The 135,782-nt window shown below is 42.0% G+C and overlaps 3 protein-coding genes, 1 long non-coding RNA gene and 2 pseudogenes across 4 annotated transcripts; 3 read left to right on the forward strand and 3 right to left on the reverse strand.

The window, feature by feature from the left end:
• Window positions 1-17,087: 17,087 nt before the first annotated feature.
• Window positions 17,088-20,313, forward strand: LOC121743313. The gene is made up of 4 exons (XM_042136585.1): window positions 17,088-17,346; window positions 17,476-18,025; window positions 18,154-18,246; window positions 18,700-20,313. Exons 2-4 carry the CDS (start codon window positions 17,615-17,617, stop codon window positions 19,756-19,758), a joined length of 1,563 nt encoding a protein of 520 aa, XP_041992519.1. The 5' UTR covers window positions 17,088-17,346; window positions 17,476-17,614; the 3' UTR covers window positions 19,759-20,313.
• A 7,627-nt stretch (window positions 20,314-27,940) lies between these two features.
• Window positions 27,941-29,331, forward strand: LOC121796284 (secoisolariciresinol dehydrogenase-like). The gene is made up of 2 exons (XM_042195105.1): window positions 27,941-28,090; window positions 28,407-29,331. The coding sequence occupies exons 1-2, from the start codon at window positions 28,053-28,055 to the stop codon at window positions 29,170-29,172; spliced, it is 804 nt and encodes a 267-aa protein (XP_042051039.1). The 5' UTR covers window positions 27,941-28,052; the 3' UTR covers window positions 29,173-29,331.
• A 31,795-nt stretch (window positions 29,332-61,126) lies between these two features.
• LOC121799468 lies at window positions 61,127-63,637 on the forward strand (annotated as a pseudogene).
• Window positions 63,638-75,169: 11,532 nt separating this feature from the next.
• Window positions 75,170-76,534, reverse strand: LOC121799637. Its single transcript, XM_042199099.1, has 3 exons — window positions 76,160-76,534; window positions 75,826-75,889; window positions 75,170-75,600 (listed from the first exon to the last, which is right to left on the reverse strand). The coding sequence occupies exons 1-3, from the start codon at window positions 76,532-76,534 to the stop codon at window positions 75,170-75,172; spliced, it is 870 nt and encodes a 289-aa protein (XP_042055033.1).
• A 34,230-nt stretch (window positions 76,535-110,764) lies between these two features.
• On the reverse strand, window positions 110,765-128,013 carry LOC121799716 (annotated as a pseudogene).
• Window positions 128,014-130,246: 2,233 nt separating this feature from the next.
• LOC121796290 lies at window positions 130,247-132,361 on the reverse strand. Its single transcript, XR_006049739.1, has 3 exons — window positions 132,194-132,361; window positions 130,809-131,072; window positions 130,247-130,725 (listed from the first exon to the last, which is right to left on the reverse strand). It is a non-coding gene; the product is annotated as an uncharacterized LOC121796290 (long non-coding RNA).
• Window positions 132,362-135,782: the final 3,421 nt, after the last annotated feature.

Here is a 135,782-nt window from a genome sequence, read left to right on the forward strand (position 1 = left end):
AAAAACACGGAGGGTCATTATATAGCAGTTTTAGGTCATATTATAAATTTCGAGTTTGAGGTCATCTTAAGATCATTTTAGATCATTCTTACTGTAATGACCTAAATATGATCTCCGTATGATTGATTCTGTATTTTTGTATTAAGATTGATTTTTGCATAGATCAAAACCCGCATGCACAATATCTAAATTCTTGATAAGAGCATCTCCAACAAGGAGAGGTAAATGAAATAAATATATCATCTATTTAACTCCTTATAAAGTGAAATATACCCTTCCAAAAAATAACACATTCCAAAGGAAAAAGATATATAGAAAGGTAAATCATTTTTTTAAAATAAAATAATAGTATAAAATGCATTAAAAATCATAAAGTGTAATACCTTCTCAAATACATTCCCCCTTGGAGAATGATTTTTCATGAAAAGAAGACAAATATGGTAGTTCTAAGATTTTACCTCTCCATCAATGGAAAGGTAAAGATACCTCTTCAAAATGAGAAAATGTATAATACCTTCTCATATACCTCTCCCCTTGGAGAATTATTTTTCATAAAAAAAGGTAAATATGGTAGTTATATGGGTTTATCTTTTCATTTACCTTTCCCCTTTGAGATGCTATAATGCAATTATGCAAATATGAGCATTTTTTAAGATCCAATAGAGCATAGACGTTTGACTACCGGGGAACTAGGGCAGATGCCACAATTTCGTAGAGACAAATGCAACTACAGTACTTAGATATGCACCATGGATAAGCATATAGTTATGGAGTCATAACTCATAACCACTCAAAACCATACTCAAAGCTAAAGAGTTGATTGTCAACTTTTATGCTATTTTATATGTTATTTTATATTTTTACATGTAACAACGTGAGATTAAAGTACAAAAGCATAAAATTCTGAAAAAAAATGAAGAAGAAAAATGTATCATGCTTCTTCCAAATTTTGTTGGACATACTGAAAAAGCTTGTTTTTGAGCCGAATGGTTGCTTGTATACAATATATACTCCAACCTCGCTTAAACTTGGTTTAGTAAAAAGTAATATTACCATATTGTCTTTTACATTGTATTTATGTCGTAGAGCAAAGGAGTCAATGTCTTTTGCATTGTAGGCTAATCATGGAACATGTTACCATAGTAGGTGTTTCGGTTGGTTCCTTGCGGAAGATAAATAGTGTTCCATTTCACTACCCTGAGTGAAAGATATTTCATAATGATAGACTTTGATTACATATCGCATGAATGTTGCAATATTGTCTAAAGTTTTCTTACTTTGAAAAACTAACAAACATTTGTGTGATATAGTAGCACTATGATATAAGTCTTTGTTGCAATGTATCAAAACACGAGATCTCAAAAAAAATGATACTTCTAAATCTTGATAGATAATATTGAGCATATGATATTGATTTTATTAATTTGACTTATCAATAGGTACTGATTTTCCGTAATCCAAATTTATCCTAATATCTTGGACATGGTAATTAAAATTTGGCGGTGCTATGAAGTGTTATTGCAGTAAATTGTGTGATGGCTAAACCGCTTTAATAATATTATCAAGAGGAGTGAGTTCATAATAGGCTATATTATTTGAAAACCCGGTAAGTTGGAGTTTAATATAATGAATAAAAAATAAGTACATGAAGTGGACCATTCTTGGTACAAATTGTTAATTAAGGGTCAGTAGCATACTGAAATAATTAATTATTCTTCAAATCTTAAACATGAAAAATATTACAATTGAAAAGGATGCGCAAATTACTCACAATTTTGGGATTAGACTATTGTTCAATAAGATTTTCAATAATGGCATAAAATAACAGTATTTGTTTGTTGACTTGAATTAAACTGGGCTCAAGTCCAAATATGTTAGGCAATGCCAAAAATTCGAATTTTCCCAAATATTACTACTCTCTCCGCCGTGAAATGTTATCCACTTTATTTATTTATTTATTTATTTGATAAATAGAGCCTACTTTCCACTAACTCATTACACTCACATTCTAATATATAAATGTGGAACCTACATTCTACTAACTTTTTCTACTCATTTTTCTTAAAACTCGTGTCGAGTCAAACATGGATAATATTTTGCGGACGAGAGTATATTTTATGCATTCTGGAATTTTTTATAGTACTACATAATTTGGATAAAAGTGAAGAGATTTGGAAATATAAATTACAAGTAGCCATAGTAATCACTTATCATTATAGACCTTATAGATATTACTAGTATAAGATTTAAAATGTTAGTACTACATTAACACATTATGCAGATGTGAGTGATAGTTATTAAAAACAACAATGGGCTGGCCCAATAGTCAAATAATCCAGCTAAATATCCAATACTCGAATTGTACCTTAAACTCAACCAACTTTATTCTTTTTAAGATCATCATTTATAAAATACAAAAGCCTTTGATAAGATTTTGGATTTGGCAAGGATGAAATGATAGTTAATATAATGGCTATCCTATATTTAATACTAGTTGAAATCATAGGTTGAAAAATGGGGCCACGTTAACAATTATGACCTATTCATTTCATAAAAGAGAATTGTTCCTTTAAGCCACCAGAATATATTCCCTCAATTAAAATAAAATTATCATGACAAAAGCTTGATAACATGTCAATTGGTCAACAAGATTAGCAGTTGCAGCCTCCCACTATTACTTTTTGTTCCTAGATTAACCATGTGCTGCAACACCACATGCTTCCATAAATTAATACTCCTACAATTTGATTGCTATAATCATTAGGGACTCTTCTTAATCTCGCTTTTTTTTAATCAATTTTTTTACTAACAACAGGGATCAGAATATAATCGGTGTTTAAGTATTCTTAAATGGCCAGAGAAAGACTTAGTTAGTGGTGGTGAGGAAGGCTTAAGCCACGAGTCACGACCAAAAGATAGTACTAGTACTTATTTTTAATCTCTCCAGATCTTTGACTTATTGGATTTTTATTGCAATTAAAGGCCACGTCATTGCATTGAATCGTCTAAAACTATATTATTAAAGAAAATTTATATAAGTATATGAATTTTTCAGTCATGAATGCTCCCTCCGTCCGCGAATAGGAATATCGTTTTTCCATTTTAGTACGTCTACGAATAGGAGTCCCGGTTCATAATTACTCTGATAAAGGGGTTCTACATTCCACTAACTCATTCGCTCACATATCATTTGAAACTAATATACACAAGTGAGACTCATATTCTTTAAACTTTCTCATACCCACTTTTCTTAACATTTCTTAAAATAAATTAGACTTTTATTCGCGGACGGAGGGAGTGCTAACTAGCCAAATCTCGAACTCAGAAAAACTAAGCTCCCCGAGCGAATTTTCTTTTTCTTCATATTTCTACGATTACGTTCAACGTACTTATTTTCAATTCGACCTCATATAATACAAATAAAGAGATACTTAGTGATAGTGTGATAATGCTTGAGGTAATAAATCTCAGATTTGAATGTAATGTGATGTCACTTTTAAATTTATGTTTATTTGTCTAATTAAAAAAATGAGATTCGCAACTTCTATGTGTGAGAATTGGCTTAGCAGTGGAATGATAATACCCAATAATAACATAGTTTTTAAAATTTTTATTTATTTGCCAATAAAAAAGAGATGCCAAGTCAAAACAAACAAATTTCTTTTAACATTTGAATCTCAAACGCCAAAATAATCATGTGCTGGCAACAGCAAAATATATTGCCAACAAACGTCGAATCTGCACCACCTAAACAATCTTGTACTCATCAAAAATCCAAACACATGATCATAAAAATAAAATTTTGGTGCATGAAAATGGAATTGGAGGGTGGGAGCCTAGTCATGTGGGGAAGGCCCCCTCTAGTTTATCGGTATGTGAGTGTTTTATGATTTCCCCAAATCCACAATTTCTATATTCCTATATATCCGTTAGCCTATTTCTTATTTGGCCCCGTTTAAATGGGCCCTTTTCAAAACCCTCAGGGCATCAGTAACCCCGTCCCCATTTCCGGCCCCAAGTCCCCTCCACGTCATCATTCCTCTACAGTTGCGGCCCAGGCCCCAACTGCTGTAACCCTGCAGACCGCAACTCGGGCCGCAACTAATAAATGACACTATTCACAACTCCAACCTATTTAACTCGAAAACGCGATTCGTTGAACAATTGAAACCGGGAAAATGCATTGTTCATTCGAAATTAACATTACATTACTAGACGAAGCAAATTTAAAATACAAGAAACCCGAGCCACGACTACTACTTCTTTATTTGGGCGCGAAGGTAGGCGATCATCTCACGGTGCAACTCGAGCTCCTCGTCCGACATCTTCGATGTATCCCTCGCTGTCAACTCCGTCAGCTGGCTCATCCGCCATGTAATATTCATCTCCGACAAAGTGTCGGACATCTTATCCAGAGACGGATTGGTCGGTGGTGGCACCATAGCGGAGTTGCTCGCAGTTGCCTTCCCCTTTGCTTTCCTCTTGGCCGCCTTTGTTCCCATCGATCGACCCTTTAGGACGGCCAGCATTATACTTCTCAGCAATCCGCTCCCAAAAAACCTTGCTGGTTTGCTGGTTGCCGGTGATAGGATCCTCGGCGATGTCGATGTAGTTCCTCGCAAGCCACATTGTCTCTTGCGGACTGTACTTCTTCGGCCCATCCTCCTCGCCCACCTTCCCCTTGTCCCGCTCTTGAGCGGGCTCCATCTCACTGACCTCGAACTCTTCGGTGGTGACCGGCGATGTTCCGTCGACGTTGCTACCGACTCCCGGACTAGGCGTCGGCTGCGATGGTGGCGACGCCGGTATGTACCAATTGTTCGAGTTAACGAACTCCTCCATCTCACGTTGATCGCTGTTGAACCAATCTATTTACACCGACACAAATGGTATAATTGTTCGAGTTAATAGAGGATTGAAATGTAACGTAGGGTTGAAATTGAATGCACGTAAGATTTATGCACAACAAAGGCTCATCGCAAAAAAAAAATGGATTTGCGGCCCGGCCCGTCACCGTGCAACGCTGGGCCGGGACTCGCGCCTTGCTGCCCGTCACCGTGCAACGCCGTCCCGGGCCGGGACGCGGGACGCTAGCCAGGCCGGGAACGCGGCCCCGGGAGCGGCCTGGGCCGTGACTCTCCTCCGTGCAACGCTCGGGACGGGCCGGGACTCGCGAGATGCGGTCCGGCCCCTTGCGTTACGCATGCTCCCCTCTGTTTTATTCTATTTTGTAAAACTATTTTATTAGTTTTCAATTATTATACCACATCGTACCTTCTGCATTGTAGTATTTGCTCATGGCCCCTTCCCCTTCCAACATTTGCATTCTTCCCCCTTCGAATTTGACATATTTTAAGTTAAATTATTAGAGAAAATCCAAATACATGTCTCCATAAAATGGAGTACATATATTTTACAAAGCACGGTCAAATTAATATATTGATAAAAATATCTTTTTTCAATGGATTATTGTTCTAATATCTCCATGCACAACGAGCGTTGTGGTATTATTCCGGTGTTTTAGATGCGAAGAAGACTACATCAAGATTACTGCACACATGATGTTCTAAGATGTCTAAAAGATTAAGAAAAGTTGCATTTGAATTTTTTGGCAATGTTTTTATGGTATGAAATTGTGATCATTGTTACTTCCTCCGTCTACCATTATAAGGCCAGATTTGACCGAATAGAGATTTTTAAAAATATAGTAGAAAGTGAGTGGAAAAGTTTAGGGAAGGTGGGGTCTACACTCCTACTTTTATATACTCCTTAGTTTTATATTGAAATGTGAGTGAGATAAAGTTAGTGGAATGTAATGTCCATAATTAAAAATAGTATTGTAAAATATAAATGAGACATTTATTGGTGGATGGATGGAGTAGTTTTTGTTAATAACCGTTAATTTTTGTCCATAATACTATTAATTGTTAATATTCATGACAACCGGCTATAAATTTTTTTATAAGAATTGTCACTTTTCTTAGTTTTCTCCGACTCGTAGGGGGGAGGAAAAACCTTTTTTTTCTTTTGCAATTTTTTTTATTTATATATATTTTTTGTAATTTTATTATGCATATTTGAGAACTTGAAGATAGTGCTATATCGAGAACTCCCGATAATAAAGATGCCTGCCTGCAAATATGTCCCTCTATAGTCTATCCTATGGCGTGATTCGTGAATGAACATAAAATCGTGGGACAAAATGTAAATGCAAAGATCCGAGTCAAATTTTGCAACTACATTAGCCGTACATTATTTTATGTGCATATCATTTAGAGTATATAACTAGGAGTCTAGGAACATGCAATTATTTAGGTAAGTACACCCTATAAACTCTACTTTCGTGTATCAATTAGAAAATCACTCGCTCCAACCTTTAAATTTTATCAGTTTTTTCCATTTACATTCGTCCCATAAAATTTATTACAATTCATTTTTTTATTATTCTTAGCAATGGATTTTATATTCCACTAACTCAAATTTATCACAATTCATTTTTTATTATTCTTAGCAGTGGACTTTATATTCCACAAACTCATTCTAATTCATATTTTATTATAAAACTAATATATAAAAATAGGGTTTATCACCATTCATTTTTTATTATTCTTAATAATAGACCTTATATTCCACTAACTCATTCTAATTCAAATTTTATTATAAAATTAATATATAAAAATAGGGTAGCTCTTCACTGACTTTTTAAACTCATTTTCCTTTATATTTTATTAAATATATGTCCAATCAAAACTTGACAAAATTTAAAGGGGATGAGTAACAAAATATCTCCACTTGATATGAACTTCTAGGATAGGGCTGGCAAATCGTGCGGATTGGGTCGTTATCGGGTCAACCTGATAATGACCCAGCCCAATAAGATCTAACCTGAACCCGACCTGTTAAGAAAATTGTAAATCTGAACACGAACCCGACCTGCTACCTTCAAATCCGAACACGACCCGCACCCGACACGAACCCGTTATCGACACGATATAATATGGGTTGACACGACACGATAACAACCCGAACCTGATATTACACGATTAAAACCTAATATTACACGATTAAACCTTAATTTGTAACCTAATTTACACAATTAAAATTCATTTTATACTATTTAAACCTAATTTATAAGAAATTAAAAAATTAAAGTAATATATATTTTTTTAAATAATAAAAAAATAATAATATTATTTCTTAATGGGTTACCCGCATCCGACCCGAACCCAACCCGAAATTATCGGGTTCTTAATGGGTCAACCCGATAAGGACACGGATCCAATAAGACTTGACCCCAACCCAATAATTTCGTGCGGATTCGTGTCAGATTATCGTGTCGTGTCGAAAATTGCCAGCTCTATTATAGGAGATGCCAATGTATTTTTAAATACCTTTATATTTTATTAAATATATGTCCAATCAAAACTTGACAAAATTTAAAGGAGATGAGTAACAAAATATCTCCACTTGATATGAACTTCTAGGAGATGCCAATGTATTTTAATTTAAAAATCAATGCTCCTCTTGTGCCATTATGCCAAAAGTGGACCATTGCCCATCTATGGATGGGACGTCTACCAATATTGTGATTCGTACAATTGAAAATTTGACATTCTTCACATAATTTTACAAATTCATGTGACAACTGTTTGCATATTTAGGGCATCAGCAGTGGGGCGCCCTAAGGCTCGCCCTATGGCGCGCCACGTCATCAGTTTTATCCTTCTTCTCCCCACCTGCAGTGGGGCGCCCTAAAGCGAGCCCTAAGGCGCGCCCTATGGCGCGCCACATCATCATTTTATTGTTTTGTTTAATTAATTTAAATGTTTTCAAATAACAAGTAACGAGTAAATAAAAAACGTCTAAATAACAAATGGCGACGCATTAATAAAAAAAAGTTACACCATTCAACTTACAAAAAAAAAAACAACTAAGTCGGTGCAATTCCCAACTTCCGACGCAGCTCATCGATTAACGCCCGGAGATATTCGGCTTCGTCGGGGTCGGTACACTTCTTGAGTGCCTTGTGCGTCTGCAATAACGTCCTCGCCATCGACGCTGTTGCCAACGACTCAAACGCGGTGGCCGTCTGGGTCGGGAGCGTTTCCGGGAACGGAGATGGGTTTGCAGCGGTCGAGGATGAGGTCGCGGCCGCCTTCCCCTTGGCCTTCGCAGCCTTAACGCCGGGAGGACGCCGGGAGGACACCAGTGTGCCGGAACTCCCTTCATCCACGTACGTCCGGTTGAGGTCAACCGGGTGATTGCCGCTGCCGTTGCTCGTGTAATCACCAGCTTCGGTGGTCTTCGTCCTCTTCGGCGCACCAGTGTGCAGAATTCCACCTTGGAACTTCTGCTTGTCCCTCAAGAGCGCCCAGATGGCCTCGTGCTTGAAGTCGTCGTACATCGACCGGTACGACAACAACGCTTTAGCGCGCACGTCGCTCAAGCTCTCGCCGCTCCCCGTGCCCGCGTGAACTTCTCGAACTCCGCCACGTACAAGTTCACTTGCTTCTTCACTTGATCCCAGTGCTTGCGGAGTTGCTCACGTTTGCGCTTGTACGCGGTCGGCGGCTTGGCCTCATTGTAGAGGCCTGCGATGCGCTCCCAGTACGCAACCTGCCTCTTGTTGTTCGTGAAAATAGGGTCTTCCGATATATCTACCCAACACCGGGCCAAAATGAGGGTTTCGTCGTCGGTGTAGTTCGTACGGCCGGGGGCGTACTCATCTCAATTTCCAGGAGGCGGCAACTTCTGCGCCCGCTGCCGGTTCCGCTTCTTTTTGGCTGGGGCGGAAGCGGTCACGACAGGTTCGGAATCGGCCGCTGCGGCGTCACGGCAGGAGGGAGCGCTTGGTCGGTTTGGAGACGGCTCCATGTCAGACAACCCGTACGATTCCGTACTGAATCGGGATCGTACTGGGTGTCGGCGTCGAACTAACGATATTCGCCGGGTTCTGTACCCGACCAACGCGCCTCTCCGCTAAACATAGGACTATTGGGACTTGAATCCATTTCGTAGTAATTATGTAAATGTAATAAGTTTCGAAAGTGAAATCGTGAAATGAAATTACAAATGAACTCTATTTATAAAAAAACGAAACCGCGTGTCATCGTCCGCGTCGATCATCCGCGTAGCCCACAGTGGGCCAGACGATGGCGCGGACGATGGCCTATCGTCCGCGGCCATCGTCCGCGTAGGCCTCAATGGGGCGGACGATGGCGCGGACGATGGGCATCGTCCGCGCTATACTCCGCGCCCTTAGTATATGGCGCGACGATCGTCGGCGGCCTATGTCACGCACCCGCAATGGGGCGGACGATGGCGGGCGCGGACGATGCGCGCCATCGGGCGTGCCATCGTCTCCGCGCCCGCCATCGTCCGCCCCATTGCGGATGGCCTTACCATAATCGTTAAAACTACTTGCCTATCTAACCTAAATAATTATGCATTATAATTTGTACTTAATCAAAAGTGCATAGTTTTATGAAACGGACGAGATTAAGTAATTTGTAGAGCATTATTTAGGTTAGATAGGCAAGTAGTTTTAACGATTATGGTAAGGCCATCCGCAATGGGGCGGACGATGGCGGGCGCGGAGACGATGGCACGCCCGATGGCGCGCATCGTCCGCGCCCGCCATCGTCCGCCCCATTGCGGATGGCCTTACCATAATCGTTAAAACTACTTGCCTATCTAACCTAAATAATGCTCTACAAATTACTCAATCTCGTCCGTTTCATAAAACTATGCACTTTTGATTAAGTACAAATTATAATGCATAATTATTAAAATAAAAAAATATAAAAAAAGTAATTAAAGTATTATTAACAGAAAATGAGCCTGAACCAATAATTTTTAAATTTAGAAAGTTATACTTTGTATGTGACGTAAGGAGTAAAAATAACTCCCTAATTAAAATTGAGCACAAAAGTACAAATAATGGTAGTAAGATCATGCTATAAACAGGCTTATGGGAGGGAGGGAGCAAAAATAACTCCCTAATTAAATTGAGCATAAAAGTAAAAATGTGGTACGGAAGATCATATAAACGGTCATATAATTAGCACGTATCAAGTAATTAAAGAAGATACTCCGTAATAATTAATAAAATCTCATTAACTCTATATTTTTAAATATGGTAAATTTAATGAATTTCGGTATATCTATGATGATTGATGACGAGCCTACCGTTCAAAAGTAAAATGCGGAAAATAAAACTGAAGAACTCTTGAAGACTACGTTGTGATTGATTTGAATTGTTCTTGTTGATACATAGTACATCCCTATTTATAGGACTAGAGAAATAATGCACCTAGTAACTATATTTATTGGAACTCTATATTATAAATACTATCTCCTCTTTCCAACAGGTTGGGACTCTTTCTCTTCCCAACATACTTGGGACACTCAAGTTATCTTTCCAACACTCCCCTCAAGTTAAGTATCGAGTTTTTTCGACACTTAACTTGCACAATCTTCGTTTGGCTAAATAGTTTATACTCGTATTTAGGAGTCAATTCACTTTTCATTAATAGTTTATGCTCGTATCATAGAGCTTCTTCAATTCATCATTGATAGTTTATACTCCTATTTAGGAGCCTCTTTATACCATTCCTCGGCCCATTCCAGCTCAAACTATGAGCCCATTTTTCATTTCTTTTTTTTTTCTTCTTGAGCCCAATAACACTAGGCCCAATTTGTATTTTTTTGGAAATACTCAATTGAGAAGACGTCAACACCCGCCTCCGTTCTCCTCTCGTCTCCATCACGCCGTCCTCCTCGACACCAATAGCCACTATGATGAAGAGCCTTCTGGATCTCTTCAGCGGGCTTCTTACTTTTCGACAACCTTCTCAGTCTTTTCTTTCCCAACAACCTCAGCTTTTCATCTCTCCAAAAATCAAAAGGGTTCGCCCTATTCTCAACTCCTTCTCGGTTATAACGTACTATATCCACCATGGTCGGTCCCCAACTTTCCGGTGGCAGTCTCTCCCCCTGGGACGGATTCCACTTTAGAAGCCGACACAAGCTACCTCCGACGACATTGAGCCTCCACCGCCCAAGATTCAGCTCACCGATAGTCAGATATGCTTCATTCTTCTTCGTTGGCTCCTTCTTTCTCTAACATAAATTCAGAGAGGGATTGTTTGGTCGAATACTTATTCTCCCCCTCGGGCAGACAAACCGAGGACTCCTCCGCTGTTTTCTTCTCTTGACGGAGGCTGGGCTGCGACGCTCTATCGGTGACCACCAACAAACTCTTTCCCTTTTGGCGTCTCCATCTGGGAGACTCTTGATCTCTTGGTTGGGCTACTACCTTCTCAACAGCCTCAGCTCTTCTTTTGGTGGTACACACTGTCCTGCTCTCTTCTCGGCATTCTTCTAGGCGCGATGAATCATTTGGCAGTGTTTGTCGTCTCCCCCTCGCCGGACGATTCATCGAATTCTCTTCTTCCATTTTTTATGTTTGTAAGATTGTGAAAAATGGCTTGGTTGGGCTGCTACTCTGCGGCCTTTTTGACAGCATCGGTTCTTTCCTCTGTTCGAAGAAGAATTGTTCAGCTGTTTGCTTTCTCTCCCCTCGGCTGGATGATTCATTATCTCCATCTTTGGAGCCATCATCTCTTCTCTGGAGAAACAGACTGGCCTGCTATGGCTGTCCGACATCTTCACTTTCGGAGTCTTCTTGCCTTCCTCTCTTAGATCTCTCCTGCTCGCTGCCATCTCCTTATCGGCGCTCCCATCGACGTCCAATCGACTCTTTCTTGCTAGTTGTCTGTTGGCTACTCCGTAGTTTTGACAATAGAGGCCATCATCACGTTGCTTGCGGTCTGCGCCGTCGTCTATCCGTGCTGCTGAGCAGCCGCTGCTGGAGTCACCGTCGACCGGAGTTGCCAGCGCTGGAGTCGCGAGGAATTCCAGCCGCTGCTGGACCTCGCCGAGGTCACCCCGTTGCTGCTGTCCGCTGGAGCTGCTGTCCAGATCAGTTCGGGCAGCCGCTGCCTGACGTTCTTCGTCTTGGCAGCCCATTTCTCTCAAAACTTGATAGGAACTTGGAATTGTTTCCTTCTCTCTTGATTTCTTGAACAAAAATATGAGCTGGAGAACTTTGGCGCAACCTTTTTTGTGATTTTTGGGTTCCCCCGATTGAAAGGAAGATTTTTTTTAGTTTTGAACAAACTAATGAAGGATCGTTAGCTACTCTGATACCATGTTGAAAAGTAAAATGCGGAAAATAAAAATGATGAACTCTTGAAGACTACATTGTGATTGATTTGAATTGTTCTTGTTGATACATAGTACATCCCTATTTATAGGACTAGAGAATAATGCACATAGGAACTATATTTATTGGAACTCTATATTATAATTGCTATCTCCTCTTTTCAACAGGTTGAGACTCCACACTTTCTCTTCCCAACATACTTGGGACACCCAAGTTATCTTTCCAACACCTACTTGATTAAAATAATCAGCTAATATCTCAGCTGCTAATTTTTGCTTCATATGTAAGTGTACAAGTTATGTAAGAGTAAATCCAAGCCTCCTAGCTCAACTGGTTGAGAAGAGAGGCAAGGATACCGCCAATCCAGGAGGTCATGAGTTCGGCCTTTGGGCTTGGCAAGCTTGCAGACCCCGACCCGCTTGATGGCGAGAATTTACGGTCCCGGACCCGTCGAACGGGGGCTAGAGAACGAGCCTGAGGAGGGGCTTGCTCACAGGCTGGTGCGCGGCTGCGTGTGTCAGGGCTAGTCTTCGAGCCATGAGGGGTTGTGTGTCAGGGTTAGCTCGCTTGCCGAATGTATCACGAACTCCGATGTGTGTGTGGGTGTGTATCTGTGTGTGTAAAAAAAAACAAGTTATGTAAGAGTAACACAGGGATCACAGACCACAATTATGTTATCACACGCGCTATTCTATACACAAAAGGCAAGAAATCAGAGAAGGAAAAAAATTTTATATGCCATTTCAAATTGATTAATAATACTCCGATATTATTTTCCATATCTTTTCAAGGTGATACTCATTTTTTATCAGCATTTTTTTAGACAATGAAATTGAAAAGTAACACTATCAATTCAAAATTACAAAGTATATTAATAAATTAAAAACAATGGCGGTGATCGTATCTTCTTGACGCTCACGTGTATGCCACGTCGTTATCTTCTCTTTATATTACTGGTCTTAGAGCATCTCCAATGGCGGACGTCCGGTCGGACATCCGCAACGGGCGACCAGGACATCCGCCATTGTGGCGTTTCAACTCGGATACGGACGTCCCGTAAGGACGTCGGATGTCCTCGGATGTGGGGGCGACGGGCGGGCGGACGTCCGCCATTGTGGCGTGGGTCGGACGTCCGGTATTTAAATTTTTTTTAAAACTCTATATATACGGCTCGTTGAACTTCATTTCATTCGCACCACTTGTGTTAACAAGTTTCTCTCTCTACATCTCTATTTTCAAGTATATCTAGAATGACTAGTGATAGTGATAGCGAGGATGAATTGGAGGTCGCTGTGGAAGGTGCGATAGATTGGCTGCTACACCAGAGGGAGCAGTGGCGGCAGCAGGTGGCGGTACATCGGCCGATCCGTCATCGAACTACAATACCCCGTGACCACATTGCTGCACATATTCGGTTGTATCAGGACTACTTCGCTCCGCAGCCGCGTTTTGGGGATGCCTTATTCCGGCAACGTTTTAGGATGCATCGTCCATTGTTTATGCATATCGTGGGTGCTTTAGAGAGAAGATACCTGTATTTTAGGATCAGGGAGGATGCAGTCGGCAAACCCGGACTCACGCCCTTACAGAAGTGCACTGTCGCAATCAGACAACTGGCGTACGGAGGCGCGGCCAACATGTTCGATGAGTACCTCCACATTGGTGAGTCGACAACCGTCGAGTGTCTGCAGAATTTTTGCGCGGGCGTGAGAGCGATATTCGGGGAACGGTATCTTCGGAGTCCGAGCCCCGAAGACTGCCAGAGGCTGATAGATATGCATGGGTCGGTGCACGGGTTCCCTGGGATGTTGGGCAGCATAGATTGTACGCATTGGGAGTGGAAGAACTGCCTCGCCGCCTGGAAGGGGATGTACACTACCGGTTTCAAAGCCAAGCATCCCATGATGATCCTTGAAGCTGTAGCTGACTACCGGCTGTGGATATGACATGCTTATTTTGGAGTCGCCGGGTCGAACAACGACATCAACGTTCTCTAGTCGTCGCCCCTGTTCAACGCTCAGTGCAATGGCGTTGGTCCCGCCATCAGTTTCGTCACCAACGGCAACCAGCACAATATGGGATACTATTTGGCGGATGAGATATACCCAAACTGGCCCGTCTTTGTGATGACAATCAAGCATCCGCTCGGAGAAAAGAAGTCATACTTTGCGAGCCGTCAGGAAGCACCGCGCAAGGATGTGGAGCGGACATTTGGTGTGCTCCAGAGTTGATGGGCGGTAGTAAAGGGTCCTGCACGGCAGTGGTATATTCCCAACATCGGTGATGTCATGTACGCATGTATCATAATGCACAACATGATTGTCGAAAATGAAGCTGCGGAACTGACTCAGTGGACCAATGAAGATGATACGGGTGCAGATCCAAGTCACGGCGTGGCCACCGCGAATGTGAATATGGGGGTACCTCATGGAGAGGTCGAGCGGATGCGTGCATTTTCCAACATGCGGCAAACAGATGCCCATGTTCGACTTCAGCACGATATTATCGAAGAGGTTTGGACGCGGAGGGGTTGACGTTGATGTTATTACTTTTTTTGTTTTATTACTATGTATTTTTTTTTCAAATCATGTATGTTTTTTTTAATGAAGTTGATAATTTTTCCCGTTCGTATTCGTGTTGAAATTTTATTTCCGTAAACGTAAATTGCTTTATTTGTGAATTTGTGACTTTTTTTTATTGCGGGAAGTCCTAGTGGGAAGGGCGATGGGAAGGGCGGATTGTGAAGGGGATGTCCTAGTGACGTGGCAGTGGGATGGGAAGTCCTAGTGACGTGGCATGAGGTGTTTTTGGGAAGTCCTAGTGGATGTCCGAATGGGACATCCATGCATTGGAGATGCTCTTAGACCATCCGCAATGGGCGGACGATGGCACGCCCGATGGCGCGCATCGTCCGCCCCCACTGTGGGTGTGTGGCATAGGCCGCGGACGATAGTCGCGGCCTATGCTTCGGGCGCGACTTAAACCGCGGACGATGGCCATCGTCCGCGCCATCGTCCGCCTCATTGCGGACGCAGCGGACGATGGTCGCGGACGATGGCCATCGTCCGCGACATCGTCCGCCCCATTGTGAAGGCCGCAGACGATGGCACGCGGACGATGGCATGCGGTTTCGTTTTTTTATATAAATCTCGTTTCTCATTCAGTTGTGCATATGAACATATCGACTATCTCTCAACATATTCTCTCTCAACATCCAACGAAAATGAATCCCGGCGAAGACACCAATAGTTCTGGTTCGTCTGATTCCGGTCGTTCGATTGACGAAGCATTAGATGCAGCCGTTGAAGAGGCCATGGCGGCATGCTATTCGCAAATGCAGCGCGAGAAGGCGGCGGCTGCAGCGGCGGCTGAGCAAGTCCATCGTCCTATTCGACCTAGGACGTATGTCCGACGCAACCACGAGGAAGCTCACAGGCGTCTGGTTGAAGACTATTTTGCCGATCAACCACGTTGGGGCCCGACTATTTTCCGCCGCCGGTTTCGAATGTCGAGGTACCTTTTTCTCAGCATTGTTCGTACATTGTCTTCACGTGAAGAATACTTCACGTTTCGGGGGGAAGCCATCGGGAAACCCGGCCTTACACCATTGCAAAAGTGCACTACTGCTATTCGTCAGTTGGCATACGGCACCACGGCGGACCTTTTTGACGAGTACCTCCACTGTGGGGAGACTATAGGCCGCGAGTGTCTGAAGTACTTTTGTCGGGGGATAGTAGAGGCCTATGGCGACACATATTTGCGCAAGCCGACTGCCACTGATTGCCAGGGTTTGATGCAGATGCATGAGACGGTGCACGGGTTTCCTGGGATGCTCGGGAGCATCGACTGTATGCACTGGCAGTGGAAGAACTGTCCGAGGGCGTGGAGAGGCCAATTCACAAGTGGATACAAGGGCAGCCACCCGACGATGATACTCGAAGCCGTCGCTGACTATCGGCTTTGGATCTGGCATGCTTACTTCGGCGTAGCCGGGTCGAACAACGACATCAACGTCCTCAACTCGTCCACTCTCTTCACCGACCAATGTAACGGCAACGGCCCGGCCATAGAGTTTACTGCCAACAGACGCCAATACCATATGGGGTACTACTTGGCCGACGACATCTACCCACGGTGGCCAGTTTTCCTAAAGACAGTCAGCTGCCCGATTGGTGAGAAGAGGGTTTTATTTGCGCAAAAGCAAGAGGCGGCGCGGAAGGATGTAGAGCGGGCATTTGGGGTGCTCCAATCACGGTGGGCAATTGTGAAAGGGCCGGCTCGTTTCTGGCACAAGGAAGTCATCGCCGATGTCATATATGCGTGCATAATCATGCACAATATGATAGTCGAGAGTGAAGGCGGAAGCATCACCGATTGGAAAGACGACGACCGTGCATCTAGCTCTGCCGGCACATCGACCTAGACACCCGATAGAGGGTTACCGTTAGGTTTCGATGAGGTTTTATCTAGGCAGGCCTCAATGCGCAACCAACAGGAGCATGCGCAGCTCATGAGCGACATGATTGAAGAAGTGTGGGCTCGTAACCGCCGTCGCTGAGTTTGCGTTTTTTATTATTTCGCATTTTAATGTATTAATTTTTATTAAATGAATGAAGTTTTTAAAATTCGTATTTTAAATGTATTTTAGTTTTTTTTAATTCGTATGTATTTTGTAAATATTACAAAATTGATGATGTGGCGCGCCTTAGGGCGCCCACTGCAGGTGGAGAAGGAGGAGGATAAAAATGCTGACGTGGCGCGCCTTAGGGCGCCCCACTGCTGCTGATGGTCTTAGTCTTAAGTCTAAAATGTCTTCTTTGCATATTTGAGAAACCTTTTCTTTTCCATGAATAAGGTTTGTAGATTCACTCCTTGAAAGCGCGCTCTCTCTCTCTCACACACACACACACACACACACACCACTTATTCCCTACTGCAGTTGAAGATGAAGCCTTGACAGTTGCCTCATTTGCAACTACACTGTCACATGTATCTTCTTCTCTTTTCCTTTCCCCTCTTTGGAATTTTTTTATAATTAGAGCCCAACTTTTCACAAAGGGGGCTCAAATTTGCATGCCATATTCACTCCCTACTCCGAAAAGACATTACATTAATACCTGGTACGTTCAAATTTGCACCCCTTTTTTTTACTGCTTAAAAGCATTTTACAACTCAACTTTGGCAGTTACAAAGAAGAAAATATTTTCATTTCTTACCATTCTTAGACCACCTTATTTTTTTGTCTCTAGATCTGTTTAGGCCTTCTGTCGGAGTGATTCTTGGGATTTTGGTGTTGGCTAGTTCTTGGTTTTTATGCATAAGATTGGATTTTTGGCGTAGGACGTTGTTATGATATAGAATAACGTTAGATATAGGTGGTGTTGGAGAATGCCGAGGCAGAATTTGATCAATGTTGATGTGAAAATTGGAAGGAGAAAATGCAAAGTGAGAAAGAGGGGTTCATCATGTTCTTCATCATCGTTGGTGCAGAATAACCGGTTGAAACACGCTTTTTTGGTCAGGAAGCGACTGGGATCGAGCACCACCCCTGTTCCTAGGTGGAAGATGATGACCTCCAAATCACCATCACTCAATTATGATGGAAAGGCGAGGGAGCTGTCGATTTCAGCCCGAAAACTGGCTGCCACTCTCTGGGAGATTGATGGCTTTCCTTCACCAAGAGTGGAAAGGGAGAATTTGGATGATAGGAAGAGTAAGGTTGGGGGAGTTGTTAGGATGCTAGAATCGGGATCAACGGCTCTTGTTTTGTCTGATCCGTTTCGTAGTCCTCTTGCTGAGGTGGGGATTGTGCATTTACATGGACACACTTATCTGATACTATTTACTTCTTGTTGTTGTTGTGTTAGTTTTGATTAGGATTTTGGTGGTGATTCGGTCCATAAACCGTGTTTGATGTTGTTTTGCAGAGAATGGAACCTCATCCACCAAAAATGGCCAGCCACAGAAGGAGAGCATCAGCAAGTTCTCAGAAGCTGGATAGTACTAATTGCCTCCTTGAGGTATGGTTTTTAGTAATATGTTGAAATTTCCTTTTACTAGAAGAAGATGGTTATTGCAAGAGTTGATTAGGAACTTAGTTCCCTTTGGTGGGAGTGTGTTGGTGGAACATGTTTCGGAGATCCAACATATTTTCTTGAATTAGGTCGATAAGATGCATCGAGCATATGCTTCTTTATTAGGAAAAACTAAGACTAAATGTGTTTTTAGTGAAAATTTTGATTCATGCGTCATGACATAAATGGACAAAAACTGTATGGTGTTACTATGGAGCTGAGAACATGGTTTGTTTTTTGTTATGTGACACCACTGTACCTATCATGTCAAATGCTTGTCTCCTTATAGATATCAACAAATGGTTAAAAGCACTTTCATTTGCCAACCAATTTCTTTTGGCTGTTTCTTCTTGATTGGAATGTTCGAGAGAAGGTGAAAAACTTTGGTGGTTAATGTAGACGATGCAGGTTGATCAGGCGCAGAACCATGCCCGAAGCCCGTGTAGGCACGTAGTTGGAACCAAGAATCGTCTCAAGGATGTCTATAACGGCCTCATAACTTCAAAAGAGTTGCTCAAAGTGATGAGCCGTGTTGGCCATCTTGATGAACAGAACTCTACGCGTTTATCCCTTTTCTCGGCCCTAAAGTTTGAGCTGGACCGGGCTTGTATCCATGTAAGTAAATTGATCCAAGAGCAACGGAAGGGGGGTGAGATTGGTGTGTTGGTCAAGCAGTTAGAAGAGGAGAAGTTAGTTTGGAAACTGAAAGAGCAAGATAGGATTCGCAGTGCCATTGCATCTGTAAATGGAGAGCTTGAAACTGAGAGGAAAATGAGGAGACAGACGGAGAGGCTGAACAAGAAGCTCGGGGTAGAACTGGCAGAGACGAGGGAGTCCCTGACGAAGATGAGCAAGGAGCTCGAGAGTGAGAAGAGGGCACGAGAGATGTTTGAGCAAGTGTGTGATGAACTGGCTCGGGGCATAGGGGAGGATCGGGCTGAGGTGGAGGAACTCAAGAGGCGTTCGGATAAAGTCTGTAAAGAGGTGGAGAAGGAGAGAGATATGCTCCAGTTAGCTGATGTGCTGCGTGAGGAAAGAGTGCAGATGAAGCTTGCGGAGGCCAAGTATCAATTCGAGGAGAAAAACACGCTTGTTGACGCATTGAGGAGTGAGCTCGAGGCCTACATGAAGTCGAAGAATGGCAAAGAACAACAAGGTGATGGCTCTCCGAGCTATGACAAGATCAAGGAGCTCGAGAGATACTTGTGGGAGACGCTTCCTAGCCCATACGAGTACCAAGATATAAACAGAGATGGCATTTTGGATGTTTCAGCCCTAAACAAAGATAATCAACATGAAGAGGAAGCAGAAGATGGCGACGATGATGATGATGAGCAGGAGGAGGATTCAGCTGACAGCGACCTCCACTCCATCGAACTAAACATGGATGACATCAGCCAGAGCTTCCAATGGGGCGACGCTGCCAATGCAGAGTCGAAGAGGAGAAAATCCATCTAAAAAAAGATCAAGAAACCACCACCCCCAGTAGCAGAAGCAGCCATTTTGTCAGATGGGAACAAACAAGAAACTCTAGACATGTTTGACAGAAGAGGGTTGTTTGAGTTCTCATCGATGCCATGGAAAAAAAGGGACATCAAAGACGAGCTCGAGAGATACAACATGATCAAAGACCTAAGAGACCATATAGTTTCCACTTCAAGAATTGCATCCTCTCAAGACTTGGCTACTCCTTCAAAGGAGGATCCTCCCAATGGTGGTGTGACTGTGCCATGTCATGGCTAGCAGCTTTAGGTGAGGCGTTTCGTCGCACCTCCTTATTGGGGTAAGGGTGAAAACTACCCCCCAGTGTGGCCTATCTCATGAATTCAGGATTGTAAACAGAAACTTTTGTTTCCATAGATTTAGATAAGTCTATAATTGTATAAATTATGCTACTTTGCCTCTGCAGCAATGAAAGTGTTAATACTATGTAGCATGATTAGCTTTTTAGAGAAATCTTAAAGTTTAACCAAATAATGCTGTGATAATGTTGTAGAATGCACTATTTTTGCTGGTCCCGTGTTATTTAATCATCATAGTACAACCTCCAGAATCATGTCAGTTTTTTACTACTCAGATGGTGATTGCTCCTTGCTTCCCACAAACCTTTTTCTGATTTTGTGATACATTTACTTTTTGGATTACAAAAGTTTCATTACAATAATGCAAAATAGACTGTGAATCAAATATTCAATTCACTCACTGATTCTAAGAAACGACCCTTTAAAGAGAGAGTGAAGTGGAGTAATTGCTAGCGGAAAACTGCCCAACTGATGCATGCTAACTTGGAAAAACTGCCCAAACACAAAATACATAAAATGAAAGTTTGTACCTTATTAATGCCACAATAATGTTAATCCCATCAAAATCTTGTTTCTTACAAAACACATGGTTTTGTAATTGTAAATTTGTAGCTAAGGTGTGTTGGATTATTTTGATTTTTGAGCACATGCACGCATATAATTGCCAGATACACAGCTGGAAGCTATGGATTTATTTTATTTTATTTTATATAGATACATGTTGATTAAATGAATGATTGTCTCATGTGGCAGCATCATTTTCAAGCAATGTTTGAAAAATAGACCGACTGGCCGGTTTGACTGGTCCAACTGATAAAACCAGTTGGTCATACCAGTCCGACCAACACCAAAAACCAATTTTTTAATTTATAATTATATTTTTTAAAAATTTATTAAATTTGTAGATAGTGGGACTTTTAAACTGGAAATCGAAAAATTTTTTAATTAAATTTTTTCATTCACTAAATTTTACTAATATTTTATATATTTCTATATTTAACTAATTATATTTAAGGTAAAATATTTTCTATGATGAATTATTAATTACTGTATATTTTATCATTCACTAAAACGTTAATATATGTTGTATATTATATATTTATTTATATAGTACTCCGTACTATTGGAAGGAAAGATCTCACCGTGGAAGGAAAGATTTTCCGTAGCTGATTTCCTGTGATCACGATTAATTAGAAATTGATATTTACCTTGTATAGAGAATATGGTTAGGGAAATCAATCTTACCTTATTTGTATTCTTGAAGGCCTATAAAGAGGCATGTAAATCTTGTGATTATCAATGAGAAAGAGTGATATGAATTCCCTAAAACTTGTTTCTACATGGCATCAGAGCCTTGTTTAAACAAGGGCTCAGAATTATTTTCATCATTGCCCAAACCTATCTCGGCCAAAATAACCAAGAACCAGTGAGCAAACAAAATTCAAATCAATTCCAAAATGTCAGACGACGAGAAGAAACCAACAACAGATTCGTCAGAATCATCAAGCAGCAAGATTCGAGCAAATAAGAATGTAACTGTTGCATTCGATCTTAATGGAGGAGATTACCAACTGGGAACCGCATATGGGTGGATTAAAAGGGAGGCGGTCCGACAGAGATTAGAGCCACCGGAATCCTCAAATCCTAGTACCCACGGCGGAACAGAATCGCAAGGAATCGGTCATGGACTTGCGGCTCAGGGGCAACGCCAAGGTAACCGGAGCGGAACCTGGCGCCAAGCCACCGCTGTTCACCGCCCGGGGAGCGAACCGGTTGAGAAATCCAAGCTTTGGTGGGAAGGAAGGCAGACGGCAAAGACCAAGATGGCCATTGGAGTTTCCGCCGGCAGTGAAGCGGCGAAAACTATATCGGGCAATCGAGAAGTGGTAACCGGACGGGGAAAGCAAAAGGAGGAACCGGAAGCTTCCGGCATAGGCGGGAACGGCGGCGGCGCTGGCAATTTCGCCGGCAAGATGTGGAACCAAAATGGGGGAGGCGGCGCGAGAATTGACGGAGGTAGAGGGTTGGGGTGTATTAACCCTAACCCTCATTTTCTTTTTACATCCCCATACCATAATTATTCACAAAAAAAACCCCAGAATTTTATTAAATATCGGCATGCACCCCACCCATTGCATGATAGTCCCCAATTTCCTGATAAATTGCATAATGAACCCCAGCTTATACATTATTGTGACAAACCCCCAGTTTTTTGGCCAAATATGCAATTTAACCCCCTTCCACTGAAAAATCGTTTTGAGCCCTTGGACTGTATTTTCGCTGCACTTACTGTTAAGAGAGATAATGGGGGTGAAAAACGGGGATGGATATTTGATTGTGGAGCTACAGACACGATGACTCCAAATAAAAATGATTTTATTAGTTTTAGTGATATTACTAAAACCTATATACAGACTGCTAGTGGTGAATTGATTACTGTGGCTGGGGCAGGCACTATTGAGATATCCCCAACCTTGAGGCTGTCAAACTGTCTTTATGTTCCAACTTTGTCCCAAAGATTGATGTCTATAAGCCATGTAACAAAGGAGTTGAATTGTACCTTACTGATGCATCCCGACTTCTGTATTTTACAGGATATTCGGACGAGGAAGATACTTGGGCGTGGCACTGAGAGCCAAGGACTCTACTACGTGGATGAGATAACTCAACAAGGCAGTGTGATGTTGGCTCACGGGTCCACAGAACGAGAGATTTGGCTTTGGCACCAACGACTGGGACACCCTTCCCCTGGTTATTTTCGTTTACTTTTTCCTAAACTCTCTATTCCAAAAGACTTTTCTTGTGAGACTTGTGTTTTGGCCAAGAGCTATAGACAATCATTTAAATCTACAAACACTCGTATGAATTCCATTTTTTCCCTTGTTCATGCTGATGTGTGGGGTCATGCACCTATTGTTGGGGGTAATGGGTTAAGATACTTTGTGATTTTGGTAGATGATTGCACTAGGATGACGTGGATATATTTTTTGAAACATAAGTCCGAGGTAATTGACAAGTTTATTCTGTTCTTTAATCTTATCCAAACCCAATTCCAGACCACGATAAAAACCCTTCAATCCGACAATGGGAGGGAATTTGTGAACCAGAAAATGACAGACTTCTTTACCCAAAAGGGCCTGATACATCAAACCTCATGTCCCTACACACCAGAACAAAATGGGGTAGCAGAACGAAAAAACAGAACCATCCTTGAAATTACCCGAGCCCTGATGTTAGAATCAAAAGTCCCAACTCACTTCTGGGCCGAAGCTGTTGCCACCTCTATTTACCTCATAAACCGACTCCCTACTAAAATCCTAAACAAAAAAACACCTTTCGACACCCTCTCCAAACTCACCAAAATACCCAAACATCTTAACCTTCAACTCAAAGTTTTTGGATGTACTGTATACGTCCATATCCCAAAGCATGAAAGAACTAAACTGTCACCTTGTGCTACCAAATGTGTGTTTGTAGGGTACGGGATTAACCAGAAAGGGTATAGATGCTATGACCCAACCACAAAGAGGGTAGTAACCACAATGAATTGTAATTTTTTTGAAACCGAGTTTTATTACCAAACCAACCTTAGTAGTCAGGGGGAGAGTAGCGAGTCATATAACACTTTGGACTACCTAAGTTTGTTTGTGCCTGGGCCAAATCCCTCCAACGAGGACTCAACAGAAAAGGTTAGCATTGTCGCCGAGCATGTCTCAAACACTATGGAGTACTCTCAACCGCGCTCGAGTAGCTTCCCTCAACCGGTATCCCAGGCACCTGAGGTAATTCCCGATTCACCTCAAGAAGATACTACTACTACTACTGACTCTACTGATGCAGAAATTACAGATGAGAGTACGACTCATCATGAGAGTACGACTCTAGATGAGAATACAGGTCGTTATATACTCCCACCACGAAGTAATCGTGGAATCCCTCCGAAGAGGTTCTCCCCAGAGAAGACAGGCAGAAAAAGCCAATATGCAGTGGCAAACTTTGTGAAAGGAAACCTAGCTAAAATGGCTAGGGCATTCGAAGCTGCCCTCCACGAAGAAGAAGAAATTCCTTATACAGCAGAAGAGGCATGGAAAGTTAAGCATTGGAGAGATGCTATGCTTGTAGAGATGGACGCTCTGTTGAAAATCAAGACTTGGGAAGTTAGTAAGCTACCCGAGGGAGCAACTACAGTGGGGTGTAGATGGGTGTTTACAATTAAAAGGAGGCCCGATGGATCCATTGACCGATACAAGGCGAGACTAGTTGCGAAGGGATATACGCAAACTTATGGTGTCGATTATGCGGAGACCTTTTCTCCTGTTGCCAAGATCAATACAGTGAGAGTGTTATTTTCAGTGGCGGCTAACCGAGACTGGCCTCTACATCAATTTGACGTGACCAATGCTTTCCTACATGGAGAGCTGGCCAAACCCGTCTACATGGTTCCCCCACCTGGGTTTACTGGAGATTTTCAGAATGGAGACGTCTGCAAACTTAAGAAGACACTATATGGCCTCAAGCAGTCTCCTAGAGCATGGTTTGGGAGATTCACCGAAGTGATGAAGAAGTATGACTATCGTCAAAGCAACTCAGACCACACCCTGTTTCTCAAGAAAAGAAATGGTAAGATCACCTGTCTTATTATTTATGTTGATGATATGATTATTACTGGCGATGATGAAGAAGAAATAGATCAGTTGAGGAAAAATCTGTCCAAGGAATTTGAGATGAAGGATCTTGGCCTCTTAAAGTACTTCTTGGGGATAGAGGTACTCAGGTCAAAACGGGGGATCTTTATCAATCAAAGGAAGTATATACTCGATATTCTAGCAGAAACAAGGATGGTGGATTGCAAGCCAGCAGACACCCCAATGGTCCAGAATCATGGACTACAGATCCGGGAAGGAGCCAAACTTGTTGATCGAGGAAGATACCAACGGCTGGTCGGGAAACTTATCTACTTATCTCACACTAGGCCAGATCTTGCCTACGCCGTTGGAGTAGTAAGTCAATTCATGCATGCACCGCAAGAAGAACATTGGGAGGCGGTATTGAGAATTGTACGATACTTGAAGAGTACACCAGGACATGGGGTGCTGTTTAAGAAGCATGGACACTTAGAAATACATGGTTACACTGATGCAGATTGGGCAGGAAATCCTAATGATAGGAAGTCTACAGCGGGGTATTTTACCCTTGTAGGAGGAAATCTGGTGACATGGAGAAGTAAGAAACAGAAGGTAGTTGCGCTATCAAGTGCCGAGGCAGAATTTCGAGGAATCAAGAGTGGATTAACAGAAATATTATGGCTCAGAAGACTCATGACAGAGCTTGATCTCAAGTCCACACAGCCGTGCCGTTTGTTGTGTGATAATAAGGCGGCCATTAGTATCTCGGAGAATCCAGTTCAGCATGATCGAACCAAACATGTGGAGGTTGATCGACACTTCATAAAGGATACAATTGATGCAAAAATAGTTGAGTTGCCCTATGTCAAGTCAGAAGATCAACTGGCAGATATCTTGACAAAGGCAGTGAGCTCTCACTCATTTCGAGATGTATTGGACAAGTTAAGTATCGGTGATCCCATTACTTAACTTGAGGGGGAGTGTTGGAAGGAAATATCTCACCGTGGAAGGAAAGATTTTCCGTAGCTGATTTCCTATGATCACGATTAATTAGAAATTGATATTTACCTTGTATAGAGAATATGGTTAGGGAAATCAATCTTACCTTATTTGTATTCTTGAAGGCCTATAAAGAGGCATGTAAATCTTGTGATTATCAATGAGAAAGAGTGATATGAATTCCCTAAAACTTGTTTCTACACTATTTACAATAGTATTTTGGTTCGATCAATGGTTCAATTCATCTAGCCGATTAAAACATGAACCAATAGCTTTGTTGGTTAGCTTACCGGTGCGATTTTTAAAATATTAATTTTCAATTATCTTCATTTATGTTTAATTTTATTTTGTCCACTTGATTGAGTTTTTTTTTTATTAAAGAGAAATGCTCAAGCCTAACAAAAGTGGCGAGCTAGATAAGTCGTTAAAAAAAATACCAAACAAAAGGAAGAAACAACCATAGCAAAAAGAACCCCCACAAACCACATGCACTCTCCAAAGTCACAAAGACTCTACCATAGCAACAAAACACAACACCCAACAACCTCTACCAGTTTGATCCAAATTAATAACTAGACCTAGTAACCAAAATGAACAACTAACACAAGCCGACTAGAAAGCACAAAGGAGTAGCTAGAAACACATGCCAACATCATACAGGTAACCTAGACAAACAACAACTCAAGCAACGCTCACCTTATTAGTCAAATATTCTTGCAGCTTCGGATGCTAACCAACTCCTCTCATCCAACTTTCAAGATCGCAAAAAAAAAAAAAATCACTTCTACTCAAACTCCTAAATTGAGTTGAAATTTTGAAATATAGTCCATTTTGTATACAGTTTTATCAGGTGCAGATTTTAGAAAACAGACCAAATTGACCAATAGCGCCACATTTGAACATTGCAGGGGCTCAAACAAGAAAATTTTATGTTTATAAAACTCCTTATTGTCAAACGAACCCTCTACAAATAATTGAGTCCCACCGAAACCACCTCACCAAGCTAGGTTTGTGCATATGGAAGAAGAGAGGCATCAATGGTAGTACAAAATAATTGAATCCCACCCAAAATACATCAGTAGGGACAAAGCTAGCTAGCAATAATCCAAATGAGCATCACGTGAAGAGACAACTTTATGTAGAAGGGAAACACGGAAGCAGTGGCCACATTATACAAATGAGCCACAATCAATGTCGTCGGAAAATTCCATTGCCACCCCTCTGTTTTATGATCTGCAATAGAGCCACACCGGGATGACTCTGTTGTGGATGCTCTTAGGCCATACGCAATAGGGCCGCGATTCACACTGTTGCCGCCTAGGCGGTTATACTTCCAAACGTGTCAACTTTTTGATACAAAGTTAAACGTGTCACAAAGTTAAGAGAAAGATTGCAATTTGAATTGTTGAGGCTCTCGTGACGAAAACTGGTAGAGCGTCATTATCTTTGATGTTGCCTGCTTCCAAAAAGAGATGCAGAGAATTAATTGCCGTTCCAACAATATTATATCACTTGATATTTTTAAAGAATAGAGGTAGCTGATTGGAACTAAAAATGTAGTTCTCATTTAAAGATACCCCTCCGTCCGTGATTAAATATCCCATATTTGATCGGCACGAGTTTTAAGAAATTGTTTGACTTTATGTAGTAAAGTGGGTAGAAAAGTTAGTGGAATGTGGGGTCTATTTTTATATATTAGTTTTATAATAAAATGTTAGTGGAATGAGTTAATGGAATGGAGGGTCCACTTACTAAATATAGTAAAAGTTAAATGGGATATTTATTGGCGGACGGACGAAAAAGGAAAAATGGGACATTAAATGGCAGACGGAGGGAGTAGTTTAGATAAGCAGACTGAAACGGACAAACCTAGTGCATGTCGTTTAGCAGAAATTTAGTTGTAACTGGAAAATGGAAACTAGGTCAGGAATTCGTGATTAGTCTTGTATTTTATCGTCTCGTATTTTATTTATTAATACTCTCGTCGTCCATAAAAATAGTCTCATTTTATCATTTTGGAATGTCCACAAAAAATAGTGTCATTTCTAAATATAGAAAGTTTATCTCTCATATTTTACATACTTTTTCTCCTCATCTCTTTTATTTTACCTACTTTTTTTCCTCTCTCTTATTTAACCCATTTCTTATTAAAACCTGTGCCGTCCACAAATGAAACTAATTTTTTTGGACGGTGGGAGTGTTAAGTATTTGTGTTACGTACATTTGTCTACAACACATTGTGGCCTATATATTTAACACTCTGGATGAGGTATGGTAATTGTATAATTGCCTACTTACAAGTTACAAACAAGACAGATACAGAGCCATGGGAAGCAGCTTACTTGTATCTACTGTAGCTAAGAGGTAAGTAGACTTGAAGTTTTTGAAGGATTGCTATTCTTTGTCACAATAATAGTACGTTACTAGTTAATCGGGCGATTCAAAGCTAGCATAACACTGAAAGATATTAGTAGTAATAAATCAAAGAAACCAACACTAATTAGTAATATCGTTTTTTTCTAAAAAACCATCCTTATGTAGATAATACTACTACGTACTATTCAATTTTACATTTTCAGTTCTTCGAACACAAAATTTCAGACGTTTTAATTAGTACAAAGTTTATTTGATTTTATACTTGCTCGTAACTTGGTAATTAGACTAAATCTTCAATTGACAGATTGGAGGGAAAAGTAGCTCTAATCACCGGCGGCTTCGGTGGTCTCGGCGCGGCAACAGCGAAGCTCTTTCTTCAACACGGAGCCAAAGTGGTGATCGCGGACATTAATCGAGGCGATCACCACTCTCTCCCCGTTGGCGACGGAATGTCCTTCGTCCACTGCGACGTGACGAGGGAATCCCACGTTCAGAGCGCAGTGGACGAAGCCGTGTCCAAGCACGGCAAGCTCGACATCATGTTCAACAACGCCGGAATCTTGGACCGGGTGAGCCGCGACATCGCCGACTGCAGCCAGGCCGACTTTGAGCACGTGCTCCGCGTCAATGTGGCCGGCGTCTTCCTAGGCACCAAACACGCCGCGCGTGCCATGAGGCGCGGCGGCGGTGGTGGCGCCATCATCAACACAGCGAGCGTGTGCGGCGTCGTTGGAGGAGTGGCGACGCACGCGTACACGAGCTCGAAGTACGCGGTGGTGGGGCTGACGAGGAATGCCTCGGTGGAATTAGGGCGGTACGGGATTAGAGTGAACTGCGTGTCGCCCTTCGTGTTTCCGTCAAGGATTTCGAGGTCGTTGCTGGGTCGGGCGGAGGAGGACCCGATGGATGATGTCAAATTGCATCTTATGGGAAAGAAGCTCGAGCCAGAGGATGTTGCTGAGGCGGTTGTCTATTTAGCGAGTGATGAATCGAGGTGTGTGAATGGACATAATTTGATTGTGGATGGAGGCTTCACTATTACCAACTCAGCATTTACAATATTTGATTAGTTGATTGGGGAGTAACTCACCACTTCTTATCACAATAAATAATTTGGTAGTACATGGCGTGGATTTGTATAGAGAATGACATTGTGGAGATAAACAATATTGAATCTGTTGGAGTTTTAATCGAGAAACACAATCAGAAACTGAGCTTGTTTGAGAAAAGAATTGTATTGCTTTCTTGGAGAGATTGTACAAACTGATCAACTCTCAAATGAGTATGAAAACCGAAAAATTGCAGAAGCTAACTAACTAACTACATAGCTAACAAACTACCTATAGAACATTCAAATCCAACGGCTGAGATTCAATCTCAGATATGGCGCGAGATCCTACGGCTCCTGAAGCTGTGGAGCAACAAGATTGTTTCTTCATCTTCTTTCGTGGATTCTCAGCAAACTAGCATACTGTTAGAAATAATGGGAAGAAATTCCCAAGCCGTGTACATGCGATACTCTAACTATTACAATCGAAAGGAAACTTTGCAACAAAAAAAGGAATGAAAATTACAATGGAAATAAAGCAAACCAATTTTATAAGTCGAGTCGAGGAAAGCCCTCTTTCCGCAAGACAAATTACGCCCCGGCTAGTGCTCACGGAATGGCGTATTGCCCCCAAAGATAAAACGACTTCCTCCTAGCGTGTAGAAGCACCTCAAACCCGCTAGGCACCGGCGAACTTGATGGAGTTCCGAGAATCGAGCTAGACAATGCTCCTAAGATGCACACTATGATGTAAAGACCTTGAGAGAAGAGAGAATGTTTGTTGTTGGTGTGTGTTTTTCTACTTCAAGATCAAGCCTATTTATAGGCTAGGAAAAACAAGTGAAAAGTCTTACAATCAAGACACCCCATAAACCTTTTGGAGGTTACACCATATGAAAGGCCAAAGGCCTAGCCTTTTGACATTTTCACACGTGTTTTCCTACAATCCCCCACATTGGTTAGAGCGCTGCAAGCTCAAACCAACACCATACACAAATGCATGCATGCAGACTCTATGCTCAATTCTCGAGAAACAATATTGCATTTGGAATAGTAGCTTGTGGCTTTGAACTTTCCATAGTCAACACTATCGGGCATACCCGCGGCCTGGTGGACGTGATGCCTTGAACCATTCCTCCTTAGTGTATACCAAGACAATAATATTGACACAATATTATTTACAAACTCATCAGTTCTCACGTTTGTGTCCCTTACTGGCCATGGAACACCACTTTGGATTCATAAGTGATTCACATGTTGAAGCGGCCCACACTTCTTCACTTACATAGGTGATTCTTTTCCAGGTATCCTGCAATACCCACCCACTCGAGGTTTCCAAGAATCATTAAAAGTCAAAACTTAGCCTCCTACCACATGCAGGTTACAACACTCAATGCTTTCTAAAGAATGGGCGAAGATTAAAAATCTTCCGAGTGTTACAACTAGATTCATATAGCTTCGTTTTCCCATTGAACCAAGCCCATGGGATCTCCAATCGTATGGTTGGGTTACCACTATAATCATCTTTTAAGATGTGGTTTTCAGTCCCATTCCTTTTAGCAATTTATGCATTTGATCACGGTTTAAACCTTTTGTTAACGGATCCGCTAAGTTATCAACTGACCTTATATAGTCAACTGTGATAACACCACTTGTGATCAATTGTCTGACGGTATTATGTCGCTGACGAATATGTTGAGACTTACCGTTGTATAAGCCACTATGTGCTCTCCCTATAGCTGCTTGGCTATCACAGTATATCACTACTGTCGGCACTGGCTTCTTCCAACATGGAATACATTCTAGGAAATTTCTGAGCCACTCGGCTTCTTCCCCTGCTTTATCCAATGCGATAAACTCAGATTCCATGGTGGAACGAGCAATACACGTCTGTTTCGTTGATTTCCACAAGACAGCACCACCCCCCACAGTGAACACATACCCACTTGTCGAAAATGAGTCTTTTGAATCAGAGATCCAATTTGCATCACAGTACCCTTCAAGTACTTGGGGATATCTTGTGTACTGCAGCTCAAGATTGTTTCTTCATCTTCTTTCGTGGATTCTCAGCAAACTAGCATACTGTTAGAAATAATGGGAAGAAATTCCCAAGCCGTGTACATGCGATACTCTAACTATTACAATCGAAAGGAAACTTTGCAACAAAAAAAGGAATGAAAATTACAATGGAAATAAAGCAAACCAATTTTATAAGTCGAGTCGAGGAAAGCCCTCTTTCCGCAAGACAAATTACGCCCCGGCTAGTGCTCACGGAATGGCGTATTGCCCCCAAAGATAAAACGACTTCCTCCTAGCGTGTAGAAGCACCTCAAACCCGCTAGGCACCGGCGAACTTGATGGAGTTCCGAGAATCGAGCTAGACAATGCTCCTAAGATGCACACTATGATGTAAAGACCTTGAGAGAAGAGAGAATGTTTGTTGTTGGTGTGTGTTTTTCTACTTCAAGATCAAGCCTATTTATAGGCTAGGAAAAACAAGTGAAAAGTCTTACAATCAAGACACCCCATAAACCTTTTGGAGGTTACACCATATGAAAGGCCAAAGGCCTAGCCTTTTGACATTTTCACACGTGTTTTCCTACAATCCCCCACATTGGTTAGAGCGCTGCAAGCTCAAACCAACACCATACACAAATGCATGCATGCAGACTCTATGCTCAATTCTCGAGAAACAATATTGCATTTGGAATAGTAGCTTGTGGCTTTGAACTTTCCATAGTCAACACTATCGGGCATACCCGCGGCCTGGTGGACGTGATGCCTTGAACCATTCCTCCTTAGTGTATACCAAGACAATAATATTGACACAATATTATTTACAAACTCATCAGTTCTCACGTTTGTGTCCCTTACTGGCCATGGAACACCACTTTGGATTCATAAGTGATTCACATGTTGAAGCGGCCCACACTTCTTCACTTACATAGGTGATTCTTTTCCAGGTATCCTGCAATACCCACCCACTCGAGGTTTCCAAGAATCATTAAAAGTCAAAACTTAGCCTCCTACCACATGCAGGTTACAACACTCAATGCTTTCTAAAGAATGGGCGAAGATTAAAAATCTTCCGAGTGTTACAACTAGATTCATATAGCTTCGTTTTCCCATTGAACCAAGCCCATGGGATCTCCAATCGTATGGTTGGGTTACCACTATAATCATCTTTTAAGATGTGGTTTTCAGTCCCATTCCTTTTAGCAATTTATGCATTTGATCACGGTTTAAACCTTTTGTTAACGGATCCGCTAAGTTATCAACTGACCTTATATAGTCAACTGTGATAACACCACTTGTGATCAATTGTCTGACGGTATTATGTCGCTGACGAATATGTTGAGACTTACCGTTGTATAAGCCACTATGTGCTCTCCCTATAGCTGCTTGGCTATCACAGTATATCACTACTGTCGGCACTGGCTTCTTCCAACATGGAATACATTCTAGGAAATTTCTGAGCCACTCGGCTTCTTCCCCTGCTTTATCCAATGCGATAAACTCAGATTCCATGGTGGAACGAGCAATACACGTCTGTTTCGTTGATTTCCACAAGACAGCACCACCCCCCACAGTGAACACATACCCACTTGTCGAAAATGAGTCTTTTGAATCAGAGATCCAATTTGCATCACAGTACCCTTCAAGTACTTGGGGATATCTTGTGTACTGCAGCTCAAAGTTAAGAGTATACTTCAAGTATCTCAAAACCCTACGCAGAGCTTTCCAATGTTCCTTGCTTGGGTTGCTCGTAAATCGGCTCAGCTTATTCACCGTACACGCAAGATCTGGTCGGGTGCAGTTTGTGATATACATCAAGCTCCCTATGATCCTTGCATATTCTTCTTGAGCTACAGGCTCACCCGTGTACTTACTCAAATGAACGTTGGGTTCCAATGGAGTCTTAGCTGGCTCACAATCGAACGAGTGAAATTTCTTTAGCACTTTCTCAATATAATGAGATTGTGTCAGAGCAATTCCCTCATGATTCCTTTTAATTTTGATTCCGAGAATCACATCAGCTAAACCCATATCTTTCATGTCGAAATTTCTCTTCAACATATTTTTGGTTTCGTTGATAATGACACTATTGCTGCCCATAATCAACATATCATCTACATAAAGACACACAATAACAAAACCGTTATCTGTGTTCTTAATGTAAACACACTTATCACACTCATTGATAGTGAACCCGTTTGACAACATCACATTGTCAAACTTCAAGTGCCATTGTAACGGCGCTTGCTTCAACCCATATAATGATTTTACCAGTTTGCATACTTTACACTCTTGCCCAGGCACAACAAACCCTTCGGGTTGTTCCATATATATTTCTTCTTCCAGATCACCATTTAGGAACGCAGTTTTCACATCCATTTGGTGAATCTCAAGATTGTGCAAAGCAGCAATCGCAAGAAGCACCCGAATGGAAGTGATTCTCGTAACAGGTGAATAGGTATCAAAAAAGTCATGCCCTTCTTTCTGCTTAAAGCCTTGGAAAACTAGGCGAGCTTTGTACTTATCTATAGTACCATCGGGCTTATATTTTCATTTCAGAATCCACTTGCACCCTAAAGCCTTACAGCCTTCAGGCAAGTCTACTAACACCCAAGTGTTATTTCTCATGATGGATTCAATTTCACTGTTGATAGCTTCTTGCCACCACGCTGCATCTGGGCCAGATAAAGCTTCCGCCACTGACTTTGGTTCACCATACAACATGAAAGTTATGAACTCTGGACCAAAAGTCTTAGCAATTTTAACTCTTTTACCACGTCTTGGTTCAACATCCTCAGGACTTGACCTCGTTCTTTTTGGAGGATTAGAACTAGTGGATTCATCCATCATTCTTTCACTAGAACGATCCTCTTGCCTCTTGCAAGGGTAAACATTCTCAAAGAATATAGCATTCCTTGACTCAATCGTTGTTCCTTCAGCCACGCCAGGCACAACTGATCTATGGACTAGGAAACGATAGGCACTACTATTAAGTGCATGGCCAATAAAGATGCAATCGACTGTTTTAGGGCCTATTGCAACTTGTTTCGGAGGTGGCACTTCTACCTTCGCTAAACACCCCCACACTTTGAGGTATGAATATGAAGATTTCTTCCCTTTCCACAACTCATAAGGAGTCACATCCCTATTTTTTAGTGGAATTTTATTCAGGATATGATTCGCTGTTAACACAGCCTCCCCCACATGTTCTGGGATAAACCATAATTAATCAACAGAGCATTCATCATCTCTTTAAGTGTTCGATTTTTTCGTTCAGCAACTCCATTTGACTGGGGAGAATATGGAGCCATTGTTTGGTGAATTATACCACTTGCATGACATAATTCTGCAAACAGGGCTACATACTCACCACCTCTATCACTTCGAACACACTTAATTCGACAATTAAGTTGATTTTCGGCTTCATTTTTGAAGTCTTTAAACGCTTCAATTGCCTCATCTTTACTTCTTAACAAGTAAAGGTAACAATACCTTGTGCAATCATCTATAAATGTGATGAAGTACTTTTTACCACCTCTAGTTTGCACAAATTTTAAATCACATACGTCTGTATGGATTAACTCTAGAGGTTTTGTGCTTCGTTCTACCGAGCGAAACGGTAGCTTGGTCATTTTTGCTTCAACACAGACTTCACATTTTTCTTGTGAGTTAAACTTATCTATTTTTAGTAAATTAAGATTTACTAATCTTTTTATAGCATTTAGATTTACATGTCCCAATCTATTATGCCATAAATCAGAGCTCTCAAGCAAATGAGAGAACGTGTCATCTTCCTTATTGCTTATTCCTTTTCCACGGTGAATGACCGTAACATTCAGCTCAAAAAGTCCATTTACTAGGTGGCCTTCACCTATGAACTTTCCATACTTGGTCAATAAAACCTTTTCACACTCAAATTCTAGTGAAAATCCATGATTTATTAGAAGTGAGCCTGACACCAAATTATTTCGGATGTCTGGGACATGCAGTACATCCTTAAGGGTAAGAACTTTTCCAGATCCTAATTTTAGGAACACATTACCCACACCAACCACCTTAGAAGAGGCTTGGTTTCCCATACGTACTTTTCTACCTCCAACAGATTTGTAGGTAGAAAAAACGCTTCTCTCGGAGCACACATGACATGTGGCACCCGTATCAACAAACCATTCATTGGATTGTTACCATGGTTCACGTCGGAGACCATTGCGACCACCTCGTGATCATTGTTTTTATAACAACACGTTCAAATAATTTGCACAATATCGTCTCCAACAATAAGTACACAATTATATCGAACCATATGTGCATTGGTATATTCAACACCACAAGCATCCCAATTACTACTACCAAGTCTAAATTGGTCTTGCTTGTCAACTGACAAACGATAAACACAATTCTCAAGAGAATTGATCTCAGGGAATTTACCATTTCGTAGCCCATGAATATTGCGACAGTTCGTTTCTTCATTCCAACTTTGGTGCTCATGTTTCCTCCAACTTCAATTGGTATAACCCTGTCTTAGAAGAGTACACTAATTTGTCTTGCGATTGTTGGAAATAATGGGAAGAAATTCCCAAGCCGTGTACAGACGGTACTCTAACTATTACAATGGAAAGGAAACTTTGCAACAAAAAGAGGAATGAAAATTACAATGGAAATAAAGCAAACCAAATTTATAAGTCGAGTCGAGGAAAGCCCTCTTTCCGCTAGACAAATTACGCCCCGGCTAGTGCTCACGGAATGACGTATTGCCCCCAAAGATAAAACGACTTCCTCCTAGAGTGTAGAAGCACCTCAAACCCGCTAGGCACCGGCGAACTTGATGGAGTTCCGAGAATCGAGCTAGACAATGCTCCTAAGATGCACACTATGATGTAAAGACCTTGAGAGAAGAGAGAATGTTTGTTGTTGGTGTGTGTTTTTCTACTTCAAGATCAAGCCTATTTATAGGCTAGGAAAAACAAGTGAAAGGTCTTGCAATCAAGACACCCCATAAACCTTTTGGAGGTTACACCATATGAAAGGCCAAAGGCCTAGCCTTTTGACATTTTCACACGTGTTTTCCTACACATACAACATTTACAATTCTCCACCTTGAATGCTTTTTGCTGAGTAATCAAACTCTTCTACACATTCCAACCAACTTCAAGCATTGCTCAAACTTTTCTTTTGGCAAAGTCTTGGTAAGCATATCGGTTGGATTCTCCAAAGTGTTTATCTTGAACACTTTTACCCTTCCTCTTTCTATTTCCTCCCTAATGAAATGCAAACGCACATCTATGTGCTTGCTCCTTTCATGAAACACATTGTTCTTGGCCAAAGCTATAGCACTACTGCTGTCACAACCAATGGCCACTGCAGACTGAACTACACCGAAGTCTGCTGCTATTCCCTTGAGCCAAAATGACTCTTTTACGGCTGATGTCAAGGCCATATATTCTGCCTCAGTTGTGGACAAGGCAACCACACTTTGTAAGCTTAATTTCCAGCTCACTGCACCCCCATACAAAGTGAAAATGTAACCTAATTGAGACTTTTGGTTGTCAACATTTCCAGCATAATCACTGTCACAATACCCCACTAATGCATCTCCCTTTACTTCATCAGTTCCCTTGAATAGGATTCCAATGTCCACAGCTCCATTTAAGTACCTTAGAATCCACTTCAGAGCTGACCAGTGCTCTTTGCCATGATCACTCATAAATATGCTAGTGACACTGATGGCTTGAGCCACATCCGGTCTTGAGCCTATCATTGCATACATGATACTGCCCACAACATTAGAATAAGGGATCTTTTGCATCTCAAGCCTTTCTTGCTCAGTTTTTGGCCTCTGCTCCACAGATAATCTGAAATGCTGAGCCAATGGAGTTGATGTTGCTTTTGAGTCACTCACTTGAATCTTTTCACCAGCCTTGACATGTAATCTGATTGATTCAACCATATCTCTTTCTTGGCTCGGTTTCTGACTATGTTCATGCCCAAAATTCTCTTGGCATTTCCTAAATATTTCATGTCAAATGCAGATCTTAAATCATCCTTGATTTCTTGGATGGTCTTCTTGCATGATCCAGCTACTAGCATGTCATCAACATACAAGAGTAAGTAAGCCACCACCCGACCTCCTTTCTTTCTGATGTACACGCATTCATCATACTTTGATCTGGTGAATCCATTTCTCAACACATGGTCATCAAACTTGATGTGCCACTGCCTGCTAGCCTGCTTCAGCCCATAGATGCTTTTCTTTAGCAGACAGACATTGCTTTCTTCTCCAGCCTTCTCAAACCCCTCTGGCTGCTGCATGTAAATTGTCTCCACCAAATCTCCATGCAGAAAAGCTGTCTTTACATCGAGCTGCTCCAGCTCCCAGTCCAATCTAGCAACTACAGCCAGCAGAGTTCTAATAGAGGTGTGCTTTACTACAGGTGAGAAGACTTCACTGTAATCAACCCCATATTCTTGTGTGACGCCCCTTGCTACAAGTCTAGCCTTGAATCTGATCTTCTTATTATCAGCAGATTCTAATTTCTTCTTGAAAATCCACTTGCAGCTGATAAGGCTAATTTCATGCATCGGTCTAGGGGTTTTTATTTCGTGAAATTACTGGGTCTAACGCATGTTTTAAGCCAGGTGTGTGAAGGTTTTCGCTAGATCTAGGAAAAGAAGAGGACGCTTGCATAGTTCTAGGAAACTGGCGAAAGAGCGGACATTATGAAAGAAATTGCTTGACGGAGGAAGCCTCGGAGTTGAAGGGTAGAATAGGGATTTCTACGAAGACTCTAGAAGGTTATGTCCGCATCTATAAAAGGAAGAAGCATGCAAGCTGGAGGGACCTTCTCGGTGGAGGCCTCACGAACAGCCTGTTGCTCAGTTCACTTTTCACATGCTTGGTTCTAATTCGCGGAAGATCTCGGGGTCGCGCTGGGGTTCACATTTAGCTTTCCGATAGTGTTTGTGGGTTGTAACACCGTCCTTCTTTGGGGCGAAGAAATAATTTATTTCTGTTTTTTGTTGTTTCTGCTGAATTCGACGAGCTTCGCTGTTCGAAGCTCGATCCTCTTTTGTTTCTGGATATTTCTCTACTTTTATGCAAGTTTCGTTGTCGCTTACGTAGATCGTGATGATTTCTGTCGATTGATTGTGTTTACTTGAATTCTGGAGTTGGATTGTTGGAGTTGGTTGTTTTCGTGGTTATTTTCTGGATTATTGCATGGTTAATGGTGAGATCTGGAAGAATGGAGTTTGTTTGTGGATGAATCGGGGTTTTGTTTTGCTGATGTTGTGGAGTTGTTTGTGATTGTTGGAATTTGGAGTTGATCGGAGCAGATCTGTGAGAATCGGAGTTATGGAGTTGATTTTGTTGGTTGTTGAGTTCGGATGGCTTGGATCCGGAGTGGAGTAAGCGTCTGAAGTGATTCTGAGCAGGAGTGTTTTAATTTTATGCCTAGCTTACGTGTTTTCATTTCATTTCACCTAGTTTATGTAGATCTGATGTATTTCCGATTCATAGCAAGTTTCCGGCGTCCAAATCTTTATATTCTGTTTGAATCTAAGAGTGTGCTCTGTTTTCTCCATCTGCGAGTTTAGTTTAGTTGCGAAGGTACATGTCGTAGTTAGTTGGAGCATGGGTTGGTTATCTGCAGCTTTTTACCGTACTTGCTATTTCTGGAAATATGGTCCCCACTGTTATTTGCTTACTGTTTAGCTAGATTAGGTAGTCGTTTGCTTAGTCTAGGGAGTAATTGTGTCTTTCGGTATTGATGTCTGATTCCAGTAAGTTTTCTGTGTCCTAGGTCTAGCGTTTACATTTCTTGCCTAGATCTAGTGGTAGTTTAAATCTCAACCCCTTTGCGTGGCAGCAGCCGTTTGTTTCCATAGTCTCTTAGCACTACTTTGCGAATCCATCTCTGTGGGATCGACCCCACTTCCCTATACTAATTCATAGTGTTCGGGTTGAGGGATTTATTTTTGAAGGGGAGTCGAGTGTGTCCAACGACAAAAACACTGTAGTTCTCTAGAGTTCCTGGACCCAGTGATCCAGCGGATTTAAGGAGCGTTGTGTCTGGACCGCGCTTTGCATTAATTCTCATATGTGCACACTCGCTTACTCCTGAGTCTAGTCATTCAACATTAGAGTCGAGCGAAAAGACTCACCACTTCAAATGGCACCGTTGCCGGGGATGGATGGCGTGCTTAGTGTTAGTGTTCAGAGTCTGTGGTGTAAATAGTTTTGATTTGTTTTCTTTCTCTTTTGTTTGCAGTTTATGAGCAGAGGCTCAAGATCTACCTACTGGAGCAACTCATCTGGGTGGAAACACGGCCAGTTTGATTGGCAAGATAAGGATACAGTCTCTACTGTGACCACCAGATCAGGGTTCACCACGGGAGGTCCGTTTCCAAGTGAATCCACTAGCGACGAATCTTGGACGTCATTAGGACGCGAAGATCCAGAATCACCACCCGAATAAAAAACAGTGTCAGAAACAGGGGAATCAGAGGAAGTAGTCATGGCGCAGGTGGTAGACCCGGATCCAGAAATTGGCTCTCTCACTGCCCATTTAGATGGAGAACCAGCTCAAGCTATAGCGATGAATCCACGCTAGAGGACTATCGAGATCAAGACAAACGTACTCGGCATCTTGCCGACGTTCTCTGGGCGTAGAAATGAGTGTCCGTATGAGTTGTTAAATGAATTCAGTAAGTTATGTGGTATTCAGAAGAGGCTGAATGATGCAACAGAGGAGGATTATCGCCTACGAGCGATTTCGTTTACCTTGAAGGGGGAAGCTAATACGTGGCTATTGAGGTTGCCTCCGGATTCTATCCGCACGTGGAGGGACTTCAAGTTAGAATTCTTAGATTATTTCTTCCCATCCAACAAGACGAATGCACTTAAGAAAGAAATACTAGAGTGTAAGCAAGATTACGATGAATCGTTGAGTCAGTATTGGTCGAGATTTAAGGGGTTGTTGGATGCATGCCAGAATCACCGAATGATAGAGGCAGAGACCTACTCTCTGTTTTACGAAGGAGCCACTCCCGAGTCAAAGGACTTAATGAACTCCTCGAGTGGGGGAAATTTCACAAGAAAAAGGGGAAGTGAGGCAAGAGAGATCCTAGGGAAGTTGATTGACGCTAAGAAGGCGTACGATAACCCTAGGAATGCAGTGAGAAGAGGATCGGTGCATGCTGTGAGAGAACAAGAAGATGACAAAGTCGAAGCAAGGATGGATAGGCTCGAGAAGGCTCTTTTGAACGCGATTGAAAAGGCGATTCCACTGGCTTCACAAGGGAAGGAGAAATCTCCTGGTCCAGGAGATAATCAAATTCAACAATATTACGGGACCCAGGAAGGAGATTATCAGCCCCAGGTCAATGCAATGGGAAGTTGGAATCCCGATAGGAGCTGGAATCCAGGGAGACAGAGAGATGCACCCTGGAGAAACCATCCAAATTTCAGATGGACTGACAATGAACAGAATCAGCCAGCACCGCAACAAAGTCAGCAGTTTGCACCTCAGCCCGAAAGACAAGGTAATTGGTCAGGAAGGAATCAAGAGGGGCAGGGCAACTGGATTAATCGGAACCAAGGAAACCACTCGAGCTGGGGAAACAGGAATCAGAGCAGTCAGGGGAACTCTTATGTACCCCCACACCAAAGGAATTTTCAGAACAATTACCAGGGCCAAGGAAATCAATACAATAACTCTTCAGGCGGTCAAGGAAACGCTCGTCAGAATCAAGCAAGTGGACCGACTCTAAGTATCGGCCCAAGACCCAGTCAGCCACCGAAACCACCAAAAAGTATCTATGATATGGTGCACGACCTCGTCAGTTCTCAGCAACATATGCAAAACAACTTGCAACCGAACAATGACGTAGTGCACAAGCTTCAAGATGCTCAACAGGAGCAGAAAGCAGCCATGGATATGCTGGCTAAGCAATTGTCCCAGATAGCTACTTCTTTGCGTGATATGAGGGGAAATGAAGGGAAGATTCCCGCCTCCGTAAGGCCACCGGACAGAGCTAATATAAGTCAGATTACCTTGAGATCCGGGAAGGGATATGATGGGCCAGTGGTAAGAACAAAGGAGGTGACAGATCCCAAGGAAGACAGGGAAGAAGAGGATACAATTCCTAGGCCAAGACACTTGGAGGGAGGAAGTCCCTTGGTCAAGGATGACCTTAAGACAGGAGATTTAGAGAAACCTTTGCCTAGATCAACTGAACCATTCTTTCTCGATCCAGAGCCGGAGTTGGAAGATGAGGCAGTGGAAAAAGAAACTGGAGAGTTATCAGCTGAAAGTTCTACCGGAGCAGGGAAGCGACTGAAACCCTTTCCGAGTCGGGGGAAGCCAAGAAACAGAAGGAAGAACCGGTAGACTTCATGGACATTTTTGGGAAGTTGGAAATCAATCTGCCATTCTTACAGGCCCTGAAGATGCCAGTCTTTAGCAAGTTCATCAAGGAATTTATAGCTGGGAAGGCTAGGCCCAGTGGGAAAATTCTGATAGGCGAGAACGTCTCCGCAGTGGTTCAAAAGAGGAAGATGCCTTCAAAATGCAATGACCCAGGTATGTTCACCTTGCCCATCTCTATTGGTGATGTGAGAATCGAGCACGCTATGTGTGATTTGGGTGCGTCGATAAATGTGTTACCACTTTCCATATACAAGAAATTAGTGGGGGTAGGCATGGTAGACACGAGGGTTGTGATTCAACTGGCGGACAAGTCATGCATCTGTCCTGAAGGGGTGCTTGAGAATGTGATAGTCAAGGTACATGACTTCTTGTACCCTGCTGATTTCCATGTGATTAAGATGAGTGATGATGAGTCTGCAGAGTCGGACGGAGTACTTTTAGGGAGACCCTTCCTACGTACCGCTAAGACTATCATTGATGTTTTTGATGGAATAATTTGCCTTGATTATAATGGGGAGAAATACACATTCAGCATTGATGAGGCAATGAAGAAACCTCTTGACGTTGTAAATTTGCATGCTATAGATGTTATTAACCCTTTGGTCCAAGAATACCTTGAGACGGAATTAATGCAGGAACAGATTGAGAACTCCGGGATGTGTCATGCCATTGATAGAGAAGTGGCCAGTTGGTGTCAAGCAATGAACACAAGCGAGTTATCAGATGAGGAGCTAGCTGAAGCAATTCTAAAATTCTGTGCAAATCCGGAGCTAGCTAGGTCAAGGAATACACCTTATGTGGCGAGTGTGGAAGGTTCTGCTGGGTCGAGGAAGGGAATGACAACGGAAGTAACAGAGAAAAATCCCTTGCCCCAGGACAAAGATGTTCCCAAGAAAGAGTTGAAAACACTTCCACCAGGCCTGAAGTATGCTTATCTAGAGGAGAACGAAACTTTCCCTGTGATTATCAACAGCAGCTTGACCGAGGGACAAGAAGAGGGACTGCTGAAGGTAATCCGAAGAAACAAGAAGGCTATTGGGTGGACACTCTCTGACCTGGTAGGAATTAGTCCAGATTTGTGCATGCATCACATCCGCTTGGAGGAAGGAGCAAAAGCCTGCAGAGATCCTTAACGCAAATTGAATCCTAACATGAGGGAGGAAGTGCTGAAAGAATTATTGAAACTACTCTCCCTAGGAATCATTTATTCTATACCAGACAGTGAATGGGTGAGTCCAGTCCATATGGTACCCAAGAAGTCAGGAATACAGGTGGTCAAGAACGACAAGAATGAATTGGTGCCCACCAGACTAGTTACGGGGTGGAGGATGTGCATCGATTATAGGAAGTTAAATGAAGCGACCAAGAAAGACCATTTCCCTCTACCTTTCATTGACCAGATGCTGGAGAGGCTAGCAGGCAAGCAATACTTCTGTTTCCTAGACGGGTATAGTGGGTATTTTCAAATCTATGTGGATCCCGAGGACCAGGAGAAGACAACTTTCACGTGTCCTTTCGGCACGTACGCTTACAGGAGGATGCCGTTTGGCCTGTGCAATGCGCCAGGCACTTTTCAGCGGTGTATGATGAGTATCTTCTCGGATCTTTTGGAGGACTGCATCGAGATTTTTATGGACGACTTCACTGTGTACGGGAATTCATTTGACTCATGTTTGGCTAGTTTGGATATAGTATTGAGAAGGTGCCAGGAAAAACATTTGGTTTTGAACTTCGAGAAATGCCACTTTATGGTCCCTGAGGGAATTGTCCTTGGGCACGTAGTCTCAGAAAGAGGTATACAGGTAGACCAGACAAAGATTGAGGTGATCTCAAAACTGCCTTACCCGACGAATCAGAAGGAGGTGAGAGGATTCCTAGGGCATGCAGGATTCTATAGGAGGTTAATAAAAGATTTCGCAAAAATTGCTCAGCCACTCACCCACTTGTTGCATAACGATGTTGATTTTGTCTTTGATGAGGAATGCAAAAAGGCTTTTCAGTTGTTAAAAGACAGGCTAGTATCTGCACCTATTATTAGAGCACCCGACTGGAATCTACTCTTTGAGATTATGTGTGACGCAAGCGATTATGCCGTGGGAGCGGTGCTAGGTCAAAGAGTTGATGGGAAAAGCTATGTGATCTTTTATGCTTCAAAAACGCTGAATCAAGCTCAGAGAAATTATGACACTACTGAAAAAGAAATGCTGGCAGTAGTATACTCATTTGAGAAATTTCGCCCGTACTTGCTTGGGTCGAGGGTGATAGTCTTCACCGACCACGCGGCTATAAAGTACCTGTTGGCAAAGAAAGAATCCAAGCCGAGATTAATCCGATGGGTGTTGCTTTTGCAGGAATTCGATTGGGAAGTCAGAGACAAAAAGGGAACAGAAAATAAGTAGCCGATCATCTGAGCAGGATATTTCAAGGGGAGACCGAGGAAGCAATACCGGATGCATTCCCAGAGGAACATTTGTACTACGTAAAAAAAATTCCTCGACCTATCAGCTGGGAAGAGATTATGGTGTTAACAGGTCCAGGGGGAAATGTCATCAAAACGCTGAGCCATGGTTCGCAGACCTGGCAAATTACTTAGTCACTGGAGAGGTGCCTAGTTCGCAAGTAATTTCCCGGGCCCAGAAGATGAAATTGAAAAGCGAGGCCAAGAACTATTTCTGGGATGACCCGTATTTGTGGCGAATGGGAGCCGACCAAGTAATCCGGAGGTGTATTCCGGAGTGGGAACAAAGGGATGTGCTGAATCATTGCCATGCCCTAGCTTGTGGAGGTCACTTTGGACCTAGGAAGACCGCAAGGAAGGTGTTAGATAGTGGTTTTTACTGGCCTACATTGCATAAGGATGCGTTCGAGTTTTGTCAGAATTGTGAGAGGTGTCAACAGACTGGGGGAATCTCCAGAAGAGATGAAATGCCGCAAGTCCCGGTGATCGTTTGTGAAATTTTCGATGTTTGGGGAATGGACTTCATGGGTCCATTTCCATCTTCATACGGGAATACATACATACTAGTGGCAGTAGATTATGTTTTGAAATGGATAGAAGCCAAGGCGACCACATCTTGCGAAGCTAAGGAGATATCGAAGTTTCTTAGAGCTAATATCTTCAATCGGTACGGAGTGCCCAGAGCTATAATATCTGATAATGGGACGCATTTTCGCAACCGGACTATTGAAGCTTTGATGAGAAAGTATGGCGTCCACCACAGACTGTCTACACCTTATCATCCTCAATCTAACGGCCAGGCGGAAATATCCAACAGAGAGATAAAGGCGATACTGGAAAAGACGGTTAATCCGTCTAGAAAAGACTGGAGTAAGAGGCTTGGAGACGCACTATGGGCTTACCGGACGGCGTACAAGACGCCTATTGGGATGTCACCATATAGGCTTGTGTTCGGCAAAATGTGTCACTTGCCCGTGAGAGTAGAACACCGAGCATATTGGGCGGTCAAGGAGATAAACATGAGACCCGAATCTTGCGAGGAAGAGAGGAAATTGCAGCTGCAGGAGTTGGAGGAGCTAAGGCTGGAGTCATATGAATCGGCAATGTGGTACAAAGAGAAAAACAGACTTTGGCATGACAAGAACCTCCGAGTCAAGGAATTGCAAATTGGGCAGAAAGTTCTCCTATTCCAATCCCGGCTCAAGTTGATGCCTAGGTAAGCTGAAGTCCAAATGGGTCGGACCATACACTGTTGTGAGTCTTCGTGCAAATGGAGCAGTAGAGATCAAGGGAAGTGCTCCAACTCTACTCCATTTCTTGTCATGGCCATAGGGTGAAGGTATTTAGGGATAATTCGGAGATGTGTGGAGTGGACGAAATGCACTACGCGCACTCCCTGATATCGCCTAATCGGTCTTGGGAAGTGAGTGTTCTTAGAGAATTTCCTAGGTCCAGCAATCCAAGAAGTTTAACATGTCCTGACCTAGGAATCTTGAGAACACTTGAACATAAAATGTAAATATTTAATCGCTTTCTTTAAAATCAAGAAAAACCCAAACAAATCAGAAAAAATAATCTTCCAAAATATTTTCGAAATACTAGACTCCTTAAGGAATGTTTTGATACTGTCATACCCTAGACCCCGGGGAGTCATGTGCGTTTCATTTTTTTTTAGTTTAATGTTTTCTCTAAGTGTGATTTTGCAGAAGGAAGTTACTGGGCAGGAATTGAGAAGTAAAATTTTGGAGGGAGTTGGCACCGGCTCGGATTTCAAAGGACACCTTTATGGGAAGCGTACAGTCGGCTGGCGTCATGCCTGCAACCCGCCTGCAAAAATCGTCCTCGCCATGCGTATCGGATAATAACCGTGTTCTTTTATTTTTACTTACTTACTCTCTCTCTCTCTACATATCCCAAATTCTCTCTAGGTTTTCTTTTCGTACCCTAATCAAAGAAGTTTCCGTCCAAGTCTTTGTCAAAAAAAAAAAAAAATTTTTTTGCAGAATTCTCCATGGATAAATAAGCAAAGTGTCGGGAACACCTCAGGATCCGCCGATTCAAGTGCGGCGGCGTTTATGGCAGACATGCTACAAAAATTTGGGGGACCCAGAAAAGGCGATGGAGGCGTTTGCCATGTTCGCGGCTGTAATGGGGAAATCGTGTACCAACCGCCTCAACATCCTCCGCACCACCACCAGAGACCGTTCAAGAAACCACCGCTGAGCCGGAGGCCGTCGCAGAACCCACTGCTGCCGTTTCAGAACCAACGCTGCAGAAACTCGCGAAGACGAACAGATCTGGCCGCGGGGTTGGAGTTGTTGGGCGTAAGTGCACCAGGTTAGGATCTGACCACTGAGGGGGACACCCCTGTTTAGAGGATAGAGTGGTTGGTGTTGTCTGAGGGGAAAACCCCTGGTTGGATTTGATATTGGATCTGACTGATGTCCCGAAGGGACCGATTCACCGGTTAACGCAAGGGAAGCGCGGAGACAGGCTCGTCGGAGCCTGCTTGATGAGATAGATGAAACCGTCCAGCAGACGGAGGAAGAAATGCTGGGTCCAGAAGCCACAGCACCTGAGCAGGCAGAATCTCCCAGACCGAGCAGAGGGGAGAGTGATGCAGAGGAACGCCGCCACGCGCCGAGAAGAAAAGGAAGGGGAAACAAATTGCTCCTTCCAAGACCAAGAAGGCGAAAGGGAAATCCACTGAATCCCCACTTCCTCGACCTGCCAATGTAACCATACGCTGCAGAGCCCGATGATTCTGCTGGGTCTAGAAACTCTGAAGAAGAACAAGAAGAGGAGCTCAACTTTGAGCCAACTGAGATCTGGATTACAAGAGAGCTCCTGGACGAGATGAGAAAGTTTGACGACCCAAAACGCGCAAAGAAACCATCCACAAGGAGAAGAGTGCCCAGGGGCAAGTACGCTAATTCTGGAAAAATGTACAGCTCATCGGAGCTCAAGCAGATCGCTTGCATGATGAATTCCGAACTTATAATCGACGCAATCGGCTTTGATTGGTTGCTCACAAGGCACAGCACCGCCGAAGTTCCAATCGACCTGGCAAGGGAATTCTTCTCCACCTTCCGATTTAAGTCCACCACCGATCTGAATTGCTGACTCCATCAAATTCCAGCTCATCAATGAAGAGCATGTGATGAGCATCCGTGAATGGACTCTACGGATGGGACTGCTTACGCCACAGAGGATGATGAGGGTTTGTGGAGCGAGAGAATGATTGGTCCGCGAAGCTGACACCGGGATTCAAGACGTAAACGCATGGGAGTTTGTGGCTCACCCTAGGGTAGGTCAGTTCAAAACCAGCTGGTCGAAGGCCCACCATATTGAAAACAGGGTCCTGCGATTCGCCCTGACCTTCATTAGCTACAACCTGATGGGCACAGCCAACAACGCTCTGACGACCCCGACTTGTACTTTAGTTGGTGCATGGCCAAGGGAGTACGTGTTCACTTGGGCTATTGGTTAGCCCAAGCCTGCCATCAAGTGACAGCCAACCCTTCCCGACATCTTTACACATGCCACCTTCTAGGGGCTTACCTGCAACGCAACGTTATTATGAAAATCCACAAGTCCTGCAGAGAAGTGAAGATGTGTCTACCCCCGGAGGTGTTCAACGTGGACTACTTTTTCAATAAGGGCTGCTCATTACACAGGGAAGGGACGTGTGCTTTTATGAGGTCGGTCAGTCGGAGGCGCAGACGAAGCAGGAGCCTGAGATGGTGGAGGCGAAGGATACTGCTGACATGGAAGCCGGAGCCAGGATAGAAGTAGAAGAAGTAAGGAAAGAGGTTGGATGGATGAGGTCAGAGATGAAAATGGTTTTGGAGGGGATTGTGGCCCTACGGGGTAAAGGAAGGGACAGTGCTGAGGATGCAGAAGTCAGAAAGTTAGTTGAGGAAGTGAGAAACGAAGTAGAGAATGTGAGGAATGAGGTAATCGGTGTACGAAAAGAAGTGACGGAGATACGGAGGGAAATGGGGAGAAGTAGAGAGGAGGTCGTAGCCCTGAAGGGGCGTATCACCGACCTAGTGGCAGAATCGTCAAGGCGTTCCGACAAGATGGCGGAGGCCGTCGCACTGATGATGAAGATGACGAAGTGGCTTCAAGCGAAGTTCCCCGAGACACCGATGGGACTTCCTGAACCTAGCGGCGGTTCCAAGACGCCGGGTCAAGGGAGTCTAGCTGTGCAGAAGCCGCCACAAGCCCAAAGGCCTCAGACCACCCCGTCTTCCTCCAGGCCCGTGCTTTTGAAGAAAACGTACCCCGACCCACAAAGATCAGAAGGAGACGCCGGAGTCACCGGCAAGAAAGAAAGTTAAATGACCCAACAGACAGTGCCACCAAGTCTGGCTCCCGCGGGGGCCAGAACCCGAATTGAATTTCCCCCAGAACCAAGTAACTTTTACTTTTCTGTCTTTTACTTTTCGTTTTTCTTTCGCTTGTGTTTTTATGTGCCAGCATGCATCGTTCTGTATATACGTGTTATACCTTCCTACACTTAGCCCAATTTTTGGTCTAAGTGTGAGAAGGGGTTGTTTTGTTTTGGTTTTGTATGTTGCGCTTTCTCCCACTTAGCCCGATGTTCGGTCTAAGTGTGAGAAGTTTGTTTTGTTTTTGTGCTTTGTTTGCGTTTGTGTTGTGTCTGCTGTTCTTACTTCCTTTTCCCCCTTCACTAGGATAGCTTGGGGACAAGCTTGAGTGAAGTGGGAGGGGGGGAGTAAGTATGGTGTTTGTGTTCTTTCTGTTTTAAGAGTCTTTAGGATGTGTGTTTCGCATGAGCTAGTGAGATAATAAGGCAGGTTTCCCTTAGTGAGAGCGATTGAAGAGAGAATGCATGTCAACTTTGACACCTTCTTCCTTAATACCAAAGGCGTCTGAATGAAGTTGGGACGATGAAAAAGCCTTAGATAACCCAGCTGTGCAGCCCTACTATAAGAGCGAGTTATAAGCCTAAACACTTTTTTTGTGCTAACATGTAAATTGGGCTGCCACTTGATGCTTAGGGAGTAGAGTATGAAGGAGAAAAAAAATGGGTTTCGGAGGTATAAGCTGGACGAAGTCCAGGAAAAGGTGGAATAAGCTGGACGAAGTCCAGGGAAGGAGTAAAAAAAAAAATAAAAAAAAAATTTGAGGTATAAGCTGGACGAAGTCCAGGGGGAAAAGGGGATATAATACAGGGAAAAAATAAAAAAATAAATAAATATAATATTAGTATCCTCAAGGGCAGGAAGCATTTTCAACCTGACCCAGGAAAACAATGGGAAAAAAAAGAGAAGTAAGAAGGGAAAACTCTCATAACCCAACGCATCAGTGGCATAACTTTAACTGGGGAGCGTTTTGATCCTAACATACCTGGTGAGGAATGAGTGATCGAGCGAACCTAACAGCTGGGGTGTCAATAGGCTATCTTGACGAACTGACGGACCGTTTAGGTAAAGAGGGAAGGGGGAAGATTTGAAGACTGTAGACGATCGGATTGAACTTAAGCTTAGGGGACGGTTGCCTAAAAGTCGAACCTAGTTCATGCTTGTTTGTGTTTTGATTCTTTGTGTTGTTTTCTTTTATAAGTCTGTTTTTTTATTTTGCCAGTTGTCTAGGTCCAGGAGTCTGTTTTTGTTTTTGTTTGTAGAGTCGTTCTTGGGACCGTGCATTGAAATTCGCCTTATTTCTTTCTCTTGTCTTTCATACTTGAGGACAAGCCAGTTTAAGTGTGAGCAGTTTGATAAGGCTAATTTCATGCATCGGTCTAGGGGTTTTATTTCGTGAAATTACTGGTCAACGCATGTTTTTAAGCCAGGTGTGTGAAGGTTTTCGCTAGATCCATGAAAAGAAGAGGACGCTTGCATAGTCCTAGGAAACTGGCGAAAGAGCGGACATTATGAAAGAAATTGCTTGACGGAGGAAGCCTCGGAGTTGAAGGGTAGAATAGGGATTTCTACGAAGACTCTAGAAGGCTATGTCCGCATCTATAAAGGAAGAAGCATTGCAAGCTGGAGGGACCGTCTAGGTGGGGGCCTCACGAACAGCCTGTTGCTCAGTTCACTTTTCAGATCACATCGCTTGGAGAAGGAGACAAAAACCTTTGCAGAGATCCTTAACGCAAATTGAATCCTAACATGAGGGAGGAAGTGCTGAAAGAATTATTGAAAACTACTCCTCCCTAGGAATCATTTATTCTATACCAGACAGTGAATGGGTGAGTCCAGTCCATATGGTACCCAAGAAGTCAGGAATACAGGTGGTCAAGAACGACAAGAATGAATTGGTGCCCACCAGACTAGTTACGGGGTGGAGGATGTGCATCGATTATAGGAAGTTAAATGAAGCGACCAAGAAAGACCATTTCCCTCTACCTTTCATTGACCAGATGCTGGAGAGGCTAGCAGGCAAGCAATACTTCTGTTTCCTAGACGGGTATAGTGGGTATTTTCAAATCTATGTGGATCCCGAGGACCAGGAGAAGACAACTTTCACGTGTCCTTTCGGCACGTACGCTTACAGGAGGATGCCGTTGGCCTGTGCAATGCGCCAGGCACTTTTCAGCGGTGTATGATGAGTATCTTCTCGGATCTTTGGAGGACTGCATCGAGATTTTTATGGACGACTTCACTGTGTACGGGAATTCATTTGACTCTGTTGGCTAGTTTGGATATAGTATTGAGAAGGTGCAGGAAAAACATTTGGTTTTGAACTTCGAGAAATGCCACTTTATGGTCCCTGAGGGAATTGTCCTTGGGCACGTAGTCTCAGAAAGAGGTATACAGGTAGACCAGACAAAGATTGAGGTGATCTCAAACTGCCTTACCCGACGAATCAGAAGGAGGTGAGAGGGATTCCTAGGGCATTGCAGGATTCTATAGGAGGTTAATAAAAGATTTCGCAAAAATTGCTCAGCCACTCACCACTTGTTGCATAACGATGTTGATTTTGTCTTTGATGAGGAATGCAAAAAGGCTTTTCAGTTGTTAAAAGACAGGCTAGTATCTGCACCTATTATTAGAGCACCCGACTGGAATCTACTCTTTGAGATTATGTGTGACGCAAGCGATTATGCCGTGGAGCGGTGCTAGGTCAAAGAGTTGATGGGAAAAGCTATGTGATCTTTTATGCTTCAAAAACGCTGAATCAGCTCAGAGAAATTATGACACTACTGAAAAAGAAATGCTGGCAGTAGTATACTCATTGAGAAATTTCGCCCGTACTTGCTTGGGTCGAGGGGTGATAGTCTTCACCGACCACGCGGCTATAAAGTACCTGTTGGCAAAGAAAGAATCCAAGCCGAGATTAAATCCGATGGGTGTTGCTTTTGCAGGAATTCGATTGGGAAGTCAGAGACAAAAAAGGGAACAGAAAATAAAGTAGCCGATCATCTGAGCAGGATATTTCAAGGGGAGACCGAGGAAGCAATACCGGATGCATTCCCAGAGGAACATTTGTACTACGTAAAAAAAATTCCTCGACCTATCAGCTGGGAAGAGATTATGGTGTTAACAGGTCCAGGGGGAAATGTCATCAAAACGCTGAGCCATGGTTCGCAGACCTGGCAAATTACTTAGTCACTGGAGAGGTGCCTAGTTCGCAAGTAATTTCCCGGGCCCAGAAGATGAAATTGAAAAGCGAGGCCAAGAACTATTTCTGGGATGACCCGTATTTGTGGCGAATGGGAGCCGACCAAGTAATCCGGAGGTGTATTCCGGAGTGGGAACAAAGGGATGTGCTGAATCATTGCCATGCTCTAGCATGTGGAGGTCACTTTGGACCTAGGAAGACCGCAAGGAAGGGTGTTAGATAGTGGTTTTACTGGCCTACATTGCATAAGGATGCGTTCGAGTTTTGTCAGAATTGTGAGAGGTGTCAACAAACTGGGGGAATCTCCAGAAGAGATGAAATGCCGCAAGTCCCGGTGATCGTTTGTGAAATTTTCGATGTTTGGGGAATGGACTTCATGGGTCCATTCCCATCTTCATACGGGAATACATACATACTAGTGGCAGTGGATTATGTTTCGAAATGGATAGAAGCCAAGGTGACCACATCTTGCGAAGCTAAGGAGGTATCGAAGTTTCTTAGAGCTAATATCTTCAATCGGTACGGAGTGCCCAGAGCTATAATATCTGATAATGGGACGCATTTTCGCAACCGGACTATTGAAGCTTTGATGAGAAAGTATGGCGTCCACCACAGACTGTCTACACCTTATCATCCTCAATCTAACGGCCAGGCGGAATATCCAACAGAGAGATAAAGGCGATACTGGAAAAGACGGTTATCCGTCTAGAAAAGACTGGAGTAAGAGGCTTGGAGACGCACTATGGGCTTACCGGATGGCATACAAGACGCCTATTGGGATGTCACCATATAGGCTTGTGTTCGGCAAAATGTGTCACTACTTGCCCGTGAGAGTAGAACACCGAGCATATTGGGCGGTCAAGGAGATAAACATGAGACCCGAATCTTGCGAGGAAGAGAGGAAATTGCAGCTGCAGGAGTTGGAGGAGCTAAGGCTGGAGTCATATGAATCGGCAATGTGGTACAAAGAGAAAACAAGACTTTGGCATGACAAGAACCTCCGAGTCAAGGAATTGCAAATTGGGCAGAAAGTTCTCCTATTCCAATCCCGGCTCAAGTTGATGCCTAGTAAGCTGAAGTCCAAATGGGTCGGACCATACACTGTTGTGAGTCTTCGTGCAAATGGAGCAGTAGAGATCAAGGGAAGTGCTCCAAACTCTACTCCATTTCTTGTCAATGGCCATAGGGTGAAGGTATTTAGGGATAATTCGGAGATGTGTGGAGTGGACGAAATGCCACTACGCGCACTCCCTGATATCGCCTAATCGGTCTGGGAAGTGAGTGTTCTTAGAGAATTTCCTAGGTCCAGCATCCAAGAAGTTTTAACATGTCCTGACCTAGGGAATCTTGAGAACACTTGAACATAAAATGTAAATATTTAATCGCTTTCTTTAAAATCAAGAAAAACCCAAACAAATCAGAAAAAATAATCTTCCAAAAATATTTTCGAAATACTAGACTCCTTAAGGAATGTTTTTGATACTGTCATACCCTAGACCCGGGGAGTCTGGCGTTTCATTTTTTTTAGTTTAATGTTTTTCTCTAAGTGTGATTTTGCAGAAGGAAGTTACTTGGGCAGGGAATTGAGAAGTAAAATTTTGGAGGGAGTTGGCACCGGCTCGGATTTCAAAGGACACCTTTATGGGAAGCGTACAGTCGCTGGCGTCATGCCTGCAACCCGCCTGCAAAAATCGTCCTCGCCCATGCTTATCGGATAATAACCGTGTTCTTTTATTTTTACTTACTTACTCTCTCTCTCTCTACATCCCAAATTCTCTCTAGGTTTTCTTTTCGTACCCTAATCAAAGAAGTTTCCGTCCAAGTCTTTGTCAAAAAAAAAAAAAATTTTTTTGCAGAATTCTCCATGGATAATAAGCAAAGTGTCGGGAACACCTCAGGATCCGCCGATTCAAGTGCGGCGGCGTTTATGGCAGACATGCTACAAAAATTTGGGGGACCAGAAAAGGCGATGGAGGCGTTTGCCATGTTCGCGGCTGTAATGGGGAAATCTGTACCAACCGCCTCAACATCCTCCGCACCACCACCAGAGACCGTTCAAGAAACCACCGCTGAGCCGGAGGCCGTCGCAGAACCCACTGCTGCCGTTTCAGAACCAACCGCTGCAGAAACTCGCGAAGACGAAACAGATCTGGCCGCGGGGTTGGAGTTGTTGGCCGTAAGTGCACCCAGGTTAGGATCTGCCACTGAGGGGGAAACCCCTGTTTTAGAGGATAGAGTGGTTGGTGTTTCTGAGGGGGAAACCCCTGGTTGGATTTGATATTGGATCTGACTGATGTCCCCGAAGGGACCGATTCACCGGTTAACGCAAGGGAAGCGCGGAGACAGGCTCGTCGGAGCCTGCTTGATGAGATAGATGAAACTGTCCAGCAGACGGAGGAAGAAATGCTGGGTCCAGAAGCCACAGCACCTGACCAGGCAGAATCTCCCAGACCGAGCAGAGGGGAGAGTGATGCAGAGGAACGCCGCCACGCAGCCGAGAAGAAAAGGAAGGGGAAACAAATTGCTCCTTCCAAGACCAAGAAGGCGAAAGGGAAATCCACTGAATCCCCACTTCCTCGACCTGCCAAGGTACCATACGCTGCAGAGCCCGAGGATTCTGCTGGGTCTAGAAACTCTGAAGAAGAACAAGAAGAGGAGCTCAACTTTGAGCCAACTGAGATCTGGATTACAAGAGAGCTCCTGGACGAGATGAGAAAGTTTGACGACCCAAAACGCGCAACCATCCACAAGGAGAAGAGTGCCCAGGGCAAGTACGCTAAGTCTGGAAAAATGTACAGCTCATCGGAGCTCAAGCAGATCGCTTGCAATGATGAATTCCGAACTTATATCGACGCAATCGGCTTTGATTGGTTGCTCAAGCACAGCACCGCCGAAGTTCCAATCGACCTGGCAAGGGAATTCTTCTCCACCTTCCGATTTAAGTCCACCACCGATCTGAATGCTGACTCCATCAAATTCCAGCTCATCAATGAAGAGCATGTGATGAGCATCCGTGAATGGACTCTACGGATGGGACTGCTTACGCGCACAGAGGATGATGAGGGTTTGTGGAGCGAGAGAATGATTGGTCCGCCGAAGCTGACACCGGGATTCAAGACGTAGAACGCATGGGAGTTTGTGGCTCACCCTAGGGTAGGTCAGTTCAAAACCAGCTGGTCGAAGGCCCACCATATTGAGAACAGGGTCCTGCGATTCGCCCAGACCTTCATTAGCTACAACCTAATGGGCACAGCCAACAATGCTCTGACGACCCCCGATTTGTACTTTACTTGGTGCATGGCCAAGGGAGTCCGTGTACACTTGGGCTATTGGTTAGCCCAAGCCTGCCATCAAGTGACAGCCAACCCTTCCCGACATCTTTACACATGCCACCTTCTAGGGGCTTACCTGCAACGCAACGTTATTATGAAAATTCACAAGTCCTGCCGAGAAGTGAAGATGTGTCTACCCCCGGAGGTGTTCAACGTGGACTACTTTTTCAATAAGGGGCTGCTCATTACACAGGGAAGCGACGTGTGCTTTTATGAGGTCGGTCAGTCGGAGGCGCAGATGAAGCAGGAGCCTGAGATGGTGGAGGCGAAGGATACTGCTGACATGGAAGCCGGAGCCAGGATAGAAGTAGAAGAAGTAAGGAAAGAGGTTGGATGGATGAGGTCAGAGATGAAAATGGTTTTGGAGGGGATTGTGGCCCTACGGGGTAAAGGAAGGAACAATGCTGAGGATGCAGAAGTCAGAAAGTTAGTTGAGGAAGTGAGAAACGAAGTAGAGAATGTGAGGAATGAGGTAATCGGTGTACGAAAAGAAGTGACGGAGATACGGAGGGAAATGGGGAGAAGTAGAGAGGAGGTCGTAGCCCTGAAGGGGCGTATCACCGACCTAGTGGCAGAATCGTCAAGGCGTTCCGACAAGATGGCGGAGGCCGTCGCACTGATGATGAAGATGACGAAGTGGCTTCAAGCGAAGTTCTCCGAGACACCGATGGGACTTCTTGACCCTAGCGGCGGTTCCAAGACGTCGGGTCAAGGGAGTCTAGCTGTGCAGAAGCCGCCACAAGCCCAAAGGCCTCAGACCACCCCGTCTTCCTCCAGGCCCGTGATTTTGAAGAAAACCGTACCCCGACCCACAGAAGATCAGAATGAGACGCCGGAGTCATCGGCAAGAAAGAAAGTTAAAATGACCCAACAGACAGTGCCACCCAAGTCAGGCTCCCGCGGGGGCCAGAACCCGAATTGAATTTCCCCAGAACCAAGTAACTTTTACTTTTCTGTCTTTTACTTTTCGTTTTTCTTTCGCTTGTGTTTTTATGTGCCAGCATGCATCGTTCTGTTTATATGTGCTATACCTTTCTACACTTAGCCCAATTTTTGGTCTAAGTGTGAGAAGGGGTTGTTTTGTTTTGGTTTTGTATGTTGCGCTTTCTCCCACTTAGCCCGATGTTCGGTCTAAGTGTGAGAAGTTTGTTTTGTTTTTGTGCTTTGTTTGCGTTTGTGTATGTTGTCTGCTGTTCTTACTTCCTTTTCCCCCTTCACTAGGATGGCTTGGGGACAAGCTTGAGTGAAGTGGGAGGGGGGGGAGTAAGTATGGTGTTTGTGTTCTTTCTGGTTTAAGAGTCTTTAGGATGTGTGTTTCGCATGAGCTAGTGAGATAATAAGGCAGGATTCCCTTAGTGGGAGCGATTGAAGAGAGAATGCATGTCAACTTTGACACCTTCTTCCTTAATAAACCAAAGGCGTCTGAATGAAGTTGGGACGATGGAAAAAGCCTTAGATAACCCAGCTGTGCAGCCCTACTATAAGAGCGAGTTATAAGCCTAAACATTTTTTTGTGCTAACATGTAAATTAGGCTGCCACTTGATGCTTAGGGAGTAGAGTATGAAGGAGAAAAAAAATGGGTTTCGGAGGTATAAGCTGGACGAAGTCCAGGAAAAGGTGGAATAAGCTGGACGAAGTCCAGGGAAGGAGTAAAAAAAAAATAAAAAAAAAAATTTAGAGGTATAAGCTGGACGAGGTCCAGGGGAAAAGGGGATATAATACAGGGAAAAAAATAATAAAAAAATAAATAAATATAATATTAGTATCCTCAAGGGCAGGAAGCAATTTCAACCTGACCCAGGAAAATCAATGGGAAAAAAAGAGAAGTAAGAAGGGTAAAACTCTCATAACCCAACGCATCAGTGGCATAACTTTAACTGGGGAGCGTTTTGATCCTAACATACCTGGTGAGGAATGAGTGATCGAGCGAACCTAACAGCTGGGGTGTCAATAGGCTATCTTGACGAACTGACGTACCGTTTAGGTAGAAGAGGGAAGGGGGAAGATTTGAAGACTGTAGACGATCGGATTGAACTTAAGCTTATGGGGACGGTTGCCTAAAAGTCGAACCTAGTTCATGCTTGTTTGTGTTTTGATTCTTTGTGTTGTTTTCTTTTATAAGTCTGTTTTTATTATTTTGCCAGTTGTCTAGGTCCAGGAGTCTGTTTTTGTTTTTGTTTGTAGAGTCGTTCTTGGGGACCGTACATTGAAATTCGCCTTATTTCTTTCTCTTGTCTTTCATACTTGAGGACAAGCATGGTTTAAGTGTGAGCAGTTTGATAAGGCTAATTTCATGCATCGGTCTAGGGGTTTTTATTTCGTGAAATTACTGGGTCTAACGCATGTTTTAAGCCAGGTGTGTGAAGGTTTTCGCTAGATCCATGAAAAGAAGAGGACGCTTGCATAGTCCTAGGAAACTGGCGAAAGAGCGGACATTATGAAAGAAATTACTTGACGGAGGAAGCCTCGGAGTTGAAGGGTAGAATAGGGATTTCTACGAAGACTCTAGAAGGCTATGTCCGCATCTATAAAAGGAAGAAGCATTGCAAGCTGGAGGGACCTTCTAGGTGGGGGCCTCACGAACAGCCTGTTGCTCAGTTCACTTTTCACATGCTTGGTTCTAATTCACGGAAGATCTCGGGGTCGCGCTGGGGTTCACATTTAGCTTTCCGATAGTGTTTGTGGGTTGTAACACCGTCCTTCTTTGGGGCGAAGAAACAATTTATTTCTGTTTTTTGTTGTTTCTGCTGAATTCGCCGAGCTTCGCTGTTCGAAGCTCGGTCCTCTTTTGTTTCTGGATATTTCTCTACTTTTATGCAAGTTTCGTTGTCGCTTACGTAGATCGTGATGATTTCTGTCGATTGATTGTGTTTACTTGAATTCTGGAGTTGGATTGTTGGAGTTGGTTGTTTTCGTGGTTATTTTCTGGATTATTGCATGTTTAATGGTGAGATCTGGAAGAATGGAGTTTGTTTGTGGATGAATCGGGGTTTTGTTTTGCTGATGTTGTAGAGTTGTTTGTGATTGTTGGAATTTGGAGTTGATCGGAGCAGATCTGTGAGAATCGGAGTTATGGAGTTGATTTTGTTGGTTGTTGAGTTCAGATGGCTTGGATCCGGAGTGGATTAAGCGTCTGAAGTGATTCTGAGCAGGAGTGTTTTAATTTTATGCCTAGCTTACGTGTTTTCATTTCATTTCGCCTAGTTTATGTAGATCTGATGTATTTCCGATTCATAGCAAGTTTCCGGCGTCCAAATCTTTATATTCTGTTTGAATCTAGGAGTGTGCTCTGTTTTCTCCATCTGCGAGTTTAGTTTAGTTGCGAAGGTACATGTCGTAGTTAGTTGGAGCATGGGTTGGTTATCTGCAGCTTTTTACCGTACTTGCTATTTCTGGAAATATGGTCCCCACTGTTATTTGCTTACTGTTTAGCTAGATTAGGTAGTCGTTTGCTTAGTCTAGGGAGTAATTGTGTCTTTCGGTATTGATGTCTGATTCCAGTAAGTTTTCTGTGTCCTAGGTCTAGCGTTTACATTTCTTGCCTAGATCTAGTGGTAGTTTAAATCTCAACCCCTTTGCGTGGCAGCAGCCGTTTGTTTCCATAGTCTCTTAGCACTACTTTGCGAATCCATCTCTGTGGGATCGACCCCACTTCCCTATACTAATTCATAGTGTTCGGGTTGAGGGATTTATTTTTGAAGGGGAGTCGAGTGTGTCCAACGACAAAAACACTGTAGTTCTCTAGAGTTCCTGGACCCAGTGATCCAGCGGATTTAAGGAGCGTTGTGTCTGGACCGAGCTTTGCATTAATTCTCATATGTGCACACTCGCTTACTCTTGAGTCTAGTCATTCGACATTAGAGTCGAGCGAAAAGACTCACCACTTCAGCAGGTTACCACTCTTCTTCCCTGAACTCTGTCAACAAGCACCCATGTTCCATTCTTTAACAGAGAATCAATCTCTTCAATCATGGCCTTTAGCCACTCACTTCTCTCCTTGCTCTCCATGGCAGCCTTGTATGTGACTGGCTCTGCAAACTCCACCTCCCCAGCTACACACAAAGCAAAGTACAACATCTCTGAGTCTGCATATCTGGCAGGAACCCTGACATTCTTTCTCCTTGCTCTATCCCGAGCCAGCTGATATTGACTGAGATCCTCAGTCTCTCCATCTGAGTTTCCCTGTATGATCTCATCATTACACCTTGATCCAATATCTCAGGTTCCAGTTCTGAATTGGGAGTGTGCTCACCATGTACAACAAATTTCTCACTATCCTGTCCTTTATTGAGAGGAATTTATAGACTCAGTGAATATTACATGCCTGCTCACAATGATCTTGTGATTTTTTGGCTCGATGCACCAGAGTCTATACCCTAGACTCACATTCCACTATCTTTTTTCACCAACTTTCCTTTATATTTCTTAAAATCCGTGCCGAACTCAAATGAGACTCCTAAAGTGGGACGAAGGGAGTATAATTTATATTAAAAAATGCACTAACTTGAAAATTAATATACACTTCACATGCTATTATAAAATTAAAACATAAATTAAAACATATTTAAAATATCACAATTATAAAAAAACATACCACAATATGGATATAAAAGTGAAAATATTTAAGACTCGAAATGTGTGTTTGTTCCCACAACTGATCAACTAGTGCAAGTTCAAAGGAGCACTTTATTTCTTTTTGCGTCATATCAAGTCAAATACTTTTGAAATCGAGCATCATCATTTGTTATTGTAATTTTTTTTGTGTTTTATTCACACATTTAAATAATAATGGGGCGATTTGTAATATCTCATAAATTTTTGCATTAACACCATATTTGGTGTTGTACATCATATTTAGTGTAAATCGCTAGAATACACCAACAATGAGTTTGAGTTTAATGTATGGTTGGAGATAATTTTTACACCAAAATAGATTTTGATGTATGATTGGAGTTGGTCTTAGAACATCCTAGCATTCTAAGAGCATCCCCAACGGTGGTCGAATGCTGCTCGTCCGTCCTTGCCGCTGGCAAGGACGCGCTCCGCCGCCGCTGCGCTCTTGCCGCTGGCACGGACGTGCTCTTAGCTAAGAGCACGGCCGTGCCAGCGGCAAGAGCACAAGGCGTCGACGTGGCATGCTCTGATTGGCCCGTTTATTTATCATTTATTATTATTATTTTTAAAAAAATCGAAAAAATCTGAAAATTTCAAAATTAATTAAAAAAATATTGTCTCACTTCCTAATAAAACATATCCATTTTTTTCACACTTTTAATTTTTTTCCATCATTTTTACCCCAAAATTCATACTTTCATCTATAAATACTCTCATTTCAAACACAAAAAATGACACTATACTAAACAACTCTCTCAATCTCAATTTTTAGGATTTTAATTATGTAATTTTTAATTTTTAGGAGTTTAATTATGTAATTTTTAATTTTTAGTATTTTAATTATGTAATTTTTAATTTTTAGGATTTTAATTATGTCTTTTTTATTTTATTTGTAATTTGTATTATTTATTGTGGTTTTTAATGAATTTTAATATTATGGAAATGTTTTTGTTTAATTGAATTTTAAATTGAATTGTGCTCGTCCTTGCGGAAGAGCACAGCTGTGGGTGTTGTGCTCTTGCTAGAGAGCAGGTAGAAAAAGTGGGGCCGGGCCCACAACCGTGCCGCTGGCAAGAGCACGGTTATGGATGCTCTAAGGACTTTAAGACTAGTGGCGCCTTGTGAGCATTAATAAAATAGGACTACAGGAGTGGTTTTTTTATTATTTTTTATTATTTTTTATATAATAGGAGTGGGTTACTTCACATATGTCTATTTATTCATAGGTTAGGCCTTGTGATAAAAACATGAACAACAAAAAAAACAAAATGAAGACTAGGTGGAGTAAGAATAAGAGTAGAAATTACATATATATAGGTTGTTGTGAAGATTGCAAAGCGAATCAAGTTATATAGGGCGATTTAAAATGATTAAAAATAAGAATGGTAGTTAGGCAGTGATTCCAAAAATCAATTAGACTTAGTAGGCATGTTTTAGCCTTCCAAATTTGATTATAAATATCGATGACCTTTAATTAACATAGAACAATAGTACATAACTGAATCTCACAACAACAAAAAAAAAATATCGTCAGTATGACCTCAACTTCTCTAAGAAGGTATGTTGAACGTTCACATTTTCCAACCTTATTATACAACAATTAACCAAAATTAGTGTAATTAATTTATGTTTGTAGGCTTGAAGGGAAAGTAGCCCTAATAACTGGCGGCGCCAGCGGCATCAGAGAGGCCACCACCCGATTATTTTCCCACCACGGAGCGAAGGTTGTTATAGCCGACATCCAAGAGGAATTAGCTCGCAATATCTGGAAAGATTTAGAGCATCTCCAATGGCGGACGTCCGGTCGGACATCCGGTCGGACGTCGCGACGGGCGACCGGGACGTCCGCCATTGTGGCGTTTAGGGTCGGATACGGACGTCCTGTGAGGACGTCGGGTGTCCTCGGACGTCGGCGCGACGGGCGGGCGGACGTCCGGTTTTTAAATTTTTTTTTTAAAACTCTATATATACGGCTCGTTGAATTTTATTTCATTCGCACCACTTGTGTTAACAAGTTTCTCTCTCTACATCTCTAATTTCAAGTATATCTAGAATGTCTAGTGAAAGTGATAGCGAGAATGAGTTGGAGGTCGCTGTTGAAGGTGCGATAGAGAGGCTGCTACAACAAAGGTCGCAGCGGCGGTACCTCGGTCGATCCATCATCGAACTCAAGTACCCCGTGACCACATTGCTGCACATATTCGATTGTATGCGGACTACTTCGCTCTGCAACTGCGTTTTGGGGAAGCCTTATTCCGGCGACGCTTTAGGATGCATCTTCCGCTGTTTCTGCACATCGTGGGTGCTTTAGAGAGAAGATACCTGTATTTTAGGATCAGAGAGGATGCAACTGGCAAACCCGGACTCACACCCTTGCAGAAGTGCACTGTCGCAATCAGACAACTGGCGTATGGAGGCGCGGCCGACATGTTTGACGAGTATCTTCGGAGTCCGAGCCCCGAAGACTGCCAGATGCTGATAGATATGCATGGGTCGGTGCACGGGTTCCCTGGGATGTTGGGCAGCATAGATTGTATGCATTGGGAGTGGAAGAACTGCCCCGCCGCCTGGAAGGGGATGTACACTACCGGCTTCAAAGCCAAGCATCCCACGATGATCCTTGAAGCTGTAGCTGACTACCGGCTGTGGATATGGCATGCTTATTTTGGAGTCGCCGGGTCCAACAACGATATCAACGTTCTCCAGTCGTCGCCCCTGTTCAACGCTCAGGGCAATGGCGTTGGTCCCGCCATCAGTTTCGTCGCCAACGGCAACCAGCATAATATGGGGTACTATTTGGCAGATGGGATATACCCAAACTGGCCCGTCTTTGTGAAGTCAATCAAGCATCCGCTCGGACAAAAGAAGACATACTTTGCGAGCCGTCAGGAAGCAGCGCGCAAGGATGTGGAGCGGGCATTTGGTGTGCTCCAGAGTCGGTGGGCGGTTGTGAAGGGTCCTGCACGGCAGTGGTATATTCCCAACATCGGCGATATCATGTACGCATGTATCATAATGCACAACATGATTGTCGAAAATGAAGCTGCGGAACTGACTCAGTGGACCAACGAAGATGATACGGGTGCAGGTCCAAGTCACGGCGTGGCCACCGCGAATGTGAATATGGGGGTACCTCATGGAGAGGTCGCGCGGCTGCGTGCATTTGCCGACATGCGGCAAATAGATGCCCATGTTCGACTTCAGCAGGATATCATCAAAGAGGTTTGGACTCGGAGGGGTTGACGTGATAATGTATGAAGTTTTTTTTTATTAGTATGTAATTTTTTTTTTCGAATCATGTATGTTTTTTCCGATGAAGTTGTTAATTTTTCCCGTTCGTATTCTCGGTCAAATTTTATTTCCGTAAATGTAAATTGTTTTATTTGTAAATGTATGATTTTTTTTTATTACGGGATGTCCTAGTGGGAAGGGCGATGGGAAGGGCGGATTGTGCAGGGGATGTCCTAGTGACGTGGCAGTGGGATGAGAAGTCCTAGTGACGTGGCAAGAGGTGTTTTTGGGATGTCCTAGTGGATGTCCTAGTGGGATGTCCGCCCACTGGAGATGCTCTTAGCTCTGACCACGTTCGTCCACTGCGACGTGACCAAAGAATCCAACGTGGAGAGTGTCGTGAACACGACGCTCTCCACGTACGGGAATCTAGACATCATGATAAACAACGCCGGCGTCGGCGGATCTAACCAACTGAAGATAGTAGGAACGCAGCTGTCCGAATTCAAGCGCATGGTGGACGTGAACCTCGTGGGCGCATTCCTGGGGACGAAGCACGCGGCCCGGGTGATGATCCCGCAGCAGAGCGGGAGCATCATCACGACGGCCAGCGCGTGCTCCGTGATGGGCGGCATGTCCTCACACGCCTACGCGAGCTCCAAGCACGGGTGGTGGGCATGATGAGGAACGCCGCCGTGGAGCTTGAGGCCCTCGGGGTGCGTGTCAACTGCGTGTCGCCGTATATCTTGGCCAGTGACGGAACTCGAAATTTTAAGAAGCCAGGGCTGAAATTTAGTAAGACAGTGCAGCGCTGACGTCCCTTCTATTTTAGGAACTTCTTTCTCTCTAATGAGATGCGATCCATTTTCCACTGACACGCTTTTTCTTTTTATTTCTCTTTTACTTCACTAATTTTGCATTAAAATTTGTATTCATTTTAAAAGTTTATGTTTTTAAAAAATTACTCCTTCCATTTCATAGTAGTGGAGACATTTCTTTTCGACACATAGATTAAAAAAAATTGTGTTAAGTGGGTTAAAGAAAGAAAAAATAAAGTATGAAATGAACAAGGTAGAGAGATGAAGATAGAACAAAGTAATAGGGAATAAAGTAAATAAGAAGAAATATGTTGACTTTTACTAAAAAGAAAAATGGCTCCACTAGAACGTACCAAAATAGTAAAAAGACTCCACTACTATGGAACAAAAGGAGTAATAAACTTTTTTATACAAATACATATACATAGAAATTGTGATATTATAAAAGTATTGCAAAATGATATTAATAAATATAAGTAATTCATGTATAAACTTTTTATAAATTATAGACAGGTGAAATAATTGTATTATATAAAATGCGAATTATCATAATAATCGAAGATACTCCATCCGTCCGCTATTAAGAGCATCCGAAACGGTGGAGCCATAACCCGCGTCTGTCCGCGGGGCTGGCACGGACGTGTCTCGCCGCCGCTGCGCTCGCGCATCGAGCAGCGCCGTGCCAGCGAGCAGGTGATGTGGCGGCACGCGATTGGGCAACGGCAACGGCATAGCCGTTGCCTTTGAATATTTTTTTTTATTTAAAATTCGTTATTTAATTATAAATAATGATAAAAAAAAAATATTTTCCAAATCCCAAAAATATTGCCGTTTTTTTGCCCATTTTTCTGAATTTTTTGGAATATTTTTTTTATTTTTCCCTCAATATCATCTATAAATACACACATTCATCATCCATTTATCACATCAAATCATCTCTCATTCATCTCTCATTCATAATTCTCATACAAACTATCAACACATTCATCCCTCACTCAAAACCTCAAATGGATTTCACCCATCTCATGGCGGAAGCGGAGCGCGAAGAATAAGAATACTACGAACAACATCGTGCCGCTTACGAAGCATATGTCGCGGCGAATACCCCCGCTCCTCCTCCTCAACGAACTAGATCAGCTCGCCGCTACATCCATCGGGACCGGGAGGGAGCCCACGAAAGGCTCGTTGCCGACTACTTTACCGACCAGCCGCGGTTTCCGGCAGATTACTTCAAGCGCCGTTTTTGCATGTCAAAGCGCTTGTTTATGCGAATTGTCAACACATTGTCCGCACGTGTTGAATTCTTCCAAACAGGTCCAGATGCAGCTGCCCGGCAAAGTATCACGCCGTTGCAGAAGTGTACGTGTGCCATCTGACAACTCGCTACTGGGCAAACGGCCGACATCTTCGACGAGTATTTGCATATCAGTGAGTCCACTGGAATCCTTTGTCTAAAGAATTTTTGCGAGGGCGTTCGTTCAGCCTTCGGGTACCCACCACCGATGATTGCCAACGGTTGCTTCGTCTTCACGAATCAGTCCATGGCTTTCTCGGAATGCTTGGCAGCATTGACTGCATGCATTGGAGGTAGAAGAATTACCTGACTGCTTGGAGGGGGCAACACTTAAGCGGTCACAAAGGCGGTGCCCAACACTTATCCTTGAGGCGGTCGCCGACCACCGCCTACGGATTTGGAATGCATATTTCGGCGTTGCCGGAGCCAACAACGACTTGAACGTGCTCTATTCGTCACCCCTCTTCAATGATGTGATGAATGGCGTAGCACCGGCGATCGACTTCACCGTCAACGGAACTACATACCACATGGGTTACTATCTCGCCGATGGTATCTACCCAAGGTGGTCGACTTTCGTGAAGACGCTCAGCAACCCGCACGACCCGAGACGGGTTCTTTTTGCGCAGCGTCAAGAGTCTGCGCGGAAAGACGTCGAAAGAGCCTTCGGGGTCCTTCAAGCCCGATTCAACATTGTGAAGGCCCCGAGTCGGCTGTGGTACGTGAATAATATCGCCGACATCATGTTCACGTGTATTATCTTACACAACATGATTATAGCCGACAAAGGGCCGAGGGCGACTAGCTTCTACGATGAGGATGAAGCCGGAAGCTCAACAGCGAGGTCTCCCCCACGCCGAGGTGAGCATACGACGGTTGGCCAGAGGATCGAGACAAGGCACACAATGCGCGATACCCGAACCCACATTCAGCTACAAGAAGACCTAATCAAACACATGTGGGCGAAATTCGGCAACGAGTAGTGGTTTTTTTAATTTTTAGTATTTTAATTATGTAATTTTTAATTTTTATGATTTTAATTATGTCGTTTTTATTTTATTTGTCATTTGTAATATTATTTAGGTTTTTTAATGAATTTTAGTATTATGGAAATGTTTTTGTTTAATTGAATTTTAAATTAATAGTGCTCGTCCTTGCGGAAGAGCACAACTGTGGGTGTTGTGCTCTTGCCAGAGAGCAGGCAGAAAAAGTGGGGTCGGGCCCACAACCGTGCCACTGGCAAGAGCACGGTTGTGGATACTCTAAGAGTCTCATTTCTTGGTGGCACAGGTTTTAAGAAATGTTAAGAAAAGTGAGTGGAAAAAAGTTAGTGGAATATGGGTCCCACTTATATATATTAGTTTTAAATGAAATGTGAATGAAATGAGTTAGTAAAAGGTGAGACCCTATTACCATTTATGATAAAAATGAACCAGGACTCCTATGTACGGACTGACTCTAATGGAAAAATAGGACTTCTATTCACGGACGGAGGGAGCAGTAAATATAGAGTACTCCTACTCAAATAAATCCCTAATCAAATAACACCAAAAACTATGTTAAGAATGAATAAAATAAAAAAATAAAAATACTCCTACTTTCTAACACTTAAATTCACAAATGAATAAAAAAGTACTCTCTCCTCCGCCCCTTTCACCCTCCTCTATCTCTCTCATTTCTCCGCCCTACCTCTCTATCTTGTCAGTGATGAATCCAAGTATGTGAGTGGGCGTACCAATGGCGTATCTAGGATTTTTTTATTGGAGGTGCGATACTTACAGTGGCGGACGCAGGATTTCAATTATGGGGTTCCAATTTACTATTAACGGCAGTAGAGTAGTTTTCGATATTTATCCTCACCGTAAGTAGTTGTATACGAGTGGTAGGAAATTATAAGATATACTATAGATTTTCGATATTTATCCTCACTGTAAGTAGTTGTATACGAGTGTGATGAGGCTCGTTTCATGCATGTGTTCTGTGGTAAAACTACATAAAATCCTGTAAACTAACCGCCAATTTTGAGCCAGGTGTGTGTGAAAATCGCATATTCAGAAAAGGGAACAAATCTGTTGGGCGGACGGACGGATCAAGGAAAGAAGTCAAGAAACTGCAGCATTAAGTTGATCAAGTTCAGAATCGAATGGAGCTAGCAGAAGTCCTCTGCATAGGATATAGAGCTGAAGACCCCACTACAAAATGTGAAGGGCAGGAATGACATTTCGGAGAGGATGGTACCCAAAGGATCAGATCCCTACGCCTCTCTATATAAAGGAAGCCCAACACAAGAAAAAGAGGAGTCCCAGCCAGTGGTGAAAGGGGGGTCTCATAGGATTTCTTAGAATATCTTTAGGAATTCAGCTCTCTTCTAGGGCTGAAATCGGAGCTCTTTTACTTCATTTTCTTGATTCCTGTTGTACACACACACTTGGTCTTAGTTTAAGTGGTAGTTTGGTGGTAGTTTTCTACACTTTAGCTTTCAGTTCTGTTATTCCACTCCGAGAAGGGGTGATGAAACAATTTGATGCTTTCGTAGTTTATTTTCAGTTTGATTTTGGAGTTATCGACATTTTGAAGTTTTTGATTTAGTAAATCTGAAGTTATGTTTCCGTTTCCAGCTGATGTGTTCTGTTTTCATTCATGATGTTTCTGATCTGTTTTCGGTTCTTTCTTACGTCGCATGTCTTAGCTAAAAAATGTCTTGTTTTGTTTTGATTTGTTCAGATCTAATGTTTTATGTTTGAGAGTTCTTAGGATGTTTAGATCTAGTAGTTTGATAAGTCGTATTCTAGGTCTTGGTTACTGGTCAATATAATTTGCATAATTGGAATATATCTGTAAAACAGTTGCTAAAGTGTGCAGGGAAGTGTTCCAGCCAGTATGGGAATGTTAGGAGAATTCAGGTGAAAAGGGCGTCAGGATGTTGCTATCCTGACCAGTATGCATGCTAAAAAGGCTCGAGATAAAGAAGAAGGATAGCTGGGAAGATTAGCCGCAAGCAAGGGGGCAAAAGAGTCACTTCATGTTTGAAGTCTACCCTAAAAATCAAGGGCAGACCACCCTATAAAAGGAAGTCACTTGGAGAGAGAATCATCATCAATTAGTTCATGAACTCATACGCTTAGTTAGCAATCTCTCTTCCGTAGATCAATCCTTCAGCATTATCCTTCATATTCTCCTTCCTCGCCGACAGCCATGGTCACCTGAAGCTCATCAGTTCGCCGGAGTTCCGCATTATCTCGTTTCAGCCAGTGTGTTTCGTAGAGTTATCAGTTTCATCGCCCGGAGTGACAAACAATCTTTAATTCCTTTCTTAGTTAATCTTTACGTGTTTCCTTACGTTGGACCTGTTGCATTTTCAATTTCCGTTTGCTTTTGAAGAATTTCGTTTAGATCCAAACACCTTTTATGTAATGAAGTTGTCTTTGAGCATCGTTTTCTGTTGAATCTGTTTCATTCTGCCTAGGTAGCTTAAATCCAGTAGTTACGGTAATTTCCAGTGTTGAATCGCATATTTTCATTTCTGTAGTTAATCTGCCTGAGTTTGCAAGTCTAGATAGTTGTTAGATTTTAGATCTGAAATGGTTAAATGTGAAAGCTTAGTTTACGTAGTTTCTGCCACCTTGCATGTCACCCAGTAAGCATGATTTCAGTTTCGCTAGATTAATCTTTTGATTTGGAGTTTTTAATTTTGGATCTGAGCTGTGAAGTTTGTTAATCTATGTTTCTCGTTCATGAAATCTGAGATTGTTGATATGAGTTTATTCATGTTGAAGAAGATAACATCCACATCCAAGTTCGGGACCACTTTTACTTTTTAGTTACTTTTTGCTTTTGGCCTTTACTTTTTCTACCTTTTCAGCTGGTACTTTACAGATCTGTCAGTCTAGTCACCTAACTACCTCTTTTCCTCTGATATTCCGTTTAGCTTTTTAAAGTAATCCCGTACCTTACACATATTTTCAGAGACATAATGTCCCCTACTCTCACGTACACAACTGCTTATCAAACGTCTCTCACACCTCCTAATTAGTAGAGTAACATCTTAACTTCCTGCCTAGATAAAGTCTCAACCCAAAGCGTGGTAGCTAAACAAACCTCTCCAGAATTTCACCACAATTCCCAAAGCGCATTCATCTCTGTGGGATTCGACCCTTACGTCCACTATACTAGTCAGTAGAAGCGGGTTGAGGAATTATTGATACCAGGTTCAGGCATAGCTGGGGTTCCATCCTGATCAGTAGGATACATCCTGTGCTCGATACGACACCTGACACAAACCTGCTCTTTCAAATGACGCCGTTGCCGGGGATGAATGGCGTTATTAACTGTTATTGTGTGTGAAACTTTGGCGTACATATTGTGGATAATTTTTCTATTTCTTTTTATTTCAGTTTATGAGAAGCAGTTCGGCTCCTGACCAGTGGAGACCGAAGATACTTCAGCGAGGATCTATACTCGTAACCACTCGATCCGGCCTGTCGACAGCTTTGTCTGATTTAGGTTCGAGTAGTGACGAAGAACAAGACACCATAGAAGGAGGAATACCAGACAATCCAAGGCTACAGTTGGAAGGCAATCCCAGGAGAATGGCAGACCACAATGATGATGATCCAGAGATCGGGCGCTGAACGCGCATACCGAAGGAGAACCACCGGAGGCTATAGTAATCACCCCGGGGCAGACAGCCTGTGATGTGAAGCCTCATGTTATTGCAATCCTGCCCACGTACTGTGAAAAGAGCTATGAAGGCCCTTACGAATTCCTTCATGAGTTCTGTAAGATTTGTAGGGCACAGAGAAGGCCAGCAGGGGCGACCAAGGATGACTATAGATTGAAGGCTTTGTCGTTCGTTCTGAAAGGGGAGGCTAACACTTGGTTCATGCGACTGCCCCCCAATTCCATTGAGAGTTGGGCAGATTTCAAGTCGGTATTCTTAGGGAAATTCTTCCCGTCATCAAAGACGAGCGTGCTGAAGAGAGAGATCACTAGTGTGAAACAAGGTACGATGAACCCTTGAGTGACTATTGGGCGAAATACATGAGTCTCTTGGATGCATGTCTGAATCATCGTATGGCCGATATAGAAATACATCATACCTATTATGAGGGAATGAACAAGGCAACAAAGGACCTAGCAAACTCCTCGTCAGGAGGAAGTTTCACGCAGTTAAGGGTCAGTTAATCTAAAAGAGTCCTAGGGAAGTTATTGAGTGCTAAGAATGAGTACGACAATTCAAGAGATGGTTACAGCAGAGAAAGGATTGCTAGTGCCTTGTCTACTGACCAGGAGCACAAGTTAGAGCAGAAGATGGATTTGAAAATGGACGAATTGAAGAAGACACTCCTTAGTGCGATCGAGAAGAACGCACCACCCGCTTCCCCAACTAGGAACTACAAGGGTACAAAGCAGGGAAATCAAGGACCAAACTATGATCAGCATAATGATTTCGTCAATATGGAGCAAGTCAATGCTGCGGGGTACTATAATTCTAATGGGAATTGGATCCAGGGAAGGCAGCGGGACGCACCATGGAGAGACCATCTGAACTTTCGATGGGGAGATGGGAACCAAAATCAGAGCCAAGGTCAAGGTCAGAACCAATACAACCCCCACCCGAACCAGAATCCCAACCGTGGCCCAGCAAATCCTGACCACCAAGCCAACTGGTCAGGAAAGAACCAACAAACCCATAACCAGAACTCACAAAACCAGATGCCGAACCCTGTTTATATACCACCCCACCAGAGAAACTTTCAAAATTACCAGAATCAGCCTAATCAGGGTCAACAACATCAGTAGAACCAAAACCAGTTCCAAAACCAAAACCAGAAACAATATCACCAAGACCAGTACAACCCTCCTGGCCAGTATAACCAGTACCCGCCTAACCAAAACCAACAAAACTTCCAAAATTTTCAGCCCAACCAAAATTCCCAGTATAACCAGCACCAAGGGCCAAATCAGTCCCAATATCCTATCAGGTCAAGACGATCTGTGGAGGATATGATGGGAGAATTGCTTGCCTCGCAGCAGGGCATCAATGGTGAGTTGCAGTCCAATAATGAAGTAGTGCAGGGGATGCAGAATGCCCAGAAGGAGCATAAAGAGAATATTGATATGATGAATAGGCAGTTGGCCCAGCTGGAAAGTTCGATGGGTGAGTTAAAAGAAAATTCAGGGAAACTCCCGTCTATAGTCCATGTACCTGAGAAAGCAAACGTGAGCAATGTCACATTGCGGTCCGGTACCTCCTATGAGTGGCCCAAACCCAAGAAGTCCAGTGGGGAATCAAGTGGAGCAACATTACTGAGAGACGCTGTCTCGGAAGAGGAGCTACACAAACCTCTACCCCAAATGCAAGATCTATTTTTCTTGAGTGAGGAACCGTCGAGGAACAGTGAAATCAGAAGCAGGCAGCCCATGGTGAACTCATCTAAGGAAAAAGAACTGACGAAGGAAACTCCAGCCCAGAATGTGCCTGAGAAAGACTCCGGGAAGGCTGTCGAGGAGCTGGTCGAAGAAGAGAAAGGGAAAAAGCCATTCCCTTATCGTTTCGTGACCAAGAGGAAGAAGAAAAACCCAGTGGATTACATGTCAATTTTTGGGAAGCTGGATATCACCATACCATTCCTCCAAGCCGTTAAGCTACCCCCGCTTGGAAAATTTATCAATGAATTCATAGCCGGGAAGCCCAGAAGGATGGGAAGATCATGGTGGAAAGGATAGCGTCAGCAATTGTGCAAGAAAAGCTACCACCCAAGAGAGCAGACCCCGGTATGTTCACTTTACCTATAACTATAGGAGATGTAAAAATCGAGCATGCAATGTGTGATCTGGGAGCTTCTATAAATGTTATGCCATTGTCAGTTTATAATCGGCTGAAGGGAGTAACGTTGTCTAGCACAAGGGTATTAATCCAACTGGCTGATAGGTCGTGTATAAGTCCTGAAGGAGTGTTAGAGAATGTGTTGGTGAGAGTACAAGACTTTACTTATCCTGCTGACTTTTACGTGATCAAGATGAGTGAGTCTGAAGCTAGGGAGTTTAGCGGTATTTTGTTAGGAAGGCCATTTCTTAGGACAGCCAAGACAATTGTAGATATGGCTAAGGGAACAATTTGTATTGATTTTTATGGAAAAAAGTTTACCTTTGATATCAATGAGGCCATGAAAAAGCCTATCGATTCTGAAAATCTATGCTATGTGGATGTGATTGACCCTCTAGTCCAAGATTTTCTTGAGACTGAACTATTGCAGGAAAAGCTACAAGCATTGGATGTATATGGGCAGGCTGATGTAGAGGCAGCTGCATGGTGTGACCTGATCAGTAGCCAAGGGTTGACTGATGAAGAGATAGAAGGAGCAATTATGGACTTTTGTCAGAAGGGGCCGAAGCTAGTATTGTGATAGGATAGTGCTTCCTTTTTCAAGCTTTCTCTTCTTACAACCATGTATAGGATATCTATAAAGTTAGAGTGTATTTTGTTTCCTTTATTTCCATCATCAAATATTTGTAATCTACGACATAGCTCGAAGTTTATACATTGTACTTTGTTTACTTAAGAATAAGCGGACACACTTTCATTTCATTCGATCCTTGTTCTTTTCTTTAAATTCTGTTAGATTTGTATCACTTATAAATCGTGATTCTAAAAAACGAGTTTAGGAATTGTATACTCATCGTACATTAATTATTTGGAAAGATGAAATCGCTCCACGTTTCCAACGTTATTTAATAAGTTTCGGGAAATTAGTTCTTGGTTATTACATTCTACCCTCCTTAACGAAAATTTCGTCCCGAAATTTTGCTTATGTCATTCAAAAAGTTCCGGGTACTTCTCTTTCATCTTGTCATCAAGTTCCCAGGTTTCTTCCTCGCGACCATGATGCTTCCATAGGACTTTCACTGTCACGATCGCCTTATTCCTCAACTCTTTCACCTTTCGGTCCAAGATTGCTTCTGGTTTTTCTTCGTAGCTCAAATCCGGTTCTAACACCATTTCTTCTTGGTGCACTATGTGCTTGGGATCGAACACATATTTCCTCAATTGTGACACATGAAAAACATTGTGCACGTTTCCAAAGCTCGGCGGAAGTGCTAATCTGTGCGCCACAAGGCCGACTGTTTCTAGGATTTCATAGGGTCCGATGAAACGCGGTCTTAGCTTGCCCTTGACGCTGAATCTCATTATCCCATTCGACGGAGACACTTTCTGGAAAACTTTATCTCCCGTCTTGAACCGTAGATCGGTTCTGCGAGCATCTGCGTATGATTTCTGCCTATCCTGAGTTCCTTGATTCTTTCTCGGATCTGTCGGACAATTTCTATCATCTCTTCCACAGAGTCCGATCCGAGAATCCTTCTCTCACCGACTTCATCCCAGTAAAGTGGTGATCTACATTTCTTTCCATAACGGGCTTCATATGAGGCCATATTTATAGTTGCCTGATAACTGTTGTTGTAAGCAAACTCTATAAGTGGCAGCACTGGCTCTCAGTTTCCTCTGCGGTCAAGCACTACGGCTCTCAACATATCCTCCAATGTCTGGATTGTCCTTTCGGACTGTCCGTCCGTCAGTGGATGGAATGCAGTGCTGAAATTGAGCTGAGTGCTTAGCTCTCGCTGCAGACTTATCCAAAATCTAGAAGTAAATTTTGAGTCACGATCTGAAGTGATAGTTACTGGTACGCCATGTAAGCGTATGATCTCCTGCACGTAGATTTGAGCCAACTTGTCTGATCCATATGTGATACGAATTTGGATAAAATGAGCACTCCTGGTGAGGCGATCTATAATCACCCAAATGGCAGTATTTCCTCTTTGGGACTTTGGCAGCCCCGTCACAAAGTCCATTGCAATATGTTCCCATTTCCATTCTGGAATCTGAAGGGGTTGTAATTTTTCATAGGGTCGTTGGTGTAAAGCCTACTTGCTGGCACGCCAGACATCTTTCTACAAACGACGCTATGCTTCTTTTCATGCCATCCCACCATAAATGTTTCTTCATGTCTTGGTACATTTTCGTACTTTCAGGATGAGCAGTGTAAGGCGTCTCATGGGCCTCACTCATGATCTCATTCCTGAGTGTCTCATCATTTGGTATACACAATCTCCCTTCAAAAGTGAGGGCATTATCCGCTTCTTCGCGGTAACTCTCTTCTTTCCCAGTCCTCACTTTTAGGCGAATTCTCTCTAAGGCCTCATCTTGTCTTTGAGCATCAATGATTCTGGCCCTTAAATCTGGTTCTATCACCAAGGTGGCAATTCTGTTGTCCACCGTCTCCGGTGCTCTTACTATTTCCAGTCGCATCCTGGCGAACTCGCGGATAAGCTCTTTATTTTGTGTGAGAAAGGTGGCCAGGTGGGGCGCAGTCTTTCTGCTCAAGGCGTCTGCTACCACGTTCGCCTTTCTTGGGTGATAATTTATACCACAGTCATAGTCCTTGACTAATTCCAGCCATCTGCGTTGTCGCATGTTTAGATCCTTTTGTTCAAAGAAGTATTTGAGACTCTTGTGATCTGTGAAGATCTCACATCGAACTCCATAGAGGTGATGTCTCCAAATTTTCAAAGCACGTACCACTGCCGCCAATTCCAAGTCGTGCGTCGGGTAGTTTAACTCGTGCGGCCTCAACTGGGTTGATGCATAAGCGATCACCTTGCCATTCTGCATCAGCAAACACCCGAGTCTGACCTTGGATGCATATGTATACACTACATAGTCGATCCATGGTTCAGGCACGACTAGAACTGGTGCGGTGGTCAACTTTTCCTTTTGCAGCTGGAAGCTTGCTTCGCACTCTAGCGTCCAATTGACCTTAATTCCTTTCTGGAGTTGTTGAGTCATTGGCCTTGCTATTTTGGAGAATCCTTCAATAAATCTTTGGTAGTATCCGGCCAATCCTAGGAAACTCTGAATTTCGTTGGCGATTGACAATGTTGCACTGCTTCCACTTTAGCAGGATCTACTTGGATTCCTTCCGTTGTCACTATGTGTCCAAGGAGGTTCACTTCGTTAAGCCAGAACTCACATTTGCTAAACTTAGCATAGAGCTTTTCAGCTCTTAACGTCTCCAAGGTGGCCCTCAATTGCTTCTCGTGTTCCTTCTCATTCTTCGAGTAAATGAGCACGTCATCTATAAAGACTAGGACGAACTTGTCTAGATATGGGTAGAACACGCGGTTCATTAGGTCCATTAACACAACTGGGGCTTTTGTAAGCCCAAAAGGCATTACAGTAAATTCGTAATGGCCATATCTGGTGTGAAATCCAGTCTTAGGTGTATCTCCTGTTGAACTCTCAGCTGATGATAACCCGATCTCAAGCCCATCTTCGAGAACACACCAGCTCCTTGCAGCTGGTCAAAGAGGTCGTTGATCCTCGGTAAAGGGTACTTGTTCTTGAGAGTTAACTTGTTCAACTCTCGATAGGTTATACACATCCTCAGTGTGCCATCCTTCTTCTTCACGAATATCTCTGGTGCGCCCCATGGCGATACACTGGGTCGGATGAAACCCGAGTCTAGCAGTTCTTGTAACTGTATCTTGAGTTCTTCCAACTCCTTTGGTGCCATTCTATAAGATGCCTTTGATACTGGAGCTGATCCTGGTTCCAGATCGATGGTGAACTCCAGTTGCCTGTCTGGCGGTAGTCTTGGTAGTGCTTCGGGAAAGACATCGAGAAATTCTCATACTACTGCTACGTTCTCAATCTTCATGTCCTCCTTCTCTTCTCCATTCAGATAAACGAGGTACGTAGGGCATCCTTTCTTCATCATGGTGGTTGCTTGTAGGGCAGAGATAATAGACTTCCGTCGTCTCATAGAGATCCCATGGAAAATCACGGGTTCCATCCCGGGGTACTGTAAAGCTATCTATCTCTCCTTACAACGGATGGTAGCGTAGTTCTCGGCTAACCAATCCATTCCTAATATGATGTTGACGCTCCACATCTACATCACATGTAAGTGAGCCACTAAGTTCAGATTTCCCATAGTAAATTCTACATTCGAGCATGTTCGTGAGATGTCTATAAGACCTCCTAAGGGTGAGGGCACCCTCATCTTATGTTCAATCTCATCCGTGGGCAAGTTCAAAGTATCCACACAAGGTGCTTATATGAAAGAGTGCGATGCACCAGTATCAAACAAAATGGTGATAGGTACGTAGAGGAGAGTTCCCATACAAAATGGTGATAGGTACGTAGAGGAGAGTTCCCATACCTGCAAAATTGCCTTGCTCCTGATTCCCCTGCTCAGTCTTAGGCTGCCTCTGCCGCAGTGCGAAGGCTCTTGACTGAGTGGGGAGTCTCGGGCGTAGCTGCCGCTGAGGCTGTGGTGCTGGGAGTGCCGCATTCTCTCTCTTCTGCTCGGCTTGGAGTGCCTGTAGTTGCGGACGCTGTCGTTGATAGTTCTGCCTGCCTCCCGTTCCAGCCTCTTTGCCTGGGTAGCTCCTAGAAAAGTGTCCGCTTCGGCCATAGTTGAAGTATTTATCGGTCCCGGCCTTGCACTCTCCGTGATGGTTCCTTGAGCACTTTGCACAGTGAGGGGCCTAGGGTCGGCGCTCCACAGCTTGGGTCGGGGCAGTCTGGCGCCCATTGTTCTGTGGTGGCCTTGGAGTGAACTGTGGCTTCCTAGCTTCAGTCGGGACACGGTCTCCTTCCCACTTCCTCTTTTCTCGAGGATTCTACTGCTGTTGCGGCGGAGGTGCAGTAGTGACAGGTACAGTCGGCCTTTCCTTAGGCATAGCTGCCTCAATGTCAAGAGCTCGGCCCAGTGATTCAGTGTAGGACAAACCTCCATGGCTAGCCAATGTCTTTCTTATCTCGTGCCTCAGACCGGCACAAAACTTTTCTGCCATCTTCTCATCAGTGTCCACTTGGTCGGGCGCATAGCGAGACATGTCACAAAACATCCGATCATACTCGGTCACAGACATCCTTCCTTGCTTCAGATTGTAAAATTCTATTTCATTTGCTTTACGGTAGCTCTTAGGAATGTATTTGTCATATAGCCCATTCTTGAACTCTTCCCATGTTAGGAGTGCCAATTGTTCGGGGGACATGGTCTTCCTCCTCGCTTCCCACCAGAAATCGGCGGATCCAACCAACTGAAAGGTTACACAGGTGAGACGCTCCCTGTCGTTGCACTGTAAGAAGTTGAAAATGCGCTCTATAGCGAACACCCAGTTTTCGGTCGTAGCTGGGTCTCCTAGGCAGTTGAATACAGGAGGGTTCTGTTTGAGGAATAATTCTTCCACTCGTCGCTCATGTAGTGGAGGAGGCGGTGGTGGAGGAGTTGGTTGTGGTGGTCTTTCTCCTCCGGCCCTGTTCCCCAGGGGAGCATTTTACGGTACGTATGCATACCTCCTCGGTCTTCCAGCGTGTCTCCTGGGCGGCATTCTGCTTACAAGATAAAGTTAGTGACAATTATCCATACTCTTCATAATGTCACGTCTGTGTATCTTTAGGATTCATTTCATGCATCATCCACATTCTTATATATGTATACGTAGAGGTAAACGAGTAGAGAGTCATAAATTTGCGCAACGTCACTTGTATTCATTAGGATAGGGAAAATTGCCTCTAGAGAGGGCTTAACATTCGTTACATGTGAAGGCGAAAAGTGAATTCCTACATAGTTCATTACACAAGGGAAAGGAAAGTGAATGCTAGTCTACTACATCCGCATAGCTACGACCCGTCTGACAGATCCTACTCGGGGTCTCTGCTGATCCACACCGGGTCACCATAACTCGTCCCCTGGTGAGGCATCTCAATCGGTGACAATAGCTCCTCCGCGTACTTGGGTGTGACAGTAGGCTGTGGAAGCTCTGGGGTCATCTCCGGCGCCACTGGGATGTGAGGCTTGGCGACGAAGTCCCTATCCACGTGCTCCGCATAGAGGTACAACCCCTTGTAGAAAACCATGTCTACAGGGCGGAGGGACTGCTGTATCTCCTCGTGAAAGGGCTCCACTGAAGGTGGGGGTATCTTGGGTGGAGGCCCGACAGGCTGTGGGGGAACGAACTCCATCACTAGGTCTGCGAGGCCGCCTATCTGTGGCTCCTCTCTGTCGGAGTCGTCGTCTCTCATCATCTCCTCCTCTGGATCCTCCTCGTAATCCCCCTCATTCCCGGAACCCTCCTCATCTGGGTCCTCATCCTCGTCTCTGTCTCCCGTGCCGCTCTCCATCGGCTCGGGCTCGTAGCTAGAGTCGGACGTATCCTCTATCTCCACTCTGCCTCCCTGGTGAACGGGAGCTCGGGACGACTGTCCCTCCTCAAAGATCCCGTCGGCGGCCCGCATGACCGAAGAAGAATTGATTACCACACCACCCGATGATAAAGCATTACAGGGAATTCTAGATGAGGCATATGATGAACCCTAAGAGAAAGGAGAAGAGTTCATCAAGCGTAGTGTGGAATTCGACAATACACCATTCTATATCTAGTCAAGAAAAATGCATGTGCTTGGTGAGAAGGTGGAAGGCTCTACAACTGCGGTAGAAAGAGAAAATGCACCGGCAGAGAGACCACCTCCAGTGATCGACAAGTCTGATGGGTGTTGCTACGAAGAAAGTGAACCAGAGCTGAAGGAGGGAAGGCCAAAAAGAAAGGCTGCTTGGTTTACCTACTGGGTGCAGCTACGACCATGGTTGGAGCCGCTTAAGGCAGAGAAGCCTCCTAACCCTAGATTACGTCCTAAGGAGAATAAAAAGTTCAGGGGACGTACAAGAATCACAAGAAAAAGCGGGTAGACACGTTGGTGATGTGTCTCCAGGAAAATTGGTGGATAGAAAGAAGAAAAGTTAATTCAGGATCTCCAAGTGATAACCATTCCCATAGAAGTTTGCCGACGTCTGAACTGATCAAGTTAAAAAAGAACTCGGATCCACTTGATCCAGTCAATTGCAAGAGTGGCAACGGGAACTAGAGGATGGATGACTGTGAGAAGACAAGGAAGCTTCTAACTCATGAGTACAGAGGTACAAAGATGATGAACTGGGCAGAGAGTACTACTTCTCAAGTTTTGGTGGAAATCGAAGCAGGTCAAATTCAGAAGAGCAAGTGTAAACTTGCAACTCAACCGATCCACCACATCTTTAGGGCTACAAAGTTTCAGGAAGTATCATGCCTTATAACTTTTTCTTTGTCAATCCATCTAAAAAGAATGCGAAATAAATCAGCAGTATATGCAGGAGGAGAAATCCCACTACGCATATTCAGCCTGATCAAGTGAATAAATGGTTGCAAGACAATTCTCGGAATGCGTACTTAGCTCAATGCACATGTGCGAGCAAAGAACTTGATCAAGTTAATTCCGAAAATTTGCCTACAACCTTAAATAAAGTTTTTATTTACTTCTCGTTTTATTTAGAGTTCGAAAATAACAAAATATTTTCAAAATCTGTGGACGTACCTGGTAGGGATTTAAATTCAACTGTATCTTGAAGATTTTCTACCAAATTGTTTCACAAAACTTTTCAATTTTACCTTATTTTTTAGCACGATTTTAGCAAATAAGTGAAAAAGAGAGTTATTGTGCGGCTTTTGCCTTTTAACCGGGAGAAGCTAAAAAGGAAAAAAATAAATGGAATATTATAAATCCTCAAATTTTGAATTTTGGCGCAGGAAGGCGAACAAGCGCTGACGTCATGGAGATCGTTTCACCTTCACCCGTTGATATCTAAACGTACTTCCTCCCGTCTTTTCATATCTCAGCCAAAATTTAGACTGCCTATTCTCAAAGGAAAAAAAACTTTGAACCCTAATCCTTTCACTCTCAACTTTCGGCAAAGTACATTTTCAGCCAAAAATGGACAAACCCTCTACCTCCGGTCTACCACAAAAACCTTCCGCCGGACGTCGAGTTCGGTTGATCCCTGCAACTCCCCGACCAGAGGGCACAACACCTCCAACTGCGCAACCAGTGACGATTCCGAATGTGGGTACATCGCAGCCACCAGAGACGTCCGCCGGCAACTTGTATTCCGACATCATCAAAGAGGCAATGGCCAAATTAAAGTGTTTCGGAACCACTGCAGAAGAGACAAGCTCTAGTGAAAGTTCGAGCAAAGCTACAACCCAATCGAGCACCAAGACTAGCCCAACATCATCGTCCTCACTCATATTCAGCACAGACGACGAAAGAAAGGCGGAGGAAAGCCAGGGGATGAAGAGAACCGGTCGGACATTTGAAGAAATTGTGTCCGAAGTGATTAGGGAGATGCACGAAGCTGAAGAGAGGGAGGAGGAAAAATCAAAAGGAAAGCAAGAAGCTGGGGAACCACTGCTAGTTCCTGCAGAAGCTGCCAACATGGAACCCCAAGAGAATCCCATTAGAGAGATTCGCGACCTGACAGAGACAGATGATGAGGGGGTAGCTGCGTCTGATGACTGGAGGAGTCAAATGGAGAACACAATGAATTTACTGATGGCAGAGAATGCGGAACAGAATGCAATTCTGAAGGCCCAAAGAGGGCAAATGACCAAGATGGTCAATGTGGTGGATAGAGTAATCTCCTGGATGGACAGGGAGACTCAATCATCCAACCAACCCTCACCAGCGGTCTCAGCAGCAGGACGGTATGTATCCGGACGCGGATGGTTGATCGAGTCCATGTTGGGTCGGTAATCCCCGAACGCCAAATAGGGACGACCCATATTCCTCTGAATAGAGGAATGACCCCGATATTAGGGTGTATGTTGCCACGACGGGGATGTCGGCGCCCACGATTGGGATGTAGGGGGAGTGGGGCTCGATCTCCACTGCTGGGTAGGAGGATAGTTGTCGTAGCCCGAGTCTCCGGTGTCGGGGGAATCACTATCTCCACCGTGCATATTAACTGAAAATTAGAGTGAAATATAGAGAGTGAAAAATGGATAGAGTGTGAAATTGAGGGTGAAAATGAAGTGGGAGGGAGTATTTATTAAAAACAACCGGAAAAAAAAAATCGAAGTGTCCACCGCCGCGACTCCCCGTCGTGGCCCTCCTCACCAGCCTCAGGCAAGCCGACTAGTCGGGTGCCTCCTGTCCGCCGCCCACCGCCGTTTTTCAAGTGGCCCTCACTATAGGGAGGCACGGCACATCCGACCGCCGTGTCCTCCCTATTGTGGACACCCTAAGATATATAGATGAATAATGAGTGACGAATAATAAAAGGGTGGTGATAATAACTCCCTATGTCCTACTAAACGTAAAACACTTGTTTTTCTGCACGAAATTTTATGTAGTGAGATTTTTTTAGTCAAGTAAAAAAATGATAAAGTAAGAGAGAGAAAAATATAGTAAATGATTATATTTCCATTTTAACGGGAAGTAATAAATAAGGATACTTCTTTTTATTGCAAATTGTGTGCGAAATAAAAAAAAATAAAGTGTGTATAAGTTAAAACTAAATGCTTGTGTATATTTGATAAAATGAGAAGTATTTTCCACAAAATTTTATACAAGTGTTACTCCCTCCGTTTTTTAAAAATAACAACTATTTTCATTCCTTAAAAATAGAAACTTTAGAATCTTTCTATTTTAGGACATGGATCTCATAATCCACTAACTCTACTTTCACTACTTTTTCTCTTCCTCTCTTTTACTTTACCCATTTTTCTTTTTCTCTCTCTTACTTTACCAATTCTTCTCACTTACATTAACAATTGTGCATTAAAACCAGTGTCGTTTCAAATGTTTCTATTTTATTAATACGGAGGGATTATTTTTAAGTTTAAATAATAACATGATAAAGTAAGAGAGAGAAAAGATAGAAAATATTTTGTTTCTATTTTAATGGAAAGTAATAAATAAGGAGATTTTTTAATGGTAAGAAGTTAAAAGTAAAAGCTTGAGTAAAGACGAGAACCAGTTAAGTTTAAATAATAACCTGATAAAGTAAGAAAGAGAAAAGATAAAAAATATATTGTTTCTATTTTTTGAATATGGATTGGGTATTTTTTAAGTTTAAATAATATGATAAAGTAAGAGAGAGGAAAGATAGAATATATTTTGTTTCTATTTTAATAGAAAGTAATAAATAAGGAGATTTTTTTAATTGTAAGAAATTAAAAGTAAAAGCCTGAGTAAAGAGGAGAACCAGAAATTGAAGCATAAAATATGGCCTAAAGAGCCTAGACTTCTCAAATGGTAGACTACATAGTCAGCCACTTAGGCTGAAGGAGAATTATATAATACAACGCATGAAAGTAGTAGTATATACTCTCTCCGTCCGATGTTACTCGCACTTTTCATTTTAAGTCGTAAATTTAGGATTGTTTTTAAGTGTAATTAAATTAGAATTTTAAGTGTAATGAGACATCACTTAATAAAGGAACTCTAATCTAACAAATTAATTAAATACTATAATTCTAACTTAAACTAGAAATAATGTAAGTAGTTTGTGACGAGCCGAAATGGAATAGTGCAAGTAACATGGGACGGAGGGAGTATATAGTAAGAGTTACGAAAGTTGGGGGTTCCATGGGACCCTCAGTCCCCAACGTAGGTTCGCCAATGGATACTTATATTGATTTGAAGCTTTAAAATTCGATCGATCATTTTTCTTTTGTTTTGTTAGTGGAGAATATCTTATTTAGATATTTTTGTTAATTATAAATATTTTATATTAATATAAATATAATAATTATATAGTATTAATAAAATATCTTGAAAGTAAATCTTTTGAACATAAATTATTGGAACAAAGTTGCAATTACTACAAGAAAAATAATATATAATAACCGAATAATTGGTAAAATATTTGCAAATCTTATTAGAAAAAATATAATAATGAATATAAAGTATTCAAGGAAATATATATTAATTTTCAAATAGAAAAGAAACAATATAATAAATATAAATAAATATTGAAAGTTTCGTATTCAAACAAAATACTACTTTCTCTGTCCTAAGGAAGATGACCCACTTTCCTTACAAAACAAATAGTAATATTAATAACTTCATATAGAATATAACTAAAAAATAATGAAATAAAACAAAAATACAACAACAAAAACTTGAAAGTAGCCGCTGGGATATCGAACTTGAGTGAGTAAGAAGAACAAGAGGTATTTTACGACTAGACCAATAGAGTTTTCCTTATAAAGGCTCGACAACATAATAATAAAGATCTCAAATTTTGGGGGTACGTACTAGATACGTCACTCGTAACCATATGGTTGATGGAGGAATTTCTGTCATGAATAAGGGCTTCAACCTATTTGAGCTTTTCAATTAATGGTCAACATTCCTACTCTCTCCGTCGAGTTCAGCACAGATTTTAAAAAATATTTATGAAAGAACGTGGGTGAAAAAATATAGTTGAATATAAGACCTTTTATATATTGATTTATAATAAAATGTGAGTGAAATGTGAGATCTACCAAAACCATTTACAGTAAAAGTGAACCGAAACTCCTAATAGGTAGACGAACTAAAATGATAAACTGGGCCTCTGTAAATGGAGGGAGTGTTATTTTTATAATAATAACAATAAATAAAGTTTTATTTGGTTGTAATCATTATATGGAAGTTTGGAATAAAGAAATGGGGCATGTAAAAGTTATAACGCTCGCTTGCTTTTTATATTTTAAGATTATGCAATACTATTTCATGAAAGTGGTATAATAAATATCTTCTAAAATAACTCTATTAGTTGGCATGTCTAAATGGATGTGAATCATTTATGTTTCCATTTGTCAAAGATTAATTGGTTGGGTACATCATCTCGTAATACCACCTTGGTATAGAAGGTCCACTTAATATTTTCTTGAAGAGATAGTTACAAATGCACCCTAAAGATTGTGATATGACATTGATTTTTTTCAGTTTGAGAAAAAACTACACATACCAAATGATATTATAAGTTGGTATGTTTGATAAATATTCTCTCTATTTTTTTAATTGGGTCATTTCTTTTTAACATAGAGATTAAGAAAGAAATGTTTAGTGTGTTAAATGGAGGAAAAATAAAGTAATAGATGAAGAAAGAATACAGTAAGAGAAAATATTACTCTTTGCAATAAATAGAAATAACTCAATTATCTTGAAATTTTTTGAAATGGAAAAATGACTCATTAATAAATAATTTTTTAACAAGTGGAACTATTCCAACTATATATGGAAAACTAATGGATGCAAATTTAGGTTTGAAAGGAGATAAAGTAATAAGGGTATAAATGGAGCAATTATTCATTTCCAATTTTATTATTTAAGATACATTAAATCCTAACAGTTGAACATAGTGTAAATTTGGTAAATTCATACCATGCATTTCAAAAATGTAAACTTGTAAGCATAATACGAATTTGTTGATTCATACTCTTCTTACTAGACTCTGCGTGCGGTCGACCTCGTCGTTGTGTGCACTTATGCATGCTTGGTATGAATTCATCCAATCCATTCTAGGCCTACCTAAACTGCACTTGCACAGGGCAAGTGTGGTCAGTCATAGTTTGATATGAATGTTGAGTACAAACCCATCCCATGTCGGGAGTCTGAGTGAAGTTGGAAGATGTATATAATTCATGTCCAACCCAATCAATTTAAGGCCTGTTGGGCTGACTCCAAAAATAAATCCGTGCGGGCTTGATCGAAAGTGGACAGTATAAAATGTCTGTTGCAATCGATAATCCAAACAATGAATTTGGTGAATTCATAGTCAACGCGAGCCTCGATCTGTAGTCGGAGGGTTGGAGGACGCGGCGGCTTAGCCGGTGATCTAGTGGTGCCGGGCGAGAAGTTTGGAGGGTGATGAGTGAAGGACGGCGGCAAGAGATGGGAGATGGATGGAGAGAAATTAATTGAGGAGTGGGCTGGTATTGGACTTGTTGGGCCGACTCCAATTAAATTAGAAACGAGGGCTGATTTAACTTAAGTAGTGGGGCTGCCCAATGCTCTAGTTAAATGATCAATTATTATTGGGCTGAAAATAAGTGCTAGAGGCTTGGACTAGAATTAAATTAGGATTGAGCTTTGGAAGCTTAATTAATTAATTCGCTAAGTCTGAAGACCGAAAATTTTCGAAGTTTCGAGAACGCGAAAGGCCAACCGGCTTTGAAAAAAAAAATCCATCTTCGGTTTAAGTTAAGTAGGTAATTAAACTCCATGGTTGACTAAGACCAAGAAGATGTAGAGACCATTTAATTTTTCCGTTCTTAAAACATACTTCCTCCGTCCTAGATGTCACATTTTTCCAGTTTATCCCAAAAATGAAGTCACATTTCTTTTTTTAAAAAGTTATTTCTAACATTAATATAAATATATTATATTCTCTTTATACTTAACACATAAAACAATATCTTCTAAAATCTTGTACCACAATCCAAGTGTGTTATCTATTATGGGAAGTACCATGTCGGTGGGAAACGTGTCCAGCGGGTCATGCTTGGGGTCGTTTGTTTGTGCTCCGCTGTCGGAGAGGGAGGGAGTAACTTTTTCTACTTCTGAGATCTTAAAGGTGCAAATCTAATTTTGCAGAGACTAGTTATGAAGCTCACTCTTAAAGCTTTTCAAATCAACATAGGTTACATGCTATTGAAATTAAGTTGAAGAAAGAACTTTTATTTTTATACTATCCTAGTACTAGTAAAAATCGCAATATTACGATTTGAAAAATATCCCAGCCCAGATGTTTAGCACTATTTGGTTTTAGAGAGAGAGGATGTTTATTGTTTAATTCGGATTCTTGATTTGCTTCTTGTTTTTAGCAATCTTTGTTTTTTGAGAGGGGTGTTTATTTATGCTTTGCAGCGAGAATTGCAAAATGCTTGTGTCATAATGAACTCAGTAGACTGTAAAAAGTTCTATTTACAGTTCTTGATGTTCATGGTGTAACATATAAAATTGAAGAACATAGTTAGAGGAGAAAGATGTGTAATTGATATGGAATTAATTTGTAATACATTATCCTAGAATAGGTTGATCTCTTACCTAAAATACATTGTATTCTCTCTTATCTTTGTTTTTTTTGAGAGGGGTGTTTATTTTATGCTTTGCAGCGAGAATTGCAAAATGCTTGTGTCATAATGAACTCAGTGGACTGTAAAAAGTTCTATTTACAGTTCTTGATGTTCAGGGTGTCAAACATATAAAATTGAAGAACATAATTAAAGGAGAAAGATGTGTAATTGATATGGAATTAATTTGTAATACATTATCCTAGAATAGGTTGATCTCTTACCTAAAATACATTGTATTCTCTCCTACATAAGGAGGAAGAACCGAGACCATACATACATATTGAAATAATAGAACCATCTTTTCCATGAGTCATAATCGCCTAACTCTTGATTACCATAGTTAAGATGGTATCAGAGCAGGTTTTATCGGGCTTGAGACTCAGAAAAATATCATCATAGTCTCGAGTACCTTTCCCGACCCTTTGAAACCTGCAAAAACAACGAAAAAAAATGTCAGATTCAGAATCTGATAATCCTCCAAAAACCAACCCAGCCGTAACTCTCTCAGTCGAACAATTCGCTGAGTTCATGAGACTAAGCATGTCTCAGAAACACAAAAACCAACCGCCTTCATCCGTTGAATCACTAGGCGAGGTGCGCCTAGCAGAGAAGCTCAATAGAGACAACTATCCGTTATGGGCAAAACTAATGAACTGAGGGATCCGAGGGAAGGGTCTGGCATCTCACATAAATGGAGTTACAGATCCCCCCCTCCGACGGACCCCAACTATAATCGGTGGCAGCAGCGGGATGATTGCTGCTTCAACTGGATCATAAACAATATCGACGCCAGCCTCGTCAACGAGGTATCCCAATACGAAACGGCATATGACTTGTGGGACAGTCTAGCCACGACATATGGAAGTGGCGCCGATCAATTTCAGATTTCGGACCTGCATAAACAAGCGTATACTATCAAACAAGGAGAATCATCACTAAAGAGTCTATGGCAGAAGCTTCAAGATCTCTGGATATCAATTGATACCAGGGATTCCAATCCAATGGACACTCCGTCAAGCATCGAAAAGTACAACCAGATCACGCAACGACACCGATTGTACCAGTTCGTGTGGGCACTAGACAACCTCAAATACAACAAGATCAAAAGAGAAATCCTAAACATGGATCCAATTCCAACAGCAAGAAAGACATATGGATTAGTCAGAAGAGAATCAGTAAACGAGAAATTGCTCAATCCAGAAGCCAAAGAATCTGGAATTAGAGTAGGTCTCGCGGTCATCGATCGAAATCGAGCACCCGCGTCACAACTATCACAACACCACCAATACCAGTCAAGAATCCCTAACTACTAGAAGGAAGATGACAAGAGCAAGCTAGTATGCAGTCATTGCGGGGGAAAGAAACACACCAAAGAAACCTGTTTTCACATCCATGGGTTCCCGGAATGGTGGGAAGAGATGAAGAAGGCAAGGCAAGCTCGGAATGCAGGCCGGACCGGCGGAGGCAGAGGAGGAGTGAGAGCCTCAGCAGCTATTGCGCACGACCCCGCCTCCTACGCCGAGAATCCGACGGGTGGCAGCAGAGGCAGTAGCGTCACCGGCAACAATGGCGAAATCAGAACCGAGGAGAAGCCCTCAATTGCATTCGCATCCATAGCAAGAACATGGTCAGAAGGTAATCAATCGAAGATTGGAGAGCTAGCCGGTGACCTCACCGGCGGTATCGTGGGGAAAGAAGCCGGAGGAGTGGCTAGGGTTCCCACAGGCAGGTGGGGCGAGGCGGCTAGGGTTTCACACTCCAACCCTAAATACTCCTCACTTTCAGATATCCGAAAAAACACCCCCACAAACCTAAAAAACCGAAACCAACCCCTCCCAGAAACCTATCCTCAATCTCCACCCCATAATTCCCCGAAATCCCAGATTAACCCCCAGCCGAAAAAAACTCTTCGATCTCAACCCCAAATTTTTCAGATTATGTAGTTATACCCCCACCGATAAAGAAAACCCAAAAACTCACCCCAAAAGTCCACACCTCGTAAAAATGACCCCCCAATTGCAAAAACCTTGCAAATTGTACCCCAATCTTCGAAGATCATTGCAGTCGTACCTTGTAAAAACTCCTTCGAAGCACTGGCATATTCCTCCATATCCATGTCTGGTCCAAAAGATACCCACTAGATTTTTTACTGTGGGGTTACTGATACGATCTCATTTGAAGCCTCAAACTTTGTCTCGATTGCCAAATCCAAAAAATCCTACGTCCAAACTGCCAGTGGGGACCTAGCAAAAGTTATGAGGGTAGGCACAATAAATATTTCGCCGACTCTATGCCTCTCTAATTGTCTTTTTGTCCCATCTTTATCTCATAAGTTATTATCTATTAGACACGTGACTAGAGAGCTGAATTGCAAATTACTAATGCAACCTCGATTTTGCATGTTACAGGATATCAAGACGGGGATGATAGTTGGGCGTGGCACTAAGCGAAGCGGCCTGTACTATGTGGACGAGATAGCCCAACAGAGTGCTGCAATGATGCTGACTCTCGGACCGACAGACAGACAGACAGACTTGACTTTGGCATCGTCGGTTAGGGCACCCATCTTTGGGATATTTTCGTCTTCTTTTTCCTAAATTAGCTAGATCATTGAACTCTTTTCATTGTGAAACTTGTGTGTTGGCCAAAAACCATAGACATTCTTTCAAGTTAAACAATACGAGAGTAAAATCTCCTTTTACTTTAGTTCATTATGATATCTGGGGTCCCGCACCTATCACTGGGGGCAAGATTTTCGCTATTTTGTGCTTTTTATTGATGACTATTCCCGCATGACCTGGATCTATTTTGTGAAAAATAAAAATGATGTGTTTGATAAGGTTGTAGATTTTTATAACCTTATTCAAACCCAGTATAAGTGCACCATCCAGACACTTCGGTCGGACAATGGGGGGGGGGGAATTTTTCAATAATAAGATGCAAGAGTTCTTTAGGGTAAATGGACTAGTCCATCAAACCTCGTGTGCATACAATCCGGAGCAAAATGGGGTAGCTGAAAGGAAAAACTGTTACATCCTAGAAATTACCCGAGCCCTCTTAATTGACTCCAAAATAACAAAATCTTTTTGGCCAGAGGCTATAGCTACCGCTGTCTACCTCATAAATCGTTTACCTACCGGTATACTAAACTTCAAAACTCCCTTAGATACCTTTTCCCAACACTTCGACATCCCATCATCACTATCCCTTGAACCTAAAGTTTTCGGCTGCTCGGTCTTTGTCCATAACCCTAAACATGAACGTTCCAAATTTGATCCATGCGCCCTCAGATGTGTCTTTCTTGGCTATGGAAAAAATAAAAAAGGATACCGATGCTATGACCCAAAAACCCGTAAGATACACACGACCATGAATTGTGATTTTGTGGAAGGGGAATACTTCTCTGCCCAATCTAGTGGTCAGGGGGAGACACAACCTTTAGACAGTAGTCCAAACAATGACCTCCTAGATTGGCTACCAGATATTCAACACCACAACTTAGGGGGAGAACAAACAGGGGAACCACAGACAGGGGGAGAGCCACTGCCAAGTCCTGTCACAGACGTTGGTCCACCTGAGGAAGTTAGCAACACCGCCGGGCCGTCAAATACGGTAATACAGAACGACGAGCAAGGTGAAACTAACCAGCCGTCGAACCCGTCTTCGATTCCTGAGGTAACCAATTCAGTTCGTGATAATATACCTTCGGATGGTACTAACCTTGATAGGGACAATAATGAGGAATGTGGAACTAGTGAAAGAAGTGAAGACCCATACGAGTTGCCCCCGAGAAGAACAAGAGGAGTACTTCCTCGGCGATACTCACCAGACTAGAAAGGGAGAAAAGCAAAATACGCAGTATCCAATATTGCGCAAATCCACCTATCAGAAATGGCCTGGGCCTTCGAAATTGCTCTATATGAGGAAGAAGACATTCCACAAACGTTTGAGGAGGCAAGTAAACATAAGCACTGGAGAGAAGCCATGAAGAAAGAGATAGATGCCCTAGTAAAGAATGGCACATGGGAGAAATGTACGTTGCCAAAAGGAAAGAAGCCAGTCGGATGTCGCTGGATATTTACCATAAAAAGAAGAGCAGATGGGTCAATCGAGAGATACAAGGTGAGACTCGTGGCGAAAGGCTACACCCAAGTCTATGGGGTTAATTATGAAGAGACATTCTCCCCTGTGGCTAAAATGGAGACTGTGCGAACACTGCTATCTGTAGCGGCATGTAAAGACTGGAATCTACACCAGTTCGATGTAACTAACGCCTTCCTCCATGGAGAGCTAGAAGAGATCAAGGAAGTATACATGGAGGTCCCACTAGAATTTTCTGGAGAATTTGGAGACGGAGAAGTATGTCGACTACGGAAAACCTTGTACGGGTTGAAGCAGTCTCCACGAGTCTGGTTCGGCAGGTTCTGCTAAGCTATGCTCAATCACGGATTTCAACAAAGCCAGTCTGATCACGCACTCTTCACAAAAAAGAGGGAAAACAAGGTAACTTGCCTGATTATCTACGTTGATGCTATGATTATCACTGGAGATGACGTAGAGGAAATCCAGAGGTTGAAGGAAAATATGTTCAAAGAGTTCGCGATAAAAGATCTCGGAGCACTGAAATACTTCTTGGGGATAGAAGTGTTACGATCCAAGCACGGAATATTCCTAAGGCAGAAAAAATATGTTCTAGATCTGTTGACTGAAACAGGTCTTCTTGAATGTAAGCCCGCAGACACTCCAATGGTTCCTAACCATGGTTTGAAGATAGAGGAAGGAGCAGAGCTCGCAGACAGAGAAAGGTACCAACGGCTTGTCGGAAAACTCATATATCTCTCACACACTAGACCCGACATTGCATACGCCGTGGACATTGTAAGTCAGTTCTTGCACCTACCTCAAGCTAATCATATGGAAGCTGCATTGAGGATCGTGCGTTATTTAAAAGGAACTATAGGATATGGGGTTTTCCTAGCTAAGAGAGAAAACTTGGAGATTGATGGATACACCGATGCCGACTGGGCAAGCAACCCAGTGGATAGAAAATCTACGGGTGCTACTTTACTTTCATAGGGGGAAACTTGGTGACATGGAGGAGCAAGAAACAAAAGGTTGTAGCGTTGTCTAGTGCCGAAGCTGAGTTCCGTGGAATGAAGAGTGGACTCATGGAAATCCTTTGGCTAAGGAGGTTGCTCACAGAAATTAGCTTTCCACCTACTCGAAAGAGTCAGTTGTTCTGTGACAACAAGACCGCCATTAGCATATCAGAAAACCCAGTGCAACACGACAGAACAAAGCACGTGGAAGTAGATCGACACTTCATCAAAGAAAAACTAGATGGTGGTATTATCGAGTTTCCGTTTGTCCGTTCTGAAGAACAACTCGCGGACATACTAACCAAAGCAGTTCTACCAAAGGTCTTCAAGGAAATATTGGCCAAGTTAAGCATTGGAGATACCATTGCTCAACTTGAGGGGGAGTGTCAAACATACCAAATTGAAGAACATAATTAGAGGAAAAAGATGTGTAATTGATATGGAATTAATTTGTAATATATTATCCTAGAATAGGTTGATCTCTTACCTAAAATACATTGTATTCTCTCCTACATAAGAGCATCCACAACCGTGCTCTTGCCAGCGGCACGGTTGTGGGCCCGGGCGGTACTATTCATGCCTGCTCTCTGGCAAGAGCACAACACTCACAGCTGTGCTCTTCCGCAAGGACGAGCACAATTAATTTAAAATTCAATTAAACAATAACATTTCCATAATACTAAAATTCATTAAAAAACCACAATAAATATTATAAATTACAAATAAAATAAAAAAGACATAATTAAAATCCTAAAAATTAAAAATTACATAATTAAAATATTAAATTTTAAAAATTACATAATTAAACTCCTAAAAATTAAAAATTACATAATTAAAATCCTAAAAATTGAGATTGAGAGAGTTGTTTAGTATAGTGTCATTTTTTGTGTTTGAAATGAGAGTATTTATAGATGAAAGTATTAATTTTGGGGTAAAAATAATGAAAAAAATAAATTAAAAGTGTGGAAAAAAATGGATATATTTTATTAGGAAGTGAGACAATATTTTTTTTATTAATTTCGAATTTTTCAGATTTTTTCGATTTTTTTAAAAAAATAAATAAAAAATGATAAATCAACGGGCCAATCGGAAGCTGCCACGTCGACGCGCTGTGCTCTTGCCGCTGGCACGGACGTGCTCTATGCATAGAGCAGCGCCCTGCCAGCGGCAAGAGCGCAATGGTGGCGGAGCGCGTCCTTGCCAGCGGCAAGGACGGACGGTGAGCTGCTGCTCACCGTTGGGAATGCTCTAAGATGGAAGAACCGAGACCATACATACACATTGAAATAATAGAACCATCTTCTCCATGAGTCATAATCGCCTAACTCTTACCATCGTTAAGACATGGAATATCACCCAGATTGTTGTAAAAGATCATTTTCTAACCTCTGTCTTTCCTTTTTTTATGCAACTACATCTTGTTTTTTATTTGTGAACTTGTGGAAATAGGGCCCTTACCCTAATCCATTTATGGAATTTGCTTATTATGTAACTCTTCTCTTGCACCATTCCATTTGTGGCATTAACCATAATATGAACGTAAGAGGGGCAGGAAAATTCATGATGTAGACAATATTGCCTTTTTTGTATATGCTAGTTGAATCATAACCATGAAAGATATCTATCTCATGTGTGGGGGACATATTTGTTTGTGTTTTATTTTTATCACGAAGACAGGAACTAGGGACATAGATAAGATTAGGGTGAGTAAATTGAAAATATCTCTAGTAGATGGAGAGAATTTATGACTGCGTCTTGTTTCAATTCCAACAAGGTTTACTAATTACTACTCAGTAACAACATTGGTTGGGAGCATGCTTGGCCTTAAATATGGTGGTTGATTTTTTTCATCTCATTTTCTTGAATCTTGATGAATCCAGGACATCTCCAAACATGTCCTAACCATCACCCCATTTGTGTTTTTTAATCCGACCGTGGCTGGAACGACGTTAATCGCGCCTGCTGAGGAGGAACGACGTTAGACGCCATTTTAAGGTATCTACAATGAACAAACATCCTATTTTATTCATGTGTAAAACTGTTGCCCTAAAATGCTGCTTGCCCCAACTATAGGACATAAAAAAAAAGCTGCTGTGGTATATTTGTTCTTCCAATTGAGAAAAAAAATAAAAAAATTGGTACTATTAGTCATAAATAGGGTTAGTTGAAGTGAGACCCCTCCATTTTTGATGAAGCTCATCAACGGCAAAGTAAATGCTTTAAACTCTGCCAATCTGTAAAAAAACATTCAACTCATTTCTGCTGCAGATGAGAAATAGTTGAGGGCATAATAGCTGAAAGTTGGAGCCTTTCCAACACACATCTACCTTCTGCTTAGAAATTTAAGTCTATTTTCATTTTCTCTTTGACTATAAATGTAACGGTGTGTGTGGATTTATTGGCTGCAAAATCATACCAACACCTGCTCTTTTGATTAGCAACTATAGGCATTGATGAGAGGACTACTGCAGTTATATACTATATGTCTCTTGCTCGAAACCGGGCTGTCAAGAGCCGGACCTAAAAAACCTGGAAAATAAACGAGATGGGTAGACGGGGCTAGAGAGATTTATGTACATGTAACCTACACTACACATAGTGAAAGTTAATAGAGAGGGTTTTGTTTTGTGTAGCTGTAATACACATTTCTGATGGCAGTTAGCTCTTTTTAATGGCAATTTAATTACTTCTTCGAAAAGTATATGTTGCCAACAATTGCAGCCTTGAATTAATGAAGCCTAAGACACACTATGGTTGCAAATATTTACTCTAATTTTCAATCTGCCAGCAAACTTCTTGTGATGTTTTCACCTATATATAATTAATACATTCCTCTCCTGCTTGGGATTTTAATCCCTCATTTCCTACCCCACCACTCTCCTCTTTATTGCAATTCATTTCTCCCTCTCTGTCTCTCTCAATTGCATTTGCATTTCATTACACTCCACTTCTGTTAGTAATAACTTATAGTAGTAGTAGTAGTCATTAAAGCAAACCTGTCCTGTGTTTCCTCCAACTTGTTCTATAAATAGCCCAAACCATCCATGAAAGTCACATCACAAAATCAAGGTTAATCCAATTTTGGAGCAAATTCTTGTAATCCTGTTCCATTAGAATGAGCTACAAAGACTCGAGCCCGAAGCTGGAGCTGAAACTCAACTTGTCCCCGACCCGGAGGCAAGTGGGGTCCCCCCACGAGTCGGTTTCCCCACAGAGCTCATGCGTATCCCGGGAGATGAGCCCGGATGGGGAGTCGAGCAGCCCCGAGAGCAGCAGCAACATGATGGTGGTGGGGTGCCCACGCTGCTTGATGTATGTGATGCTGCTTGAAGATGATCCCAAATGCCCCAAATGCAAGAGCACTGTTTTGCTTGACTTCATGCATGAAGACAAGGCCAGAGAGTTCAAGAAGTGATTAGCTTTTATTGCTGCATCTTTCGATTCCATTTTCTGTTTTTCTTTTGTTTTGTTTCAATCTTTTATGCTATTTTGTTCCGTTTCTACAGTGCTTGGATTTTTGTCAAGAAACAATTTCTCAAACTGCGTTGAATGTGATGTGGTGCAGTTGCAACGAACATCGTAGGCTATAATTGTAAGGCATAAATATATTTATGTGAGTGTGATTTAAAGTTGCTATTTTCACATGCTTCTTGGAAGCAAGCAAATATAGCCTATTAAATAAAATATTAAATGAAGTTGCTAGACTATAATCAAGATTTTTATTGAATCTGGGTGCCATATTTACCGTTGGACATTATACGGAGTAATTGTTTATTAAAGAAAAGTAGATTCAATAAATCGAGGAGATTAATGTAGGCTGCTAATAAAATTCAATGGGGGTGGCATCATCTATCTTGTTTTATTTGTATCTACAACTAGTATATTTATTTGCAATATTTAAGAAAAACCATAAATTCGCACATAGTGTATACGTTGGAATTTGATCACGATATTATTTGGAGTTTATTGATACGGAGTCACTTATATAGATAGCTCCATAGTAAAAAATTTCCGAAGACTTCTAGTTTAAAACTAAAAAATACTATTATACTACAAGATAAAAACTTAAATAAGCTTTCTCTCACCGACTTCAAAAAAGAGTTCAAATATGTTATTCTTATAAATAAAAGTGACTGTTATTATAAATTAAAATGATTATTATTTTTATGAATAAGTCATTCGTAATAAATAACTAGTGATTAAAAATTATGGTTTTTCTATAAATTACTATTGTTTTAAAATAATTGGTTAAAGAGATAATGGATCAGACCGAATTTAGTCTGCGCACTGTCACATTAGTGGACCTCACATTGTATGATATGATTTGAAAAGAAATGGCAATGCCATGTCAGCATATATTTCATACTAATATCATAGATCTTGCATAATGACATGGCGGCAAAAGTCTTATCCTATATATTGGTTCCAGTCACCTAACAAATCAATGAGGCTATACAACCAACAAATCAATGAGGCTATACAACCTGGCTCCAAAATTTTAATGATATTTATGATTCTTGTTGTTAATTGTTTTTTCTAGAAAAAAATTACTCCAATAGTCCCCATTAAATGTCCCAAATTTCTTTATTTAAATTATTCCCAATAAATATTCTATTTTTATTTTACCTTTTTTAATAGTGGACACTACATTTTGCTGACTTATTTTTACTCATATTTTATTATAAAATTAATATATAAAAATAGAACACATATTACTAACCTTTTCTATCCACTTTTACTAATAAAGTCAAACAATTTATTAAAAAACACAGATCAAATATGGTACATTTAATTGGAAACAGAGAGAGTAAATTAGAAACACTATTAACCAACATACTACAATTCAAGTACTTCCTTAGTCCACCATTTATAAAATCATTTTGTCATTTTGAGTTGTCCAGCATTTATAGAACCATATAATTTATTCCACTTTATGTATATGGACCTCACATTCCACCAACTTTTTTATACTCATGATCTAATATAAAACTAATACTCCCTCCGTCCCTCTGTAGCTGAGTCATTTCCTATTTGGTAAAAAAAATACCAACTTTTCTTCTCTCTTACTTTACTTTCTCTTACTTTATTCTCTCTTCATCTTTCTACATTTTTCCTTTCCTACTTTATTCTTCCATCACTTAAAGCACTTTTAACACAATGAAAGAGCAGGTTTGTGTCAGGTGTCGTGTCGAGCACATGATGTATCCTACTGATCAGGATGGAACCCCAGCTATGCCTGAACCTGGTATCAATAATTCCTCAACCCACTTCTACTGACTAGTATAGTGGACGTAAGGGTCAAATCCCACAGAGATGAATGCGCTTTGGGAATTGTGGTGATATTCTGGAGTGGTTTGGTTAGCTACCACGCTTTGGGTTGAGACTTATCTAGGCTGGAATTTAAGATGGTACTCTACTGACTAGAAGGTGTGAAAGATGTTTGACAGGCATTTGTGTACGTGAGAGTGGGGAACATGATGTTTAGGAATATGTGGAAGGTACGAGTTTACTATAAAAGGCTAAACGGAATATCAGAGGGAAAAGGTAGTTAGGTGACTAGGCCTACAGATCTGAAAAGTAACAGCTGAAAAGTAAAGGAAAAAAGTAAAAAGTGGTTAAAAAGCAAAAGTGATCCCAAAGTTGGATGGAGATGTTATCTTCTTCAACATGAATTAAATCAGATCAGCGAATCCAGAATTATCACCATAGAAACACAGATTAACAACTTCATGAACACAGATCTACAATTAAAACTCAAATCAAAAGATGAAATACCGAAACTGCAACTAAACTTACTGGGTGACATGCAAGGTGACAGAAATGAAAACATGCGATTCAACACTGGAAATTACCGTAACGATTAGATCTAAGCTATCTAGGCAGAAAAGAACGAAATCAAACAAGAACCGATGCACAAAAACAACTTCATATCATAGAAACGTTGGATCACAACTAAGACTTCAAAGTAAGCAAGTATTGAAAGTGCAACAAATCCAACGTAAGAAAACAAAGTGAGATTAACTAAGAAAGCAATAAAGATTGTTTTGCCACTCCGGGCGATGAAACTGTTAACACTACGAAGCGTGCTGACTGGAACGAGAGAATGGAACTCCGGTGAACTGATGATCTTCAAGTGACCATGGATGTGGCGAGGAACGAAAATATGAAAGATAATGCTGAAGGATTGATCTACCGAAGAGAGATTGCTAACTAAGTGTAGGAGTTGATGAACTAATTGATGATGATTCTCTCTCCAAGTAGCTTCCTTTTATAGGGAGGCATCCCTTGATTTTTAGGGTAGACTTCAAACATGAAATTACTCTATTGCCCCCTTGCTTGCGGCTAATCTTCCCAGCTATCCTTCTTCTCCATCTCGAGCCTTTTTAGCATGCATACTGGTCAGGATAGCAACATCCTGACGCCCTTTTCACCGGAATTCTCCTAACATTCCCATACTGGCTAGAACACTTCCCTGCACACTTTAGCAAATGTTTTGCAGATATATTCCACTTATGCACATTATACTGACCAGTAACCAAGGCCTAGAATACGACTTATCAAACTGCTCACACTTACCACATGCTTGTCCTCAAGCGTGAAGAACAAACAAAAGAAGTAAGTTGAATTCTAGCTTGGTTACTCCCCTGACCGACTCTATCCTACCTAGACCCTAAACTATGGCGCAAAGAAAAACACATAAGCACGGACACATACACATAAACAGAACTAAAAACACTTAAACACATTAACACAGTAACACAGTAATTGGGCTATATTTTCAACCATCCCTCCCATTGGGATTAGGTGCAATTCGGCCTTACACAGCCTTGAATTTCCGCCCCCCCTTTCCTTCACAGTCAGTACATCCGCTTGTCAAGATCACCCACACTCTCGGCTTAACACTAGATTCTCTCAGTCGCTCACTCCTCACTGGGGATGTTAGGACTGTATTCTCTCATAGCGTTGAACCACAGATGCTTTGGACTTAGATCTCACGTGCGGCTACCGAAGGTCTTTAAGGCTTATAACGGGGCTATTGGCTTGTAGTGTTTGGGTGGTTGTTCCTAAGGCTCTAAGGTTCAAAAATCTCTATCTTATTTCGATGTGGGGGAGCTGTGTGCGCTCAGGCTCTTGGCCGTCATCTCTGCTTGGCTGGACCTTTTCTGATGTTGATGCCCAACTGGTCAGTAGCGTCGTGTGGCTTCGCCACCCTTATTCCTTCTCATTTTTGTGTGGTCAAGTGTTTTCGATAATTTTTTCACATTTTTCTTCTTTCCTTCTCATTATTTTTTTGGACCTAGAATGACTTCCTGGTCGATTTTCTCCTTGCTTCTCAATTCTTTTCGCTCCAGTTGGTTTCTTTATTGTATGTCCTTCTAGCCAGTTGCCTCCTTGCCTTATGCCTTGCACACACACAATTCCAGGGGCTAGGGGTTATATCTGGGTATATATGGCTAGAAAGCGGGTTCTAAGGGTTGGAAAATTTTTTTTTTCTTTTTTTTTTAGGGGGGTTTCCTACTGCCTTCAGTGTTGCTACACGCGGTTACTTCATCCTAGGCACCTTGTGGCAGCCACTCTTTTCTTTTCTGAATTAGTGGAAAGTGGTTTCACTTTAGGCTTTTAACTCACATTTTAAGAGGGCTTTTGTGTTTTGGCTCTAAGTGTGGGCTTTTCTCTCATACTCGCATCATCTATACTGACTAGGAGATACTAAGGGGTGGTTTCCATTTTCCAGCATGTCTTATCTCCCTCAATTCCCCTCACCGTCGATTCGAAACAGTTGAGTTTTAAGCCCAATCAAATAAAAAAACTAGACCTAGACACTACACAAACACTTAAACACAGATAACACAAATGCACACATGTCATACTGGCCAGTGCATTCCCCCTCCCACTTCACACGTGTCTGCCCACAGATGAGGCTGTGAAGTGGAAAAAGGTAATGGCCAGTATGATTGACACACAGACATACCAAAACACAACAAGACATACTTATACTAAAAACTTCTCACACTTAGACTATATAATAGGCTAAGTGGGAGAGTTAAAAATCTAAACAGAGACTAACAATCCCAAACACATATATACAACAAACTCCTCACACTTAGACTATATAATAGGCTAAGTGTGAGTTGACATGCATACGAAAAAGAAAACAGAAAACACAAACACATAGGCCAAAAATGGCAAACCCTTTACTTCTCATACTTAGACTATTGCGTAGGCTAAGTGTTATGAAAGGGGTTTGCTCACATACTACACAGATTATACTACCTAAAAACACAGCAAAACACAATTAAAATACGAAAAACTAAAAACTGAAAATAAAAGAAAACTAACTGGTCAGTATGGTTGGTCACTTGTTCCTCCTGCTCCTTCGCGGGGCAGGTTGTGGTGCAGGTGGTTCTTCCGGTTGTGCCTCCTCATTCTCGGACTGCTTGTTCCCAGATTCTGCCGACTCTTCGGCATCTCCTTCTCCTGATTCCTCTCCGTCTGTCTCGGGGCCTTGTGATCTGACTTCCTGGCCTCCGTGGCCGCTTGTTCCAGCTTCTCATACTAACTTCCCAGCAGCTAACTCTTTCAAGACTCCTTCCATCACAGTAGTCAGGCGTGACAATTCTGTCCTAGCTTGTCTATTCTCTTCAGCCAACTCCTCCACTGCCTTCTCTAACCTCTCCTGTCTCTGCTCATGATCTTGGGTACCTGGATGTGCTGCAGATCTCCCCGTCGGTATAGCTTCTTCTCCCATTGCATAGAAATGCGGTACCCCCTGCCTCATGTACACAATGTTCGTTCGGACAAAGAACGGTGTATCAAACAGACCAGGAGGATCCACCATGATCTGGTCGGATAAGTCTTCGGCCTCTGTGATGATGATGTTATTTCGGACGAACATTCCCAAGATATTGCAGAGAGTGAGATTTCTCACCGGGTGGGTTGCAATAAGATGACACTGATACGCTGTCCAGAAACCAAGATATAACCCCCTTCCGCGCTTCGCGCACCACAGTAGGTATAACTCTGTCATTGATGTTCTTACCGCGGAGTTTGACTGTCCCAGCAAATTGAAGTCCAAGTGGAGCTGGACTAAGCATAGAATTGGGTTATTGAAATGGATTGAGCGAGAAAGAGTGGATACAAATTCCCCAGAAGCCGGGTGGGTCAACTCTTCCCACGCTTCCTGAGGTTCGAAATCAACATGCCTACGAGGGATTCCCTACTCCCGGCTCCTCCAGTCTGGCCCAATCGCTTCCTCCAAACTGCATATTCCCAACCTTACAGTCCACTCGATCAAATTCATACTTATTTCTCCACCAAACAACCGGAAACTTATAGAGACCTCATCCAAATCAGTAGTTACCCAAAATCTGAAAGTAGTAAAGAACTCTTTTGCTAGCCTAACACTGATATTCGGGTTTTCATTCTCCAACAACCATTCGAATCCTAACGCATTCAAATACACGAGAAACTGCTCGAGGGCACCCAATTCATCTAAAGAGGGAATATGAAGTACATTTCCGCTTTTAACCTGCTTGCTCCCTTTATCCTTGCCATCAAAAACCTTTTGCAGCTTCTTAGAGTCGAATAACTTCATTTCCTCCACCATATCGTCAGTAAGGTCCACTGTCCAGTGCCGGTATCTCAGTCTCTCTACTTGAGGGTGCACTAGCTACCGATGATCGTGCGGGAGTTGTTGCTCACTGCACTCCTCATTCTCCAAAGATATGTCGCTATCTGAGTCTGACTCTTCACTGACAGCGTATTCGCTATCGCTCTGTTCCCTGCGGTTTGGTGAGATTCTCAGAGCGGCTTCAGTTATGACTACGCCAGTATTGACTGTGTGCTGCTTCTTGCTGCTAGGCTTCTTCGTGATAGGAGCTTTCCCTTTTCGCTTCCTTTCTTCTTGATATCTGGCTTCCTCTCCATCATCCTCGTCTTTCTCTTCTTCGGGTTCCTTCTCAGCTTGTGTTGAACACTGATCCTGGGCAGTAGGACTGGTCTCCTTGTGGCCTACTGACCTGGATGCGAGGTCCAGACCCTCAGCCATCCCGTCAGCCTCTTCACCTTGGCCACTCAGCGTTAGAGAGACCGCTTCGGTTGCCATCGCAGTGTCCTCCAAGTCAGTAGCGGATACGGATTCCTCCCCAGGTTTTGTGGGAGTGGTTCGTTCCTCATCACTTAAAACATCTACCAGATCTGCCTCAGTCTTCGGCTTTGCCTTACTAGCTGCCCACCTTCCTAAGCATCTCTGTGACACCCTTTCAGGCTTCGACCACTCTGCCCTAGGGTCGCCCTTCAACACTAACTTTCTCTTGACGGCCTTCGGTTTTATCACTGGCGGTACCACTGGTTCGGGTATCTCGGTTCTTTCCACTGTGTCCTCCTTCTCCGTAGGCACATCACTTTTCCCCGCCTCTGTCTGGGGGTTCACTGACTCTGGTTCTTTCTCTTCTGCCCTGCCTTCTTCATCTTCTCCTACTGCCCTAGATGTGAGGTTCAGATCCTCAACCATCGTGGCAGTATCATCTTCCCTCTGGTTTACTCCATCCAAAATCGCCTGAAATTCGTCATCCGTCATTAGGCCTTGTTTCTTGGCCGTCTCATTTAAATCTATCTCTTCCCTCGCCGTTCCTTGAGAAATGGTCTCCACCGTCGGCGTTTTCTCTGACTCATCGCCTCCCTTCTGGCCCTTTTCCTCCTCTCTTCTTCTCGCTTCACGTTCTTCCGAGTCGGAATCATATTAGGCGGAGATGGGGTCAACCTCCATCGAATCACTTTGTTGTGGAGTTGGGGAGGGTTACGAAGATTCTGGCGGAACGGTTGCCGACGGAGATTTTCGTTCTGGTGGAATTTCGGCGGAAGTCGGAATGGAAACTGTTGGTTGTACCGTGGATTGTACATTCGGTTTAGAGAGGGCTCCTCCGGTCATGCTCCCTTTTCCCCCCATTTGACTAAAACCGGCCAGCGCCGCCGTCCAATCTCTGTTAGGGTCCTGCAGTCGCTAGAATTCCGCCATTGCATCCAAGGAGACCATTGTTGGTGCCTGAGGAGTAGGCTCCGGTAGTTGCAGTTCTGGTTGTGGGTTCGGTGGCTGTTCTTCCCACGGTGGTGATGATTCTGGAGTTTCTTCCCTGCGAGTTGAAGTGGGTTTGATTTTTTTTGCCCATGCCTTCTTTCCCATGGCTTAGATCTGTGATTTTCTGTGTGTAATGTGGGGGTGTGGTGTTTGTGGAGAGATGGGGAAAGATTTTTTTGCAGAGAAAAATGGAAAAATTGAGGGTTTGTGAAATGAAAAATGGGAGAGACGGTTCAGTTATGGGGGTGGAAAAAGGGTAGTTGGGGTTTGTAACATGTGATAGACGGTTCTAGGTTGGCTTTGGTTAGTGTGAGGGACGGTTTAGCTAGCGGTCTCCTGATTGGATGTCGCCCGTCCTTTCACTGCAACACGCACCCCTTTTCCGTCGCTGCCCGCCTGCAAAGCTGCAGCAAGCCCCAAATTCAAATTCTGCCCTATAATGATTTCCCCCTATATTTTCCTAGAGTAGAAACAAAGTAAAAAGGACACTTAAATAAATTGGGGAGTTTCACCAAAATGGTATTCTGATGGTCAGTACGTACTCCCAATTAACATTTGAGGTCCTGAAAATATTTTTGGGTTTTCTTAAATTAACTAGCATGCAAAGGTTCAAATTAATTAACTACCACATATGTACCATATTTACATCTTCCTTAGGAAAATTGGAATTCTACTTTGCCAGCATATGTACATTACGCTAAAAGGAGCTAGCCCAGTGGAATTCCAATCCCCATCCTACCGGTCAGTATGAAACCTGAGTATGTGGTTGCAGTGGAATCTCATCCACCACAGCCACATCACTGTTGTCCCTAAATACTTTTAGCCTATGCCCATTCAAAATAAAAGGTTCAGAGTTAGTAAGACTCCATGAAATTTCCACTGCTCCATTAGAACGGAATGCGGTGATGACATAAGGCCATGTTCACTTCGAATTGAGCTTTCCAGGCACGAGCTTCAGTCTCGACTGGAAGAGTAGTACTTTCTGCCCCACATGGAGATCCTTGGTCCTCAGATTCCTGTCGTGCCACAATTTGGTTCGCTCTTTGTACCACATGGCTGAATCGAACGACTCCAATCTGAGTTCCTCTAACTCTTGCAATTGCAGCTTCCTTTCCTCTTCACAGGCTGTAGCATCCACATTTGCTAGCTGTACTGCCCAGTATGCTCGGTGCTCAATTCCAACGGGTAAGTGGCACATCTTTCCGAAAACAATTCGGTACGGGGACATTCCTATGGGGGTCTTGTAGGCTGTGCGATATGCCCATAGAGCATCCTCTAACCTCATACTCCAGTCTTTCCTGGAAGGATTGACGGTTTTCTCCAGAATCTTCTTTATCTCTCGGTTAGAGAACTCGGCTTGACTGTTTGCTTGCGGGTGGTAGGGGCTGGATAATCTGTGGTGCACACCGTACTTCTTCATCAAGGCTTCGATGGTGCGGTTACAGAAGTGGGTGCCTTGATCGGATATTATGGCCCTTGGTACTCCGAATCGACTGAAAATGTTACTTTTGAGGAACTTGACTACCTCCCTTGCTTCACACGTGCTCGTGGCCTTGGCCTCTACCCATTTGGAGACGTAGTCAACTGCAACTAAGATATATAAGTTCCCATACGACGAGGGAAAGGGCCCCATGAAATCCATCTCCCATATGTCGAACAGCTCACAAACAATGATCGGGACTTGTGGCATTTCATCTCGCGCTGATATTCCACTGGTCAGTTGGCAACGCTCACAACTTCTACAAAACTCGTAGGCATCTTTGTTGAGGACTGGCCAATAAAATCCGCTATCCAGAATCTTTCTCGCCGTCTTCTTGGGACCGAAATGTCCTCCACATGCCAAAGAGTGGCAATGCGTCAATACGTCCCTCTGCTCCCAGTCAGGAACGCATCTTCTTATCACTTGATCGGCTCCTACCCTCCAAAGATATGGGTCATCCCAAAAGTAGTATTTCGACTCACTCTTGATCTTCATTCTTTGAGCTTTGGTGACGTTCGGCACTTCTAGAAGCTCCCCTGAAACTAAGTAGTTGGCTAGGTCCGCATACCATGGCTCCTGCCCTATTTTTTCCTTTCCTTTCTCTGTCACATCCTGGCCAGTAAGCTTCATCACTTTTTCCCAGTCAATTTTTCTGGCGCCGAAAATAACTTCACACAAGTGTTCCTCCGAGAATCGATCTCTCACCTCCTCGCTATTCCCATCCTGCACTATCCTGCTCAAATGGTCCGCAACTTTGTTTTCGATCCCTTTCTTGTCTTCTACCTCCTAATCGAACTCTTGTAACAGGAGTACCCATCGGATCAAACGGGGTTTGGATTCTTTCTTGGTAACCCAGGTACTTGATGGCTGCATGGTCAGTATAAACGATGACCTTTGATCCCAACAAGTACTGCCGAAACTTCTCGAATGAATAAACCACGGCCAGCATCTCCTTCTCAGTAGTATCATAATTCCTTTGAGCTTGATTTAAAGTTTTAGACGCATAGAAAATTACATACCTTTTCCCGTCGATCTTCTGACCCACTGCATAGTCGCTGGCATCACACATGACTTCGAACGGATGATCACAGTCAGGAGCCCGGATAATGGGTGCGGATATCAGCTTCTCCTTGAGAAAGTTGAAAGCAGCCTTGCATTGATCATCAAAATTGAATTCCACTTCGTTTTGGAGAAGTCTGGTAAGGGGTTGGGCAATTTTGGCGAAGTCTTTAATGAATCGGCGATAAAATCCCGCGTGCCCCAGAAAACCCCTTATTTCCTTCTGGTCAGTAGGAAAAGGTAGTTTGGAAATGACGTCCACTTTGACTTGATCCACCTGGATACCCCTCTCTGACACCACGTGTCCTAGGACGATGCCTTCTGTGACCATAAAATGACACTTCTCAAAATTCAAGACTAGGCTCTTCGCTTGACACCTCTCCAAGACTACATCCAAATGTTGAAGGCATGAGTCGAAAGAGTCCCCGTAGACTGTGAAGTCATCCATGAATATCTCTATACACTCCTCGATCAGATCGGAAAATATGCTCATCATGCATCGCTGAAATGTTCCCGGAGCGTTGCAAAGACCGAACGACATGCGTCTGTACGCATAGGTTCCAAACGGGCAGGTGAAGGTAGTTTTATCCTGGTCTTCAGGATTCACGTAAATCTGAAAACACCCGTTGTACCCATCCAAAAAATAAAAGTACTTCTTCCCAGCCAGTCGCTCCAACATCTGATCGATGAACGGTAGGGGAAATGGTCTTTCCTGGTCGCGGCGTTCAGCTTGCGGTAGTCTATGCACATCCGCCAACCAGTGACTAGCCTTGTCGGTATCAGCTCATTCCTCTCATTTTGAATCACCTGAATCTCGGACTTCTTAGGGAACATGTGCACAGGGCTGACCCACTCGCTATCGGGCACCGAGTAGATAATCCCTAATGACAACAACTTCAAGATTTCTTTCAATATTTCCTCCCGCATGTTGGGATTCACCTTCCTCTGCGAATCTCGATGTGCCTTCGCCCCTTCTTCTAGCCTAATATGATTCATGCAGACGTCAGGGCTTATTCCCACCAAATCCGTAAGGCTCCATCCAATTGCTTTCTTGTTCCTGCCTAGAACGGTCAGTAGCTTTGCTTCTTGCTCCTTTGTCAGGCTACTGCTTACGATCACCAGATATGAATTTTCCTCCCCGAGAAAGGCATACTTCAGGGTTGCTGGTAACTTCTTCAATTCAACTTGTGGGAGAAGTGTGTCTGCTGGTAGAGGGTTCCTTGCAGCATCCCCTTCCTTTTCTAATTCTCCCTCTGAAAATTCATCTGTACTGACTGGTGGCTTAGCCCCTGCGGCTCCAATAAATTCTGGTTTCTGGCAGAACTCCTTAATAGCTCCTTCTATCTCCTCGTCAGTTAACCCTTGGCTATTGATCAGTTCACACCATGCAGCTGCCTCTACATCAGCCTGCCCATATACATCCAATGCTTGTAGCTTTTCCTGCAATAATTCGGTCTCAAGAAAATCTTGGACTAGGGGGTCAATTACATCCACATAGGATAGATTCCCAGAATCGATAGGCTTTTTCATGGTCTCATTTATATCAAAGGTAAACTTCTCTCCATGAAAATCAATGAAAATTGTTTCTTCAGCCATATCTACAATGGTTTTGGTTGTCCTAAGAATGGCCTTCCTAACAAAATAACGCTAGACTCCCTAGCTTCAGACTCACCCATTTAGATCACGTAAAAAACATCAGGATAAGTAAAATCATGTACTCTCACCAATACATTTTCTACTACACCTTCAGGACTTATGCATGATATATCAGCCAATTGGATCAACACCCTAGTACTTGATAACGTTACTCCCTTCAGCCGATTATAAACTGACAATGGCATAACATTTATAGAAGCTCCCAGTTCACACATTGCATGCTCGATTTTTACATCCCCTATAGTTATAGGCAAAATGAACATACCTGGGTCTGCTCTCTTGGGCGGTAGCTTTTCTTGCACAATTGCTGATGCTATCCCTTCCACCATGATCTTCCCATCCTTTTGGGCTTTCCCGGCTATGAATTCTTTGATAAATTTTCCAAGCGGGGGTAGCTTCACGGCTTGGAGGAATGGTATGGTGACATCCAGCTTCCCAAAAATTGACATGTAATCCACTGAGTCTTCCTTCTTCCTCTTGGTCACGAAACGATAAGGGAATGGCTTTTTCCTTTTCTCTTCTTCAACCGGTTCCTCGACAGCCTTCCCGGAGTCTTTCTCGGGCACATTCTGGGCTGGAGTTTCCTTCGTCGGTTTTTTTCCTTAGTTGAGTCCACCTTGAGCTGCCTGCCTCCGATTTCACTGTTCCTCGACGGTTCCTCACTCAAGAAAAATGGATCTTGCATTTGGGGTAGAGGTTTGCGTAGCTCCACTTGATTCCCCACTGGACTTCTTTGGCTTGGGCCCCTCATAGGTGGTACCGGACCGCAATGTGACCTTGCTCACGTTTGTCTTCTCAGGCACGTGGACTGTAGACGAGAGTTTCCCTGAATTTCCTTTTAACTCACCCATCAAACTGGCCAGCTGGGCCAACTGCCTATTCATCATATCAATGTTCGCTTTATGCTCCTTCTGGGCATTCTGCATCCCCTGCACTACTTCATTATTGGACTGCAACTCACCCTTGATGCCCTGCTGCGAAGGAAGCAATTCTCCCATCATATCCTCCATCGATCGTCTTGACCTGTTAGGATATTGGGACTGATTTGGCCCTTGGTGCTGGTTATACTGGAAATTTGGTTGGGCTGAAAATTTTGGAAGGGTTGCTGGTTCTGGTTGGATGGGTAATGGTTATACTGGCCAGGAGGGTTGTACTGGTCTTGATGATATTGATTCTGGTTCTGGCCTTGGAAATGGTTTTGGTTCTGCTGATGTTGTGGACCCTGATTAGGCTAATTCTGGTAATTTTGAACGTTTCTCTGGTGGGGTGGTATATAAACAGGGTTCGGGTTCTGGTTTTGTGAGTTCTGGTTATGGGTTTGTTGGTTCCTTCCTGACCAGTTGGCCTGGTGGATGGGATTTTCTGGGCCACGGCTGAAATTTTGGTTCGGGTGGGGTTGTATTGGTTCTGAACTTGACCTTGGTTATGATTTTGGCTCCCATCTCCCCATCGAAAGTTCGGATGATCCCTCCATGGTGCGTCCCGTTGTCTCCCCTGGATCCAGTGCTCACTAGAATTGTAGTACCCGGAAGCATTGACTTGCTCCATATTCACAAAGTCATTTGGCTGATCATAGTTCGACCCTTGGTTCCCCTACTCTGCACCCTTGTAGCTTCCAGTTGGGGAAGGTGGTGGCGCGTTCTTCTCGATCGCGCTAAGGAGTGTCTTCTTCAATTCGTCCATCTTCAAATCCATCTTCTGCTCTAACTTTTGCTCCTGATCAGTAGACAAGGCACTAGCAATCCTTTCTCTGCCGTAACCATCTCTTGAATTGTCGTACTCCTTCTTTGCACTCAATAACTTCCCTAGGACCCTTTTAGCTTCACTGACCCTTAACTGCGTGAAACTTCCTCCTGACGAAGAGTTTGCCAAGTCTTTCGTTGCCTTGTTCATCCCCTCATAAAAGGTATGATGTATTTCTATATCGGCCATACGATGGTTCGGACATGCATCCAAAAGACTCATATACTTTGCCCAATAATCACTCAAGGGTTCATCATACCCTTGCTTCACACTGGTTATCTCTCTCTGTAATGCGCTCGTCTTCGATGACGGGAAGAATTCTCCTAAAAAGACTGACTTGAAATCTGCCCAACTCTCAATGGAATTGGGGGGCAATCGCATGAACCAGGTGTCAGCCTCCCCTTTTAGAACGAACGGCAAAGCCTTCAATCTGTAGTCATCCTCGGTCGCCCCTGCTGGCCTTCTCTGTGCCCTACAAATCTTACAGAACTCATGAAGGAATTCGTAAGGGCTTTCATAGCTCTTCCCGCAGTACATAGGCAGAATTGCAATAACATGGGGCTTCACATCACAAGCCGTCTGCCCGGGGTGACTACTATAGCTTGCGGTGGTTCTCCCTCGGTATGCGCATTCAGCGTTCCGATATCTGGATCATCATCATTGTGGTCAGCCATTCTCCTTGGATTGCCTTCCAACTGTAGCACCTGTTCTGGCATTCCTCCTTCTATGGTGTCTTATTCTTCGTCACTACTCGAACCTAAATCAGACAAAGTTGTCGACAGGCCTGATCGAGTGGTTACGAGTATAGAGCCTCGCTGAAGTATCTCCGATCTCCAATGATCAGGAGCCGAATTGCTTCTCATAAACTGAAATAAAAAGAAATAGAAAAAATTATCCACAATATATACGCCAAAGTATCACACACAATAACAATCAATAACGCCATTTATCCCCGGCAACGGCGCCATTTGAAAAGGCTGGTTTGTGTCAGGTGTCGTGTCGAGCACATGATGTATTCTACTGATCAGGATGGAACCTCAGCTATGCCTGAACCTGGTATCAATAATTCCTCAACCCACTTTTACTGACTAGTATAGTGGACGTAAGGGTCGAATCCCACAGAGATGAATGCGCTTTGGAAATTGTGGTGATATTCTGGAAGGGTTGGTTAGCTACCACGCTTGGGTTGAGATTCTACCCAGACAAGAATTAAAGATGGTACTCTACTGACTAGGAGGGGTGAAAGATGTTTGACATGCATTTGTGTACGTGAGAGTGGGGAACATGATGTTTAGGAATATGTGGAAGGTACGAGTTTACTATAAAAGGCTAAACGGAATATCAGAGGGAAAAGGTAGTTAGGTGACTAGGCCTACAGATCTGAAAAGGAACAGCTGAAAAGTAAAGGAAAAAAGTAAAAAGTGGTTAAAAAGCAAAAGTGGTCCCAAAGTTGGATGGAGATGTTATCTTCTTCAACATGAATCAAATCAGATCAGCCAATCCAGAATTATCACCATAGAAACACAGATTAACAACTTCATGAACACAGATCTACAATTAAAACCTCAAATCAAAAGATGAAATACCGAAACTGCAACTAAACTTACTGGGTGAAATGCAAGGTGGCAGAAATCACGTAAACTAGGCTTTCACACTTAACCATTTCAGATCTAAAATCTAACTGCTATCTAGACTTGCAAACTCAGAGAGATTAACTACAGAAATGAAAACATGCGATTCAACACTGGAAATTACCGTAACGATTAGATCTAAGCTATCTAGGCAGAAAAGAACGAAATCAAACAAGAACCGATGCACAAAAACAACTTCATATCATAGAAACGTTGGATCACAACTAAGACTTCAAAGTAAGCAAGTATTGAAAGTGCAACAAATCCAGCGTAAGAAAACAAAGTGCGATTAACTAAGAAAGCAATAAAGATTGTTTTGCCACTCCGGGCGATGAAACTGTTAACACTACGAAGCGTGCTGACAGGAACGAGAGAATGGGACTCCGGCGAACTGATGTTCTTCAAGTGACCATGGTTGTGGCGAGGAACGAGATTATGAAAGATAATGCTGAAGGATTGATCTACCGAAGAGAGATTGCTAACTAAGTGTAGGAGTTGATGAACTAATTGATGATGATTCTCTCTCCAAGTGGCTTCCTTTTATAGGGAGGCCTCCCTTGATTTTTAGGGTAGACTTCAAACATGAAATGACTCTTTTGCCCCCTTGCTTGCGGCTAATCTTCCCAGCTATCATTCTTCTCCATCTCGAGCCTTTTTAGCATGCATACTGGTCAAGATAGCAACATCCTGACGCCCTTTTCACCGGAATTCTCCTAACATTCCCATACTGGCTAGAACACTTCCCTGCACACTTTAGCAACTGTTTTGGAGATATATTCCACTTATGCACATTATACTGACCAGTAACCAAGGCCTGGAATACGACTTATCACACAATTTCTTAAATCTCGTGTCGAAAAAAAATGTCTCTACTACAGAGGGACAGATAGAGTACTTTAAATGAATCTCACATTCCACTCACTTTTTCTTCACATAGTCAAATAACTTCTCAAAACTTCTGACGAGTTAAAAGTACTCTTTAAATGATAGGCGAAGGGGGTATTTTTCAAGACAATCTCTATCAGGCAATTTTAATATTTTATTACTTTTACAACGGGCAATGTTTTTCAAGACGATATCAGTCATCGGTTAATTAACAGGATCAAAAAGCAGCTTACCATATTACACATACATAGAATTAAAAAATAAATAGCAGTATCAAGCTAAACTTATATGCATACATAAAATATGAAATGTGGAAAACGTGCACCTCGAGATGCAATCAAGCCACCAGATGATAATTCTCTTGGGTCAATGGCCAAGCCAGTATATAGATATATATACTAGACTTCCAACCATCAAGCAGCGATCTGGCCAAACAGACTTTTTCGTATCTGCAATCAGATACAGTAGCATTAAGCCAAGAACATGCTGAATAACCTAAAATCTGTATATGGGCCAAATAGTTCAATGGTGTTAGGTAAGAGTTATATTATGGACTCTTGCAATTGGACAAAGCTCATTTGGCAGGACTAACATGTAAATAGTATTTTTTTTATTAGGGGCATTTACATTGAGTGATAAGCTGGATTGATAAAAACAATTCTAGTTAATTCACTATTTCTTTTGATGGATTGAGAGCTTGTGTAACCAGTTTATCCTTCAAATATCATTCAATCATATCACTCAAAGTAAATGCCCCTTATTGATATATCCATTCTTGTTATCCATGGTAATCATTTTCTACTCATTTCTTTCTTAAAACGCCTATTACAGATTGAAATAAGGTGTGCTATCTGCACACTATACAGCAGCAGGGTTGTCCTTTATTTATACGAACACTCAAATATTGATTCCAAAAAGATCTTGAAGATTATGAGATCAACATCCCCTCCTAACTACTTGACGTGGAATTAATAGAAAACAATAAGAAGAATACAGAATACATAGAAGACAGGGAACATAAAACGAGCTTAGATTTCTAGCAGTATAATTCATAGTTCAATCTGCCAGCTCCATATAGTTGGTATCATAATGAGAAGAAACAGAGAAAAGTGATCACGGAGAGCTTAGATTCGGAGGTACCTCTGGCAACTTTTTGCGGAATACAACCTCCAGTCTTGCATCAAGAGTGTTCTCAAAAACAATTTTCCCATCCCTAGAAGCCAACACCACACCGCCAGAACTGAAAATAATTATTAGCCATTGTCACTTGTCAGCAGTGTCAAGTTTCCAGATCAGTCAATTCTATAATTCAGGGGGGAGGGGAGGTTATTTAGAAATTGGTTATGTGTTCTAGGTCAACTCTAGCATAAGCTCACTTTGACATATTCCCATGAACAAAAGTGCACTAATATTTAGCAGGTTTTATTACCAGTAGCGATCATGCTCATTCTGTTTAGAAGGGGCCGGTGGAAGATAGATTTTGTCAACAATGATCTCAGGTTGATGAACTTGTGCTTTCTCTGCATACTCTTCCTTTGCTGAATCCAAAACAGACTCAACCAATTGCACATCCTCTTTACGACAGCGCAGCAACACAGATGGTTCTTTCAGCCTCAACAAACTCTGCAGAAGAAAAAACACAATTCTGAACGAGAAATTTCGGAATTTGGGTCTCAATACGCCGACCTTTCGAAATGAGGGATTAATTACGCTGACCTTTCAAAAAATGGGTCCGAGGCATGCGAATTTTTCGGAATAAGGGGTTTTCACCTTTTTATATTTATTCTCTTCATTTTTTTTATTATTTCTCTTTCAATAATTATAAATTGTCTAAAGTCTAAACTATCCTTTAACCCAATTTCTCAAAAATTTCATTCTACTCCCTCCAAATGTCCTAAATATCAATATGCTCTCTCATATTCTCACACAACAAATTATTTTCGCTTTTGAAGTTATGAAAAATGCTTCACGATTAGGAATTTAGTGATTATTAAATTTGATACTGTAATTATATTTAACCTCATTTTCGTATTTTTGCTTATGATTGTTTCTCCCCCTTTAATCTTGTTTAGTTAATCCATAAAAAAATATATGTAGATTATCATCCACTACTACTTCCACAAAAGCAACAACTAAATACTAATTGGGTTAAAGGATAGTTTAGACAATTTATAATTACTGGAAGAGAAATAATAAGAAAAATGAAGAGAATAAATATAAGACTAAAGGCCCAAAATGGTCCCTAACATTTGGCGTTTTTTTTATTTTGGTCCAAAACATTATCTTTTGGATTATTCGGTCCCTCATATTTGAAATCGGAGTCAATTTAGTCCTAAATTGACGGAATTGGTTTTTGATTTTACATGTTTAAATTTTACATTTTTTCATGTTTTTCATGTTTAAATCGGAGTCAATTTAGTCCTCACATTTATCTTTTTTTTTTATTTTCATGTTTAAATTTTACATTTTTAAGTTTTTGATTAATTAGGTTAATTAGGTATTAGCCATTAATAAAACATAGTTATAACTATTAATCTGGTCAAAATCAACTAAAATCGCGTTGACTGTGACATTCCGTCAATTTTAACCAATTCCGTCAATTTAGGACTAAATTGACTCCGATTTCAAATGTGAGGGACCGAATAATCTAAAAGATAATGTTTTGGACCAAAATCAAAAAAACGCCAAATGTTAGGGACCATTTTGGGCCTTTAGTCTAAATATAAAAAGGTGAAAAACCCTTATTCCGGAAAATTCGCATGCCTCGGACCCATATTTCGAAAGGTCAACATAATTAATCCCTCATTTCGAAAGGTCGGCGTATTGAGACCCAAATTCCGAAATTTCTCATTTTGAACAATAGCAGATGAATATCGCAATTCGATTTGCAATGGCATATAAATGCAATCATGATTATGACTCCAAATGAGAAAAAAATCACATGTTTTAAATTACTCATAATATAAATTGGAATATGAAAATTGAACAAAAAAGGCAGAGAGTTCAAATATCCATAAAATTATATTCTCCATCCTGTAACTGCTCCCCAGGGGTGTATCATGCATTGTGGTAGGGCCTCATGTATACAGCTTCCTGAAATTCTTTCCATAAGGCAACATACTAGAACAAGGAAAATCAATTCTATGGCTGGACAACCAAATGACTAGTACCCTTTAGATACAAATACATGTAGTTTACTGAAAAATAATGTATTATGCAGAATATGCTGAACTATGAGTACAAAGTGCAAATGCCAGGAATATACAAGATCAAGATTCAGTTTGCGAAACCTGAACAATTAGATTCTTCAGGAGATTTTTATAGTTTTTCTGAACACTGCTAACACCCAGGAGTTCCTTTGATGCACTGTCCTTCATGGAATTGACTAAATCATCCTGGGCATGGGAACCTTGATTCGAGAAGCATTCAGTTGCATTGAGTACTCACTGCAACAGTGAAGATATAAAATTTTAATCAGATGACATCCAAAATAGATCAAATCAGTGTCCTTACATAAGCTCTTGGTAACAATGAGCCTCCACCAAAACATTTAAAGATTAGATACTTTTATGTCAATTGACGTATTGATCATTCTCACTTCAAGTCTAGTCAAAATTTATAATGATGAGCAAGAGAATTAACTTTGAGATTTCTTTAGGAGAAGCAAGTTTCCGATCATGATCTTCCAACAGAATCGGAGGGCAAAAAACATTCAGAGAAGCAACACATCAACATCAGAGTATCAATGTAGATATGCCTATGTTAAGGAGGAAGTTCCTCGACGATAGATTCCGCGTCGAACGTCGCGGGAGCTTTTGTCCGTCGATCAATCCGGCGTCGAAATTAGGGTTTGTGCGTTTGTGTACGATGAAAAAGAGAAGAGAGTGTGAGAATAAAATAGAAGGATAATTGATATTTCTTGATTGATTGAAATTAATAACAATGTCCACTATTTATAATAGTGGATACTAACTTAATGAGCAAGACAAAAGATATGAAAAAGATATGCACTCCCTAAATATCTAACTAAATAATAATGCGAGATATGAAATATATATGAAATAATAAACGTATCAACTCCCCCGCGGTTAAAATCCACCTTGTCCTCAAGGTGGGAACCACGACACAATGAAGAGCGACGCGAACAGAAGCTTTGGCGAGCTCTCCCCTCCTGGATCAAACGCACACCGAATGGTTAAACGACTCCCTTCATTATTCCCATAAAAATTCACCGAGGGAAGACCGTGTTGGATACGAGTCATGGCAGACTTGGAAGCAATATTGTGGTCGTGATATTCCAGGGCTACAACGGGGAGCATGTCAACGCGTTCAAGAATACTCAAACAATGTGTGTCAATGCGCGGAGGGATCAAACGTGCATCAGCGTCGAGCGATGTTGATTGATGTTTCATACTTGCAGCATCACCGACATGCACATCCACATAGAGAACGACAATGTTCATCAAACCTTTCGGAATTACATATGCAACTTCATCTCCAACAAATGCACCTAGTTCAGCATCTCATTTCTGAACCAATTCTTCAGATTCTAATCCAAGCTCATCCTTAAACAACCTACTCCTATCTTCTATTCCTACTTCAAGCTCATGCTTTGTTGTCTCTGATGCAGCCTTGTGCTCATCAACATGGACTTGAATCTCCGTTCTCTCTTCACATTCATACATATTTGTTTCTAACTCCTTTATTGAGCTCGGAACTGCAGGTTGTTGAGGCAAATCCGAGGCCAATGGTGGCGCTGACACTGGCAGTGGCGGCAGCTCAAAAGGCGATGCTAGAGTTGGCTGCCGTGGCGGGCAATCTGATCTCGATAGTGGTGGCGGCTGCTGGTAATATTGGTGGGGCTGGTTTGCAGCGATGGTTGTTGTTAGTGGTGGTTCCCAACAATAAGTCTGTTGAGCCCGAGGCTGATCGTATAGCTGAAATCTGAGCTGTTGTTGTTGGATAGGCCGCGGATCCTAGCAAGTGGGTTGTCTGAGCGCGGTGTGGTGTGTCTGTTGAGGCGGTTCATAAGGCTGATCATATGGTGAGTATCCCTGCTACGTGCACAACCTTAGCGGGTCCCAACAAGAAGGCGGTGGTGGCAAGTACAAATCTGGCTCGTAGGACGATGGTTACTGATACGTAGTTTCCTGGCGCAGCCATGGCGGGTCCCATGAAGTGGGCTGACGGGCTTGGTAGGGATGGTGTTGTGGGTGGAGTCGCCCATCCTGTGGATATGGATATGATGGCTGTTGATCTAACGCTTTGATCGGATGGTGCAAGGGTTGATATACGGGCTGCAACGGTGGCTGGTAGGGCGCGTGAGGTGGTTGTGCGGCGGTGTACAACCGGGGTTGGTCGGGTGGATTAGGTTCGGGTTGCAACGGAGGGAGCGTTGCTGCCACCCTCCGCTCATGCTCAATCAATCGGGTCTCGAGCCAGGCGAGCCTAGCGAGAATATTCTCCCACGTTGCTGCTGTTGAATTCAGTTGCAAGCCTTCAGATGCTTGCGATATCTCCCACCATGAACGGAGATTTCTTCAAAGGTATAGGCATCATGTAGGAATAAGGGATAGAGAGAAACTTGAGAGATTGTAATTATGTGCACTGACTTGTTTTCATTTCATCGTTAATCTCTCTTTTAAATAGAGTATTACATGGCAACTATACATGGTATGACTTGGAGAAGAGAATAGAATCAATTACAATAACTACATGATCAATCTATCTTAGGACTTGGAGGTGATTTGATTCTTGATTTGATTTTGATCTTCTTTTCCTTTTCTAACACTCCCCCTCAAGTTGAGTCGTGGGATCACCAACGCTCAACTTGCAAAGTACACTTCTTAGACTTCTTGAGTTGACCGCCTTCGTAAGGATGTCCGCCAGTTGGTCTTCGGATCTCACAAATGGAAATTCCACAGCTCCATTTTCAAGGTTCTCTTTGATAAAATGTCTATCGACTTCAACATGCTTAGTTCTGTCGTATTGCACCGGATTTTCTGAAATGCTAATAGCAGTCTTGTTGTCACAGAAAAGCTGACTCTTTTCGGGTTTGATTCCAACTTCAGTCATCAGTCTTCTTAGCCACCAGATTTCCATCAATCCACTCTTGATTCCTCTGAATTCTGCCTCAACGCTTGACAACGCAACTACTTTCTATTTTTTACTTCTCCAAGTAACTAAATTCCCTTCAACAAAGGTAAAATAACCTCCATTTGATTTGCGATCAACCAGATTGCTTGCCCAATCTGCATCCGTGTATCCATAAATCCCTCGACGTTCATTCTTCTTGAACATTACCCCATGTCCAACAGTTCCCTTCAAGTATCTCACAATCCTTAGTGCAGCTTCATAATGGTCCTTCTGCGGCCGGTGCATAAACTGACTCACTATTCCCTCTGCATAGGCAATATCAGGTCTAGTGTGGGAGAGGTATATGAGTTTCCCAACTAGACGTTGATATTTGTCTTGATCTGCTAACTCGGCTCCTTCTGTGATTTGCAACACGTGATTTACTAGAATCGGATTGTCAGCAGGTTTACAGTCTAGTAGCCCTGTCTCTGCCAGGATGTCTAGTGTGTACTTCTTTTGCCTTAGAAAAATTCCTCCTTCAGAGCTTAGCACTTCTATCCCCAAGAAATACTTAAGATCTCCTAAATTCTGCATCTCAAATTCTTTGGACAGACTACCCTTGAGCCTCTCTATTTCTTCGGTATCATCTCCAGTAATGATCATGTCATCCACATATATGATTAAACACGTGATTCGACCATCTCTCTTCTTCAGAAATAGAGTGTGATCAGAGTGGCTCTGTTTGAACCCATACTTCATTATAGCTTCGGTAAACCTCCCGAACCAGACTCTAGGAGACTGCTTGAGTCCATACAGAGTCTTCTTCAATTGACATCCTTCTCCCTTCTTAAACCCATCAGAGAAGCCTGGGGGTGCTTCCATGTATACCTCTCTCCTCAATTCTCCATGCACAAAGGCAGTTGTAACATCAAATTGATGTAATGGCCAGTCTCTGTTCGCTGCAACTGACAGTAGAACTCTAATTGTGTTCATTTTTGCTACTGGAGAGAATGTGTCATCATAATCTACTCCATAAGTCTGTGTGTATCCTTTTGCTACTAACCGCACCTTGTATCTTTCAATGGAGCCATCTGGTCGGCCTTTAATAGTGAACACCCACTTGCAACCGACTGCTTTCTTCCCTTCTGGTATCATGCATTTCACCCAGGTGCCATTTCTTTCCAGTGCTCCCATTTCCTTCAACATTGCTTCCCGCCAATGTTTGTGTTTCCAAGCTTCCTCCACAGTTGAGAGGAAGGAATTTTACACGCGTGTCGTAGGCGAGCGTCCCTTCCTATTCAACAAGATTTATAAGTTCCCACTTTCCAAAATACTATTAAATAGCTTATGGTAAGTTAGGGTGTCGAACCAACGAGGAACGGTTGCATCCGGTATGTATTTCCACACTTAAGAATGGTTTTGGCGATGCCGACACGCTCTAAATTGGGGGTGGGAACTAAACTACTAAATGCTAATAACACTTAAGCTAAGATTGGGAACTAAAAGTGAAAATAACATGCAAGTAAAATAAAGCATTTAAACTGGAATGCAGACTGGACAAGTTGATAAACTGGACAAGTTATTAGAAAAACAGAGCAGCAGCGAGAAATTTTTGCACTTGGCGAAAACAAGAACTAAGCAACAACATGCATGAATATTCCTGAGTTCCGAAAGCAAGAGGAACTAAGCTAAAAATCTAAGGAAGATAAACTAAGTGTTAACTCCTAAAGAAAGCTAGAAACTAGGAAAGTGACCTTAAAAGTGGCTAAACCAATTGACTCCTAAAATGCTTAGATAACTTAAATAAACAGATAAATACACCTCAAGAAAGTAGCTTAACACAAACCTAAAATAGAAAACTTGAAAATAAGGTTTTTGAACGAAACAAGCAAGAACATCAACAATCAAACATAAATGCTAAACACTTAGAGAATTAAATACACCAAAAGCTCTTTTAGAGAATTAAATACACCAAAAGCTCTTTAAGATCAGCCCAGCCTTAACTAGAGAGTTAAGATGTTGGAAAATGAGTACAACAAGGGACTAGATCATTCAAAACATTAAAACACTACATAACTACAAGCTTCACCCCATGTTGAGTAAAAGTGGCAATGGCTGCCTATGATTCGAAATTTACTTCAAGGATGAGAGAAAACTTAGCTTAGAGAGAGAAAATAAAACTAACTAAAGCTAGCTAAAAAGTAGTGGTTCAAAAGTGGTTGAAAAGTTGTTCAAAAGATAAGTTTTGTTGTTTTAGTTGCACTTCTTCCAACCAATCTGATGTGGAAATCTTATCCACTCCCCATGATGGTAGTTGGCTTCTTTTGCCTTCAAAAGTGTCGCTTGTGGGCATTGGTAGCACAAAGACTTGTCAACTTTGCTTTGAAATGCGACTTTGAAGAGCTGTCAACATTGCTCGGACACTGGCCAATCCATCAAACTGGGCAGTTTGTGTCTTGTGGATTCCTTCCTTCCCAAATTACTGAATTTGCATCCAATTTGCCTCTACTTTTGCATGTAATCCAGAATCCATTCCATTAGCATGCTAGTCGGACCATTCTATTCATTTCCTGCCAAAAAAGCATCTTTTTCATGCAAATATTCAACTAATAAGTACGAAAAAGTGATCAAATCCGAGTGACGAAAACTAGCGCCTGTCAACAGTCCATGGGATCTCTTCTTCTTCATACAACGCAACTTCAAATGCCTGAGCTATTTCTGAGAGTTGGCTCTTGGCCATGTTAGCGACTGAATATCTCGCCTTTCTCTTTATAATATCAGGACTGTATCTCTTCGGTGGTACTCCTCTGTTTGGCCTCGAGGGAAGTTTGTATCCCCCAGCCTCTTTACTCATCTGTTCCTCCACTAGGTCACAAATTTCTGGTTCCCTTTGACCTTCAGAGTTAGGCTCGGCATCTGTCTCAGGGTCAGTCTCAAGTATAACATTATCAGGCTCAGAAGGACTTACATTGGATATCACTGGGGAATCATTGCGAACGATGTCACTGGGCGTTTGAGACTGTATTAGTGAGACCTGCTCGTCAGTTTCCTCAATTTCCTTTGTTGGATCCGCTTCCAAGGAACTCGGTGCTGATGACCAGCTTAGTGGATCGATTTCACTCATGGTGTTACTCTCCCCCTGACCGCTAGGTTGGGCAAAGAAATAATCTGTTTCGAGGAAGTCGCAGTTCATAGTGGTGAACATGCGATTGGACTTAGGGTCAAAACATCTATACCCCTTCTGGTTTACCCCATAGCTCATAAACACACATTTGATAGCACATGGAGAGAGTTTGGTTCTTTCATGTTTTGGGATATGAACGAAGACTGAACAGCCGAATACTCGGGGCTGAAGGGTTAATGGTAAAGGGATGTTTGCTAGAGTTGCTAGGATTTGGAGGGGCGTTTTAAGGTTTAGAGTACTCGATGGTAATCGATTAGATAGGTACACTGCTGCGGCAATTGCTCCAGGCCAGAATTTCCTTGGGGTATTGGATTCGATCATCATGGCTCGTGCTGATTCCAAGAGGGTTCTATTTTTCCTTTCGGCTACTCCGTTTTGTTCTGGGCTATATGGGCAGGTAGTTTGATGAATCATGCCTCTATCATGACAAAATTGTTTCATATTTGAGTTCACAAATTCCCCCCCATTATCAGATCGAAGTATTTTTATGGTTTTCTGAAATTGGGTTTGCACAAGGGAACAAAAATGAGTAAAGTGTTCAAAAACTAGATTCTTTTGTTTCATAAAATATACCCATGTCATGCGGCTACAATCATCCACAAACAGAAGAAAATACTTAAAACCTTGCCCTCCTAAAACAGGTGAAGGACCCCATACATCAGAATGAACAAGAGAAAATAGGGAATCAACTCGAGTATTGTTCGATTTATAAGAGCTTCTATGAATCTTGGCCAAAATGCAGATTTCACAATGCATATCTCGACTAAATTTAGGAAAGAGTAATTTCAAATAACCCGTGGAAGGATGTCCCAAGCGACGATGCCAAAGCCAAGCCTCTCTGTCGGCCGATCCGTGAGTTAGCAATGCAGTTCTAGGTTGAGCTATCTCATCCACGTAATACAACCCCTCCCGCTCAGTGCCACGTCAAATAATTTTTCCCGTGCTGATATCCTCTAAAAGACAGAAATCTGGTTGCATAAGAAGAGTGCAGTTTAATTCTTTAGTCACGTGACTAATAGAAAGTAGTTTATGCGACATAGATGGGACATAAAGGCAATTTGACATTGTCAGATTTGGTGATATCTTAACAGTTCCCGCCTCTTCGACTGGTGTAAGTTCACCACTTGCAGTCAGAATATGACTTTTTGGTGCCCTATGCATATCAGAGACATCAGATAAATCATATGTTATAGTATCTGTGGCTCCACAATCGAAAATCCATTTATCACTTTTATCATTTGATGAGACGGATAGGGCATATGACGTGGGCAGGTTTTCGAGGATTTGGAAGCGATTTGTGCAGTGTATGGGGGTTGTTGTATTAATATTCCTGAGTTTGGGCCGTTTTGGTAATTTAGAAATTTGGTGGGGTCAATTTTTTGAAGATATCTGAGATTGGGGTGTATTAGGGGTTATTTGAAAGATAGGTGGGGAGTTTATAATTTTGGTGAGACTTTGGGTCTGAACAATATATTATAATCCTAAATCTCCCATTTTACCTTCACCTTCCGGATCTGCCACCTCCATCTCATGTGCGATTCCGATCGCTGCAATTCCTGGTTTTGGCTCGATTGTTGCCGGCGGTCCGCCGCCTCGGAGGTTTGTGGCCGCGACATCACCTCCGACGGTGGCATTTCCTCCGGTGGCTACTGCCACTGCTCCCCTATTTCCCCGGAATGACGGTGGCGGCGGTGGTGGTCGTTTTCCCGTCCGTTCTTCCCACCATTCTGGATAGCCCACGATTTCGAAGCACGTTTCCACCGTGTGCTTTCTTCGGCCACAACTCGAGCACAAGAGCTTCGATTTGTCCTCTTCTTGGCGCCGGTTTCCGCCTCCTCCTCCGCTACCTCGCTAAGAATTGGGTCGCTGGTTCTGCCAAGGCCGCCGGACAGCCAGCCCTGCTCCAATCTGTGAGGTATCCTTCTCACCTTCTCCGCTTTGTAGCACGACGGTTCGTGCGTCTTCCCGTTTTAACATGGCGTATGCGGCCTCGACTGTGGGTGGTGGTTCCATCCTTAAAATCTCCTTCTTCATTCCGTCGTGTTTATTGTTTAAGGCAGTCAGAAATTGGTACAGTCGGTTCTCCTGTGTTAGCCTGTTGTGTATTTCGATATCCTCCGGGTACTTCATTGGATTTGGCTGCCTTTGATCGATGGACACCCATAAGCCCTGCAGTGTGCTCCATATTTCTTCCAAGTTTTCTTCCTTCTGCTTCACAGCAGTTGCCTTCTGGTACAGATCATAGATCTGTATTCTATCTCCACCGCTTGCGTATGTTATTGCCATAGTATCCCACATATCTTTCGCTGTGGGATATTGTGACACTCTGCTAACCAATTTTTGATACAGGTTCTGAACGATCCAAGTGAATACCTGGTTGTCCTCTTGCTGCCATCTACTGAAGGCAGGGACAGTTCTTGGTGGAGGGGAAGGGACTCCGGTGACGTGAGATACCATCCCTCTTCCGCTGATCGATCTCCTCATGAGCACTGCCCATGTGGTATAATTTTCTTCGTTCATCTTGAACCCGACATCCAATGGGCTCGTATCGATTCTGAAAGATTCATTTACTGGTGGATTTTCTGGTGGGTTTGTTGGTAAGATTTGGTGAGTTTGGGCCATGCTGTATCGCATGAATTTATTGAACATCCGAGCAAATTGCTCGGTTTCGGGTCAGTTTGGTTTGGTCGGTTTCGTTTGGGTCTGTCATTTTGGTGGTGGTTTTTGAACAGAAATCTGCTCTGATCTGGTTAATGGTCGGGATTGGTCCGAGACAGAGATGAGACTACTCTGAGTCTCATCTCCGCTCTGATACCATCTTCAAAGGTACAAGCATCATGTAGGAATAAGGGATAGAGAGAAACTTGAGAGATTGTAATTTTGTGCACTGACTTGTTTTCATTTCATCGTTAATCTCTCTTTTAAATAGAGTATTACATGGCAACTACACATGGTAAGACTTGGGGAAGAGAATAGAATCAATTACAATAAATATCAATCTATCTTAGGACTTGGTGGTGATTTGATTCTTGATTTGATTTTGATCTTCTTTTCCTTTTCTAACAAGATTGACTTCGGCCATTAGTTCGAGAATGAAAGCACCAATTGTTAAGGAAGAAGTTCCTCGACGATAGATTCCGCGTCGAACGTCGCGGGAGCTTTTATCCGTCGATCAATCCAGCGTCGAAATTAGGGTTTGTGCGTTTGTGTACGATGAAAAAGATAAGAGAGTGTGAGAATAAAATAGAAGGATAAGTGATATTTCTTGATTGATTGAAATGAATAACAATGTCCACTATTTATAATAGTGGATACTAACTTAATGAGCAAGACAAAAGATATGAAAATGATATGCACTCCCTAAATATCTAACTAAATAATGGAACAAAATAATAATGCGAGATATAAAATATATATGAAATACATATGAAATAATAAACGTGTTCGCCTACTTCATAGTATTGGGAAATTATTTAAAATTAAACAATTTCACTTATATTTTACTACTAGTTTGAAATTGAAACAATGAAGCATCAAAAACAAACCAAATGCCGACAAATTCAAATGAAACCGTAAATCTCACATCTTCTTGCGCACTTGAACTTGTTTTTCCTTGCGCTCGTACTCCTGCTTGATCTTCTTCTTCTCAGCCTCCACCAATTGCAGCTTCTCGATATTGAATTCCTAAAGCAGAAAGGTGATTCATCAAATCAACAAAACTCCTGATCAGTGTTAATGGTGATGTATAAGTTGTAAATAAAATGATGTGTGGAGTAGTGCGTTGTTTAAATTTTTCAAAATTAGAAAGTTCATACTCTTTAGGGACGGATGAAAAAAGAAATAGTTCATACTCTTTGAGGACGGAGGGGGTATAAATACATATTAAATAATTTAACGTAAATAGTGGTTGTTTGGTTGGATGAGAATTTTTTCATTTGTCAAAGGATTATTAGTTGGATAGACCAAGTCATAATGCCACTTAGTATGGAAGGACTAGTGAATATTTTCTCGTTTGGTAGGGTAGATACTCATCTATAGAATTTTATGAATAAAAATGATATATATGTGTGTTCTTATCAAGTTTAGTTTATTTATCTTCCTTATCAAACTGTTTCCAAATATAAAAACAGTTTTTATTTTGGGTCATCACTCACAAAAAAAAGAAAAATTCTAAATTATCCATTTTAGGACGTAAACCTCAAATTCTATTAATACTACTTTCACTTTATCCTATTCTTTTGCCATTTTTTTTATAACAAAAAATGGTGGCAGTAGACCTTCTCACCATAAATAGATTAAAATATCCTTTAAGGGAGTCAAAGAGTATGGATGTGCGTGGTGATACTTTTAAAGTTTGAGTACCGTGTATGAAACCAATCTAAAGTTTAGGTATCAAAATGTAGCTCACTCTTCACTTTTTTTCTGTTGAAGTTTTATTACTTCATCCGTTCAAAAAAAATAGTCTCATTTTCTATATTTGTTCGTCCACCAAAATTAATCTCATACTAAAAATGAAAAATTATTTATAATTTATTATTCACTTTTTTATATTTATCTCTTCCATTTTATTCACTTTTTCTTTTAATCACTCATACTTTATCTACTTTATTTTTTTCTTTCTAATACGTTATAGGTATCATATAGATTAAAATTCATGTTGTTTACTAATCAGATTTTTTTTTATCAATGAAATAATAAATATATTTGTATTGCCATTTGGGAGTTGGGACCACCGGAGAGTAAATGGTTAGCACAGTCTATACTATTAAATCATCTTAGTTAAAACTTAAACTACTTGGTATAATGAACAAAGATGCTAGCCGGTGAAATATCATACTAGAAATTCTGCTAAACAAAGTAAGAGTTTTTATTCAAGTTGTGGATTGAAACCTTTGCAAGGAAAATTAAAGTGTATCATAGCATCTCCAATGTACACTAAAACGTAAAAAATGGTAGACAATTAGTTCCAATGGTACTCTAAAATCAATCCTATTTTTAAGTTTATACTAAAACAAAACTAAAAACTTTTTTCAGATTTTGTAAGTAAAAAAAGCATAATATAAAATATTCTTTTAGGTTTGAATTTAGTGTAAATGGTTGGAGTAAAATCATATTTTATGTAATACACTAAAATGAGTTTGAGTTTAGTGTAAACGGCTCAACATGCTCTTAGGGCATAAATAACGCGAGTGGGCCGAACCGCACCTGGGTCCCGGCCCGCGGCCTGCGCGGTGGAGGAAGACGATTCGCAGCCTGGCCGCGCACAGGGTCTGGCCTGGCTAGCAATGGAGCTTCCGGGGCCGTGACCCGTTGCGTCCCGGCTCGGTGTTGGAGGGGTTCGGGCCGGTCTAGGGCCCCAATTTCTGTTTTTTTTTTTTGCATTTGGAAGAGGAAGAAGAGGGAGGGAGGCGACGGAGCCTCAATTTCTGATTTTTTTTTGCATTTGGAAGTGGAAGAAGAGGGAGTGGGAGAGGAAGAAGAGGGGCGACAGACCCTAATTTTCTCATTTTTTGCTTTTTTTTTGCATTTTGAAGAGGAAGAAGAGGGGCGAGAGGGAGAGAAAGAGGAATAAGAGTATTTTTTTTTGCATTTTTTTATGTTCTAATTTTTAGTATTTTTTAGTTTATAATTTATTATTTTTGAATTAAAAATGAATTTCTCGTATTATAATTGTTCAACGTTTTCAATTTTTACAAGTAAAATAGGTTGAAGTTGTAAATAGTGCAATTTAATAGTTGTGGACTGGGATTGGCCTGCAGGGTTAGAGGAGTTGTGGCCTGAGACTCAAATTTAGAGGAATGATGACGTGAAGGGAACTTGGGGCTTGAATCTGGGTCAGGGTCGTGGATGGCCTTAAAATTATTTGTTAGTAAATGTATCAATTTTGACATTTTACTTTTTTATATTAGATTTTAATTTTAAATATAAATATATAACTTTTGGAGGTTTCTGAATTTTTCGTAAATGACAAAAACTAAACTGATGTGGTGAATAAAAATTTACTGGCAATCAAAACGACATCAAAAACACCCAAAACAATATATAGAAAAATAAAAAAAATGGCCAGAACTACTTCAATTTTAACTCATTCGATCAATTTTGCTGCAACCGATGTCTTCAAACATTCAATGCAGTGGCAACGATGTACTCCAAAAATTCAATTGCTTTTTGTAGCACATCTATTCCATAAACTTGAATATACTAGTGCTATTAAGCTGTGTTCGATTTCCTAGATAAAATAGTACCAAAATTTAATATATTCTCTACGTTCCATTCAAGATGTCCACATTTTTTGGTGACCCGGGATTTTATGGGAAGTTGTTAAGTGGAATAACGAGAGAGAAAAAAATAGTTGAATATTTTAATGCGAAGAGAGGAGAGAGAGATTTGTTTCCAAATGTAGAAAATGAACATCTTGAGCGGGACAAACTACAAAGGAAAAATGAACATATTGAATGAGACGGAGGGAGTATGATTAAATTGGAGGAGGTTGACTATGACTAATTATCGCATAATTATCTATCTAATATGATTTAATCCGGAGAGACAATCACATGAATCAAACATACTACATATTTAATCTCGAGTTATAATTTTGCAATCCGAACAATCCTTAATATATTAATTTACTCATATGATTAACTTTCAATGTGATCTGCGGTTCTGTGCAATTGTTGTGGGACACAACAAAAGATTCTTTAGCACTACTAAAACGCTATTAGCGGATAAAGTAAATACCTAATCTCTCATTCAAGCAATATATATTCATAGCTCCATCAACTTGAACTTGATAGTGTCCCAAAAGACGGCTCGATATTAGTAATATTAAAATCCTTTTTAATATGAACATGTGCAATTTGTTTGACAATTTGGCACATCGAACATATCTAAAGTCCTCTAGTAGAAAACCATATACAACGAACCGTAAGCTAAAAAACAAAAAGGAAGCATTAGAGTAGAAGTAACTTAAGAGCATCCACTATAGGCGGCCTTCCCCAATAGCCCCGCCCCCCTTTTTTGTCCACAGCCCCAATTTTTTGTCCACGACCCCAATTTTTTGTTTCCGCCACTATAGGCGGACACTTCCAATAGCCCCGAAATTTTATAACCAATTTTCATTTTAATTTTTTCATTTTTTTTAAATCAGCAGAATTGAAATAATTATAAAACGAGGTAATTGGGACCGAATATTCGTTATATAGGGCAAAGGTAAAATTATACAACGAACGTCCAAAAAAAATACAAATAAAAACGCCGCCACCGTCTAATCGGTGGCGGAGTCCGATTCCTCCTATAAAAAATACAAATAAAAAATGGGGAAAATAGATGGTGGAGGAGTGGTATTTATAGGAGAAATTTTCGAAAAAAAAAATTAATTCGATGGGGCTAAGGCGCGCCGGCCGTCGCCCCACTATAGACCGGCGCGCCTATCCCCCACCGCCCCGTCCTCGCCCCCTTCCCGCCGCTACCTCGTCCGCCCCACTCTGAACCGTCCGCCCCGGGGCGGACGTTCCAATCACTATAGATTGCCCCGTCGCCTCCTCCGAGCCGTCCGCCCCCTTTCACCTATAGTGGATGCTCTAAGATCCAAGAATTTTCCTTAATTTAAAATAATTGTTATTACTTAAGATCCAAGAATGTTCCGTCTTCCAAAATAACTTTGACACAAATAACAATTATTTTAAATTAAGGAAAATGTACCTACACCAAAAATATGCACTTGAAACCGTTAAAAGACACAGGCAAGTACGTTATATTATCTATCTAGATCTAGTGCACCCAATATGTTATGATTTATGAAACATAAAAATAATACTATCAAAATAAGTGAAATGTCACGTGCTTTGAATTTTACAATTCATCATCATATCTATATCTATACTTACTAATTTAAAAGGCGAGTTTTGGAGGTATCTCATAATTGTCATTAAGATGTTTTATTATTCTTATAATAAAATAAATTATATTAAAAATCTCAAAATATATAATCGTTATAATTAGAAATGATAAATAATCATAAATTTTTCTATTTAGTGAATCAAATTAAATGAAAAAGATAAAATATTTTATTTAAATTGTTATAATAAAATTAACTAGTAATTACTACCTTTTTCTTAGTGTGGCTAGGTATCTCATACGTTACATTTATATTAATTAAACTTTATCACCACCACTGCTAATCATTTTTTCAATTATTAATTATATTATCATTACTTTTTATATTACAGTAGCTCTCATGTATAGAAAACGTTTTGATTCATTTGATTGATGTTTAGATACCGATTTGTAGGATTATATTAGAATGACCATACTATTTCAAATGACCTAGACCCTATACCATCAAATGACCTAGATCCTATACCATCAAGGACAATCGTTAGATTTCAGACCAGATGCATTCTTAAACCGCCACTTGGCAGGATTAATTTTATTTAACAAATACTTCTTCCGTCCCAGTTTAAGAGTAAAATTTAGTTGTGTTATGAGTTTTAAGATATTGGTGGAGTGTGTAATAAATGAAGTGAGGTAGTGTTTGTTGGAGTGTGTAATAATTGAAGTGAGGTAGTGGAAAGTGAGACCATTTTGACTTTTTATGTGTTTAGGATTTTGTTTTGTTTTATTTTTATGAAAGTAATGACATTTGAGTGTAAATTTCATCAACAATGAGGTTAAATTTTATGTCTAAATATGGTAGATTCTAAATTTAACTATTAAACTGGGACGGGGAGTAATTAAAAAAATGCAAAAGGCTAAAACTGGAAATCCAAATTCCAGCCGTTTCTCTCTAATCATAAATCATAGTCTTTCCTTCTCTCTTTCTTCTATTGTTCGACATTAATCCATCAAATCTTTAGCAAAAAACACCATCGCTATTTTTAATATGTGCAATTCTTTTAATCTCTTATGCTATTTTCATTCTGATCTCTGTAATTCTTCCTTCAATCTTCAGTGTAGTCAATCCATGGAGAATGATGTTCCGGCTAACATCCATTTCACTGATTTTGCAGACGGTAAGAAGCACTTTCATTCCGTTTCTTCAATTTTAGCGGATATTCAATCTCAGTAATTCGTCCTTCAATCTTCAGCCATCACTCAATCCATGGAGAATGATGTTCATGTAATCGTGTAATTGTGAATTTTGATATGTGAAATCAATTTCATGAATTTGATATGTGAAGTACCGAATTTGTATATTCTCAGTTGAATTCGTAAATGAAGTTCATGAATTTGTGATTAAATCTCAGGGAGTTCATATTTGATGTGTTATAGTAATTTAGTGCATGAGCTGTTGTATTATACAATATAGAATTTGTAAGTCAGATTGCTTAGTTAAATATGTTCTGTTGCTTACTTATGGGGCTGAAATTGCATGGCAGTGTTTGTTGTTGAAACCATCGAAGCATTTTCGGCTGTAATGCAAGATTTTGGGAAAAGAATAGAGAGCAAATCCCCGGTTTTGCATGTTACTGAGAAGAGGAAAAGAGTTGAAGATTTCTATTGCATTGGATGACTGAATGTAGTCGAAGTTCAACCACCGAACGTGGTGAGGACCAAAGGTTCATGCAGCGACTCTGGCAGTCGTCTCGTGCCGAATTACAGAGATTGAATATCCACTGAAATTGAAGAAACAGAAAAGAGAAGCCTATTATGTTTCAAAGCAAACCAAACCGTAGTTGTGGGAAATGTCGTGAATTGTGTCACCGCGACTCTAGGAATTGTGGCAAACAAAAACAAAAAAATAGTCAGTAATTACAGGGAACTGCGCATACCAGTTTGCTTAGTTACTTTATTTTTATTGTTGGCCACTGAATCCGCAGTTGCATATCATTGTGATAGATTGCTTTCTTAATTTAGTTTTTTGCTTTCTTATTTGAATTCGGTTGTAGAATATCAACGTGCTTGGTTACATGTTTATTATTCCTTGATTAGTAGTTTAAAATTACTTATCAGTGGTGTGTATTCCTAATTAGTCATTAATATTCTAACCAAAATGATTGATAGCATATTACATGGCATTTTATACTTTATTGCTTTTTACTAATGTTCTTTGACGTACTATCAATACAATTCGACTACCCATTAATTTGGTTTAATACGGCTTTGTTTCATCTCGCGTTATGATTAACACAGAAAATTTGTGCAACAAATTACTTGTATTAGAAGGTGTTAGATATTTCTTATATCTTATTGTTTGGTTATATTTATTTTGCTGCTTGTTTCTTCTTTTCGAATTGCATAACATATATAACATGTCAATTTGTAGTTAATTCTATTCGACTAGTGCTTGATGTACTTTCATAATCGACATTAAATTCGTGTCGCACAATGCTTGGTTTATAAGTTTATTTTGCTTACATACGTTTTAGAATTTGCTTGGTTTGCAAATCATTACTTTATTTTGCTTGCCTATATTATAGTGTTCTAACATATTATTCTATGCATGTTATTATGCAAAAGCAACAACCAAAAAAGAAATTCTAAACCCACCAATGACTACACCAAAACAAACCAATATTCCTATCAAATTCAAAACAAAACAAAGTTATTGCCATTTTTCTAAAACAAAATCATACACTATTCAAGGTTTGGGGTACTCTGCCGCCATCTTTTCAACATCAACGGGTCCCTTCTTTCGTGCCTCTTCAAGGTGGCTTGTTGCTATTCTCATCATGTAATCACGAACTTGTTTTCATTACTATAAACCATAGCTGTAAGGAATTTCGCACGGAGCAACTGGAATGACTTGGACGGCTTGTTAGTAAGGGCGCACTTCCAATCATTAACTTTAGTCCCCATATACGTCTCCATATGTCGCATAGCGAACACTCCACAATCGTTGGTAATGCCTTCTGTTTTCCACTTGAATTCAAGGTGTTCAGGTATAGCTTTTCTCAGCATCCGTCCATAGCTCACACACTTGTGCTCCAAAAACTGTATAAAAAAGATTTTCTACAAGCAAGTACAACAAATGTTAACTCAACATGCAAATTGCAATATGCATTTTCATCTTAAATTTTTTGCAGGGCGCTTACCAGTTTTTCAACCACAATGTCATATCTAGTTGCAAGAAGCCTTCCACTTTGTGTGCTGTCAAGTCATAAAGTAGCAATTTCATAACAAAAGGTAACCAAATTTCAATACCTTTGTCTTTATCAGAATTGTTCCCTGATCCACCCTCATTTTCCGTGTGACTGCGAGCTTCAGCAGATTGTCTTTCGCATTCCTCTTCTATCTCAGGCTCTTCGATTGCCTCTCTCTGCCTCACCATTGTATAATTACGCCCTGGGTTGCACTACCTAAATAAATACAAACAAAACAAAAACTTCTGTTGAGCATTTACAAAGTGTACTGTAATCGATTATAATTATTAAGCAAGCAACTTATAAGGCAGAAACAAACAATGACCCATCCATTACTACGCACGCAAACGTCATTATTCTAAGCATATAATAACATATGAACAATCAAATTTCCAGCCATTAATAAGCAAAAAAAATTCAGTTGCCAACCAAACAAATAATATAATAGAGCCAAGCACACCTCATGAGATTTACAAATTGTACTGAATCTATTGCCAACCAAGCAAAAAACATAATAGGACAAAGCAATTACTAAGGCTCAATCAAGCGTCATAAGTTTGTTGGAGTAATTACTACGGCTCGATCAAGCAAACAATATAATAGCACCAAGCTTGATCAAGCAATTACACGGCTCGATCAAGCAATTACAAAGCAATTACAAAGGCTCAACCAAGCAAACAATATAATAGAACCAGCAATTACTACGGCTCAATCAAGCGTAATTAGTTTGTAGGAACCACGCCCAACATCATCCCATATTTCAAAACAAGGGACATATACCCGATAAGAAACCATACCAGACCAGATTCGCAGCACAGGAATCCGAGCCAATACAAATAAGTTCTAATATGTTTGATTCTGAACGACATCCCTAATCAAAGGTGTACTAATTTTTTTCCCAACAAAGCAACCAAGAAAATAAAAACAAGCAAATCTTAATGCTCAATAAAACGTAAGCAAATTGTAGGAAACAGAGTCTAACATGAGACCAAGCATTTACTAACTCTACAACAAGCAAAAATTCAATCTTTAATAAGCAAACAAATAAATTTAAAAGCAAACAAATAAATTTAAAAGCAAACAACAAAATAGAACAAAGCAACCAACACGGTAGGGACTCGCAAATCCAAGAAGAGTAAACAAGCAAACACCGATTCATACAAATGCAATCCAAAAACTGAGTAAGTTTCATTCACTTAAAGAACCCAAAAAAAACACGATAATGCAATCTAGAATTTTGGAGGAATGGTGGTGAAAACAGGTCCGAAAATAACCAAGAGCAGGATAATCACTACGCAATAAACCCTAAAACATCATCACTAAGCAGTCAGACTAACCAATAATGAAACACAAATCAATCGGATGGAGAAAGCGGAGGCTGTAACGACTGACAGCAAACTTCGAGCGCCGTTTTTGGGAGAATCCGCTGATGGGGCAATCGCACGCAGTAAAGAAGAGAAACAGAAATCGCTGACGGAGAGCTTTGGAGAGAGCAGCAACAGACTAGGGTTTGATTAAATATATTATTAGAAATGAGTCACTCACCCCTTAAAAGGGCTCATAGGGGGTTATCCACACTTATATAGATTAGATGGGATCTTCACGATGTGGGACAGAATTTAGAGAATTTAACACGCCCCCTCACGTGTGGGCCGGAAAGGACATCGGTCTTCCATCACGTGGGTAGGCAATGCAAGAGAAACCATCATCGACGTGGGCCGGAAAGGACATCGGTCTTCCACTCGTGAGGTAGATAAGAGATAAAGAGAAAACCATCATCGACTTGGGCCCGCTCTGATACCATATTAGAAATGGGTCACTCACCCCTTAAAAGGCCTCATAATGGGGAGGATTATCCACACTTATATAGATTAGATGGGATCTTCACCAAGTCGATGTGGGACAGAATTTAGAGAATTTAACATATATGAAAAAAATCGGTAGATGATCGGATGGGGAGATTTGGAGAGACAAACGGTTCAGTTTTTGACATAGTGGGCGTGCGTTATAGCTGAGTGGGAGAGAGAGTATGAATCAGCGCCCAAAACCGTTTCGAATTTAATTCCAATAAAAAGACAAAATTACCCTGGTAAGCAACATATTGTGGACAACCAAAGCATTCCGTAATCTATTTCTATAATCCAATCTAAGCCATCTATATAGGAGATCTGACGGCTATAAATGGTGTTACATTGACACTTTAATTAAGGTGGCACCCCCGATTTGTATGTTTATTTTTTAATTTTATCATAAATGTTGTAAGGGTTAAGATTTGGAACATGATCTTAATTCTTTTCTTGAAGTATAAGTCACAACTAATTTGAGTCATATTACTTTTTAGCATATCGCAACTAAGTTGAGTCATTTCATTTTTTTATAAAAACCAAAACATTCAATCACTATTACTTTATTTCATCACCTACTTTTAGGGCACCCGCAATGGGGCGCCCGATCGCACGCCCTATGGCGTCCATCGTCCTCGGGCGCGGACGATGCCCTATTGTGGGTGCCCGCCATCGTCCGTCCCCTTCGTCCGCTGCCGATCCATAGGGCGCGCCCTATGTCACGGACGATGGCCTATCGTCCGCGCCATTGTGGGATCGGCGGATGATGACGTGGACGATAGGCCATCGTCCGCGCCATCAGGCGCCCCATTGCGGGATCGGCGAACGATGGCACGCGTTTTTTATTTTTTGTATAAATACCCCTACCCCACCTTCATTTCTAACGTTTCATTTCACGATATCACTCTCGAAACTCGAATTATTATTATTACTACGAAATGGATTCAAGTCCCAAGAGTCCGATGTTTGGGGAGGCTCGTTGGCCGGGTACAGAACCGGATGAATATCGACCGCTCGACGACAACACGCAGTACGATCCCGAATTCAGCACGGAATCATACGGTTTGGATGACATGGAGCCGTCTCTAAACCGACCCGTCGCCCCCTCCCGCCGCGCCGCCGCCGCCCCTTCCGCCCCGCCAAAAAGAAGCGGGTCTGGCACCGCGCGCAGAAGTTGCCACCTCCGGGAAATTGTGAAGAGTACGCCCCCGGCCGTACGAACTACCAGCCGGATGAATCCCTCATATTGGCAAGGTGTTGGGTAGACATATCGGAGGACCCGATATTGGGAGCGCATCGCCGAGCACTACAATGCGGCGAAGCCGCCGAGCGCGTACAAGCGGCAACGGGAGCAGCTACGCAAGCACTGGGACCAGTTGAAGAAGCAAATCAACCTATTCTCGTCGGAATACGAGAAGTGCGCGAGGGCCCAGGGGAGCGGCGAGAGCTTGAGCGACGTGCGCTCCAAAGCGTTGTTGTCGTACCAGTCCCTGTACGGCGAGTTCAGGCATGAGGCCATCTGGGCGCTCTTGAGGGACAAGCAGAAGTTCCAAGGCGGGATTCTGCACACCGGGGCGTCAAAGAGGACGAAGAACACCGAAGCTGGTGGTTATACGAGCGGTGAAAGCGGAACTCGTTCGGTGGACCTCAACCGGCCGTACGAGGACATTGAGAGTTCCGGCACACCGATGTCCTCCCTGCGTCCCATAGGCGTCAAGGCTGCAAAGGCCAAGGGGAAGGCGGTGGCGACATCATCCTCGACCGCCGCCAACCCATCGCCGATCGAGGTCCCGCTCCCGACCCCGAACCCGTCGACCGCCACGTACGAGAAGTTGGCAACAGCCTCGATGGCGAGGACGTTGTTGCAGACACACAAAATGCTCAAGAAGTGTACGGACCCCGCCGAAGCCGAATATCTCCGGGGGTTGATCGATGAGCTGCGCCGGAAGTTGGGAATTGCGTAGATTTTAGCCAACTCAAAACGTGTAACTTTTGTTTAATGAATGGAATCTTCGCAGGTTTTTAATTAATCGTTGTGTTTTTTAATTTAGTTTGCATTACATTTTTTAAAACATTTACATTAATTAACAAAACAATAATATAACATTTAAATTAATAACATATAGGGCGCGCCTTAGGGTGCCCCATTGCAGGTGGGGGTAGGAGGATAAAACTGATGACGTGGCGCGCCTTAGGGTGCGCCTTAGGGCGCCCCATTGCTAATGGCCTTACTCTCTATTTATTCCTACTTCATCTCTCCTACTTTTCTACACAATTTCTAAATCTCTGTATCCAAAAGGTTTGACTCATTTAGATTGGGACGTCCCAAAAAAGAATATCCATCACTTATCAAAGGACAATGAACAATATGTGGTGATTTTCTTTTCAAAACTACAACTAGATTGTTTTATTATCAAAATAAATGAAAGTCCTATAATATTAGAATCAATATACTACCTTTCTCCGCCATTAAGAGTCTCATTTTTTGGTGGCACAAGATTAATGAAATGGTAAGAAAAGTGGGTGAAAAAAGTTAGTAGAATATGAGTCTCACTTATATATATATATATATATATATATAGGGATGTATTCATTTCCTTTTCTCATATTTCCTCCTTTTTCCTTCTTGATCTCAGCCGTTGATTTCCTCCATCCAATGGCCTAAATTATAGGCTTTAACCATTAAATTTAATTCAATTAAAATCTGAAAAGGACATAATTGGTAAATACTATTTTGGTGGTTATGGAAACTTCCTTAATTTCCTCCCTTGAAGATCTGCACGTTTTTTTTCTTTTCACAGATTGCTCAATTACTTCACCACATCCGATTCAGATAGCGCACCCCACTCACAATTGATCCGAATACGCCGAAGCCGGAAGTTGGATTAATTAGTCAAACAAAAATGGTGGGATCAGAGAATCCTCATAAAATATTCATGTAGTTAGTGAATTAGTCCGCAATCTTACAAACGTGACGGCATACATAATTGGAAATCAGAGGTTGTAAATTATTTTCATATCAGTCGCCGATCCCAAACGTTGTTTAGCAGGAAATTCGTCTGGGGTTGCAGCGATTCAACCA

This window comes from Salvia splendens, chromosome 1, assembly GCF_004379255.2.
Source record: "Salvia splendens isolate huo1 chromosome 1, SspV2, whole genome shotgun sequence".
Classification (NCBI taxonomy): Eukaryota; Viridiplantae; Streptophyta; class Magnoliopsida; order Lamiales; family Lamiaceae; genus Salvia; species Salvia splendens.

Bases quoted from the DNA above. Each gene is read 5' to 3' on its own strand.
- LOC121743313 (XM_042136585.1), top strand. From the start codon at position 17,615: ATGCCGAGGCAGAATTTGATCAATGTTGATGTGAAAATTGGAAGGAGA. The intron at 18,026-18,153 runs GTGGGGATTGTG...GTTGTTTTGCAG, and splicing joins TTCGTAGTCCTCTTGCTGAG to AGAATGGAACCTCATCCACC. The intron at 18,247-18,699 runs GTATGGTTTTTA...TGGTTAATGTAG, and splicing joins GTACTAATTGCCTCCTTGAG to ACGATGCAGGTTGATCAGGC.
- LOC121799637 (XM_042199099.1), bottom strand. From the start codon at position 76,534: ATGGGCGCCAGACTGCCCCGACCCAAGCTGTGGAGCGCCGACCCTAGG. The intron at 75,890-76,159 runs GTATGGGAACTC...CATGTGATGTAG, and splicing joins GGAGCAAGGCAATTTTGCAG to ATGTGGAGCGTCAACATCAT. The intron at 75,601-75,825 runs GTAAGGAGAGAT...TCTTTCCCGAAG, and splicing joins GAACTACGCTACCATCCGTT to CACTACCAAGACTACCGCCA.
- LOC121796284 (XM_042195105.1), top strand. From the start codon at position 28,053: ATGGGAAGCAGCTTACTTGTATCTACTGTAGCTAAGAG. The intron at 28,091-28,406 runs GTAAGTAGACTT...TTCAATTGACAG, and splicing joins GTATCTACTGTAGCTAAGAG to ATTGGAGGGAAAAGTAGCTC.